The sequence below is a fragment of the Choloepus didactylus genome, chromosome 5 (genome assembly GCF_015220235.1).
Source record: "Choloepus didactylus isolate mChoDid1 chromosome 5, mChoDid1.pri, whole genome shotgun sequence".
Classification (NCBI taxonomy): domain Eukaryota; kingdom Metazoa; phylum Chordata; class Mammalia; order Pilosa; family Megalonychidae; genus Choloepus; species Choloepus didactylus.
The window spans coordinates 59,274,061-59,418,239 of NC_051311.1; the positions used below are offsets into that span (position 1 = coordinate 59,274,061).

At 45.7% G+C, this 144,179-nt stretch overlaps 1 protein-coding gene across 1 annotated transcript; it reads left to right on the top strand.

Moving 5' to 3' along the window:
• Positions 1–557: 557 nt before the first annotated feature.
• Positions 558–90,705, top strand: LOC119535308 (plexin-A4-like). Its single transcript, XM_037837741.1, has 3 exons — positions 558–781; positions 72,299–73,567; positions 90,412–90,705. The coding sequence occupies exons 2-3, from the start codon at positions 72,383–72,385 to the stop codon at positions 90,703–90,705; spliced, it is 1,479 nt and encodes a 492-aa protein (XP_037693669.1). The 5' UTR covers positions 558–781; positions 72,299–72,382.
• Positions 90,706–144,179: the final 53,474 nt, after the last annotated feature.

Below are 144,179 nucleotides of genomic sequence, written 5' to 3' on the forward strand. Positions count from 1 at the left end.
GGGGGGCTGGGGGGCAGCCCGGGAGGCCCAGCTGGCCCCGCAGCCGCGTTCTCCGCCGCCGCAGAGCTCGCTGCCGCCGACACCGCAGCCACCCGGTGCCTCCCCCGGGAGCAGTCGGCGGCTCCCGCGGCCCCCCAGTCCGGGCCCCTTGGCACTGCCCAGCGAGTCCCCGAGCAGCAGCGGGGACAGCAGCGGCGCGGCTGGCCCCGGGCTGCCGGGGGGCGGCCGCCGCTGCCCAGGGAGGCGCGCAGAGGCGCCGAGAGCGCTCCCCGGCGGGTACCCCGCGCACTCGCCGCGCCTGGGCAGCGGCCGGACCCCGCAAGCATGGGCGGCGCGGAGTGACGCCGCCGTGCCCGCTTGGCATCAAGGACATTCAGCCCGCGGGGGTGGGGACGAAGGGGGGCAGCCCCACCGCGCCCGCGCAGCCCCCGAGAGCCGCCGTTGGTGCTCCGGCTCCGGGGCTGGGTGGAGGTAAGGGGTGCTTGGAATTTATCCACATTTCCCGACCTTTTTGTTGGACATTACGCCCACCTTGGACGCTGGAAGAGAAGCTGTCAAGACCCGAAGGCTCTGATTTTTTTTTACCCCCTCGGTTTTCCTTTCCTTCTCCCGGGTTCCCGGTGCCTCGGTGGAGTATTTGCGGTTCGGGGCTGGGGCTGGAGGAGGCAGACACACGCGCGCACACGCACACGTTCAGAGGAGGGCGAGAGGCAGCGGCACAGGCACCATCTGCAGTGTCAATGCGGCGCTGCCGCTGAAGGAGGGAAAGCGGCGCTTCCAGGTAAGGAGCCCGGCGGGCGGGAGCCGCGACTGCAGCCGCGCGGGCCGGGGCAGGCCGGCGAGGGCAGCGTGGATGGAAATACCCGGGTCAGTCCGGGGAGTCCGCGGCTACCCTCGAGCCAGCCCGCTGCGCGCACACACACACACATAGACACACGCACGCACACGCAAGGATACACACCCGCACACACCGCGCACACGCACCTGCCCACGTCCCACCTGGAGACCTGCGTAGGTGCTGCGCGGCCGGAGCAGGTATTTCCCAGGGTTCTTTCTCCTCTGACGCTCCCCGACTCAGACTTCTTGTAACCAGGACTTTCAGGCTAGGGTTCTGTGTATTACGGGATCTCCCTCCCACCCGGGTAGGCTGAGGGAGCGATTTTTCAGTTCCCAGCCCCTTTCATCCGTAGCTGTTTTTAAAAACGAGAGAAGTAATGAGAGGTCTTGAGAGACCTGACCAGTGTAAGCTCTGCTCCGTGGCCTTTGGACACTTAAGGATTTTAGTGGCACACAGAATGACAGGCATTCAGATATATATTTGGAAAGAGTAGTGGCCCAGCGCGCGAGGAGGAGGCCACAGAGGCGGATGGGGCTGCAGTTCTGTAGGGCGGTGAATACGGAACAGACACTGCGTTTCCCCAGTAAGAGGCAGCACAAGCGCCTTTCTGAAGCGTGGCTCGCTTCCCCGGGAATGTGCCGGGATTTCAGGCAGGAAGGCGCTTAAGCCATCGCTGTGTGCCTTGCTTGCCTAAGAGAGGGTATGGGCTCTGATCCTTCTTCAAAGATGTGACCTATCTCCATCCCCAGTCTCTGGGAAAGAGCAAGCAGGCAGGATTTGGGCACACGGAGCTTGTGCCTCCCCCTCAGCTCCCTACTCGTCCTTCTGCATGGTACTGGAAGCAGGATCCTGCTTCTCTCCCTGGCCTCTGCTAACACCTGTCACATGCCTTTAGAGGTGTGTCTGAGAAAAAGGACTGGAAGGGGGAAGAGAGGAGGCTGTACTCCAGGAAGGGAGGAGGGTCCTCTCTCGCGTGACCACGACGGCAGTACCCACCCTATAAGGAGGCACAACATTCTTGGGACTGCCAGCGTCCCCCAGCTGCTCCTGACAGTGTAGAAGCACTCTCTGGAAGCCTGAGATTCAAGGTTCTATTTCCTTAAAGCTTTTCCTTTCCTTTTCTCCCTGCCTGGAGTTTCACAGGCTGCTCATTTTCAAAGTTTTTCTGGAGGAGGTAGGAGGTGGTTGGGGTTCCAAAAGGGCTTCTTCGCAGTTTCCGTCTCAGGGTCAAAAAGCAACTCATTCTGGGCTCAATTTTGTTGTAGGGAGAAGAATGTGAGATCCAAATAAAAAATAATTTTGGAGTTGAATATATGTATCTGTATACACATATTTATGGCACGTTTCTGTGTTTCTCTAGTTATCCTTGTTGGGTAGCTTGTTGGACAACATAATAAGAAATGGAATAAGCTTGTATCCTCTATACAAGATCATGTGTTCAGGGTCCTACAAACCCACCACTGGGAAAAATATGTTGGCTGTTTTCCAGAAGATGAGGGGAAATGAGCAAATACTCTTTCAAACAGGGGAGGCTCAGTGCTGGGCACAGGATGTGGGTTGTTCCTGGGAATCCTGAAGATGGGCATTGAAATAAGGGACTTTCTCAGCCCATTCTCATCTCTGCTATTTTCAAACTTTTTCAGCTCTTGCAAAGGTCTCTGTCTAGGCTGAGAAGGAGAGGAGTAGGCACCCCGGGAGGGAGATTGTATTCCCGCTGTGTGCTGTGTGAGCTGCCCTTTGATTGATTGAATAGGATGGATGAAATAAAGCGAAGCTCTCTCAATGGGGAGAACCCAGTATGGAGAAAAACATTATTTTCTCTTTAAGAATGGTGGGTGTGCATATGCACACACCCTACACACACATTATTATATACACACATGGTCTTGTGTGTGTAAGTCCAACTCTGTGTGACAACAAGACCCACCTATGTCTTCTGGGCTGTGGAAGAACTGGACCGTTTCCACACACATGCCCTTCAATTGCATGGACAGGGAGGTTCCACATCTGCATGCAGATGGCACGTGGCTTTTAACAGAAATAGTGAACTCCAGGACAGTGGGTGCCTCCCAGGTAAACATTCCCTTAGGGGAAACTGAATGGGCAGAAATTGGGGTACAGATCATCCTTAAATATCTCTGTATCTTCCCAATTAAACCTCAGCTCCATTCTCCGCTTTCCTCCCCACCTTCTTTCTTTCTCATATATTTGCAGCTCAGGATCTGTCATTTTAATGCAAAGCCAACAGTCATTTATAGTGGTTATAAGCTAAGCATCTGGGTTCAAAAAAATCCCTGCACTTTCCACACTTAGCTTAGGTACCAATTCGGTTTCTAGGACAAGGGAAGCATTAATTAACGTCTGTGTAAAGCTGGGTGTAAATCATCTCGTTTTTTTTCCGGGCTCTCTTGCCCAGCCCTGGAACATGTCATGCTGTCATTCTTTCTCTCTACCATGTCTCTGTGGCCTTCCTTTCCTTCCTTTTGAGTACTCAGGGGTCTTCATCACACGGAAGGGAGCTGCACCAGAAAAACCCCAGCCATGAAGGAATGATTCTGTCCAGCAGACTCCGCTGCTGCTAGATTGTGCTCTAGGTGGCTCACACGCTGTGGGCACCAGGTGTGAGTTGCCCACAAGCTGTTCCTTCTTGCTCAGTTCCATACTCCTGGCTCTCCTCTGCCCTCCCAGGACTTCATCCTGGATGCCCACTGATGCTCTGTAAACATTTCCAGAGGAATCTGAGCCAGCCAACTTGTTTCCTTTCTCCTTCTCTGCACCTCTCCATCGTCTGCTGCTGCTGCTCCACCCCACAGGCAGGGAAATCTGCCTGGCAGAGTTTGCCTACCCTTGGCCTCCTGATCCTTTTAATCACAATGAAGGATGCTGGGAATTAAGTGGGGGGCCTTCTAGGGAGGAAGCAGTCCTGAAGCGGGGAGACAGCCGAGGGGGCTGTGTCCGTAACTGCCCTCAGCTCGTAGTTACCACCAGGCTTTGATGCAAAGATATTTCAAAGAATCCCTCTCCTCCTGGCTAGCTAGGAGACATTTCTTAGCCGCTTCTCCCATCCTCACCCTGGGAAGACACTATACAAACAGTGCCACATTGGAGACCTGTTGGAGCATTTCTATGATGTGGCAGCAGCAATACAGAAACCCAGATCGTGAGGCTGGCATCCATTAGTCTGTGCAACAGATGTGCCGCCCTTTCTTAGACACCACTCCCCTCTTGTTATGTGTCCGGGTGCTAGCCAGTGCAAAATTGGTTCAGGCCCTGGGGCTGTTGAGCAGAGCTCATTTCCCTCCCTCCCACCCCCCACCTCCTCCTTTCCCAGTTCTCCCTCTCCCCGCCCCTCTCCTCCCCCCCCCCACACTTGCTAATCCACCTCTTGGCTTTGTGCACACATCCGCCAGCCCATTCACCCTCAAATTTGTGGCACTCCAAGAAATCAATATAACATGAACTTAACGACAGCTGGATGATTAAGCTTTATTTATATTTAAGAGCGGCATTTTAAAAAGACGGTTGTGCTAATAAATCAAAGGGCTATTTGGGAGATGCACATGATTAGGGTAATTGCCCTATAGGCTCTATTGAGCAATGCTTGGTCTACGAAGGCCCTCCGGACACTGTCTCCCCCTTCCCTTGACTCCCACCTGCTCCCCTTTCTTCATCCTGACGCGTTCACGCTTCCTTCTCCTCTCCTCACTGCCCAGGCTGTAGCATTCAAGTTGTGGCAGGAAGGTGGAGCCAGCAGGGAGACTGAAGGGGGCTCTGCTGCTAAGTAGGAAGAGATGGATCTTAAAAGAGAAGGAAGGCAGGGGGTCCTAATTCCCAGAGCTGGGAGGCTGCTTCCCTGCTTGGTATGAAATAGCTTGGAAGAAAAACTTCCTGCATCCCCGTGTGCCCTGTGCGAGCCGCCAGGCTTCTGCCCGCTTCATTATGTGGCATCCGGCTTCCCAGGGAAGAGGCTGTGAGGACATTAGAATTGATTTTAGTTCCTGGGAAAACAATGAAATGGAAAATAATGATGATTATGATGATGATGGCGGCTGACATTCACTGAGCATTTATTTGCATCACTCTCCGTTTAAGGAGTTCCGCACCAGTTGCCCCATTCACTCCTCACCACAACCCAGAGAGGCAGTTACTATTATTATCCACATTTCTTCCTGAGAGGCGGGAAGTTAAGGAATCTGTCTGAGATCTCACAGCCATATGTTGACCCCAGGCAGCCCGACCCCACTCCTTACAACTGTTCTGTGTTGCCTCCTTGGAATATATGTGCCAACCATGTGGCCACCCTCTTGGGAAGTTTGTAGGGAGAGTGTGCTGGGGGACGTTTAGAATATCTGGCTCTGGTTTCTGCCTTGGACTAACTCTGAGACCCCAGGCAAATCTAATTATTCTTTCCTCATCCATCAAATGGGGATAATCTTGGCCTTGGTGGGTGATCCAATGGATCATTCTAGCGAGTGTTGTACTGAGCAGACCTGTTCCTGATGGTGACTGTCACCTTATTTGGCAACTCCCATTTCCTTCTGGGAAAGGCTAAGGAGGAGTAAATGGGTGAAGGTCCTATCTCTGCTTTTGGGTTTATGAGGCTGGTAGGCGTCCAGTTCTCCCTCGTGACTGCTTTGAAATGTTGGTATTGTGGCAATGACACTCTCTTGCTTAATCCTTCAAATAACCCTGTAAGGTAGGTATGATTTATTCCCACGTAGATGGTGTAGGGACTAAGGCTGAGATGTCCCCCATTGGCAGATGATCTTTTCACCCTTGGTCAAAGATTCTTCCCGTTACACCACTCACAGTAGATCTTCATTCCCTCATTAGCTCTGGGTTCCAGAGGTTGGGATCTGGAGGCAGGGAAGAAGTCTTTTCCATACTGGGTGCCTGGATCACTGGACACTCATGCAAATGGGCTGTGTGTGTGTGTGTGTGTGTGTGTGTGTGTGTGAGTGTGGAGGTCAGTCACCCTGTAGCACATAGTGGAAATTTTATCAGTCTCTTTTCATATGGAGAAAATAATCAGGACCAGAGATGGCACAGGCTGAGGGGAGGTGATGCTGAGAGTTGTGGGGAACGAGGCCCCTCAGAGCCGGTGGAGCTGGTTAGATGCTGTCCCACTCCAAAGTGGGGGCTAAGCTGGTTGACTTGGTCCGTCTGACCTGATCATTTTAGGAAACTGCAGTGGTGATGCTTTTGTGATTGTTTTTATTCTGTCTCCAAAAGACACACTTTTAGGCTGTGCATTATTTGTTGGCTTCTCTTCTACATTGGGAGGTGAGTGAAGGTTCTGCCAAACTTGAGGTGGCTAGAATGGAATTTCCTGCCTCTGCTCTGGGGCAGCAGTTGGAGTGTCAAAAGGCACGTTAAGATTAAAACTGTTGGATGTGTACTGGCACAGACTTACACCAGCAGGTGTTTGTGAGGTCTCAGGCATCCTACGCTTGGATAAACTCCACCTCTCCCCCCACCTCCACGATGACTCCTCCATGAACCAGGATTCGCAACAGCAAATTGGATTTTGGGATGTTTTGTCACTGCAACACAAAACAGATCACTGGCTAAGAGGATATCGTCTCCGCAGTCAATGCGCTGAACACAGCCTGGCTGAATCAATTCCCAAGGTCTTACGGGAAAGGTATTTTCATTATGAAGTATGAGGAGAGAAGCAATCGAGGAAGAGGTCACTGGAAATTTAGGAAAGGAAAATGGTAGCAGATCAAAGGCTTTCTTGGTCTTCACTCAGGGTCAGACTTGTACTTGACATATTCATTTAACTTGCCTCATATGAGTCCAGCTGGATTTCCCTCCTGATAGTGTGGGGTCTAGAGCTAGAAGGTGAACAGATCTTTCCTTGGCTTTGGCCCAGAGGTCAAGAGGAGGGAAAGAAAGCAAAGCATAGTTGACGAATGGTTTCTTCTTTCATTTAGGGAGTTTAGAGTGAGAGGCGAGCATGTCAGGGTGGCACGTGTACAATTGACCCAGCCTGTGTGGGGTGCCAGCTAACACTACAGAGATAGAGTTCATTTTCTTCCTCTCCATCATAGACCTGCTTCCTGAAGGTACTACTTAAAATAGAGTAGAATTTCCCAAAGTTTATTCCGTGGGAGTAAATAGGTATTACATGCAAAAAAGTTTTTCATGGTCAATGTTTGAGGAACCCTGGGTATAAAACAAAGCCAAAGATTAGGAGGCAGCATGGTATAGGCTTTTTGCAGGACAGTGGGGTGGTTCCACACGAAGCTAAGTTATGTGGGTGCCATAAGGTTCTGCTACCTCATTAGGGGGCATGTATTTAGAGGATCTGAAAGCAGGGACATGAATAGGCATTTGCACACTGGTGTTTATGGAGAGAGTCTGCATGATTTGCAATGGGTGGAGGTGGCCTAAGGGTACATTGACTGAGGAACAGAATGATGAACTGTGGTGTATGAATACAGTGGAACATTGAGCAGCTGTGAGGAGTGAAGCTGTGAGACATGCAACGAGGTGACTGGAACCTGTAGACAGCATTTGAGTGAAATACGCCAGAAACAAAGGCAAACACTATAATGCCTCACCCATGTGGACTAAACTACAATGTGTAAACTCAGAATTGAACCTTAGAGCAAAGCTTATCAGGGGAATGCTTATTGTAATGGACCCTAGATTGTCAGCTCTTACAACAGTCACATCTATTCCTGAATTGTAATGGCTACCTCCAGATTCCAAGATGCTGATGCCTTTGTGTATAACCTGATCGATCCCTGGAACTTTGGGTATCTGTGTGACACCGGAAACTCAGATCTAGAACTCAGCAGATATGAATGTCAGTATTAGCACGTATAGCAACTGTTTAAAAAGCTGAAAAAGAGTCCAGATGTCAATTAGAGATGTGAATAAAGCAGATGTGGTTAGGACTAGGGCAAATCAGCCCAAAGAATAAAGGACAATACTGACTGCATTTTAAAACTTCAAATTCCATGTGAGACCAAGGGAAGAGATGTTTAGTTGGTGCAAGATCTATATTTCCTAAACAATTTAACTTGTACAGTTTTTCAAATACCATAATTACATGGAACTTTTAATAGGAAGAGAGACCTGGTAGGTTTGCATAGGTTAGTGTGAAATAGAGACATATCCCAAAGTAATTTGAACAGAGAATAAAAATATATATGCAGGGCCCCCCTGAGAAGCTGGGGGGAAATGCAGAGGTGTTGGGCTTCCTCACTTGGATTGTTGCTGATGTTCTCACAAACATTGAGGACTGGTGATTTGATGTGCTGAGCCCTTATGAAGCTTGTTACTACAAAGGAGAGGCTAAACCTGCTTATAATTGTGCCTAAGAGTCTCCCCCTGAGTACCTCTTTGTTGCTCAGATGTGGCCCTCTCTCTCTAGCTAAGTCACCTCAGCAGGTGATCTCGCTGCCCTCCCCCCTACGTGGGACCTGACTCCCAGGGGTGGAAATCTCCCTGGCAATGCAAGATATGACTCCTGAGGATGAATCTGGACCCAACATCGTCGGATTGAGATCATCTTCTTGACCAAAAGGGGGATGCAAAATGAAACGAAATGAAGTTTCAGTGGCTGAGAGATTCCAAATGGAGTTGAGAGGTCACTCTGGTGAGCATTCTTATGCACTATATAGATAACCCTTTTTAGGTTTTAATGGATTGGAATAGCTAGAAGTAAATACCTGAAACTATCGAACTGCAACCCAGTAGTCTTGACTTTTGAAGACGATTGTATAGCAGTATAGCTTGCAACAGGTCATAGTGTGATTGGGAAAGCCTGTGGATCACACTCCCTTTATCCAGTGTATGGATGGATGAGTAGAAAAATGGGGACAAAAAACTAAATAAAAAATGGGGTGGGGGGATGATTTGGGTGTTCTTTTTTACTTTTATTTTTTATTCTTATTTTCACTGTTTCTGGTACAAGGAAAATGTTCAAAAAACAGATTGGGGTGATGAATGTACAACTATATGATGGTACTGTGGACGATTGTATAGTTTGGATGATTGTATGGTATGTGAATATATCTCAATAAAATTGAATTAAAAATGTAAATCAGAAAAAAAAAGCTGAAGAGTTTCCTTGCTGCAGGACTTCTCAGAGCCTTTAATATGGATTGTGAAACTACAAAAGGCTGGAACTCACTGAGAAATGATGGACCAAGATAAGCACTATCGTTTCTCTGTTCTTATCTGTAAAAAAAGGGGATGGAGTCTACAATGAAAATTTTGACTGAACTTTAATGTTATAAACACAAAGTACCAGGTCCTGATGATTGTGTAAGTCCTGGATTCTCAGGCAGAATTTTGCCAAATGGACAGACAGCTCAACTCAAGGCTCAATGTTTGCTCAGAAACCTTCGCTGCCTGTCCATCCTTCCCAGGCATGTGGAGGGGCTCTCAAACAGGAGTGAGGTCCAGGCATCAATGCTTTTTAAAAATTCCTAGATGGTTCCAGATGTTTCCCTGGCATTGTGGGAAAAGCTGGGCTTCAGATACTGATAGATTTAGCTATTTCCAGCTTGGTTAAGTACCAGCTAAGGGGCGTTGGGAAAATCACCTTATGTCTCAGTATTATCATTAATAAAATGAGGGGGTTGGTCTAGATCAGCGATTTTAAAAACATTTTCATACATATGTGGTGGAACCCTTTCCTCAAAGGAGATCTTATATGGAAGGCTAATCGACAAACGAGCAGAGAGAACTGCTTTTGCTAAAGCGATAGAGCGACCTGATGCTGTGCGCTCCTGGCCTGTCTGCCCCTGGCTTCCAGTTCTTAGCCTGAGTTTCCTGGAGAACAGGGCCTGAGGCAAAAGCTTATGTGTTAACACTTTGTTGAGGGGTAGAATTCCAGGAAAGCAAGAGTGAAGGAAAAAGGGGAAGTGGGGTAGGGGAAGACGGGAACAAATAGTGCATTACAAAGCTAGCCACAGATTCCCAACAAAACACGACAGGTAGCTCAGTCACTCAGGTTGTGTCCAGAGAAGCACGGTGGGAGCACAGTGTCTCAGATCTGTCTCTAGAGGCAAGGAACAGCTAGACCAGTCCTCCTGTGGGGTATTTTCTGACTCCTGCAGCTCACTGGAATTTACCCTAGGAAGCTTTAACTCCCCCACACCTCGCAGTTGTGATGCTAGGCCAGGCTGGAGCCTTGCGTGGGGGCCAGGCCCAGTGGAGCTGCAGGGGCTCCTGCCTCAGTGGCCTGCTGGAGGGATGCCGCAGGAGCCTGGCCTTTGCCCCAAGGGAACTCCAATTTGCAGAATAGCATGAGTTGACACTGGAGCCTATCTGACAGGAGGTAGGGCAAGCAACTGATGCCCAGAACTGGTGTGGGGGGCATCAGGTGGGGCTGAGCAGATCTGGGCAGGTGCATAAATTGGGGGTGTGGGATAACCTCCTTATATGGGTTCCTTGTAAGTCAGAGTCAGATAGCCAGATAGGGCCAGATGCTCCAACGAAGACATCTTCCAGCTCCCCAAATTCAGGACTATATGGCAGCAATAGTCAACTGTGCTATGGCTTACCCAATTTAAAACCGAAGTAGAAACCACATTAAGAATATCTGTATATTTGAGTGTGTTTAAAAGTGGACATTTTGTATTGTATATATGTGACTAGAATAAAAAGTAAAAAAAGAACATAGGACTGTACAACACAAACGGTAAACCCTAATGTACTATAGTTGATGGTATAATTATAATAATATTGTTTCATCAATTGTAATGAAGCATCACACTAATGCAAAATGTTAATAGGGAAAATAGTGTGTTTCAGTAGGGGTATGGGGGAACTCTGAATTTTCTGCATGATTTTTCTGTAATCTGACAACTTCTCTAAAAAAAAAAAAAATGAAAAGAATGGGTTCCAGCCAGATTTCAGAGGACTTCCCAACTCTGAGGGCTCACTAACCAAATCTGTGTGTGACTACAGTGTGTGACTACCTCAGGCCCTTCTGTCATCAGTAATTAAGGAGCCTGACTGCTTGGAGCAGGGATGAATGCAAATGACCTCTGCCACTATCCAGTTTTAAGAAATATTACAGGCATTGAAATAGAAAGCAACAGGTGACATTCTGCATAAAACAATTTCTATAAGCTATTGATTGCCTTTAGCCAGGCATTCTTCCTTTGCTTGTTTTTTAAAACTTTTGTGCTTTGAAGCCCCTCTAGGATCAGGTTGGGCCAACAACTGATGGGACTGTTCTTGTGACACTTTCCCAGCTCTCTTCCCCATTAGGCACTGACCCTTGCCTTCCCCCCCTCAAATGCACTTGCCCTTCACCGCTGACTGATATGAGCAACTCACTGACTTAGAGATGTGTGTCTGTGTTTGCTTGTCTGTCTGACACTTCTGGCTTCCAGAGGGTCAGGACAAGCCCCTGATTGAAGCAGTCTCTTGTGCAATCAGTAATGTAATTACTGCTTTTTAATAATGATAAAGAAGCTTCTGGTGTCAGTGTGATGGCAGTGATGACACCAGCCTTGAAATTCTCTGCTTTCTTATGTCTTGGATTGAGAGAGCTCCTTGAGGGTAGGGACTGTTTCTTACTTCTCATTGTGCGCTCAGTGCCCAGCCCAGAGCCTATTATACTGAAAGTGATCAATAAGTAGTTGCTGAATAAGCAGGATAAATAAATGGAGCACGACAAGGAGGAGAAGAATGGCCTAATGAGGGCAAACATAAGGAAGTGGGAACCAGGCTGATTGGGGTGTGCCTCCTTTTCAGCTGGGCAGGGTTGGGACTACATCAAGGTGGGCTGACTGGCTATTCAGAAGTGTTAAGATGAACCAAGAACAGCCTGCTGAGCCCACCGGACATCTGTGAGTGGTTTGGGGACCACAGTGGTTTGGGGCAGGTCAGAGTGCAGCAGTCTTTTCATGTAGATGCACATGGGATTGAACTCTTGCTCTCCAAATAAAACTCCCTGTGGCTTTAGGTGCTGATAGATTGGTTGGAGCAACCAACACATTTCTCAGAGTGTTCCAAAGCTGAGTCCATAAGACACTCCTAGGAGAAAACATTCTGTGGCCAATAAGTTTTAGAAACATCTTATCCTGTATCCTCCTCTTAAAGACTCACGACGTACATTAGCATATTAAAGCAGAGACCTGCTGTAGAGAAACTTAATTATTCTCAACCAACCATTTTCCAGCTTTTTTGACTGTAGAATCCCTTTATGTAGGAGCAGTTATACCTACTCACATCCATTGGAATGAGTGTTCCACAGAAAGCACTTTGGGAAATGTTGGCCTTACATTGGATGCTTCCAAGTTTGAGTTTATTTTGGAAGCAAAAAACAGGAGAAGGAATCCACAGAACTGTTAAAGTGGAACTTGTGAAATCCACCTCTCCAAGGAGACCCCTTCTCTCCTCCTTGTCATTCACTTTCAAGAATCCCAGAAATGGCTGCAAATTTTTACAAGACTTTGGCAACCATGGTCACACAGCCTGCCTACAGATGTTTATTTTCCAACAGGACCATTTCAAGAAGTGCAATTGCAGGTCTGACAGGCTTGTGGAAACGTTTTCAACAAGTAGCATTTTTTTGGTTGCACACAATAGATCAAGGTGGATGTTTGCAAAATATGTGAGTAACGACATTCACCTTTTTGGTATTTTTGCGGCTGCAGTTATTGAATAAGAGGCTTCAATATAACTGGCAAAGATAAATGCTCTGAGTTAACAAAGAAGTCTTGAGTTATTTAGACACATCTCCCTAAATTTTGGATTATTGAAACAAATTTTCTCTTGGGAAAAAAGACTTTGCTCCCCTAGAGATAGTGAAGGTTTCTAATTAGACTGTAGATCCATGGTTTCCACCATTTGGTAGTGACCCGGAGAGCGAAGTGAGGAATTTCCCGCAGGAAGCATTTTCACCGCCTGGTCTTCATCATGTATAGGTAATGACACGTGTGTGTGAGAGTTGGGGTAGAGCAAGGCTATAACCCCAGTGGTATTTGGGTTTGGAATCATGCAGGGACCCCGACTATAACCCATGTGCCCCATTATAGGGCTGCCACCATGCTTTGCCTGAGCACGATACTCCTTTCCAACATGAGTAACAGTTGCTAACACACACTTACTAACAAAATTCCCTTGATGCCCATTCATAACGCATTGCACTGGATTCTATCAGCATTAAACTCTTTGGTGACGGAGTTTAGAATTATAGAAATCGGAGATATGAATTAGCAGTAAATCAAGTCCCAGCTGAGTTCAAACCCGACTGCAGTGAGTTTTAAATTAAAAATATCTGGCTATGATGAAGCAGTTGTAAGTCAAGCACTGGAGCTCTGTCACCTTTGACTCAGCAGTCACCCTCTGAAAGGAAAACCCTGACAACAGCTTGTATTGATTCCCGGCCATGCTGGGAAATTGCCACTTCATTTCTTCTTCATAAACTGTGGGCTTGCTTTATTTTTTATTTCATTTTATTTTTTAAGAAATACTATTTTCAGGGACACAGCAGCACTCTGGGAACAGGGCAGATGGAGAGTGCTGAGGCCCATGGGGTAACTAGTCGTTGTATTCTCTTTGGCTCTCCTCAGGAGTCATGCAGAAGGGGAATCTGGGTCTGTGGGTGTCATGTGGTTTGTTTTCCTGCTTGGACCATATTTGATTCTTCTTTCTGGGGGATCTGTACAGAGAAACAACAAAGAGAACACTTCAAGGAGGCTGCAAGACTGTCATGTTGCAGTGACAATTGCGGTATAATAGGGAATCATTTATGTAAGTTACGGTGCCCTCTGAAAGGAGCTTGTCAGAAATGTGGCTATGGCTTCTCAAGGCTTATTTTTCCCTCGTGCAAAATAATCCGGAGGTTTTCATTTTCAGAGCAATTGAAGAAGTATTATATGCTGGCCGGGGAATAGGGAGACCTAGCTTCTAATCCTAGGCCTGCCAAGTATCCTTCAGTGAGTGCTGTCTCTGGCCTCAATTTCTTTCTTGAAAGCCGGAAGTAAGCCTGCTGTTCCTCACCAGAAGCCCAAGAGGTGAGGATGGTGGCCATGCATAATCAAAAACCTGGAGGGCGTCACAAGAAAGGCTTTATTTACACCCAAGGTCAGAGAAAATCAAGAAAGAGAGAGTGAAAACTAGGCTTAGTCCTTTCACTATTCCACCTTTATTGGCTGATCTGTGTTTGCTGATCTGGTGAAGAGCTGTAAGTGATAAAAGCTACTTGCAGAGAGGGTCAGAGAAGAGAAGGCAATGGGAATGGCAGGGGAGGGTGGGAGGGATGGGTAGCACAGGTCCAGAGGCCTGGGTGAGCAGGGGGTCCCCATCCTGGAGGTGGATGGTTAAGCTGGGGGAAAAGAGAAGGAAAAGGGGTTGTGATTTCCCTCAATGCCTACTGTCCACTTTGCTCCATACATAAATATTTACATATTTTAGTTAGCAATGGAGATGTGATCTTATGGAATATTTAACCAATTGATCAATCAACTGATTGGTCAATTCAGTTCATATTTATTGAGTGCCTACTATGTGCTAGGCTCTATGCAAGGGTTTGGTTGTAAAAAAGATGAAAGATACAGCTCCTGCCACGAGGGAGCTCATAGTTGAGTGTGGCCTCAGACATGCACGTTAATAGGTAATTTAAACCCAACATGGTAAGATGTGAGATCGGTGCAGGCAGAGGGTGCTTTGGGAATACTTAGGAGGGGCCACCCATCCAAGTTTGAAAGGTAGGATACTATGAAGGTGTCCTGGAGGAGGGAGATGGGGCATCAAACCAAGGTTTGAAGGCTGAGTAGGATTGACCTTGTGAATGTGTGCTGGAAGGTGTTCCAGGTGGAGAAGCAACCTGTACCAGGCATGGAGACCTGAGTGAATGCAGCCCAAATGCTAGTAGTTCCAGGCAGAGGCTGGACCAGGGATGAGTTTAAACTTCAGGCTAAGGATTTTACTCGTCGTGTGGTGGTGAGCCTCAGGGAATTCCAAGGAAAGGATTCAAGAAGACCAGACCTATATTGTAGGAAGTTTACTATCAGTATCAGTGGAGAGAGAATTGGAAGTGAGGCTGTTGTATTCATCCAGGGGAGACCTGAGAGAGGCTGATCAAAGGTGGTGGCATAGGGGAGAAAGGAACTGATGTGAGAGGCATGTGGGAACTAGACTTGACAGATTGTGGATATGGTGGGGAAGAGGGTGGGAAGTCAGGGGAGGGGGAGTTAGGGACATCTTTCAGATGTCTGGCTTGGGCAGCTGGTGGAAGGTGAAGCCATTCACCGAGCAAGAGATTTCTAGGCTGAGACCCAATTGGGAGGGAGTGTTGAGTTCTGTTCTGGACGTGGTGAATTTCAGGTGACCTGGAGGCCAGCAGATATATGGCTCTTGTGCTCCCAGATGCTTCATCTCAGTGCTTACCTATGCTGTTTACTTCTGGTCCCAGTTGTAGACTGCAGAATTCACTTTGGGATCTAGTGGAAGCTCAGTAAAGAAGCAAGAAGACCCTTATTTGGATTTGTGTAGTTTGGAAGTAATTCATGTTTTGCATTAAACATACTATCATGGACCCTTTGCTTGAGATTGTTCTGAAAACATTCCATGCATTCACCTTGCTTTAGGACATTGCCAATATTTTCCCGTGGAAAAAGAATGGTCTCAAGAGGTGGAGAAGTACACAGCCTGTTAGGCAGAATTAGATGGAGAAAAACCAGGCATTGGTTCTGCATATTACCTAGTTCTCCTTCTTGGCTTGAGCACCCCCATTTTCAATGAGCAACACTCGAAATGGCATGGTCTAGTGAACGAAGCTTCACCATGAGTTAAGAGATGACGAGTCAAGCTTTGACCTCACCCTTTGGAAATATGGTCTTGTTTGTCTTGGGTGGCAAGAGTCAGTCTGCACAATTAAGGCCTGCAGGTAGGAACTGGCCGATAGGTGGGTTTTGCTTGGGTCAAAGAGCGTTAAAGGAATTTCTTATTGTTTGAATAACTTTATGTGGGACAGTTACTCTCTAGAGAACCAGAGGTTGCATTCCCTGTTGTCACAGCTTTGCTTCATATTTTTATGGTGAAAGTATTTGAATTAAAATACTAAAAGCAGCCTGGTACCTGGTAGGTATGCAGACAGATGTTCTTTCCCCCTCTTTCCAATAAGGAGAAGAAATAAAGGGGTTACCATATTAGTGTCAAGTGCTCTGCATTCTGCTTTGTAATTTAGTAACCTCTATTATAACTGCAGGAGGTGTAGAAGTAGCTGGTGGCAAAACTTTTAGGCATGCTAATTAGTGTGTTTAGACTCTAGAAACTGTAGAAAACAGCCGTTTGGATTGAGCAGAGTCCTGGAAAAGAAGAAACACAACTCTTATCAAGTCCACCCAGGCCCTGTCCCTCACTGCTACTGTGGAAGTTAATCCAACTTTTGCGTGGGTTGGAGGTCCTTAGACAGAGCTGGGCATCTCACCAGAACTGGCAGAGTTTAGACCAGTCCTCTAGAATGGGGGACTCTGGGAGTTCGGCACCAAAGACTATCTTTAGCTGCAAAATTGCAGTGCAATTTCCAGTGAAACAATGGGACTACCCTCTCCTCTGGATTGCTTCTGGGTATCTCAGAGCAGCTAATAAAAACAGCTTGCCCTGGATGCTCTTTTGTTGAAAGGGGGCAGGGGGCAGGGTAGGTATTTTTAAGCTCTAACCTTTCAAGAGTCCCTGAGAGGTGACAGGATTTCTGTTCGTACTTCTGTACATCTTTGTATCCAGCCCTTGTACATTTTATCAAATGCTCTCAGTACATAATATGTGCACGCAGCTACTCATTTACTTTCAGGGAGCTCAGCAGTTTTTCCCAGTTTATTGGATGGCAAATTGTTCCTGTTTGAGGGGGCATAGGGCAGGGCCTGGGACCCTAAGAGGGTAAGTCACCTAACCACAGGACCGGAATAGGGCAGATGACACTGACCTGGGCTGTCTGTGTTGCATCATCTCCAGGCAGGTGGCTCTGGGACAGGTGAGTCTCCAAAGCTGTCTCAGAGCCTGTGACAAAGGTAGGGGATCCCCACTGCATCTCCTTTTCTTGTGCCACCTTCTTATATTTTGTTTTGGCGACTACCCACTGACCTGCGGGTTATCACATGTCCCCAAAGGGGCTCCTGTTTCTATGCTCAAATGAGAAGATCCAAGAAAGGAGGCGAGTACTCGTGGTGGAGAGTGCTGACTCTGCACATGGTGCCGAACTGGACAGAGAATCTTGGCTGCTGGTGGGCCCTGGCTGGCGGAGGAGGGTAGGAGAAAGCAAGCTTTGCTAAACCCAGGTCTAATTTTGGAAGTTGCTGCAGCTCATTCTCCCTCCCTCCATTCCTCCTTCCAGGATTTGATACTATTAGGAACAAACGCTTCTTGGCAAATGCTTAAAACTAATTAAATAATTTAAAAAAATGGTATTTATATTTATGGCTGCCACTTTTGGGTGAAATAGCATTTTATGGGCATCTAGGATTTGAAACGTAATAAAGGAGCTCTGGGTTTACTTTGATTATTTCCATTTTTGGAGCGTCCAAGAGAGCTCGAGTTAAAAAGTTAGGACTATCATATGGCCAAATATAGAAAATTAACTTAGAAAAATGTCAAGCAACATTTCCCCAGCACATAATGTTTTGGAAGAATGGCATTTTCATCTAAAATTTATATTTGCCAACTTAAAAAAGAATCCTTAGGCATGGAGGAATTTCCACCAGCTAATAAATTTTGTAAGAAGTCTTGTCTACATTTCAGGCATTAGCCAGGTCCATACCTTTTTGCATGTAAACAGAAAGCAGCATACCTAGAGACTCTGCAAATTCAGGCTGCCAAGATTGATTTGTAATATATGATTTATTGACTTGCATTTTTAGTATTTTCATCTCATAGTCACATTTAACTGCAAGCTCTTTGAAAGCAGGTAACTTGCTTACACATATTTGCAGTTTCCTTTGGGCAGAATACAGTGGTGTTTGATTTTGTTGTCTCTCTCCCCGCCATAAACTTGGTTTTCTGAGCTTAAAATGATGTGGGTGCTGGAATGGCCTAACATAGCAGAGGGCATAACACATACTGAAATGACTGTGAGTCATTGGATGTGGGAAGTAACTTCCTGTTAAAGTGTGCGTGCAGTGAGGGCTGTGTTGTGGTGTTCAGTCTTCTATTTAATTTTCATTGCTTGCCAACAAATTGTGAATAGAGCGTCCAATGAGTCAGGGGTTTTGACCACATGTTGCCTAGTGGGCAAATGAGTGGCTGATACATCCTATCTAGAATGGCAATTTCATTAAACATGGCTGACTTCTTGTTATCTTAGGCCAGGAGTTTCTGAGGTTTTGCAAAGGTGAAAAAAAAAGTATCAAAATAAAATTCAAGGAAATAAAGAAATGGCAGAAACGGTTGCCTCTTGGTAGTTGTTTCCTTATTTTTCCTTCATCTCCTCCTCCCCTTCCTCCCTCATTCATTCCTTCCATCTTCCATTCAGGCTTTCACCAACTCCCCTCCCACTTCTTTTCTCTGTGCCAAGCATCTTGGCTGTGCTGGCATTTGGGGAGCCTTCGGACGGGTCAGGAACAGCTAGCATGTGGTGGAGGCTCTTCCTCTTGTAATTACTTTCCACACTGATTTAGAGCTCATTGCTGCTCATGGCACAATTAGTCCTGATTCCACATCTGACCTTGACTGTGACTGATGTGGAGGAGAAAGTCAAGGTGCAGGTGATGACAGCAAAGCTTAAAGTTAGAATCCATTAGTGTGTTAGGGATGATGGTCAGAGGCCCTGAGCTATTCCCTTAACTACAAACCCCATCACAGTCTTGGTTTGTAGCCAATGGGTCTCTAAAACACCCACCCTCCCCAACTTTTTGTGTATGTTTTACATGAACTTCTGCCATCTGGTATTTTATCCATTAATTTTTTTTTATATCTACATTTTGAACATATGCGTACTACATTAAATTTCATTTTTTGGTCCAGTTTGACCTGTTCCAGCCTGCTAAGACAGTTTTGTGTCATCATCCAAGATAGATATGCTATGTGACTATTTGCAGATTATCTCATTTGACCTTCAATTCCCAGAATTTATCATCTGCAAATTTAGAAGTGTGACTCTCAGTCTTTATTCAAATTATGGATGGAAACGTGAAACAGGGCAGTGCTGAGGATAGAACCCTTTGGCATGGCATTTCCTAGACAACTTCAGTCCCAGGTTTGCTAAATAGCCATTGATTGACCTTCTTTGGGCCTAAGAGACAGTCAGTCAGAAAGGAACAAACATTGACTTTGGAGGCCGACATCTGGCATTACAACCTGACTCAGGTCAATTTGGCCATTCCCAGCAGTCACATTATTTGGGGCCTTAATTTCCAGTGATTACAGTCAGTTGAGAGCTGTAGGCTTCCTCCTCCACAACCTTCTCTTAGGTGGATGTTACAGTGAAAGCAAGTTTCATGTTGAGTTCTGCCACACTTGTGATCCTGTGTTACTAAGCAGGCACCACTGAAACATTCCAGCAACCTGTTCTTGAGACTCAGCAAAGACGCTTTCTGTCTCTAGTGTGCCAAGGAATGGATGGCAGGTTTGCTGAGATAGCAAGCCCCCTAAACTCTGTGGGCAGACATGTGGGGCATGCAGCAGGCAGAGCCCCCCAAGCAGCCCTCTCTGCACCCAGGGAGTGGTACAAATATTACCATTTTCTGCATGTGGCAGGAAGTGAGGAAGGCTGGGAGGCATGGGCTTAGTCAGTCTGGAAGATTCACTTTGAAGGAAGGTTTACATGAAGCAGATGCAACAGTGTTTTGGTCATAGGTTTCAGCTCACCTGATGGGATTAGAGGACCAAATCATCTGAGAATGGGAGCCCTAGGTCAAGAATGGTGGTGCAAAGGACCCTGGGCTTGCCAGATGCTCATGCCCATCGTGCGGAGATGCATGGACAGTATTTCTAATCAATCCATCGATCTTTGACACCACTTAATTTCTCACTGAAAATTTTTTTCCAACATCTCTTATGTCCTTTAACAAACCTGTTAGTGCCAGTGGAGATAGGGTGTTTGAAGCACTCGGAGTACACTATGGAGAGTGGCCTCCTGAGGCGATAACCAACCCCGGAGTGTGCATTTGTGATTACATTACTTCAGATGTTAACTAAGCATTTTTGGGTGTGGATTAAAGCTAACTCACACACATTATGCCCCACTGTTTAAGCTGAAGTGTTTTAAAGTAAATTACAGACATCATCAGAGGCCGGCTCGTTAGCTGTGTGACCTTTGGCATGTTACTTACTGTCTTAGGTTGCTTGGGCTGCCATAACAAAGTACCACAGACCAGATGGCTTAAAACAGCAGAAATTTATTGTCTTACAGTTCTGGAGGCTAGAAGTTCAAAATCAAGGTGACAGCAGGGTGCTCCCACCTGAAGCTGTAGGGGAGAATCCCTTTCTTGCCTGTTCCAGCTTCTGATGTTTGCAGCAGTCCTTGGCAGTCCTTGGCTTGTAATTGCATCGGTTCAACACATGAACACGTCTGTCGCTCTGTGTCCAAGTTTTCCCTTATAAGGACACCAGTCATATTGGATTAGGGCCCTCTGTAATCACTTTGGCCTCATCTTAACTAATCACATCCACAAAGACCCTGTTTCTAAGTAAGGTCATATTCACAGGACTGGGACTTGAACATATCATTTTTGGGGGTGCACAATTCAATCTATAACACCTACTCTCTCTGATGTTCAATTTCCTTATCGGTAAAAGGATAAAGTAATACATGTCAGGACTGCTGTGACATAATACATGGGGAATGTTTTGCACACTGCTTAGCACATAGTAAATGCTCAGTAAATGGAGTCAAAGTATTGTTGAAGATCCCTGCCTGCTCTTCAGATAGTAAAACTTGTTAGTTCTGCTTCTAGCCATCCTGGACTGGATTAAAACACTTCAATTTTCTTGGTTTATAAACAGTTACATCTGTTTCTAACACTGGGCTTCAGTGGGCCTACTGCCTTGAGGTTCTGCATGCAAATGGGAAGAAAGGAAGTGTAGGTGGCGGGTCACATTTGGGTCAATCCTGACCCTTCCCCTTAAAAAAGAAGACTAAAAAAATGCTTTTAGAGTTTCCTTCAATTTTTGGAAGACCCGTCATTTGCCTGGTGTTTAGATTTAATAGCCATGTTTATGTATCCAACCTGTGCTCATTGGGCCATTCTGAGATAGACCAGCTTGTGGTTTTTTTTTGCCAGTGCACGCATGTAAACATACATTATTTTGTAGCATCTGCTGTGATATCTTAGTGAATGTGTTTTTCTTGCCAGACAGTGGTGAGGGTTGCAGTTTTTTTTTTTTTTTTCAGCTTACTTCCAAGGACCCTAGTTTGTTTGGAGGAGAATTGAGAGAAGATGACTCTAGCTTAAGATAGTGGCTAACTATTAATGACTAATTATGCCAAGCATTGAAGGATGGGGCATCTGTTATTTGCCTGCAACAAAGTCATGCAGCTGAAGTTGTCCAGTGGAGAGCAGAGCTGCAGGTCCAGTGTACATGACATTTATATACCTGGATATGCTCAACTGCATCCAATAGGAGATATTTACTTGAAAACAGCCCATCTCACCTGTCTTGCCCACTGCTCAGTTTTCTGGCAAGATAGCCTTAAACTAGATAGTAAGAGCCCCTGGGATTTTCGTCTGTGGGTTTCACTGCTCGCGGCCAACTATCCAATCAGAATCCTTTGCCCTAAGACGCCTAGTTTCTGAGCATGCTCAGTTCTTCCAGTCACCTTGGCCCTGCGACCAGTGAAATCCTTGCCTGATGACAAGCTAGTAAGCTTGAAACATTGTGTAATTCCCAGCAACACTGAGGAATGGGAAGGAACTCTGGTTGGCTGGGAGAAAGGTGATTAGCCACTCTGAAGATGGTACTGAAGCCTGGGGAGTTGGGAGTTTGAGTGAATTAGCATGGTTTGTAGATGGTAGGGCCTCTCTGAATGGAGAGTTCAGGCCAGCTCTGAATGAGACATCCATCTTTCCAGTGCAGGGTGCACCAGGGAGAGGCAGGTCACTTCTCTGTCCCTGAAGGAAAGGCGGCACCTCGTCGAGCTACCCTCCATGCTTCAGCACATCTATAGTGCCCACATGCCCTGGGTTTACTAGAATGGCCTTCACTGGAGATATTTTATGCCACTGTTGGAGCAGATGTCCTGATTTTTTTGGTTTGAAGATATAGTCTAAATCTATCTATCTATCTATCTATCTATCTATCTATCTATCTATCTATCTATCTATCTAAAGGGCATGGAACATTGGACAAAATTTGGAAGGGGTCAAATGTTGCCCACAGCACTCCACCTCCCTTCTTCTTTGTTTAGACAGGGCCTCCTGGCTGTTACATGGTTTGTGAGCAAGGACCCAGGGGTGAGTTAGGGCTGACATCTACTCACACTCCATGGCCACACCTCCCACCCCGTGCAGGGCTGCATCATCTTGCTTGGAGAAGGGTAGCCTTTTCCTTCCACTGAGATGCCTTCTGCTCACCAAGCTCTGGCTGGCCAGAGGGGACGCCTTTCTCTGGTTCCCACAAAGTAGCCGAGTGGACCAATGGGGCCCTGCTGTTTGCCTACTCTCCATGCTGCTCGTCTGCTTAGCACTTTCCTGAAAGTCCCCTTGATGACAGGGAAAATGAGGTGACAGAGGTGGGTTGCTGAGAGAGAAGAATGCTTGACCCAAAGAAACACAGTTCCAGTGATGGGATTTCGGACATTTAGGTGGAAGAGGTAAGATGTGGGTTGGATGCAGGCGGGCTTTGGTAGGACCCTGTCCATCAGCATTTTGTGCCTGTATTTCAGGTTGGAACAGGGGACAGTCGTCTCTGGCCCCTCCTTCTGCATTTCATTTCTGTGGACCCTGTCAGGAAACTCTGCCTGGGAGCTGATGACTGGCACCCTTTGGCCTTTCTGATGAGTCTGAGGAGGTCTGGGGAACCCAGGGGATTCTTTGGCAGTGTTATGAGTCTCCCGGTGCACAACACCATTAGCAGTAATGTGGAAAATAGCTGGAGGGCGGCTCAGAGCTGCCCCTCGTGCCCTCTGTGTCCCCACTCTGTCTTTAATGTGTCTCCTCACTGTCATTCCAGGAAACGCTGACCTCAGGGTGAGCCTGTCACAGGTCACACATGGGGCCTGGCAGAGACAGACCTCAGGATGCAGACTGCTGAGGCTTCCAGATCACCCTGGTGTGGATGTGGGTGCCGGGGATAGGCAGTCAGAACTGCAGGATTTCTTAAGAAGAACCTCGTTTTCATTGCATGCAGACCCTGCTCTGATCCTCGTAGCACCCTAGAAATCCTGGTCCAGGCACCCTAGAATCCTGTCCCAGCACTGCCCAGGACAAGCCCTGGGCCCAAGGCAAGATTTCTCTTTGGGGTCTCTTTTACCCTACGTAACTTCCGTTTCAGCTAGAATCACTTAACTGGTGTTGGAGATGGGGCTCAGGCACCTAACTGATTTCGTAGAAAAGGGTGTTTCTCCCGATATTAATCTCCAGGGAAATGAAAAGCCAGGTTTCTTCAGTCCAGGATTTGGGGGCCCAAAGGGGTCTGTCTCCCCATATGGAAGGAAATGCAAACTGGAGAGTCAGTGCAAACCTATGGGGTGGGGTGGGGGTGGGATTGCAGGTAATTGGATTGGCTGCTTCAGCTGGAAACCACACATTTGCAAAAGAATTTCCTCCTCACCTTCCAGAGCTTTCGTGCTCTGAGGTGTGCTACAGGAAATTGGGAGCTGATGACGGAGCAGGGTGCACCCCAGTCCCACCCCCAAGGCTGTCTCTGCAGGGTCCCAGCTCTTGGCCTCCCAGGGCCTGACTTCCTGGGGCAGAGGTTCTTCCAGCTGTCCCTTGTGCACCAGGCTTTTTGAAGGGGGTTACGACTAACAAAAGAGCCCCCCACAAGTAGTTCCCGCTGTGGCTTCTCTTTTAGAGCAAGTGTTTGCTGAGAAATACATCAACCCTCCTAGCTTGTTATTTTTCCATGTTCTAAATAAAGGTCTAGGAGTCAGCTCTGCAGCACCGAGGTTCTGGGTAACTTGGCCAGCTGTGATCTGGACACGCTCTCCAAATGGCTTTTCCAGTCCCAATTAGCACCCTCCCTGCTAGTTACATTAACTCTCACCATGAGCTTTCCTGTCAAAGGTAGGGACGTGTGGCAAGCACTTAGCTTTACATACACTGTCAGCCTTGGCTGCATCTCTGATGCATGTGGGGCATTGATTTTACATGTCCCTCCTTAGCAACCTGCTAATAAGATTTTTTCCCCTCTCTCTCCTTTTTCCACACCCGCTTCAACCTGGCCGAGACTCCTGGTCAGACCTTGATTACATGTCTCATTGATTCCATTCAGCTATTTATTAATACACTAATTAGTACGTTCATTTAAAGGAGAGTGACACCACTTTTTTTTTTTTTTTTAAAGAAATGTACAGAGGTTCGGGTTAATGGAAATCTCTGTTTATTTAACATTGATGTTTGGTGTGAAGAGGATTAGTTTTGGATGTTAAAAGGACATGAGGGTTTTTCCAGGGTTTAAATCACTTTAGCTGACAGTCGCTGATGCCCTCTGAAAGGTGGCACCTAGAATCATACTGCGTCTTCCTTGGGTGATCTCAGGCACTCCATGTCATTGGGAAACTAGAAGGTGGTTGAGAGGGTGCAGGGCTGGCTGTGCACAGACTTTCACGGACAGCCGTGATGGTGCATGGGGACTGGCTGGCTCTCGTGGCAGAAACCAGAGAGGCACACTCACTCCATTGGCTGTAGGGTTGTCTGTTGTTTTGTAACTAAAGGCCTATGAACGGATGAACGTTGCTTTTCTAGTACAGGCTTGTTCTGTTGGGTTGCTCACAAGGAGTGTATTAATCAGGGTACACTAATTCTGTAACCAACAACCCCCAAATATCAGTTAACACATCACAGTCCAATGTGAGTTACTGTGCGCAGTGAATCTTAGCCAAGGGCACCATTATTCTGGAATGGGCCCCTCCCTTCCACTTTTCTCCATTGACCCTGTTCTTTCCCTTGAGTTTTCTTCTCCAAAGCCAGTGGCAGCTCAGTGTGTATTTCTGGCATCCTTCATCTCACTTTCAGTTCATGCCACACACAGCCAGGCTGCCCAGCTGTAACCTCTGTTAGTTACAGGGAGTATCTACTGGACAACTCTCAAGTGTTAAGGTCAGAGAGGAAGGTGGCACTAACCATGTTGGGAATCAACCAGGCTTCCTTGAAGAAGGCTGGAAAATGCACACAGCAATCTGGCAGTATCTAATAAAGTAAAAAAAAAATTCTGCTCCTGGGAAATTATCTCATGGAAACAACATTAGTAATATACGAGGATGTAATGAACAAGAATATTTATAGTGGCATTGTTCTTTGTGACCAAAAAAATGGAAAACTAAAGAGACTGTCCATTGACAGGGGAACGGCTGACTATATCACAGTACGTTCACCCCATGGAATGTTCTATGACCATCCAAACAACCAACAAAATCACAGCTATACCAGGTGACTTGGAGGGTTTCCATGAGGTAGAGCTGAGAGAAAAGCATGTGTGATTGTGAGTGTATGTTTGATTATATGAGCATGGAGAAACACCTGGGAGAATACCTGGCTGTCAACATTCTCCTGGAGAAGGGAGATGGGAGAAACAGGAGGGTTGAGGGGAAGGCAAAATAAAAAGATATGTGTTTAGACTTCTTTTGTGCCATAGGATGTTAGTAGCTGTGGGAGTGGTGTAGGCAGAGAAGAAACCTTGTCAGATCTTTTTCGAAAGACCGCGCTTTTGGTGGCATGGTGGATGGCATGCAGGTGGATGGACCTGAAGTCGATGAATCACTTAGGAGGTAGGTATTGCAGTTCCAAGGGAGGAGGCGATGAGGGCTTGAACTGAGGAATCAACAGAGGGGAGGGAGGGTCCTGTAGTGGGTGGGAGATTCATGAACAGGCCGTAGGGATGATTAGAGGAGGCGGTTGAGGGTCACAGAGGACCACGGGGTGGTAGTGTTCTAACACGGGGTGGGGGGATCTCAGAAAAAGGAGCAGGTATACAAGAAATGCTGGGAACAGTGCCTGTGGGATTCTGAATGGAGATGTGCAGGGTGTGGTTGTGCAGAGAGGAGGGGTTTGCAGGGGAGTGGGCGACTTGAGCACAGGGCCAAGGCGGATCATTGGGGATAGAAGGTAGAGGTTGAGGAGATGGATAGTCCTCCACCTCCCAGCGAGTCTCTCAAACAGAAACCGGGGTAAGGCAAGAGGTATTTGTGTGTAGCAGACCTCAGTGGTTTGTGAGTTAAAACCCAAATTATGTTTTGGCTTTTTTTTTTTTTTTTAACCAGTTAAGCTGCACTCCAATCTCCTTCAAGTTTTCAATAATTGTGTTCAGCAGCTTAAGAAATGCTGACTGACACCCCCCCCCCCATTCCACCTCCATTGGTGTGCTCCCCATTTGGAAGAGGCCCTTCCCCAAATCCATCTCAGCACAAGAGGGGTCAGGCTACCAAGTTTAATAGATCTTTTCTGATACGTCAAAGATAATGAAGAAAACAGAAAAATAGTACAGAGAGTAACTTAAACTGCTTCCAAATGTGGTCATGTTGACGTCTATAGGCTTACATCTGTCCTCGAGGGCACCCGCACTTCTCAGGGGCCTTACTGGCTCACTCCTCTCCATACAGGAATGGTGGGCTCATCATCATGTTATGCAGTGGGGCTGATATTCCAGCCCTCATTTTCTCCCCAGGGAAGGTCCACGTCCTTCAGGGGGAGCCTTACCCTTGGGTACAGGGGTTGGGTATTGCCTTAAGGTACCAACAGGGTAAGAACAGCAGAATAAGATGGTCCCCAAACTGGTATCTTTCCCGAAGTCTGGGTCAGTGGCCCAAGCTGCACCTGGATCCTGGGCTCAGCTTCTCCCTCCTGGGAAGGTGAGGAACTTGCCTGCCTGTTGTCTGTCTTCTCCTGCTTCTCCTTTCTCTACCTAATGGCAAACTGTAACTTGCATGCCCCTCCTCAAAAATGAGCTGAGCATTCTAAAATCATGTTAAGAAAAAAAATACCAGCCTCCATGCTGCTCGCCTAACAAGAAAATAGTAAAGATGTAGCAGAAATTTAACCTCAGTAGCAGTGTACCTGACTGCCAAGGATGCCTCTCTGCAGTCAATCTATGTCACAGTTTTCCAGAACACAAAAGTGGGTAGTGGCTCAGCCAAATGGCCTTTGGAGAATAAAGAAAACCTGCTCCCAGGGGTATTTCAGTGTCCACTCACTTGGAAGGTGTTCTGGTTTGCTAATGATGCCATCATGCAAAATACCAGAAATGGATTAGTTTTTATAAATGGGATTTATTCAGTTACAAATTTAAAGTTATAAGGCCATAAAAGTGTCCAAACTAAGGCATCAACAAGAGGATACCTTCACTGAAGGAAGGCCAATGGCTTCCAGAACACCTCTGTCAGCTGGGAAAGGCATGTGGTGGCATCTGCTGGTCCCGGGTTGTGTTTCAAAATGGCTTTCTCTACAATGTGCCTCTCAGCTTCTCTCTCTCAGCTTCTGTGCATCGTTGCTTGGGCTTCTGTCTCTCTTAGCTTCTCTCTCTCAGCTCCTGTGCATCTTTGCTGCTCTCCCAGGGTGTTTCTCTCCAAGCATCTGGGGGTACTCTCTTAGCTTCTCCGGGGCAAACTCTGGGCTTCATTTCTTAGCTTAGTAGAGATGAAGTCCTTCTGTCTGCATCTCCCGGCATCTCCAAGCATGTGTTGCCTCTTAGCGTCTCCCAGGTTCAGACTCTGGATTACATATCTTAGCTTCTCTCCAAGATGTCTCTCTCAGCTTCTCTGAGCTCCTTCTCTCTGTGAGCACCCTTAAAGGACTCCAGTGATCTAATTAAGACCCACCCTGAATGGGCAGCATCCAAACCTCCATGGAAATAATTCAAATATCTCATCCAGGGATGTGTGAGGCACATCTCCATGGGAACAATAAATAAGTTCTACCCAACAAGATTGTACTAAAAGATCATGGCCCTTCTGGAGTCCATAGCAGTTTCAAACTGGCACAGATGGTTTTTCCAGTTTCTGAGGCTCCAGGTTTCAAAAATCTCTGGAGGGATCAAATGCTTCAGAGTCTCAGGGGTTGGGGCCCAGTCATCATATTTTTGAAGACCTTCCAGGTGATTCTTACATGCTACTGTCTGTGTTCAGAGCCACGTGGGCAGTTCAGCATTGCCCAAGACACCTAGAAAGGAGCGAATACTGAACAATATTTTGTGAATGATGGAGATTAGGTTCCCTGGGATTCTGGTTTTGTTAGATGAGGGTGCATTTTACTCATGCAAATTAGGAAAGAACAGATTGGCATTTTGTTCCCCAGTTCTAGCTTTGGAAAAAGTTAGGTTGGGTACTTAATGACGAGCTCAATAGAGTTCTTGGTCTTGGTCTTTGGAGAAAACATGTCCACCTTTGAGTCAGAACATATTTATCTGGGATGGGTGGTTGGAGCAGAACCAATTCCTGGCTTCTAGTCATTTGCAGTCTCTCCCACTGCTATCAGCATTGTCTATTTCCATGTCCACGTCCCCTCTCCTAAACTCTCCCCACCAAGCAAAACCTCCAAATATATACAAAATGATGGAAAGTTAAAAACAAATAACTAAGGACCCCACATGTGCTTGAAATTGCCTTAGGCTCATCTGATTATCATAAAAATCCTTTCCCAGCCATCTCGCATTTAGAATTAACTCTAATCTGAATTAATTTTGCATTAGGATTTAACTTGATTAAAGACGAGGTCTGGGCGAGTAAAGAACTCCCCTTCCTACCATGACAACCAAGTACTGTCCAACACCCAAACCTTCCAAAAACCCTCACAAACCCCACCAGATTTGGGATGTGGCATTCCTAGAAACCCTTTTGATAGTTTCCAAAGTGAGGCTTTGTCTGTCTCTGCTCTCTCCCCACTTGCTGCCCTGGAGTGAAGCCATCAATTCAAAGTGCTCTGTTTGGCTGGGTCTTTCCTCCGGTTTCAAGTTTTGTTTGACAGCACTAGATCTGCTCGCTCTCAGACTCCCTGGGGCCCGTGAGTATGTCAATGAAGGCTTTCTGTCCTAATTTGGTCAGGGTGATCTTGAGATCTGCAGTTGCAGCTACAAAGAAAGGTACTCTATTTCCTTGCCATCACCAGGGTTCATTTTCACAGCACTGCATAAGGCTGGAATACAGAAAAGCCAAAGGAATAGAACTCCAGGCTACCAACCTGCTCTCCACAGCCACTTAGTGGAGTCTCCTGGTAGGGTGTATGTGTGGAGTCCCAGTGGCTTTTTCCCCATCCCTCTTTTCACTGTGGTTTCTTCCCTGGGGTTTCTTTTCTGATTTGTCTGGCTGTTGGAATGTTGATTCTCCTGCAGGGTAGACAAATGAGTCCAGATTCCTTGGTTCACCTCTGCCCCTCATCAGAGGAAAGGCAATCCCAGAATGAGCCCTTCTTTCTTCTCAACTTCTGCAGCTTGATGGATCCTTAAACATGCCTTCATGCATTCAGAAGGGACCTGGCATAGCAACCGAAGAGACTTGGTTGGCATGGAGGAGAAGTTTGTTCAGTGATGTTCAAAGACCTAGAAACTTAAGCAGAGATGCAAACATGGGAAGCTTTAAGAATGCAATATATTGTAGGCTCAAGGATGAAGGCTCTGAAGTCAGACCTAGATTCAGCTGGAATTCACCACTTGCTAGCTTGGGCAAATGACTTAAACCTCTCTGAGGCCACTTCTGCATCTGTAAAATGGGAAAGTGCAATGAGGTCTGTAAAGTGCTCAAGCCTGATACCTTCAGAGCAAGCATTGTTGAAGAACATGGCTTAGGATTTCTTCTTTTCAGAAAGAACCCTTAGCTTTACATGATCTCTGTGAACTGGATTTAGGGAACATATCACCATGGAGCTAGCCTACTATAATTCAGTTTACTGTTTCAAGGGAGGAAGCATTAACAATAATAACTGTATTTTTCAGGCCACTTGTAATGAATTGTCATACTTTTGGGCTCCGTTTCTTTGAATAGTGATACAGTTGGGCTAGTTTGGCATGTGACTTGCATATTTTCATTTCATGAGTCTCATAGGTTGACCTATGGTTCTCAAGCCCTGCTTATCCAAGAATTCACCTGAAGAACTTTTGAAAAATTATATATAGATCCCCTGGCCCCATCCCATACTGATTGAATCAGAATCTCAACAGGGTGGGGTGTAGGATGGAAAGTCTTTTGAAAAGGTTTTCAAGGTAGATCTGATGATGAGTCAGTTTAGGAAGCCCAAGTCAAGATCACTGTTGTTGGAATTTCAGTTCTCTAGTGGGGGTTGTGTTTCAATCATTTAAATCCCTGTTTCCATTAGTGGTATTTCCCTTCCTCTTTGTTCTCCACCTTATCATTAAAAAGAAAATCCTGTGCACTCAAGAGATCACGAGCATTTGCACCCTTCTGTTCCTGAATCTAAATGAATGTTGGGTCTTGAATAAACTGTGACCCTCATTGGCCACAATGATCCCATTTTCTGGAGTAAGAAAATCCCAGCTTTTCTTTCAAATGGCTTCCACCAGAATTCTAATTCATTTGGACTTTTCTTGGCATATATTTTAGATTCCTTTCTCTTTCTGTTCCTGGATCTCAGTAGCATGGCATGTTGAATGCACTGGGACTGGTTCACGGGAGTGAAAGGTCAAGACACCTTAAGCAAATCCAGGCCATGCTGGTGGGTTTTCCTTTTCCCCTTCCCTTCTTCTTTCTTGTTGTCAAACCTCCTTACAAGGACTCTCCCTGCTGTGACCCTGGGGAGGAGTGAAAGGAAGAGTAAGGAAAGCATGAGGTTATGTGTGATTGTGGGTGTCCCTCCTTGACTCCTCCTTGTCAACTCTTCATTTTCCTGCATGAGTAGAAAATAGTGACACAGGGCAGGGTGCTTTTTGGTTCCTGCTAAAGCTGGAGCAAATGGTCTTCTTTGCTGATCCTACCAGGAAAACACCACCAGAATTTTACCTTGATGTCTGTAAGAGCCACTGAAGGGGAAACTGACTCTAGGAAATGCAGAATTATTTTTCCATTTTTTTTCCTTTCTGTTTCTCAAGGACACATTTTAAATGTTGTGAATGATACTATTCTGGAATCATGTTAGTTTCGTTCTTTCTATAGATTCTGGATGCTCGGGGAGGAAACTAGCAGTCTCAAATCTTGAGACTAGGAGACTAGGAGTCTCAATTCTTGAGAATCTTTAAGGACTTTGGAAATACCAGTTAGGACATTGCAAACGACATCCCTTTTTCTTAGCAGTGCTGCTCTGAATCAAGAGGGTGTATTCCCTTGTGATGAGACTTTTCCTTCTCATTCAACAGTGGGAAAATGAGACTGGATCACCTTGAAAGATCTTTTAAATGGGGGCTTCCTCCTCTTCCTTGGGAGGAACCAAATGGCTAAAGCTTAGTAATTTAGGAGGCCATTGGCTCATTTGCAGATCACCTTGTTCATCTCTGGGGATTAGCTGATGTTATCCTAGGAACAGAAGGAGAGAGTCTTTCTAGGCATGGCGGAGAAGTATCCCAAAATCTGATGATTCTCAAATTGGACCTAAAACAGTGATTCTCAAACGTGACTGTTAACTGGAAACCCATGAGCCAAATCATGTTTGTGTCTTATTTAGGCCAAAGGAGTGTTTGGTAATGACCAACATTTAATGATCAAGAGATTTCACTTAAAATGTAGATTTTGCACTTCTTTAGAATTATGGGCATATCAGACAATACTGAGCAATACTAAAATATTTGACATTTCAGCACCTGGAGCTAAGTGGAGGGTGCTTCCGAGAGGACGTGTGCTCTCCAGTTTGCAAAGAGGCCACCCACTCCAGCTTTCTTTACTCGTGTGTGTTACTTGCTTTACTTGCCTGGGTCCCCGTGTTGCCTCTTGAATTTGGGAGCCCTGCCAGTGCCATATAATCACCTAGAAAGCTTATTAAAGTTATAGACCCCTGGCCCCCTGCCCCTTTGGAAGGTCTGATTCCATAGATATGATTCTGCTGCAGAAAGCTAAACTTTGAGAAATATTAGCCTAGAGCTCAGGGCAGAATTTCCAATGAGACTGTGTGAGCACCACAGAGAAGCACAGGCAAATCCCACTGAGGAGAGCAGCCACCTAGTTAACCATCAATCCAGAGTGGGAAGCAGATACTGGCATTCAGTTCTTTTTCTCTTCTCTATAGACCATGGGTCTCAGGTAGGGATTTGACAAACAACTGAACTCTGCTTTTTGTTTTTCTCTTCTCTATAGACCATGGGTCTCAGGTAGGGATTTGACAAACAACTGAGCTCTGCTTTTGCATCCTTTGTTGTGGTCTTGAGGCTGCTGCCTTCCTGGTGGCTGTGGTTAGTGGACAATGCTTGCCTCACTGTGGCTCCTAGGAGAAACAGAATGCCCACCCATTCCCCACTCATTGTTCCCAATGGAAGCCCAGCTTCAGGACCAGTCTCTTGGACAGCTGGAGAGTGATTCTTGAATATCTAGGAGTATAGCCTAGTGTGGGCCAGAAGCAATCAATGGAGGATGAAAGAAAACATAGAGATTCACTACTTCCTTCATCAGCCAGGGATGTCCAGAGGAAATCCTAAACTCCATCTAGGGTAGAAGGATCAAAATAGAGATAAATCAGACTTCTTTAGGGCTCAGAGGTTAGAGGAGCAAGAGAATATTCCATATTAAGGGGAACTCTAATACTTGTCCCCTCCTGGCTGCTATGTTTCTGTGGTTCTGGAAGCATCCATTCCCATATATATACCTTCAAGCATTTTCTCTGCACTGTGCCATTGTTTCTCATTTTTAAGGTTAGCACTAGGAGTAGGGAAAGTGTAGGTAGAAGAGAGGATGCCAAGTCCTTGGATGGTGGCCAGACCATCACGTGGGAAACTGGACACAGGTCTGGTTCAGCCAGATGCACCCTTATGGAGCACCCTATCCATCCAGTTTTGTTGTTAAAGCCAGGGATGAGTGAGAGATGACTGGGATTATTGGTGATGATTGGCCACTTAACACTACCCAGCTTCCAGAATGGCAGGTTACTGGTGGCCCCTCCCCATGCCCCAACTTTAGCTCTGTAGAGGCAAAGTTACTCCACCAGTCAGCAGGAACAAACCCAGCTACCTGCTTCTGTGTCCAGAACCACAAGTATCCTGATAGCTCAGTGCAGAATGATATCAAATCCGTCAAATCTTTTCCTATTCCAGCAACACTCCAGACTTTTCTTAGCCTCCTAGTACACTTTTCAGTACTTTCATCCCCAACTTATTCTTTTCCTCACCTTTCACCCTTTCCTGCAAATAAACAAAAGAAAGCAATGTAGCTCTCCTTTTACAGTAGGATGGCAATCCAGCTGCTGTTTTGCATTTTTATGAAATGAAAGCTTTGAGAGGAAAAATATCAGAACATGAAACACATTCTAGGGAGAATCCTTCTTGGGATCCTGAAATGAATAAGTGAGGAAAACATTGAGTCAATTCATTGTCCTGCTCTCAGGTGGCAAAATGTTTAAGCATCATCTGAAGGCTACAGTGATGCCCGACTTGCTTTCATCATCCCAGCACTCTCGGTTCAACCATCCAACAAATACTGATTGAGTGTTTGCTATAAGCCAGGCACTGTGCTAGGTGCTGGGTGTTCAGAGCTTACAGTCTATCGTGGCACATTTTACCTCTGGCTGCACTCTGCCTCGACAGGCTTCCCAACCCTCTACCCATTCTGACTCGCACTGGGTTAAATTAAGGCTGTCCATAGGAGAACGTGAAGTGATGGCAGGAGATTGGGGTCCTTTGTGACAATTAGAAGAAACTTTTGGGGACACACAATATGAACCCAGAGGATCTTGGGAGAGAGGTCACCATCCCATGGAATTCCAGGTCTGAAGAGGGAGAGGAGTCCTGGATGTAGGATAGGAACAGGAAACTTGGTTTTTATAGCCCTTATTGATTTCATGCAGACAATTAGTAAAAAAAGGTAGAAACAAACAGGTTATATATGTGTGGTGAGCATTACCTGGTGTGGCTGCACTGCTCTCCTCTATCTGTAGCATAAGTTCAGCTCAGATCAATGTCAAGCTTAGTAATTTATTTATGAAATTATATAGCCCTTTCTCAAGTAATATTTTACTTTTATTTTATTTCATCTCCCAGATCCCCACAGTGAAAGCAGAAGTTATTTCCTCACAGGTAGCTACCTTTTGACACTCATTCATACAAATGAAAGGGAGGGCGGGGAACATATCTACAGTATGTGGCAGACATCCAGGCTGAGAAAGGTTTGATGATCGTTTAAAGGTTTGCAATTCCATTGGATTCTGTCTCTACCTAGAAACGTGGGAAATTAACCCTGGTGGGCACCTTTTCGTCACTCACTGAAACCAATAATGACGGTTCAAGGAGTCCCCTAGGATGACCTGGAGTGATGGGGGGTGCACCTCTCACCTTCTGAACACCTATTTCTGCATGCTCTCACCACCAAGCCTGCTTCTTTATGTTCTGTGGGACCTCCTAGCATTTGGTCATATGCCCCCAGATCTCTGGTTATCAACAAGGGGCCCTGGGAGCTTTCTTCTTGGCCCAGTCAAGTGAAGGCGTTGGCCACTCTGCTGTCACAAAATGTGGTGACCTCCCTCTGCTCCAAAGGTTGTCCATCTGCCTGATCATAGTGCTGCTGTGTCTCAGTTGATTCCAGTGGCAGGTTCTTGATTCTAACACGAAGCCACCTCTCCTCTGGGAGCTTCCTGGGTTGGAGAGTGGCCACTTAGTCACTAACTTCAAGCTGAGATCTTTGCTTGGAGCTGCCTCATGACTTAAAGGAGGATGGGTGGGTTGTGACTCAGTCCTCTTAATCTCTTTCCCCCAAACAGCTTTAATTCTCTTGTCTTTGAGTTACCCAGGTTCAAACTCAGGTGTCATCTTTGACTTTGTCTTCTCCTTCAATCCCACATTCAATTAGTTTAAAAATAATGTAATTCTATTTTTCTCCTAATTTCTTTCATCTGGGTTTTCTCCCATATTAAACTTCCTGTCTCAGGCTTCTGTTTAGTGTACCTCACTTGCATAGTACCTCTGGACTGCCCATCTGTCTCTGTTTTCTCAGTTTTACCACCACAAGTATGTTTACCTTGTCTCTAGAAATTTGATAAAGCCTGCTAGCCCTCCTTCCTGATTTTGGTCTCGTTTTCCTCCAATCTGTTTGGCACAGAGCTGTCCAATCCATCTGCCTCAAGTACAGCTCTCAGGTTATCACTCCTTTGCACAAGAATATTCAATGGCTCCCCATAGCTTATTGAAGAATATCTTTCCTCTTCTGCCTAGCATTCAAGTTTGTCCATGTTTTGGAATCAGTCTGTATTTTGGCTTTATCTTTCACTTCCTTCCCAATTTAAATCCAATGTTCCAGTCAAATCATGCACTGTTCGTGGAACTTTTGTTTCTGGTAATGGCAGATTACATAAATCAGACTAACCTTCCTACTGAGAGCAATTCAGAAAGTAGGAAAATATTTTTAAAAACTTGCTTAAAGACATATGAAAGCTAGCAAGGTGGTGATGATTTACAGAGCCAAATTTTGGAAGAAGGTGGAAATCAAGTGATAAGTCCCAGAGAATGAGACTTTTGCTGGTTCCTAAAGAGGCTGAGAGTCTAACATTGCTATTAACAGCCTAACGGGGTTAGGGGCTGAACGCTGGAGACCAGGGCCTGCCAAGCAGTTGGGAGCATATTGGGGCAGAACTGTAAGTAAACCAGCCCTTGCAGGTTCTGAAGTCCAGCTTTGAATCATTTGAGTAGCTCAGAAAAACCTCAGTTCCTGAAATGGGATGAATATCATCCCATACTGCAAGTCAGTCATCTAGCAGAAGCAAACAAAATACTCCCTGACAGAAGATAACATTATGCTAGTCATCAAATTATTTCTACAAACAAATTTTTGAATACAATGTCCAGCATGCAATCAAAGATAAGCTGGCACACAAGGAAACAAATCAATATGAACAAGAAACAGCAGAAATGAAAGACTCACAGGGTTTCTGGAAACTGCAATTTTTAAGGAGAAATAAGACAAGATTACAGATTTTGGTAGCAAACTAGAAACTATAAAAACAGGATAGTAGATTTGAAACGAGAACCAAAAAGAAATTCTAGAACTGAAAAATACAGCAACTGAAATTAAGAACTCAGTGGATGGGTATTAAAATAATTTAGACACAGCTGAGCTTGGGGGTAGGGTAGAAGAAACCATCCAAAATGAAGGATAGAAAATACAGAAAAGGGGATAAGAGACATAATGGATACAGTAAGAATGTTTAACTGTTTAATGGGATTTCTACAAAGAGAGATAGAATGGGGAAGAAGTATTATCTGAAGAAGCAATGGCTATGAACTTTTTAAAACTGAGGAAAAATGTCAATATACTGAATTAAGAATGCTTACAAACTCCAAGCAGGAAAAATAAAAAGAAATCTACATCCAGTCTTGGCATAATACAAATGCAAAAAATTGAAGACACCTTGTATTATTTGCTATTTCCTGAGTAATTCCTCAGTTTTTTTGCATCTCTACCTTTGCATACATTATTTCCCTACTCCTCATCTTCATTTGTCCAAATTTTACCCATTATCTATCAAGCTTTATCTGGAGATCCTCTTGTCTTTAGCTTCATCTAGATTCACATTAAAATTATGGGTAGTTGAATGTCAACAAAATCAGTCCTACTTCCTTGATTACTACTACCGTTATTGAGCACTTATTTGGTTCCAGGCATTGTTTTTGGTACTGGTCATATATCATCTCATTTAATCCTCATAAAACTCAGCAGGAGGTTTTACACAAGAAAAATCTTAGGCAACACAGCTCTGCTCTGAATTTGTATAACATTTTACCTGTCTTGTGCCATTTATAACATTTTTCCCCTGAACTATTGTAATTTGTATGCAAAGTCCATCTCATCTAGGGGAGGAACGTCATCATTTTTTTGTGTCTCTTGCTGTGCCAGCACCAAGTTTTGTGCATGCATAGTAGGGGTTTGTTTGTTGAGTGAATGTTGCACATGGCTTGTCCCCAAGATGCCTTAAGCTCATGCAGATCTGTTAAAAGTCTGAGCAGATGCACCAATAGAAGCTGTGAGCCCGTCCCCACACCTTATCATCTCTGCCTGCTTCAGCAGCTCCCATTCACACGTTAAATTGAAAGCAGCGACCGATGCTCTATTTAAAGTGTTCTCGAAAATGGTACTCAAGTGTGTAACACAGCTATCACTGACGTGGGCAAGGTATTTATGGAGAGGTTGTTTTTCCTTTGGATAGGGGGGTTTATAAGCACAAGCCATTCTGTGACACCTGTATGGCTGTCAAAAGGAAAACAATGAAAAAAACCTCCTCTGCTAGTTATCTTCATCTCTATCAAGACATAATCTTCCTAGTTATTTTTTACATCAAGCCGTGACTCTTCCATCAGCATCCAAAGATCATAAAACATGACCTGGGACCGGTAAAGTTGAAGCAGAAATTGTCCAGGGCAGAAAGAATCATTGCGGATTTCGCCATTAGCATTCCAGCATCAGCTCTCTCTGGGTTTGTTCACCACTTTAGCTTGACAGCGTAATGATTTGCAGCAGAAGGAACATTTTAGCATAGTCAGTTGCTACCTCTTATGGGGCAGAGGGAAAACTGGTGAAAGCAGGAGGTGGAAGCCTCTGGAAGAAGGGGGCTGTATACTGGAAAAGAGGTGTGAAGTTGGGGGAAATGGCTAACTTCATCAGAGCCACGGACTGTCAGCGCATCAGGGAAGCCAGTGATTTGTGTGAGCTTACCTGGGGTTGCTGCCATCTTCCCCCTTTCTGACTCTCTGTCTGGGCACCTTATCATTGGACATAGTTGGAAATAAGTCTTTGTCAATTCTACTGATTAAATCCACTCCTTGCATTTTTTGACAGCCAGGATTTTTTACTTTCCGAACAGTATCGACATTCTACTCCCTTTCTCTCCCTCTTCTTCTCTAAGTAACAAATCATAAACAGCACACAGTTTTTAAAGACAGTTCCATACTACATTGTCTCCTCTTGATCAGCATCTGCTTCCTTTATGAGTTTTTGGAAATTTGTGTATGTGTGTGTGGGGGGGGAGGGTGGCAATCTCTAATTCCACAGTTGGAAAATGGTTATCTGGGTCCATGGAAGTGAATATCTAGTCTTGGTTTGTGTGTTAAAGTGAGAAAACAAAATGTCTAGGATAAAAGCAATTCCAAAGTGGGACTTCAAGCCCCTTGCTGCAGTTATCATATCTTGTTTTATGGATTCTCCAGGCAGCTTCTGCAATAGTATCCTGCTCTGGACAGCTCTGAAACCCTGATGGGTCAGTGTTTCTCAGTTGAGGCGCCATTGGTATTTTGGGAAGGACAATTCTTCATTAGGCAGAACCATCTTGAACAACACAGGATGAGCATCTCTAACCCTCTGGGCCCTTAAAGCCAGGAGCACAAAGTCAGCCAAAAGAGCTTCTATACAATTCTAGATGCCCATGGTGCAGGGCAAATTGCCCCAGATTGAGAACTGCAAGTACGGGGGAAGACTGAGCAGGGTTTACACTTTGGCCCTGAGCCTTTTCCTGGGAAGATAAGCTATTAAGATATCTTTGACAGCTGAGTGACCTAGTACATTTACTTCTAAACCTCTCCCAGGCCTCAGGGTCTTCATCTATGATATGGTGATAGTAGTGGAACTCATCTTTTAAGTTTGTTAGGAAGCTTAACATTAGCTAACATTTATGAGTACTTACAATGTGCTAGGCAATTTGCTAAGCACTTTATATGTGGGATCTCATTCAATCTTTACAACCAGTCATCCAGTGAAGTAGATTTCATTACTATTCCCAGTTGATAGATGACAAAATGGTTTGTAGTCTCATCTAAGATGCGAAGACTTAAGTGTATTACTGAAGGATATGCAGCTGGCTGGACTGTGCCTTAGGTGCATGGTTCTCAAACTTCAGCACATGTCAGAATCTCCTGGGGGGCTTGTAAAATCACAGATTGCTGACACCCCCTTGCCACCATCACCCCCCCCGCCCCACCACACACACACACACACACACACACACACACACACACACACACACTGTCCCGAGTTTCTGAGTCAGTAGGTCTGGGGTAGGGGTAGAGGTTTGCATTTCTAACAAGTTCCCAGGTGCTGCTGCTGCTGCTGGTCTAAGAATATGCTGCTTAGGTCTCCCTATTTATAACTCCCAATAATTTGCAATGAAATGTAAGCCCAAAGAAGGCAGTAGGGGTCGGTCTAGTCAATAACAGAGAGCCAGTTGGCAGAAGAGTAAAAAGAAAAAAGGAAAAAAAAAAAAAGACAAGCCATGCAGAGAGGCAGGAGAATAGCATTAATTATCAAGAGAAGAAGCAGACAATGGAAACAGACTACCATGATCTAAATATTTGTGTTTGCAGACAAAGACTTTAAAATAACTATGGTTATTATGTTAAAGAAAACAGAGGAAAAGATAGACCAAAGGAATGAGAGTGGAGACTTTCACTAGACAGTTGAAATCTATAAAAAATAATTGAATTACATATATTCAACAAAAGACTTGCATTAAACAGTGCTTTCAATAAAACTTTCTGCCATGACAGAAATGTTCTATACACTACACTGTCACGTATGGTATGCACCAGCCAATGTAGCTACTGAGCACTTGAAATGTGGCCAGTGTGGCTGAGGAAATGAATTTTAAATTTTGTTTAATTTTTATTTAATTTAAGTATCCACATGGGCTAGAAGTTACCATTTTGACCAGGACATAACTTGACTATTCATAATATATAAAAAAAAAATGCAACTTCCCAAATGACCATCTATGCTAGAAAGAACAAATGAATTGTAGACTATTATCATGCGAAATACTATATAACTGAGAACATATGCCCTACAACTACTATATGGATGAACTTCACAAACATAATACTGATTGAAAGATGACAGATGTGAAAGAGTACAGCTATGATGCCATTTTTATAAAGCACAAAAACAAGCAGAACAGATAAGTCAGGATTGTTGTTACTCTTGGGGCATGGTGTGCTGAAGGGAACGTGAGATTCCGGAGTACTGGTTCTGTTGCACCTTCCTCTCCTCAAATATTTGGTTACCTTGAGATATGTTCACACAGGAGAGCAGAATAAATGCTTTTTTTTTTTTTTGGAAAAATAAAAAAGAAGAAGAAGGCTGGTAAAGAGTACCTCCTTCCCCATGTGCATACAAAATGCACATTGAGGAATTTTGTATGGTTAAGTTGTGGCCTTGGACAAGGCAGAGTCTCACCTGGTTATGTCCTCACTGTCAATCTGCTGGGACTCCACGGATTCTCAGCCCTGGGATGGAGAGGCAGGGTCTTAAGTAGACACTCTTGAGGTCCTTGGGCCTTGTAGTGGAGAAAGACGGACAATGGAAGTGGGGTGGTCCTTGCCACAGGAAGACAGGCAGGGGCTAGGAGATTGGGAAGTCATCTAAGATGTGAATGAAGGTGGTTATGGCAGCATCAGAGACCTGTACTCAGGAAATATAATTATTTCCATGATGTTTGAGTTTTCTGCAACCATCAGATTTTTATTCTCCTCTTTCAGCAATATCAGCCCGTGCGAGAAAAGGGATTTTTTTTCCCCTTCAAGCTTGGACTAGGGTGTTATCAGGAAGCAAGGTCTCCCTGTGGCTGGTCATGACAGTGGCGGCTGGAGTCAAAGTGAGGGAAGTCCAAGGACATGGGCAGGGCAACTGCTGACGGCATCCCGGCTTGCTTGGGCCAGCTGCCCTCTGCTCCTGGAGACCCTTCCGATAATAATGTTGCAGTGACCACCCATAGTTACTGATGCCTACTAAGAGCCAGGGCCTATCTTAAGCCCTTTATGATAGCTGTGGGGGGTAGGTCTTACTTTTAAGCTCCATTTCATAAATGAAGAAATTAAGATTCTAAGAGATTCAGAAATTTGCTCAGGTTTGCACAATGAGCAAGTGATAGCCGGACCTGCAGCCCAGAGCTGTCTTAGGGAGGATGCAGGTCCTTAATCCCTTCACACTGATGCTCAGTTAAAATCTTGGTGCTTGGTTTGTCAGATTCAAGGATGCCTCCTGCCTTACAGCAGGGACACTTTGGTTCCATTCACCTTTCCCAGAAGCAGGTACTCGCTAACTTTTTGAAGCTACTTTTGTCCCAGGCTTCAGACCAGGCTCTGCCTAAGAGCTTCCCTGTGAACCAGAGCTGGTTCTATGACCTCGTGGGCCTGAGTTTCTCTCCTTTGCAAGCACCAGGACCCCTTTTCTTTCTTGCTGTGCTACTGTCATGTCTCTGGGCTCCTGGGAGGAAAGGAGTGGTGGTGTGATCTACCTATCCAGAAAGCTGATGCAGGGGCTCCAACAGGGAGGCCAAGTCTCCAGCTGCCACTCCTGGTGTTTGCAAGCCTCGTGCATAGACCTCTTTCTCCGGGTGGGCGGCAGCTCTGGGAGAGCTGGAGCAGGGGAAAGCGAGAGAGGATAGGGATCGTCTGATGTCTTTTCTAGGCGGGGATTGAAATGCAAGGAGGTCCAGGGTCAGGGCGGGGTCAGGGATGCTCTGCATCCCTCAGAGGAGGTGCTCTGTGATGGGGGATTTTCCCCTCTGCTGGTTTGATAAATGATCCAGTTCTGGGTGTCCGGGCTGAGCATGTGGGTCATGGTGGCCCCCACTGCCCGAGCACTTCCCATGAAATTGACAACAGAAGCTTCTGGCTTGAATGGCTCGAAGGAGGACTTGATCTAGATAAAGATTTTTTTTTTTCAACTTCCATTCTTGTCAGAGGTTTCCCTGTCATTGTGGATTTGCTACCTCATTCTCAGAAAGCCTTTGGCCCCCATTTATTTCTCTCTTTCCCTCTGTGCCTTCCCCCTCCCTCTTTTCTGTCCAGCAAAAGCTATAGTGTGGTGTTGGAGTCAAAGTCTCCTGATTTCTGCTCGGTCTGTGCCCGCTGAGGCCCACCAGACTCCATCCTGAGAGATCCTGCAGTCAGGTTTCTTCACGTCTGTCCCAAACTAGGGAATCCCAGCTAAAGCCCTTTAAAGAAATATCTTCACGTTTTTGAAATGGTGCTTTGGGTACTGAAAATGACTCCATTCAAGGCAGTGAATAGACTTAAAGGATTAAGGTGTTTTCAAAAAAGGCTGGTTTTATCATTTCTGGCCAAAAAAAGAACCACTAAATCTTATCGTTGAATTAATAATTATTATAAATCTCTCCTGTGATGAGTGCTTCATATGTTTCAGACACTGCTAAGTGCTCATTTAGGCATTACCTGGTCCAACCTCCTTCCCTACAAGGGAATCTTGTCCGCAGCATCCTTGCCAAGTGGACATTTGGCTCCTGAGTATGTCAGGGACAGCCTGTTCCATTGATGGACTGGTCCAATTGACTGAGAGCTCTCAGAATTGAAATCTCTGCCTTGTAACCACCACTTACTGGCCTTTTTTTTGCACTTCGAAGTAATCCGGAAAGAACGCTTGCTTACACAGCCCCAAACTTCAGTTTAATCATACCCTTGTCTCCTTAGAACCTCCTGGACCTGCTTGTCTCCTTATCATTTTAATTAGCCTAATGACACCAAGAGAAAAGGCATCTTGGTTGTCCTCCTTTGCAAAAAGCAGAGAGGCAGAGGCACAGAGTGGGGACTGAGCAGTTCATTCTCAAAAAATGTGATTTTCTTCTGAAATGCTCCCCCCATGAATCCCTTTCTCCCATGACTTTTTGGAGCTGGGTCCTGTGAATTTGTGAAAGTCCACCATCTCTTCAGGCTGCCTCTCCTTACTTGGGGCAAGGCTTACCAGTTGTTGTTGCAACTGCTGGACTAAGTAACTCTTTGGAGCGGCTCTGGGATTTCAACCTTCCAGCCTCTCTCAGCACCTGCCTCCTGGCTGGGTCCTCTGGGCTGATTTGCCCAAGGACTGGCTGCCTAGTTAGTCTCGAGGTGTCTGCAGCCCTGATAGAGCAACCTATATCTGGCAAGTTTACTTGGAGGGGAATGCAAGCCTTGTTTAATGGGCCAGGGCCCTGCCAGGCAAGGCTGTGGTACGTGGGGGCCCTGCAGGGGTTGAAGGAAGCCTTGTCCAGAGGCCTCCTTACCCTTTCTTCTGTTGCAACCACCTCCTGATTTCATCTGTTGAGTTCTAGATATGCCAGTGGGGTGTGTGAGAGGTGGAGGTAGGAAGAGAAGGGTAGTTCAGTCTTTCCCCTCAGTAGTATGGAGCTTCTCCCTAGGGCTGCAGTGAGGGTCAAGAATGAGATGACAAGATAAGGAGTAGGCACTCATAGGAGCAACAAGAGGAAGCAATGTAACAAAATAATGATGATAATAATAATTGCTGACCCTAATATAGCAGTTACTCTCTGCCCAGCAGTGTTGGAAGCATTTACGCTTAACTTATTCAATTCTCACGCAAACCCCATGCACTATATGCTGTTATGGCTCCACTTTACACATGAGGAATACAAGGCTCAGAAGGTCACTTGGCCAAGGTCACAGAGACAGGTGTAGATTGTTTCCAGGTTCCATGCATCCAATTGCTGCGAGAAGTAGTAGAGAAGTGGGAGCACAGCCTCAGGAGCCTGGGTTTGAGTCTGGGCTCCACACTTAAAATTGTGAATCCAGTTTCCTCTTCTATAATATGATAATAATCACAATAATAATAAGAATAATAATAAACTACCCAAGGGGCTGTTGCAAGGATTAACTGAGATGATGGTCATCAAGTATGCAACCACATGCTAGTAATTAGCTCTTATTATAAAGGGGGAAGACACCCTGATTTTCAATCATAGAGAACATACCTTGGCTGTGGGGTCTACAGGGAGGCTCTCAACCAAGGAATAAGGTGTGCTTCTGGGAACAAAGAGATCTGGTTCTAATTCTGTCTGTGTCACACTTTCCTTTGTCTCTCAGGTGAACTGGTGGGGCAGTGGGGTGCGCAATACAGGGTGGTTGCCGTTAAGGTAAATGAGATGTATGCTTCATAGACTGTTTTTGGCTCCTTGGAGGTGAAGGTAACGTTGTCAAATAACAAGGACCCTCCTCCTTTTCCCTCTTGGGCCTAAACGTAGCAGCTGATGTGAGGAAGAAGGAAGGAGGGGAAATGAATCAGTTGGATGGTCTCAGCCACCAAAGCCCTTTCCTAAGAGATGGATCTTGGGATTCATGAGAGTGTGACCCTACTCCCTGTTTTCCCATTGAAGAACCCTTGGTGAAGTATGGAGATGGAGTGTGGTCTGTGGGTGTTTGGGGCATGCACCCCTATCCATTAGACCGTATCCCAAATAAGCATCCATGGAGATGTTCTTCGATAAGGATGGTGAATATGAATCCAGATATCAAAATCATCTTCCTAATGATATTGATTTTTTTTTTTTTTTTTTTGAGAGGGGGATGATTTCTAATCTGATTAGATGGTCTTGGGACTTGTAATGTGATGAAGAAGAGATGTTACTAGGAGTAGAAGTACCACCTCTTCCTTTTCTTATTGATTACTAGTACTTGCATTATTTATATCATTTTCCAGCCAAGGTTTCTTTGTAAGAATCTCTTAAAGATACTTTCCCATTAAAAAACAAAACAAAACCCTGGATTGTTGAAACAATGCACTATATCATATCTTCTTAAATTGGCCCAGATAAACTGCAATATTTTACCAAATGCTGATGAGCTGAGGGAGGGTTCCTTGTCAACCCCTCGGCATCCCCAGAGTCCCATTCGCCCTCAGGAGACTTGCTGTGCCTGTTGACACACCAACCCAGCAAGCGTGCCAGCTCTGAATATTGAACATTACGCAGAGCTCTTTTCTTTCAATATTTGAGATAAACATATGTTTAGTGGAAGTTCTGCTATTTTCTTGCACACCCCCCAGGTATGTGCACTTTATTTTGGAGAAAGCTAAAACCAAAGGCTTTGGTGCCAGCCCATCCTATGTCTGTCCAGTTGCTCCAGCTCCTGGCTGTTCCCACCCTGGAGCCTGGCTCCTTCCCCTGTGCTTTGCTTTCTGTCCCACCCTCCACTATATCCTCACACATGTACACACTCGTGTGTAAGTCTATGGATGTGCCCCTCCCTGTAGCCGGACTTCCCGCCTCTGCACTGGGTGTCACTATGTAAACACTAGGGGCTGGAGAACCCCAGGCTACTCCTCTCTCTCTAAGATACTCCTCCTTACTGGGACTCCTACAGAGAGGAGGGGGTCTAATGGCATATGTGTTGGGGGGCCCTGGATCAGGGTCCAGGAAGATCTGGGATTGCTGATCAGATCTCATTAGTTATCCCTATTCCAGTCAAGAAGCAGAGAGGAGAGGTCTTTCATCCTTTGTTTATGCTGACCAGTTTTCCATTTCAGTATGAGCTACTGCTCCCCCTCCTCCTCACTCCTCTATACACATCAGGCTGCGGCTTCCTCTTTACTTCCCCTTTCTTCTAAGTGGGGTCAGCCCTGGGAGTCATTATAGAGCAGGCATTTTATTTCCCAGCCTCCCTCTTCTCAGTCTTTCCCCACTCAAAGGAATGACTTTCAATCTCATTGTCTCTATTGCCTGATGAATTGCTACAAAGAAAACAAAGCAAAACAAAAAACACCCCAAGTCCTTAAGAACAACCCCAAAGGTTCTGGATCTGTGGACCGTGGGCCCAAACTGGAGATGTCAGAACTGCCCGAGGTGTGTGGTGCACCTGCAGCTTCATAGACTAGAAGAGAAAAAGGACAGCCCAGGCCCAGAAGCACCGAATGAGACAGAAAAGTTTTTCTTGTAGAGCCACAGTTTTTTGTTTTAAGTAAGCACAAGGGACTCCTGATGTGGAATGGCTTCTTTGAATTTTTTGGAAGATGCCTTGGGATGGAAAACTGGGCTAAGGCCAGCCTCTGTGGATTCAGGGGAATCCTTTGAAAAGGGGGCGTCTGGAGACTCTTCTCCAAAGCTCAGCGGCCGATTCACAGGACGTGTGAAGTCTTCATGTTGGCAGCCTTGCACCCATCTAATTCCTGAATTTACGTCCTGCCCGAGGACTTGGCTATGTTCATAGGGCTTCAGAGCACTGTAAGGGTTATGCTAGGGGGAATTTAAGGTCACACGATACTGATCATTTGTTCTTCCACCTCTGATAGGATACCATACTATGCTGAGAACTGTGCATTCAGCTAAAAATAAGAAGCACATCTTCATCTCAGTAGCAAAGGGAATACAGATATAAAAATTACGGCGAATGCAAAATAGAAACTGATAAGCACTGCTGTTTGTAGAAATTACTTTGACAATTAAGGGAAGGGGTGAAATTCCTTTAGCTTGGAGGTTAAGGGACTTTGAGGTAGGAGTGAACATTCATGGGTTGCCTCATTTATTCCTGGCCACAACCTATAAGGCAGATACTACTATCATATCTATTTTATGGTTGAGGAAACTGAGGCAGAGCAGGAACAAGTAATTTGGCCCAGGCCAAATTTGTAAATGTAGAGATAGAGAAGAGGGAGAAGAGAATGCCAGGCAAAGGGAACAACCTGATAAAGACATAAATGAGGGAAGCACAGGACTGTATGGGCAATGGAGAGTAGTTCTATTTGAGTGGAAATGATGAAAGGTAGATGATGGAGGTCTGTCCTTCATTCTTTAGGCAATAGGGAGCCACTGAGGATTTTTGAATAGGAGAGAGTCATGATCAGAACCGATAAAGTAGTTTGGAGAAAGGAGAATCTGGAGATGTAGAGCACGTTAAGAGGTGACTGTAACAGGACATGCGAGAGAGAATGCACTGTGCACAGAGGGCAGTAGGAAGTCATTATTTTCGACAGTGCAGCAGAGAACATTTTCTTTCACTTTGATAAGAGACAACTGATATCATAAAAATGAAGAGAAAGTGGTCCATATTCTAGTTCCTTCCAACTCCATCTACACTTTTGTACCTATTCTCCTGACCCCCAAACTAGACTCCAATCATTACTGCTTTATCGTTTTTCTGTCTCCTTACTGGATTTCTTTGGCTCTAATGTGAGTTATTTTTTTAGATCGCTCTACTCTCAGTTTATCAGAATGGGAAAAGACATCCTTTATGTCTTCAGACATTTATTGACATTGAAGGAGGTGGTAGGTGAGTGAAAGCTTGGCATGTGGAAACCTCTAGATCACCAGAGTGAAGGAACATAAACGTTCTGTTGTTCTAAGATGTGTGGCCTCTGATTTTGAGTAGTTGCATCTGTAAAATGGGGATAAAAATGTCTAGGAACGTGAGAAAAATGAGGTGGTGGTAAGGAAAACGAGAATCTGTGTATTAGTGCTTCTCATAGTGTGGTCCCCAGGCCGACAGCACCAGCCTTACCTGGGCACTTCTTAGAATGTGAATTACTGAGCCCCACCCCAGATCCAGAAACTAATGGTGGGCCCCCCAGGTGATTCTGGTGAACATATCACAGCAGTTAAGAGTTCAGGCTCTCACTAGCACCCTATGCTCCTTCTACCACAGTGGTTCTCAAACTAGAGCATGTTTCAGAATCATCAGGAGGCCTTGTTAACACACGGATTCCACAGGTCTGGGGTGGAACCTGAGAATTTGCATTTCCAGCAGGGTCTCAGGTGAGAGCCACTGCTCTATTACATTCTAGTTTTGTGGCCTTGAACAGATTTCTTGCTCTCTCTGTGACTAGTTTCCTCATCTGTAAAATGAGGATAATAATAGCATCTACGTTATAGGCTGTTATGAGAAATAATTCCTGCAGAGTACTTAGTACATAATAAACCATCAATGAACATGATCGTTCTTGTTATTAATGAATCTGTAACATGCTTTACAAATACAGAGGATTAATATGAGAGTCAGGTGGCAGAAGATGGTAGAGGACTGTAACAGATCTATTTTTTATCCAGCTTTATTGACGTATATTTGACTCTCATAAACTGCTTAAAGCATATAATTTACTGAGTTTTGACATATGTATCCTGCTGTGAATCCATCACCACAATTAATATATTCGTCACCCCCAAAACTTTTCTCATGCCTTTTTTTTAATCTTCATTTTATTGAGATATATTCACATACCACGCAGTCATACAAAACAAATCGTACATTCGATTGTTCACAGTACCATTACATAGTTGTGCATTCATCACCAAAATCAATCCCTGACACCTTCATTAGCACACACACAAAAATAACAAGAATAATAATTAAAGTGAAAAAGAGCAATTAAAGTAAAAAAGAACACTGGGCACCTTTGTCTGTTTGTTTGTTTGTTTCCTTCCCCTATTTTTCTACTCATCCATCCACAAACTAGACAAAGAGGAGTGTGGTCCTTATGGCTTTCCCAATCCCATTGTCACCCCTCATAAGCTACGTTTTTATACAATTGTCTTTGAGATTCATGGGTTCTGGGTTGTAGTTTGATAGTTTCAGGTATCCACCACCAGCTACCCCAATTCTTTAGAACCTAAAAAGGGTTGTCTAAAGTGTGCGTAAGAGTGCCCACCAGAGTGACCTCTCGGCTCCTTTTGGAATCTCTCAGCCACTGAAGCTTATCTCATTTCCTTTCACATCCCCCTTTTGGTCAAGAAGATGTTCTCCGTCCCACGATGCCGGGTCTACATTCCTCCCCGGGAGTCATATTCCACGTTGCCAGGGAGATTCACTACCCTGGGTGTCTGATCCCACGTAGTGGGGAGGGCAGTGATTTCACCTTTCAAGTTGGCTTAGCTAGAGAGAGAGGGCCACATCTGAGCAACAAAGAGGCATTCGGGAGGAGGCTCTTAGGCACAATTATAGGGAGGCCTAGCCTCTCCTTTGCAGCAACTGTCTTCCCAAGGGTAAAACCTATGGTAGAGGGCTCAACCCATCAAACCACCAGTCCCCTATGTCTGTGGTCATCTCATGCCCTTTTGTTATTCTCATGCCCCTCCTCTCTTGCTCTATTAATAATAGTGACCTAAATACACTGTCATTTTCGTGGAAGGGTCATGGAGGGGCACCTAATCTGGGAGCCAGGAGGCCGACTCATAGTACTCTAGCTCTGTTGCCAGTTAGATGCATGATTTTGAATGTCCTCTTCCCCTTCACTTGGCTGCTTTCTCATCCCTACAGAACAGGATTTGGCTTTCAGTGGTTCTTATCCATTATAGCTACATTTTGTGCTTTCGAAAAAGCTCTGTTGGTGATGCACAGTGAGTTGAGATGCTTTCCAACACAGCCTTCACATCCCCAAATTCCATGATTTATGTATCACTTTGTACTTTTCATATTGATTTCATTTCAGTTTCTCAGAAATACCGTGTGGAAGTAGGTATGATAGATATAGCCTGTTTACAGACAAAGAAATGCATATATGGAGTAGAGAAGTGACTTGAGTAGATTTAAGGTAGAATGGGACTGGAAGGAAGCATGTGCTTTCCATTATTCCCTCCAATTATGGTCAAACAAGGTGACACAGACATTCAACAGAAGGAGGCTGAAGTCTGCCAGGTTTGGGTTTCCCAGGTTGGGAGCTACTATGGGCCAGTGTCTGGTTTTGCCACGGTATCCAGAGAGGTATAGAGATTGTCAGGACTGACTCACTTTAATCCCCAAGGATATTGATATTTAAGGTAAAATGCCAACTAATTCATTGCTCTTATCTCATTAATGAAATAATGGTTGTTTCTCTTCTTGGCTCCCCTTGTGGTCCTCATGGTGTCAAGCTACCTGGAGAACACATCTGCCACCCCAAGGTTTACTGGGTGAATGAGTGAGGTGCTTTCAGCTGTTGGGACAGAACCCGATGGTAGTGTGAACAATAAGTGGTTGATCATCTTACCTAACAAGAAGCCCACGGGTTGGGTGGCTCCTGGACTGGGAAATTCAGTGGCTCAACGGCACCATCATGACCTGGGTGCTTTCCATCTCTCGGCTCAGCCACCATGTGCACATCAGCGAGGTCTCCTCCTGTGGACATGAGAAGTCTGCCACAGTTCCAGGCAATGTGTGTGGGTGGACAGGAAGGAAGAGGCATGCTCTCTCATGTGTGTCTCTTAAACACTGACAGGTGTAGCTCCTGGAAGCACCAGGAGGCTTCCTCTCAGGTGCAACTGCCCAGGTTTGTGGCAGAGGCTGTTCCTAAATGGATCACCAGCAGAAGGAAGCCCACTCCATCACCTTCTGAGGTGGGGCCCAGAATGAAGGGTGAACTCCTGAATGAAATCGGTGAATGCACCAGCCAGAAAGAAGTGGTAGTGTTGCCTGGAGGAGTATGGAAGCAGAACCAGGAGGTGGGTGTTTTAAAGAACAATTTCATGCAGGTTGCAGAGAAGCCTGATGACCAACTGCTGTGCCTCCGTAGAGTACGCGCCTCTCCAGTGTGTGGCGCACTAGTGTCTGCAGACATCACAGCTCTCCTTCTCTCTGTTTAGCACAAGATTAAAAACCAGCCTGTTGCCCCATCCCAATCAAGATGGCAGAGTAAGAAGCTCCTGGCTTCACCCCGCACAGAAGCTTTGAATGACCAGCAAGAACTGGCAGAAAGAGCTTTCTCAAAGCTCTAGAAAACAGTTGAAGGACTATAGAAACAGGGCAAGCACTGAATCAAGAAAGACAACTTAAAAGAAAAGCGGTAGGCTCTCCTAGCGCTTTGGCTGCCCCTCTCCCTTTCCCCTCACAGGCTCTGTGGGGAGCCACCCTGTGTTCCCCGGACAAGTCCCTGTTCCCAGTTCCAGAGGGAGCAGAGTCACCTCTCGTGCACATACTGGGAGTGCATGGCTCAGTCTCTCTGGTGGTGGCCCGAGGGCTTTGCCATCCCAGAACTTGCCCTGTGTGTAGAAGGCGACTCCAGAGCTCTCCTACAGAAAGCTATGGGAGAGCAGTCAGGTCATGCTGCCTGGGGCAAAGGATTGCTGGCTATTGGACACAACGCAGGGCTCCGGACCGGGAGGAAACTTGGAAGAAGGGCCATTTGTATCTGGGTAAATGGGGGAGTTCCTATAGCCAAAGGCAAGAGACGTGTGCCGAAAGGACCAGGGAGGCCCCTATGCTTTGGCCTGAAGCTACGGGTGTACCTCAGAGATATTGCAGGTTCAGTTCCAGACCACCACAATAAAGCGAATATCGCAATGAAGTGAATCTCGCAATAAAGCGAGTCACAAATATTTTGGTTTCCCAGTGCATATAAAAGTTATGTTTACATGTACTGTAGTCTATTAAGTGTTAAATAGAATTATTTCTAAAAAACCACAATGTATATACCTTGATTAAAAATACTTTATTGCTAAAAAACTCTAGCCATCATCTGGGCCCTCAATGAGTTGTAATTTTTTTGCTGGTAGAGGGTTTTGTCATTGTTGATGGCTGCTGACTGATCAGGGTGGTGGTTGCTGAAGCTTAGGGTGGCTGTGGTAATTTCTTAAAATAAGACAATAATGAAGTTTGCCACATCGATTTACTCTTCGTTTCACGAAAGATTTCTCTGCAGCATGCGACGCTGTTTGATAGCATTTTACCCACAGTAGAACTTCTTTCAAAATTGGACTCAATCCTCTCAAACCCTGACACTGCTTTATCAACTAAGTTTATGTAGTATTCTAAATCCTTTGTTGTCATTTCAACAGTGTTCACAGCATCTTCACCAGGAGTAGATTTCATCCGAGAAACTACTTTCTTTGCTCATCCATGAGAAGCAACTCTGTCCATTAAAGCTTTATCGTGAGATTGCAGCAATTCAGGCTCATCTTTAGGCTCCACTTCTAATTTTAGTTTTCTTGCTACTTCTGCAGTTACTTATGCCACTGAAGTCTTGGACCCCTCAAAGTCATCCGTGAGGATTGAAATTAACTTCTTCCAAATGCCTGTTAATGTTGATATTTTGATCTCCTCGCATGAAACACAAATGTTCTTAATGGCATCTGGAATGGTAAATCCTTTCCAGAAGGTTTACAATGGACTTTGCCCAGATCTCTCAGAGAAATCACTATCTATGGCAGCTATAGCCTTATGAAATGTGTTTTTTAAATAATAAGATTTGAAAGTTTGTGGAGCAGTGAGAACACACACATTTATTTAATTTGCTGTCTTATATTGGTACAGTTCAGGGTGCCCCAAAACAATTACAATAGTAACATTAAAGATCACTGATCACAGATATAATATATTATTATACATTATAACAGATATAATAATAGTGAAAAAAAAATGAAAAAGTTTGAAATATTGTGAGAATTACCAAAATGTGACATAGAGATACAAAGTGAGCACATGGTATTGTGAAAAAGGCATAGATAGACTTGCTTGATGCAGGGTTGCCACAAACCTTCAGTTTCTAAAAAACACAGTATTTGCAAGGTGCTATAAAGTGAAGAACAATAAAACTAGGTATGCCTGTATTCTCTAAACTCATTGTATGGATAAACTCTGAAGGAGAGCACTTGCACAGGTCAATCTGCAAAGACTGGAAAAGTGTTTTCTTTTTTTCCTTCTTTTACTTTTTTTTTTGTTCATCCTAGCATTCTAGGAAAGCTCTGTCGTAACACTAGCTGGAAACAAGCTTAAAGAAAAGATGCTTCAGAGTCTAAATTCTAGTGATAACACATTAAAATACCAAAATGTTCAGGTTTCTACAAAAGATTACACAATATACAAAGAAACAGGACACCATGGCTCAGGCAAAGGAGAAAATTAAAGCATTGAAAACCTCCAGTGAGGAGGATAAGACTGCACCACACTGCAATCCAACTGTTGATTGCCAGAGATAAAGAGAGAATTCTGAAAGTCCCAAGAGAGAAACAGCATGTCACATACAAGGGAGCCTCAATAAGATTAAGTGCTGATTTCTCATCGAAAACCATGGAGGCAAGAAGGCAGGAGTTATTTTCAGCTTAAAGAGCTGAAAGCGAAAAATTGCCAACCAAGAATTCTATGTCTGGCAAAACTGTCTTTCAGAATGAGGGAGGGATTAAGACATTCCCAGATAAACAAAAGCTGAGGGATTTCATCACCACTACAGACCAGCCCTACAAGAAATACTAAAGGGAGTTCTGCAAATTGAAAGGAAAGGACATTCGACAATTGACTGAAGCCACGTGAAGAAAACAACACCTCCAGTAAAGATAATGAAATGGGCAAATATAAATACCAATACTATTGGATTTTTGATTTGCAACTCCACTTTTTACTTCCTACATTATCTAAAAGGCAAATATGTAAAATTTAATGATAAATCAATGGTTTGGGACTCATAATATATAAATGTGTAATTTGTGACAAGAACTATAGAAACTTGGGGTAAGGAACATAGTTTATGTATGCTATTGAAGTTAAGTTGGTATCAAAGCAAACAAGATTGTTAGAGGTTTAAAAATGTTAAATTTAAGCTCCATGGTAACTACAAAGGAAATATCAAAGAATATGCAAATTCACAGAGATAGAAAGTAGAAGTAGAAAGTAGAGTACAGGTGATGAGGGGTGGGGGGGCAGGGGTAATGAGGAGTTAATGCAAAGTGAGTTTAGGGTTTCTGTTTGGGGTGAAATGAAAATTCTATTAATGGATGGTGGTGAGGGTACTGCAACATTGTGGATGTGATTAATTCCACTGAATGGCATGCTTTGGAGGGGTAGGAATGGGAAGATTTATGTTGTATATTTTTTTTTTTTAAAGAAAGAGTAACTAAAGAGAAAATGACAATTAAATGAGATAGATGATCCTTGATAGATTCTAAGAATGGAGGAGAAGAGGCTCAAAAGCACATTATTGAGACATGAAAAATTGGAATATAGAATGTAAGCTTTATATCAATGTTAAATTTCTTGAACTTGATAATTGCACTTAAGGTTATTACATAAGTGAATATCCTTACTCATAAGAAACATATCTGAAGTATTATTTATTTCAGGAGTATGATGTGTGCAACCTGCTCTCTAATGTTCAGAAGATAGATAGATTAGATAGATAGATGATAGATAGATAGATAGATAGATAGATAGATAGATAGATAGAGATAGATGATGGACTGAATATATGGCAAAGGTGGCAAAATGTTAAAATTGGTGGATCTGGATATCTGAGGTGGTGGGGGTTCTCTGTATGTGTTTCATATTAGTTTTGAAACTGTCTTATAAGTTTGAGATTATTTCAAAATAAAGAGTTTTTTTAAAAAAGACGCTGGCCGATTCACCCATTCCCCTTGTCCACATGCCAATTTATTTGCTCAAGGTGTGGCCTTAAGAAAACTCTTCTTGGTAGTTGTCTGCATGATTGACAAGTTGAAGTTGGGATCTTTTATGGTCTGTATTAAAGCATCTGATTCTTAGAAACCAAGTCAATTGCTAAGAAAACTACCCTCTTTATTTCTGTTTTTAGTAGAGAGGCCTTGGCATTTATCCAACAGTTAATGAGAAATCATGGTACAATTAAATTTATTATTTTCTCTCAATTCTTTCTGTGTTTGATGTAATGGTGAAAATTAAAGAAACTTTCATGGAAAATGCATCAATAAAATAAAAGCAAGTTGTAAAAACAAACAAACAGGAAACAACCTGTTCTGTGCTGTTTTGCTTTCTATCTCAGTACTCCAGGCAGACAACCTGGGGTTGGTTAACACCTTCATTATTCAGACTGTTTTGATGACAGTGTTCTTGGGTTACATTCCCATCTTGAGGAGGCACCTTTGTCACTCTGATTGGGTTTCGGTTCCCTGCTCTATCAGCTGCAGTTAGGGGAACACCTCACCCTGTAAGTTGGCTTCTGCAGGTATCTGGCATCTTCATGATGATGTCTCGATTGCTACTAACTTAACTCTCAGGAGGTGCCCTTATCTCCTTGTTCCAGGGGCTTCTTTTTGTAGCTTGAGTGCTGACTCCATCAGCTAACTCTCAGGGCTGTTTAAAGATGCTGTTCAGATCGGGGGAGGTTGGTGCTCGGGTGCAGGTTGAATCTGGGACCTGGTCAATATACTGGCAGGTAGGATGGGGAATTGGTTTGGACAAATATGAATATGGCTGTAACATGATCAGTTGTCAATGCAGGTGGGAATATAGGTCATTTGTTGGTTGCCTCATTGATTTTTACAGGCTGAGCGTTTTGCCTCATTGATTTTTCACTGCTGACTGACTCTTGTTCATCCGTTCACTGGAGATTGCTTCATTTCTTTTCAATTCAATCTTTGGTGCCCGTTGGACACTTTTCCACATTGCGTTGCCCTAACTCACTGTCGGTACCATTCTACTTCCTGGTGGAATGTCTGCGACCTTGGGAAAGGTTTTTAGTCTCTGTGAGCCTTCCCTTGCTCATCCACTAAATGGAGATGATAACTCCTTCCTAAAGCATGAAGCAGCTGAGAAGGCAGCTGGATAACCTGGAGAAAGGGCATTGAGAGGTGGGTGCCAGGATGCACTCAGTAAAGGAAGTATTGCCTTGCTCAGTAAAGGAAAACTCAACCCCACAGACTTGGAAATGGAGGAAGAACGTCCACTTGAGGGAGAGTGCTGAAATCCCACTGCCTCATGCTAGCCCACAGATTCCAGTGTCCCCTGCCAACAGCTGCAGCGTCTACATTATTGGCCCCAGAGGGTGAGATGCATCTTCCTTGAAACCCTAAGCTCATGTATGGATTTTCAACTGTCTATTAATATATAATAGCACAGCTGAGACAAGGCCGGACATTTTAACAGGACTTTAGCAAGGGCCTGGGGATTATAAAAGGGACAGAAACAGAGATAGTTACCATAATGAGTCAATGTGGTTTCCAGGTTTTGGTTCATTTCACTTTCACCTGTAGTGAGGCCCCAGTTTAACACCCATTGTGGCACCTTGGAACAATGTCCATCTTTGCCACTTAGCTAGTTCCCTTAAAGTTCAGGCATAAAACAGTGAGGTCCAGAGAGGGATGGGAATCCCCTCTCCTACCTGCGAAGGTTTGACATCAGTCCCAGCAAACTGTCTGCGGGCGGGGGGTGGTATCTCTTCCTGGATGGAACCAAGACCATTTGTCCCCTTTGTAGAGGCCACACGAACCTTCACAGTCATAATCTTGCCTCCTAGTCCAGGACAGCACAGTCATTGCCCCCAAATCAAATAGCAGTCCCAGCACAGGCACCAGAAGCCCCTGCATTATAGGCAGCAAAGAAGTGAGACATCCAGGCAAGGTGCCTTTGAAGTTGCATCAGCTCTTTGGGTGCGAGGAGTGGGCAGGGCCTTTGAGTCTGGGAATGGATTAGGAATGGATGAAGAAGAAACCTGTACCTTGTTCAGATAGACTCATTTTATGCTTCTTCCTTTCTCTACTTTTATTTTGTTTTCCTGTAGGGTTTCATATAATCGTAGAGAAAATTGTGGGCTTTCCAGTTGTGCTAAGAGGAACTGGGAAAAGGAGGTTGTGATAGCTTGCAGGCTCTGCCAGGAGGCTAAGGGGGGGTGCCATATATCTTTCGTGCTGTCCTGGTGGTGGATGCGACGTGCTGCCTGAGTGAGTCTTCAGCAGGAAGTCAGAATCCAGGAGGGCAGAGTCTATATCACTTGTTCTAGCTGCTTCTCTTCACTGAGGGATTTTCTTATCAGATCTAAACTTTAGAAGCCTGGGGATTTCTTCAATAAGTGAAGAAAATTACCTTACATTTCTCAATCTACCTGATAAGAATTTTATTTATTAGAGAAGTTGTGACTTTACAGAACAATCATGCATAAAATACAGAATTCCCATATGCTACCCTTTCATAACACCTTGTGTGTTACGTTTGTTACAATGGATGAAAGCACTTTTTTGTAACTGTTCTATTAACTATAGCCCATAGTTTAACTTAGGGTTCACTGTGTAGTGCAGCTCTATGGATTATTTTAAAAATTTTATCCTATAACCATATATACAAACTAACATTCCCCCTTTTAACCACATTCAACTTATATTTCAGTGCTGTTAATTGCATTCACAATGTTGTACAACCATCACCATCATTCATTCCTGATAAAAATTTTATAAAGAGTAAGTGGCAAAATGAACGTAAAAGGAACGTAATCCAACATACCAGCATTCCAAAAGTGTGTACCATAAAATGATATTTCTTGAGATATTAATGGGTGTTATGCAATAAAAGCGTCCCTTAGTCAAACAAGTTTGAGAAACCCTAATTAACAAACTTTCAACCGGTTTCTTTATCAAACAATCTTTTAATTAGCTCATGGGCATTATGGCTTTTGGGTAATTCATCGTTCAGTCCTTCAGAAACTTGCGTAATAGGGACCCTTCCTGGGGAGAGCATTGGTTGGGAATGATGGTCTCTTCAGTGCAGTGTTATTGTAATTGTGTGGGTTTGGGGATGTGGGTGGGGTAAAAGAAGCATGCTGTCACTCGGTATGCTTGGACTGGCATTTGTCCACAAAATTTTTTCTAGTTCTTCCCATTCTTATCCATGTCCATGAAATGGCAACTTGAATTACTTAAAATCTAGAACAGTTTTTGGAGAATCTACTTTTCTGTATCAAAAAGTGCCTTGTCCTTTGCCTGAGTTCTTTTGATTTTGGTCTAATTTCTTTCAGATGCTGGCCTTTAGACCCCTTCATTGGTTTTCATAGCAGGATGCTATGAAACTTGAGAGTGAAGGAAGGGCTCCTTGCTAAGAAGTCTGTAACTGGCTCCTTGCCCATTTTGCTTCTTCTTTAATTTTGGTTGGAAATTTATGAAGTTTACCAGTTAGCCTGTACTTCATTAGCATTTGTAATTTCCCTTTACTAGATGAAGGTTTTGTTGTGATGGTTCTTCCATAGGCATATCTGTAAAATTCAAGATTCCCAAGTAAAACATTTTAGTTGGCCATCACCTTCTTCTATCTGAGGTCCGTTGGCAAATTCTCCACATTGACTAGGGTTTGTCACAGTTAGAGGGGAGACATCTTGTGGAGATGTAGGCTGTTCTAGTTAGCTAATACTGAGGAATGCAAAACACCAGAAATAGATTGGCTTTTATAAAAGGGGGTTTATTTAGTTACACAGTTACAGTCTTAAGGCCATAAAGTGTCCAAGGTAACACATCAACAATCGGGTACCTCCACTGGAGGAAGGCCAATGGTGTCCGGAAAACCTCTGGTAGCTGGGAAGGCACGTGGCTGGCATCTTCTCCAAGTTCTGGTTTCAAAATGGCTCCCTCCCAGGATGTTCCTCTCTAGGTTTCAGCTCCTCAAAAATGTCACTCTTATTTGCTCTTGGGGCATTTGTCTGTCTTAGCTTCTCCAGAGCAAAAGTCTGCTTTCAAAGGTCATCTCCAAAATGTCTCTGTAAGCTGAAGCTCCTCTCTCAGTTCCAGTGCATTCTTCAAAGTGTCTCTTTTGGCTGTAGCTCCTCTTCAAAATGTCACTCTCAGCTGCACTGAGTTCCTTCTGTTTGTCAGCTCATTTATATGGCTCCAGTGATTTAATTTAGACGCACTCTGATTGGGTGGGGCAACAACTCCATGAAAATTATCCAATCAGAGTCATCACCCACAGTTGGGTGGGGCGCATTTCCATGCAAACAACCTAATCCAAACATTCCAAATTAATCCCCACTAATATGTCTGCCCCACAAGATTGCATCAAAGAATATGGCTTTTTCTGGGGGACATAAAACATTCAGACGGCACAGAGGCAAAGACCAGAGTGATGCAGCTACAAGCTACATGGAATGCGAAGGATTGCCGGCCACCACTGGAAGCTAGGGAGAGGCAGGGAAGGAGTCTTTCCTAGAGTCACCAGAGAGATCAGGCCCAGCTGATACCTTGACTTCAGACTGCCAACCTGACCTCCAGAACTGTGAGCCTATACATTTCTGCCGTTTTAAGTCACCAAGTTTGTGGAACTTGGTTTCGGCAGACCTAGTAAACTGATACAGAGCTGTGTAAGTGCTGTTGAACAAATGCTGTTGTACCCATCTCCCTTACTTGCTGCTCAGCCCTCTCATACCATCCCTTGGTCACCCAGAATTTGTCCAATGGTGCCAGCCTCCTTGGATGGAAGGAAAGGGACCTCTCCGTTGTGTGCTAGTTATCAAGGCCTATCAAGGTGATGCCAGTCCAGAACAGTTTAGTTTTTATAATCTGGTAGGCCAGAAGACCTTCCTCTCCTCCCAGCTGGCAAATGTGCATTTGTCATGGGGCTTTCTGTACTCATCTCTCCTCCCACTTTTGAAACACAATCTCCAGTCATCTGATGGATGGCTTTATGTTTTAGAGGGAAGTATTGGATTAGTCAGAAGACCTGAGTTTTAGATACATAAAGAACATGACTTTGAGCAAGGTAATTAAATTCTTGAAATCTCAGTATCCCCAGCTGGAAAATAATAATTTCGGGGTGTGTAGGGCTGGCTATATTGTTTTGGAATACTGAATGGTTTATTGCATATGAAGGAATTTGTAGAATGTAAAGTGTGACACAAATGAGAGGTGGCGGTGGTTGTGATGACAGAGGAATTTCGGGCTGTGTAAGAGGAGGAGGGGGCTAGGGCCGGAGGTGTGCTGGTTTCTGTTTCGGTCTGCTGAGCCCTGTGCACAGCAAACTCCTAAAGGTGATGTGTTTACTTAAACATCACCTGGGTTTTGCAGTGATCTGACCTCCTCTTGAACCTTGGGTCTGTCTCTTGGTGCTTCTGCCTCCACTGGCACAGCTTCTGAGAAGGTTCCGCCTCTGCCTGGCTGGCAACATGCCACCCCTCGGTGTTGCTCTTGTCATCTGGATAGGAGGAGAGCATGGCCAGTCCATAGAGGTGCTACGGGAGGGAGCCAGGGAGCAGTGGCGAGAGGCACTGGGGTTGATTTCTGGGCAGAGGTTGCCTTGAGAAGTTTCCTTGCTGAGGAGCAATGGCTGCATCTGCTGCACAGTGAGGGGACCTAGGAGAAGAGTGTCTTAGGACTTCACCCTTCTGTCCCTCACTGTGAAACAGGGGTGGGATGGGGTTAAGTGTGCCTGTTCCTTGCATCATATGTTGCTGGTATAAATATGCAAGTCGGGTGGGTAGGGGAAGAGAAGCTGGAAGATGGGAATGTGTTAGTTCATGTGGATTCATCGCCAGGAACTGCACCCTTCCCCTTGGCCATTTGCCTCACAGGTGTGTGCCCAGCAGGTGGGAGAGGCAGGAGGACCCCATGGCACAGGGCCCCACTGCTGGGGACCCAAACCCAAACAGCACTTGTCTGCAGTCGGGAGTAAGGAGTGAGTGGGCCAAGAACATTCTCCTTACGAGGATGACGTGTTATGCTAAGGGTACTTGAAAAATACTAAATGTTGTTTAGAATTCAGTGTTGTCATGGTGATGAACATTATTTCCAAACTTCAAGATTCAAAATCCCCTACTCTACTTCTTCCTCGCATATTTCCAGGTAGTAGTGCCTGCTACTGCAACTTCGCTCCAGTCATTGTGAACGTATTTTTTTTTTTTCAAAGGAGCAAATTTAGCTCCGTTCAGCTTCCGGCTGCAGTGGAGATTTCTGCCAAGATTTGCAGCACACAGCTGAAATATATTTTGTATTTTATGAGCTTTGGCTCATCGTGGAATTAAATAGCACTAATTACATGAATATAGACCAGCAAGGGAGACAACTGTTCACTTCCTGATTTTTTCTGGAATTGAAAAAGAAAGAGAGGGGGTAGAAGGACAAGGAGGGGGCTGGAGAGACAGCTCTCTCACTTGGCATTGCATGACAACAGAAGTACTGTCATTTGGCCTGAATGTGCCCCAAATAGCCTATTCCCTCACCATGCCACTGTTTGGTGGAATTACAGGTTTCCAAGAGTGAAGATTCCATTGGGGTTGGAAGGCTGTTGACCATGCTTTGGGAAGGGCAGCGGTGACAGGGGCTGGGGAAGGAGGCATTTCAGGAGCAGAGTGGTCACTGGGAGGCTTGTTGAGTCTCAAGGATTGGGGCTGGCAGCCAGCAAGGACTCTCGGGTTGATTTTCTCAGCATCCTGTCTTTAAACTTCATGTCCAAAGTTACTGATAATTTTTCTCAGTAGGAAAAATCTAGATAGAGACTTCACACCAGTGCAAAGGAGGGAATTTCCATTTTTTCCCTCCTTGCTGTTGGGGATTGAATCATGTCCCTGACAAAAGGCATGTTTGGGTCCCAACCCCTGGTCCTATGGGTGTGAACCCATTTGTAAAGAGGACCTTTGAAGATGCTATTAGTTAAGGTGCCCAAACTGAATGAGGCTGGGCCCTAATCCAATAGGCTGAGGTCCTTATAAGCAAAGGATATTGGACATAGAAAGAGAAACCATGGGGAGCAACCAGAAGCTGGAGGTCGATGGAACCCAGAAGAAAGAAGAGAAGACACTATCATGTGTATTGCCATGTGGTGGAAAAGCCAAGGAACCCCAAGGCTCACCAGCAGCCAGCCCCAGAATTCCACATTCTTCAGAGAGAAAGCACAACTTTGCTGACACCTCAATTTTTGACTGCTCCTTGCCTCAAAACCATGGGCCAATACACTCTTGTTGTTTAAGCCATCCCATTATATCATTATATGGTATTTGTTTTAGAAGCTAGGAAACGAATACACTTGCTAAGTATGGGAAGTAAACTAAAGGATCATACTGGTATAAATCAAGGCTGTGAAGGTGGTGCAGCCAAACTTCAGAGCTTGGAGGTCTCCTGCTGTTTTTTTAGACAACCGTGGGAAGAGGTGCTCCAGAGACCTGAAAAAAGAGAAGGCACCTCCCCAAAGGGTTAACTCATTAGTCAGGATCTGGCTTATTGAAATGGGCTAACACCTGAATTGATAAAGTGCATCCTACCCCAGCGGTCCTTTACATTGTGAGAGAGGAAATAGAGTTCAAGGAGTATGATTTAAGTCCACTTAACAGGTAGGCACCCTGAGTTCTCTAGAGGTGGGCTGTGCAATTCCACCACAACAGACTCTCCTGAGGCTCCCTACGGTTTAAATTTAGGCAACTTAAAAGCCAGTTTAAGCAAAGATGCAGAGTCTCGGGAGAAACACTTTGGCATCAAGTTTTTGTTTTCCAGAAAACATCATCTGCGGGTGATACCACAATCATTACCATCACGTGGCTTTGCCCAGCAACTTTGCAAACACCATTTGTTGAATCCTCCCAACACCAGTGAGAGTGTGTGTTCCGTAAAGATTCATAATGCCTCACTCTCATTTCTCCTGGATTTAGTCTAAGAAGAAACTTGGTGATATTTCTTTTTTCGTCACTCTATTTCCCAAAACACCATTTTACAGATGGGGAAACCAAGGCATCAAGAAAAAAGAGCAGTCACTTGGCACGATGGCAGCCAATTAGGCTGCCATCTTGGCCATGGGTTTCAGAGAGAGGAGGTTTTATGGCTGGCCTTTGCCCAGACTGGAGCAGCTGTGAGCTAATAACATCCCACCTCTTTCCCTGACTATGATGGGTAAGAAGAGTGTTCCAGTTTGCTAATGCTGCCATTATGCAAAACACCAGAAATGGATTGGCTTTTATAAAGGGAGTTTATTTGGTTACAAAGTTACAGTCTTAAGGCCATGCAAATGTCCAAACAAAGGCATCAACAGTAGGGAACCTTCACTGAAGAACACCGATGACGTCTGGAAAACCTCTGTTAGCTGGGAAGGCACATGGCTGGCATCTGCTTGCTCCTAGGTTGTGTTTCAAAATGGGGTTCTCCAAAATGTCTCTCTAAGCTGTAGCTGCTCTGTGGTCCTTCTGTTTGTGAGCTTTTATAGGGCTCCAGTAAACTAATCAAGACCCATGCTGAATGGGCGGGGCCACACCTCCATGGAAATAATCTAATCAAAGGTACTACCCGTAGTCGGGTGGGTCACATCTCCATGGAAACAGCGTAATCCAAAGATTCCAACCTAATCAACACTAAAATGTTGGTCCCCATGAGATTGCATTAAAGACCATGGTGTTTTGGGGGACATAATGCATCCAGACTGGCACAGAGGGTCTCAAGAGAGAAGAGCTGGTTTGAATGAGGATCATTTGATGGTACTTTGCTGGTACCAGGCTGGGCATTTGGTCAGAAAAGATGCAGAGGGTATGTGGAGTGTAGGGAGAGCTGTAGTAAGCCTCCTTTCCAGATGAAAATCAGTCAGCTAAGCAAGTCCCCAGTCCACTTTGCATGACACAGGGCTGCATGGAGAGGGGATCATCCCCAGCTTGTGGTGGACCACAGGCCCCTTTTCCACCCCTGAATGTGTTGGGGCAACAAAACTGAGAGCGAATTGTTCCTTTACTAAAACTTTGGGTATCTTGAGCACCTTCCCATGATGTCCTCTTTTTGCACATCCAGAGGCCAAATGGGGACCCACTGAAGACCGAGAGCCAGCACCCTACAGGCAGGCCATGGGCAGGCCATTCCACATAGGCTGGGCAGAGGGGCTGGGGGGTGGGTGGGAGAATGGCCACCTTGGTGCCAGGCTGCCCCACTTTACGGAACAAGACTTTATGGAACACCAAGTCCAGCTGATCATCTGACCCCAAATTCCTGGCTGGCCTGTTTCTTTACACGAGAAGCTGGAAAGAAGGTGATGCTTGTGTCCTCCCCAACCCAGCCTTCTATTGAGAGTGTAATATTTTTAAAGTCTCTCAGCCAGGCTTGGAGTAAAGCAAGTCATTGCTTAGCGACTCCCCTACCCAGAGGCGCAGCGTCTGGAATATAAAGGGCTGCACTGGTGTCATAATAAAGAGTTTCCTCTTGGGCGGCCTGGGCTTGGGCTGCAGCTCCTACTTGGCTCTGCTGGGAACAGCAGACTTGGCCAGGGAAAGGTAGTTCTCTGCCCTGGGGGAGCTCCCTCTAGGCCAAGGACGGGGAAGCCTGGGGGAGGGGGAGAGAGGAAGGGGCTGCCAACCACAGAGAGGGGCCTCAGAGGTCCGCTAGGACCTAATCTCTGAATGGGAGCAGCTCACAGACTCACCCTCCTGTGGAGGCTTCTCCCAGGCTGGCTCCAAAGGCTCTGTCCATGGTCATCACCTTTCCCAGCCCCCTTTAGTAAACTGGGAAGAAGGATTAAGACAGCCCCTCTTAGCTGAGCTTGGTGCTGAATTTCCCCGGGGATCGGGCTGGTTGCCTGGAAGCAGCGAGCCTCTAAGCCTGTGCCTGGCACTCCGCTGCTCCCTCTGCCCCATCCTTTATGCCCTTCTCCAGCCCTTCCCCCAGCCACCAATTTCACATTTCTCACTGCTCAAAAGAAAAGATGCCAAAGCAAAGGGAAAAGCAGACTGCAGGGATTGGCTTCTGAGCTCAGGACTTGGCCCAGCTGGGCCAGTGCATCTGGTCTCCATGCTGGGCTCTTGATGGCCTGACTCTTAGAAGGTCCCCACCTGTGCACGAGACTCTCCAAAGACAGTGCTGGGACCTCCTCTTGGAGAGGACAGTTGCTTTGACTTGATTTTTTTCCTCCAGTGGTAGCGATGGACTGTGCTGAGGCATCCGTGCTCTGTGACTCTTTTCCTTGTCTGAATATCATGCGCTCGTTTCTGAGACAGTGACAAGGGAAGGGGGAAGCAGGGAAGGCCAGGACTTGGCTGTAGTGAACTGGACAAGCACAGGGTGGGGTGGGGGTGGATGTCCATAATGGGCACCAGACACTAACCAGTTGCACTACTAGACAATACATGTTATGTATAAGTATAATGCTCCAGAAAAAGAAATAAAGTAATAATTCATGGCTCCCACTTCTAGAAACCAAAAGTTTTAAAGTGAGAAATGCAATCAGGATAAAAAAAAAAAAAAAACATTTACTGAGTATGCTATTCTGAATGTATAGACTATGAATGGGAGTAGGAATATAAAAGATATATTTATCCATTTTGCTCATTTGGATCAGTAAATGTTTTGTGTTTCATGGATAAAATGGAAAGGAGGCCGAATCCCCTCATTGTCTCCAGCTGCACACACACGCTGTTTACACATGCCCCAAATATGGGGAGAGCCACTGAGGAAAATGGAATATATTTCTACCCTGTAAATGTTAGCATGTTCGTCTCCTACCTCTCCGGGCTTGGTGACTTGCAGTCTTTAGGAACAAGGGATGGGGCTGCCAATATAGAGAGAGAACTTTTCTGAGGGTCAGCAGACTGATGTACTGGAAAGATCAGAGACTTTGAGGTGCCCAGCATCAGGTTTGAATTCTGGCTTGAGTATGCAGCAAGTTAGCTGTGTTTCTGCCTGTGTTGGTTGGGGTGATGCTAACTTACAGTCTTAGAACCTTATTAGAGCAGGGTTTATTATTTGTAATGGTCTGATGTAGATGTTCCTGCTTGGTGGGTGGATGCTCTGTCTTGGGGCTCCACTATGAGGTAGGACCTCAGAATCTTCTTTATCCAGCAGAATAAGGAAAGAACTGCAGGCAAGACACACCTATTTCTTAACTGCTTTGGCATGGAAGTTTCACCACGATACTCACTCTTCACACAGCCACACCTGGACACTGGGGATTTGCAGAAGCTGGGAAATGTAGCCCTGGCTGGGGCCGCCTGTCACTAGCAACTCTATACTGTGGTTGGGGGAGCAGGAAGTTTTTGTGTATAGCTAGCTTCCTGTCCCTTACCTCCCCTGAAACATAGGGGTGAAATTACCTATAGTACAACATGTAGCGGGGCTAAGGAGATGGTGATATTCCTGGTTTCTAGTAGGTGGAGTTCTGCAGAGCTTATCAGTCTTCACAGATGACTTGACAGGAGGACAGCTAGAGACCCCTCTAGGGAACCAGCAGCTGCTGGAGTGCAGGGCACGGTTTTCTGCGTAGTAGTATCTGCACCCCCTCCATGCAGCTCAGAACTCCTCACGTGGTGTGGGCTCTGTAAGCACACGACTGGCTAATTGAACGAATGCATGCTGACTACCAGCAACTTGTGCTTCCTGCAACCACCTCGATTCTCCTGATTATAATTTTGTTTTCAGTTTCAGCCCCTTCTCTTGAACAGGGTCTGCACCGATTTCCTTTACTGGTTGGTTCTCAAAGTCTAGTTTGTGGATACAAGGTAAATTCTTTTGATATTATAGCCCATGGACAGACCAGTCTCATTATAAATCATATGTGAAAGATGTCATTTCTCTGATGTATTTTAACTCATGTTGAAAGAGGACAAAATTGAGTATTTTAAGTATAAGTCCTGGATTAGGCAGGGTATTAATGAAACCAGCCTTTTGAGTTTGGTACCTATTTGAGTTGGTTGGCCCAGCACCAAGATTTACTTTGTGCTTCAACCATAGGTGGTCCCAGCTGCCATCTCATGCTCAGCTATGCAGTAGTCATTCATTCATTCATTCATCCAATCACTCATGTGTTTGCTAAATATTTATTACATAACTATTGTGTTTCAGGCTCAGGGCTTGGAACCGGGGAGAAAAATACTTCCTCTCTATCCTCAAGGAACTCACAGTTTTAGAGAGGGAGACAGCATCAACAAACAAATACAACTGAGTTTGCAAAATGTGGGGCTCTGGTGGGCACTGGCTCTTGTACTAACATGTAGGAGGGACACCTTAGACCAGTGTGAGGGTCAGAGAAGAATTCATTTGAAGAAAGAGTCAGTTAGGTGAAGGGAGTTAGGGTAACCAAACTAGCATAAGCCAGCTATATAGCTGCTGTGCAGAAGGCACAGAGGCAGGGACAGGTGGAGAACTTCTTGAGAAGCTCTCGAGACAAACGCCCAGAAGGTAAGGGGAGCATTATGTTTGATTATGAAAGTCAGTACATACATGAGTGCACACACACAAATGTCACCTGGGACAATTCCTCACTATTGGTAAAATTATAGTTTATGTTGGTGGGCAGTGGACCGTGGAGATAGATTTCTTTGCTATGCTCACGTCTTTCTGTGAAAAAATAGTCTGTGACAGGATGGGATGAGAGGCACTCTACTCTTTTGACTAGAAGGTTAGATTTTTCTGTGTATGGGTTAGGATTCTTTCATTAATAAGTGCCAGAAAACCGAATCCAAACTGGCTTAAGCAAAAGGCGAATTTTTTGGCTCAGAGCTATAGGCACAGAGCTGGCTTCAGAGCACATAGATCTCATTCTTTGGCTCAGCTCTCCTCTGCTCAGTACATTGACTCCATTTTGCCCCACCCTGCTGGTTAGTAGCTGGTTGTAAGCAGCTCGTCCATTTACATGGTCACATCCAGTGGAAAGGAGCTAGAAATTTTTCCTCAGCATCCCCATTCAAAGTCTTATTGCTTCTCAAAGACTCTGATCAGGTACCCATACCTGAGCTAATCACTGTAATGGGAGTCACAGAGGGCTCCCTGCTGATAGGTTTAGGCTCAGCTCTTGTGTATATTCTTGAGCCAGGGGTGGAGTCAGTTCCACCAGAAGCTTGTGGGCTGAGAAGGGAGAAAGGGGAGGATCCCCAGAGGATGAATGAATGGTAGCAAGAACCACAGATGTCTATTATCTCAGTGTCTTTCAAACTTTGTGACCATGACCAAAAGTAAGAAGTAAAGTTACATTGCACGCAATATCTATGTACATGAGACTGAAACAAAAGTTCCCGTGAAGCAGTGCTTGTCCTTCCTACGTGTGATGCACTGTAATATTTTCTCTTCTAGTTTCTTTCATTAAAAAGGAAGCTCATATAACCCACTCAATTGGTTTCTAGACTCAAGATAGGTTGGGACTTGTATTTTGAAACACCATCCTAGAATACATTTTCTAAAATGTTTCTATTGTCCTCTAGCAAAAGGCCCAAGGATTAGGACTCTGTCCCTAGGCTCAGATAATGTTATGAGCAACGGGTGGAGATCTGAAGAGCATTCCAGGCCCCAACATGATTCATTGTGCAAACTCAGCCAAGTTCTGTACCTGCACATGCCTCAGTTTACTTAAATGACAAGGAGATATATTTATAACTACCTCTCCTACCTGTCAGGGTTGTCGTGAACAATACAATCAGAATGAGATAATGCATATGAAAATGCTTTGTAAATTCTAAAGTAATTTGGTAAGATAATTGCTATTTTAAACTACTCTGTAATAACTTTCTTCTCTACCACTTAAGAATTTGAGAGGATGGTGCTATTTCGTGGAAATTAGTTTGAGCTCTTCAAAACTTGCCACATAAAACAAAGACAGCCCCAATTTCTTTAATCAAAATGATGATCAACTTTTCTAAAAATGAGCCCCATCTCCTCTGAGACTACTCAAAATTAAAATTTGATTTCAAAGAGGGGAAAACTGGTGTGTTTGGGTTTAATTCAGAGCCTTTAGTTCTCTTGCCCATTCAGTGAGTCCTTTGGCACAATCTTACCTGCTGTCATGTTACCTGCCTTTAAAAATCAAGGTGGTGCTACAGGTTAACTCCAGTACTTTATTTTAAAGCCAGCTAGATAATGAATGACCAGGGAGAGAAATGGTGGGCTGCATCTGGAATTGAGATGGGGGTTCCTAAGTTGGGGTTACTGCTCATGAGGACCAATGTCCTAGGATGAAAATGCCACCCCTTACCTCCAGAAGCTCCAGTTTTGCCAGAACCTAATGGGGCAGCCTCTGTGGTGGTGCCTGCTGGGGTCTCTGGAGAGGCAAGCTGGAACCCACATCCTTTTCTGTTTCCCGTTTTTTGTCTTCCATTTCTCTGTTATTTGTTTTCTAATCAGTCCCTTTCGTGTTGTGTAAAATGAGAAGCTGGTTATTCCTATCACATGTTATTGTTTCTGTGGGCCCCCCCTCCCCTCCAGGCACAGTAATTTCACCATCCCCAGATGACGGTGATAAGTGTTTGAGATGCATAACTGTGTCTCATTTCAGTGCCTAATAGAAGATGGAGAATGAGCCATGGCACCTTTCTGCTCAGTAAATTCATAATTACAGGCTTCCTCGTCTCGTTTCTTCCAAGCTGGAGAAATGTTGATTGGCCTGTGGCTCTGCGAGTGTGTACAGTAAGGCGGTGGTGTGGCCAGGCACACTGTCCTAGTGCTTGGCAGGTTTTGGTACAGAGACTGCTGAAGGATCCCCTCCAGAGGGTTGGTAGCAGAGCCCTGACCTGCACCTGCCTGTCTGGAATGACGATTACCAGCCCTGCTGGAATTTTGTTTTTGGCAGAGATGTTTGAAGAGCTGTGATAGCCAGCAGAGCATATGGTGCCCAGAGAGCGGTCTCCACCAGGCCAAGGCCAGGGAGCAGATGCTGATGTGGGTTCAATATAGTCAGAGACAAAGCCATGGGAGGTGGAAGAGCACTGGGCTGGGAGTCCAGAGACCTGATCTCATCCCCATCTTTATCTCACTATGTGACCCCCTGCAAGTCATCTGATCTCTCTGAGCCTCAACTTCCTTGTCTCTAAAATCAGGGATTGGGGATTATTGAAATGGATTACTTTTTTCAGATAAAAACCTACCAGATTCTTGTCTAATATTTGGATTTGCACAGGCAGTTCAAGATGAACCTTCCTGATACCTCATCATTCTAATTGAGATGGTATCACCAGGTACCATCTCCTTATCCTAATCCTAATCCTTTTAATCTCATTTCAGTCTTTGTCTTTAATAATAACAACAATTATCATTTAGTAACACTTATTTTGTGCCAGGCAGAGGTCCTGTGCCAGGGGCTTTACAGTCATTAACAGTCTTAGAGGTAAAAAAATAATACTTACTTGCTAGGTGGTATGTACCAGGTTGAACCCCGGAGGTCCCATGGGCTGTAGTTTCCTCCTGTAGAGCTGGTTGGGAGGCATTGCCGGGTGGTCTGCTGGATTTCTGTGTTTGGATCAGAAAGGACTTCCTGTGCTCTGTATTTGGAGATCTAAAATTGCAGGTTCCCAGAAAGAGTTCCCATCTTTTTTGCAATGATACCCACCTAGGTTCCAATCCCAACCCCGCCACGGATTAGCCACGTGTCTTCCTGAAGCTAAAGTTTCCTTACCTGGAAAATGGGAAAAGCAATTCTGACCCCAGAGAGCAGTTGAGAGGGTTATTATTCCACAAATGTGGACACATTTGCCCGGGACCTGGGGTGCAGGAAGTGCTCTGATATTGCTATTCCTCCCTGCTTCCAGCCCTTCTTTCTGCAAGTCAAGAAATCATTGTTGAGCCTCCACTATATGCCAAGCATTGCTCTGATGAGCAAGACAGGATCCCCTCTCTCCCCACCACATGAAACTCTCATTTGACAAAGGCTAAACTGACAGGTATGTGGAGGCTCCTCTCTGGGGGCCATGGCTCTTTATTCTTTGAATTTCTTTCTTCAACACCACATATTTTCATCTCAATCTCTCACTGACATTCTGACAAGACTTGGGGCTCTCTCTTTCAGCCTTACCTTCCACCTGACTCCTTGATGAACTGTGCTCTCCAGACAAACTCTTCCTAGTATACATGATATATCCATGCATTTGCTTGTGCTGACCCCTGCCCAAGGAGGGCCTTCCCTCCCAACTTTGTGTGTCCTCTCCAAGTTCGTGGCTTGGCCCCAGTTCACCCCCACCCTAAGGCCTCCCACAGCCTTCTCCTTGCTCCTTCTCCCCAGGTTAGAAGTCATCTTTCCTCATACGAAACCCAGTGCACTCTATCATATGTCATGTAAATTTTCACCTTATATAATAATTTAGGTTCTGGCTCTATCTACCTGACTAGACTACAAGTGCTTGGAGGGCCCAACCAACTTTAGTCATCCTTGTGTCCCAGTGTCTTGCACATTTTGAAGGTGCTCTGAGCAAACATTTGCCAAATGGGTGAATGAAAGATGCCTTGATTTGCATCTGCTGCAAAGCAGGGCTGCTGTGGACAGTGGCTGCTCCATCTGCCAGGGCCTTCCTCCTCTGATGTTTCCTTGAGAAGACCTGTTCTTTTCATTGGGATTTTGGCTGACAAATCAACGTCTTCATTTTGTTTCTTTCTTTCTTCTCTTGGTTTCTGTCTAGCCTAGTGCCCTCTTCCCTCTGGGATGTTTTTCTATTGCTTAGTGGTCTACCTCTTTCTATCACCCCCTTTTTATAAAAGTTTGGGGTGCAAGAGAGAAAGTCCATTGATCTCAGATGGCCCCAAATAAGAATTGGACAATACCTGCCCTGATTTCCCGTGAACTGGAAGAAATGCAAAGTTGTCCTCCTGGAAACACACGCAGAAAGCATCTTGAATAAAAATGAATGGATGGAAGGCTATTTTGTTCCACAGGGAGTTATTTATTTATTTATTTACTTGACCACTTCTGAAGGCATTTTTTTCTCTCCCTTTAATGAAAACCTCTCAGAGGAGGCCCCACTATGGGAGGCAGCCAAGATATCTGCCTTGTTAAAATGACATTAGGGCTCCAAGCTGGGCAGCAGACCACTGGTTTCTGCCACAGTGTGGAGGGATAGAGGATGTGGGATTTTAATTTGACCTTACTGCGCCATCCAGCAGAGGAGGCTGGAAGGAAGAGCTGCCCTGGCCCACAGTGGAAGAGGCAGCACCGGGGCAATGAGCCAGAAGAAGGGTCAACCCTTCAATAGTTTGAACTATTCTGCTGTGTGTAACAGTAGCTGGTTGACGTCCCCATCTGTGCATGGCTGGGATAAACAGATGGTTTCGTAGTGAAGATTGGGAACTGATTGTGGGTTCCAACTCCCTGGGTCTGAATCCTGACTCTAGCACATTTAGCTGTCCAAGCTTCATAACTTCCTGAAGTTGGATTTCCTTAGCTGTCAAATGGGGATAACAACAGTACTTACTTCAGAAGTCTATTAGGGCCTCAGCAGGAAATACATAAGTCACTCAAATTTGGTAATTTGAGCAGTTTAATAAAGGGTCTCTTAATGAAAGTGTGTTTCCTTGCAGTCAGCCCACAGGAGGCAGTGAGCTATTTGGGGTAGTCACAGCGAGGCATCGGTTACACCTCGAGGACCCAATGGGTAGGGACAGGAGATGGTTCAAAGCCCATGGAGACAGAGAGGCTGTGGGGAGAGGAGAGGGCTACCCACCAGGAGCTGTGACCTTTGGACAAGGTCACAGCCAGTGCATGCAGCTCCACCTCACCAGACTACCCCCTCCTCCTGCTTCAGGTCTCTTGCTGGCGCTTCTCACTGGGAAACCTAAGCAGGCCCAAGGCAAGGGAACCTGCTGGTGGACAGTCCATACAGGTGAGGCTTCCAGCACAGAGAAGGGGAGAGTGAATCTGGAGATGTACATGGAAGATGCCCAGCACTGAAGGGTTTGTTAAAGTGAAATGAGACAGTCTCTGAAAGGTGCTTGGCAGTCACTTGACACAAAGTCTGGCACTTGGTAGGCAATGGCCATTTACGATGATGATGATGATGATGATGATGATGATAATGATGATGATTCTTTATTGAAGTGCCCTCCCAGGGCTGCAGCCACCCCGCTGCTCTGCTGTCTCACATAGTTAAATTCTAGCTTCCACCAGTGCATTTATCTGTCTCAGTATGTGGAGAATCCTTGGAGAGTCCAGAAAGACTGGGGTGAACTTAAGACACTGTGGTTGTTTTCTAACCTCATGGTTTTTTCTTTCTGATCATAGGGGAGACACCACTCCTGAGTCCTGGCCCTCTGAGGAGATCCCTGTGCCTGACTGTGGCTGTGGCCGGGAGGACCCATCTCTGAAATGAAAGCCATGCCTTGGAACTGGACCTGCCTGCTCTCCCATCTCCTGATGGTCGGGATGGGTTCCTCCACTCTGCTCCCCCGGCCACCACCCCCGCCATCCCCAAAGCGGTCTTTTGTCACATTCCGTGCGGAGCCAAATGAGGTCTTCAACCACCTGGTGGTGGACGAGAGGACAGGGCACGTTTACTTAGGGGCCGTCAACCGTATCTACAAGCTCTCCAGTGACCTGAAGGTCTTGGTGACCCACCAGACAGGGCCAGATGAGGACAACCCCAAGTGCTACCCACCCCGCATTGTCCAGACCTGCAATGAGCCGCTGACCCCCACCAACAACGTCAACAAGATGCTCCTCATAGACTACAAGGAGAACAGGCTGATTGCCTGTGGGAGCCTGTACCAAGGCATCTGCAAGCTCCTGAGGCTAGAGGACCTTTTCAAGTTGGGGGAACCTTTCCACAAGAAGGAACACTACCTGTCGGGAGTCAACGAGAGCAGCTCCGTCTTTGGAGTGATAGTCTCCTACAGTAATCTAGACGACAAGCTCTTCATTGCCACGGCAGTGGACGGGAAGCCTGAGTATTTCCCTACGATCTCCAGCCGGAAACTGACTAAGAACTCAGAGGCAGATGGCATGTTCGCTTATGTCTTCCATGATGAGTTTGTGGCCTCGATGATTAAGATCCCTTCGGATACCTTCACTGTCATCCCTGACTTTGATATCTACTATGTCTATGGTTTCAGCAGTGGCAACTTTGTCTACTTTTTGACCCTTCAGCCTGAGATGGTGTCTCCCCCAGGCTCCACCACAAAGGAGCAGGTTTATACATCCAAGCTAGTGAGGCTTTGCAAGGAGGATTCAGCCTTCAATTCCTACGTGGAGGTGCCCATCGGCTGTGAGCGCAATGGGGTTGAGTACCGCTTGTTGCAGGCCGCCTACCTGTCCAAAGCTGGGGCTGTGCTTGCCCGGACCCTCGGGGTCCGTCCGGATGATGATCTCCTCTACACTGTCTTCTCCAAGGGCCAGAAGCGGAAAATGAAATCCCTGGATGAATCAGCCCTGTGCATCTTCATCTTGAAGCAGATCAACGACCGCATTAAGGAGCGGCTGCAGTCCTGCTACCGCGGTGAGGGAACGCTGGACCTGGCCTGGCTCAAGGTGAAGGACATTCCCTGCAGCAGCGCGGTGAGTCAGGGGAGGGCCTGCAGGCCGGGATTGTGCGGGGTAGAGGATGAGGGCCATGGCCTTGAAGCCTCCCTTCCCATTTTGCATATCCCTTCTCTGGACTTCACTGGACTCACATCATCACTGGCTCACACATGTGACCATGACACTCAGTTTGTAAGAGTCATAGCTGGAGCTAAAATGTAGATTTCCTGTCAGAGCACTTTTCTCTCATTTGTGTTGACTCACTGGTTCTGAGAGGGAGTGCTAGGAATAGGTGAGAACGTGGTAAGTGGATGTCATACGCACCAGGCATTGCTAAAGGCTAGATTATAGTGTGCTGGAGCACAAGATGTGTACCCACCCTTCTTACTGACCAAGCCTGTGACTCACTTTCCTGGGAGCTTAGAGTAAAACCATGGAGCAACAGAGGACAGTGTGAGGAACGCATTCTCCCTTTGGGAGAGGTATGGAATTTCAGGGGAGTTATGTTTTCAGCCACTTGTGTATCTTTAGGAAATAGCAAAATGAGGGCAAAAGAATTAGGGGAAGAGTCCAGTGAACAAAGAGTGGGGAGCAAAACTTGCTTAGAAAAAGGCTGAGAGGGGACAGACTATATTTGTCAAGCATCTTCTGTGTGCACAGTTTAATGGAAGAGATGTGTCATAGGACAAGAAGCAGCCAGAGAGCAGTACTAGGTGACAGAAGTGCTGTAGGAAACCAGAGGAAAGATGGACTGGAGGGCTGGTTAGGGGGGCCTGCCTGTGCCAGTGGAGACTGAGGGAAAGACCAGACCCAGGCCCCTGCCTTACTGGGAGGTCACAGGTGAAGGAGGTGATGGCTTCCTCATCCACCCAAGACTAACTCACTGGTGACCCAACATAGATAGCATCTTGCCTTTCTGTGGTTTGATTTCTGTTTTTTAAATTGGTACCATTTTTTTTTCTCATTCTTCAAGTGTCTTGGAAGGCTCAGCTGTTAGCAACTTCTTACGCCCTATGTCATATTCCTTTTCCATTTTTTTATCATCCATTTTAAAAATTATTAACCTATTTTGAGAAAATCTATCCTGCATTCTTAATTTAGAGAGGAAAGAGAAAAATTCACCCATCAGGTAGAAATACGCATTTGTGCTGATGTGTTTCTTGACTCCCAGTCAACCTTTGGCAGAATTCTGTATTAGGAAAATGTGTTTAGATTGATTTTAAAAGATGTAAATTTCCCTTCACAAAGCATAGCTACTTCACAAGCAGATCTCAGAGGGTGCTGGCATCCACCCTGCCTAACATGTGGCAAGGCTGTCCCTATGGGATTGGGACTTGGGGTGGGAGTGGGGGAGAGTGAGAAGAAAGAGGAAATTGGCAAATTCTGCCTTTGGGTCCTGTCCTTTAGGCTCAGGATGTTTTCCAGTGGCAAGTTTTCTAGGTACCTGGATTGAAACTAAAAGATGCTATCTCTTCTTAGAGGTCCTGAAAAGCTGGGAGTCCCCTATTTTTACAAAGGAAATGGGAAAAGAACTGTGGGCCAGGAAAGCAGCAAAAAGTTGACAAATGGGAGCTAGGAAAACTGAGGGGACTCCACTGTATCTGCTGGACCCTAGCAGGTGACTTACCCTTGTCAGTGCCACCTGGAGCCTGTTTGGGGCTGTGCTGATCCACTCATGAGTCTGTGGGACAGGTGTGTGTGGACTTGGGGGACCCGTGGACTGCTCCCAAGTGAAGACAGCAAAACATGGGCCAGATGCTATTCTATGTGTATAGATTATAAACACTCAAACATAGGTCCGTGGGGAGATGCATTAGAATGTTAGACTTGAGAAAGCCCTAGAGATGCTCTGGTCTAAACCTTCATTTTGCACCTGAGCACCTCAAGACCCGGCAAGGTGAATGAATTGCCCAAGGTCACATGTCCTGTGAGTGAGTGGCAGGAACAGGACTTGAGGAAAATCCCTCTTGCCTCTCATCACCTCCCACCCCATGCACACACATGCATATACACACACCAATATACCCATGAGCATGTACACATACCTATGTTCGAGAACAGCAAGTTTATGCTGTGTGCTTACTAAATGACAACTAGTTCTTTTGATATCAGAGGAGTTGGCAGTCTGTGACACTTTTCTAGAGAAAAGTTGCTCGAAATCTGTCTTTTTGGGCAATGCTTTTGGGAGCAAAATCTACTACAGGGATCAGTCTGGCTGCCCATGGGCAGGTGTTTGTCCTGTCTTGCTGCCTGCCACAATACAAAAAGCAAAGTTCACCGTGGAAGGCTGCAGAGCTGAAGGTCTTGACACCCATGTGGGAGCCTTGGAGAGAACAGAGGGAAAACAGCTTTGCAAGACAGGCTAATGCCAGGACTGGAAGTAATGGAGCCAGATAACAAGCGTTTGATTTTTCTTTTGGCTTTAATTAGCCCTTTCAAGTTAGAGGCAAGTTCAGGGCTGAGAGCAGAAAGGAGGCCAGAAACTCATCACAGGGCTGGGACCATCTCCCTAGCCCGTCTAAAAAGGCCACACCGGCTTTTAATGCACAGTATCAGTTTCCTTTGATTAGGCTGATATCCGAGTTACTTTGCTCCGGCCTTCTTGCTACAATTCATCTGGACTCAGCTCAGACCACACATGTGTCACCCAACATCAGCTAGGCCAGACCTCTGAACTGCCCCAATGGGGAGCTCTCAACACCATTTGCGAACCCAACTTCCCTCGACACCGCCACAAATCTGTTGGGATAGATTCCTTTTTCCCTATTTGCCTAGAAGCAGGGGATGGATAAGACGAGCTCTGCACTTCTCTTTTGCCACTGAGTTCAAGATACCCTTGAGGCCTGAGAAGTGGGAATTGAGTCTCAGGTGACATCTGTCCTGTGATGTTTCACCTGTAGGGAGATGGCGGTGGGAAGGATAAGACCCAGGAGATTGGCTTTTGGGACTTGCATTTGTTGGGTAGGGTTCCCCTGTGGGTTTTATCATAGTTACAACTCAAAGAGCTTAAAAAGGGGTGTGATCCGTGATGAATTATGTGCTTCTTCTCAAGGTCCTGTTTTCTAAGCTCGAACGCTCTCCCCATTGTAGCTTTCAAGCTTTTCTGGGCCCCCTCCATTTTCTGGACCCAATTCTTCCCCCTCAACTCATGCCTCTGGAGCTCAGATCCTGGAGTAATATAACCCCTGGGCCCTGGTGACTAGCAGAGGATGAGTCACCTCACTACCTCAGTAGATGCCAACAGCCCTTTCGGTTGTGTTCATTGGGAGGATGGGGCAGAGTGGGGCAGGGGACACCTGTGTGACTGGGTCTACCATGCCAGGGGGCATCCTTGGAACCACTTGGTGGGTCATTGCCTGGTGTCCAGGCAGAGGGAGGAGTGTTGGGTTGTGAAACCAGAGCCCACCGGTCCCCTAGAGAGCTCCAGGGTGTATTTATTCCAGGTGAATCAGGTAAGGCCTTGCTCATGTCAGAGATAAGGACTTGGCTGGCCCGGAGTGGCCTCCTCATGAGAGCTTTGTTGCTGTGAATGTAAATTCATGTTGCAAATACAAGGCCCTGAGCCAGTGTTGGGTGTAAAGAGGCTGGAAAAGAAGCGAGGGGCTTTCTAGTGCTTCTCCCTTTGCCATCTGAACCTTTCTTTTTCTGTGCCTTGGATTTTTCAAGCCTGAACAGAGAGAAGTATCCAAGACCAAATATGCTAGTGTCTGAAAATTGCTTGGGAGGGGATGGGCATAAGGCAAGTCACAGAATGATCTGTCGGGGACTCCAGTTTATCTTGGGCATCAGGGGACCCAAGACCAACCCAAGGCTGGTTTGCTACTAAGCATCCAGATGGCTTAATGATGATTCACTTTCTCTGCTTCTGTTGCTCAGTGCTGGAATTGTCTCCATCTCAAGTCCTGTTTGAAGACTGTTGCCCAGGTCTCTCTAGAGCCCTCTGTTTTGAGAGCATATAACACTCTAGCTGAAAAGCCCACAGCCTGAGGCTTCTGCCATGCTCCAGGGCCCTGAGGGGGACAGGGTGTCAGCCCTCAGTCCTTTTCTGGGGTAGCTGATGCACCTGGCCTGCTCTCCTGCCCTGGAGCGGGGCATACACATTGGACCGAGGCTGTTGTGCTCTGCATGGGCCAAGCTCCTGGCACCCCAGAGTCTGCACCTTGTACAGAGTTGCAGGGCCATTGATGCCTTGTCACTCTTCCCTCAGCCTTCTGGGGGTAACCTCACAGAACATGGGCCCTTCCATTTCCAAATAAACTGGTGAATGGATGGATGAATGAAACATCCCATTAGGCCTTAGGGAAGTGCTTGGCAATGTACTCACACCTGGCAGAGGCCAAGAACCCTGAAACAGCATTGGTCTCCAGGAGCCCAAAGAGTTGAGGAGAGAGAAGCTTGCAAGCAGATCTCCACCACCTGGTTGTGGGTGATCACTGCTCACACCACTCAAATCTCACCTGAGTTTGGGGAAGTAATTGAGCAGTGGATGTAAGAGTCAGGCAATTTCAGCTTAGTTCTGATAAGGCTGGATTGAGGAGGGTGGCATGAAAGTGAGGCAAAAATCTGCTTCTTAATCTTCCCCTCAAGCCTCCACCTTAGAGTGACCTTCCAGAAGAAAATGTAGTCCTTGGGGGCAGAAACCATTATCCAGGATCACCACCTCACACCTGTTAATCCCAGTGGTGGAAACAGAGAGCAGTGGTGCTAAGCTGCCAATAATAACACTTTTAGGTTTTCCTGCTGTACCTGACAGTTTACCAGGAGTTTCATCACCTCCTTTTACTCTCTCAAAAGCACTGTAGGATGATAGAAAGGGTGGACATCATCTTCTATTGAGGAAAACAAAGGCACAGAACATTGAAGTATTTCATTTGAGGCCATGTAATTAACAGTCTAGAACCTTCTATGTGCCCTGATTCTTAGCCCGGTGCTTCTGCCACTGGTATTTCTCAGTGGTATTCTAGTGGAATTTGTGGTAGGACAATTCACAGTGCAGGGACTTTAGGATTTAGGATCTTGTGACCTAGAGCACCAAGTGCCAGTATGACTCCCCAGTCGTTGCAAGAACTAGGAAAGCTGTTCCCATCTCCAGACGCCGCTGGCTGAGAACCACTGCTACACCAGGCTCCTATGGGATTTCAGGGCTGACGAGCTCTGCTTAGTCCCACCAGGTCCACAGAGGGGCAGGGGACTGAGCTTTTCCTCTGTAACCTGAAGCTTCACTTCATGCCCTACAAGCAGTGTCATTGGCTTTATGTCCATTGGTGTTCCCAGGCACGGAGGTCCTGGGAGGAGACAGGGTCACTCTCAGACCCAGGCTGGCCTCAGGTCCCAGCCTGGACGGTGGCTCAGGGTCGCCTGGCGCCGAGGATCCTGAAACTGCATGTGAGTGAGCATCCGGAATGACCAGGCAGTCATCCCAGGCTCCGGGGCTGGTTTCTGCCCGTCTGCTTGGGGTGTTTTCTTTTCCCCACCAGCAGGAAGTGCGGCTCGGACTAGATGGGGTTGTATCCTGTTGTTTATGGCAAGAGGCAAGGTTTTCTCTTTCTGCTCAGAGTCCTCTCTCAGGCCAGGAACTCCTCCTCTTCTCTGCCCCTCCCCTCCTTTTTCTTTCTTTTGTACAAGTAATTTATTGAGGTGGATTTCATGTAGCATACAATTAACCATTTAATAGTGGCCAATTCAGTGGCGTTTAGTACCTTCACAAGGTTGTGCCGCTGCAGCCCCTAACTGGTTCCAGTGTATTTTCATCACTCCAAAGTAAAAACCCTGTAACCATTAAGTAGTTTCTCTCCACCCCCCTCCCTCTGGCTCCCGGCAACCACCGATCTGCTTCCTGTCTCTATGGGTTTATCTATTCCAGATATTTTACATAAACGGAATCAAACAATATGTAACCTTTTATGTCTGGCTTTCTTTCACTTAGCATGATGTTTTGGAGGTTTCATGTATCAGTATTCCATTCCCTTTTACTCCAGAATAATATTCCATTATATGATATACCACTCCTTGTTTATCCGTTCATCAGCTGATGGACACTGGGGATGTTTCCGCCTTTGGGTTGTCGTGAACGGTGCTGGTATGAACATGCAGGTACATCTACTTGTTTGAGTCCCTGTTTCCAATTCTCTGGGGCACATACCTAGGCATGGAATTGTAAGGTCCAATGGTAATTCCATGTTTAGCTTTTTAAGAAACCACCGCCCATCTCTCCTTTTTCATCTCCACTACATTTTCCCCATGCACCATGGCCCACTAAACCTACCCACCATATGCCACACTCTGGTCCCAGTAAGTACACGTCACAAATCTTTCACATTGGCCCAAGCAGTCAACACTCACATCCCATTGACCCCATGCTCCAGACTTCTTGCTTAGCATTTTGGTGGCTGCCATATCACAGCCCCAGTCTTTATAGGAGCAAGCCTTTCCACTGTCCCCTTGAGAAATCTCCTGTTCCAGGTTATTTAGGTGGAAAGGCAACCTACCTCCTTCTTTTTAGCCTGCAGGATTTGGAATGAAAGTCACACCCTAGCCAATTGTGCATGGAGCTTTGGGGTATGGATGGTGGCTGAACGCTGGGAGGCATGCTGGGACTGGTGAAAGGAATGGATTAGAGGTTGGCCTCTCAGGCTGGACACATCCCTTCAGGATGCTCACCCTTGAGTGCATGAGGTCAGCAGGGAGAACAACTGGATCTAGGAATCACACATACAGAATTTCAATACAGACAATTGCCAAGAAACCTCAGGTGTACTGAGTGGAGACTTAGGACACGGGCCTTGCAAAGCCATGGCCTAATGCTGAGACATCTATTCCCTAAACCCCAGTAGTGAGGTGTGTAAACACACCCATGCACGCACATGCATTCTCTCAGTTCTCGAGATCTGACTCGTTTTCTCTTGATGTGTATTTCTCCTCCTCACCTATGTCTTTCTGTTGTCCTGTCTGCGTCTGGCCCTCTTGCTGTCTTCCACTCTACTTGCTCACTCACATTTTGTACCTTGTGATCTTTTAGTCTCTCTCAGTCTCCCTCTTTCTGTGACTTGTTCTCCTTCATACACACACTCTACACACAGCAGCTAGTACAGGGAAATTTGTTTCTCGTGCACTGAAATCCCTCCCATGCACACAGAAGCCCCATCCCGTATGCTACAGCGCAGCCGAAATGGGTTGAACCTCTTGTTCAATCTGCACACAGGCCAACCCTGTTTAACGATCTTTTGGATTTCTAGATCTCTCCTTCAATTCCCACCATCCTCACGGGGAGGCTTTTAGCTGGGATACTGGTCTGGGAGGCTGGACCTTTGGGTATCAGCCAGTCCCAGTTCCTGAAATATAACTGGGCTGGTGAGCAGTTTCCCTTTTGCTTTGAGTTACACATTTTATCTTCAGGAAGGAGGTGATAAAATCATATCTCTTTAATAAAGTACATTGAGATTCATAAGAATATACATAAACATTCTTTGTTAATAAATAATGACAGACATACAAGCATCTTGTATTTGTAGGATGCTTTAACTTTTCATAGCATCATCCTGTACATTCTCCTTTGGTTTAATAACCACCTAATGGGACAGAAAGGGTCTTAATATTATTTCTGTGGTTTCACACTTGTATCTTTCTCTGCCAATATCTGCTTTTGAACGATTTGAGCTGTGACTAATCCAGATGTTATGTTCAATATCCCAGGCCCTGGAATGCAGCCCATTTCACTTTCTTTCTATATGACACACGTTACGAATGCTAAGTTCAGGCATTTGAAGGAGAGGAGAGACTTCAAGCTAGAACTTCCCTGATGCTACCTTCAGGTGTCCCTTAGCTTTCGCAAGGCAGAAGGGAATGACTACGCACCCACAAATTGAGCCCCTTTCTTTTCCTTAACAATGTCGGTGGTGAGAAGAAAAAAGGAGAAAACTAAGGAAGCTCTTCTTCATTCAGCCTCTCATTTTACATTTTTTTCCCTAGTGGATTTGGCCCAACATGCTGTCCATGTACATGAAATGGGATCAGTGGGAGAGAAGAAAGCCCACATCTTTTCCTGGTCTCAGTGTCCTTATTGTGTCTCTGTCAGTGTTCCAAAATATAATGGGATTTGTTCGGCTGATTTATCCCACATGCCAGCAACATTATCCAGACACACACATAGGCCCGAGGAGTAAGAGAGGATGACCCACAGCAAAGAGAGTGGAGCTAATAAAATTTATTCTCACTAACAAGGGAATGACCTACCCCATAATTCAGCCTGGCGACGGGGCCACTGCTTCCCAGCACCCGCCTGAAAACACACAAACATAATCACCATGGCCCTCCCCACTTCCATTACAGTTCCAGTGGCAGCTGAGGTTATCTGGGAGGGAGAATTGGAAGTGTGGGATAGATGGGCTGTGTGGGATTTATCTTCTCCTGACAGGTAGCCACTGGGGGCCCCCAAAGCTAAGATACTTAAGGAGAAACACAGCTTCCAAGTGGGTTATGGATGGTGCCATTCATAAAGCTGAGAATAATTCTAATTTTGGCTGCATTCAAGGGGCTTTAGGACTAGTCTTCAGTGTGGTGTCATTTGCAGAGCTGGGTTGATGAAATCTGCACCCTACTTCACTTTCTAAGCTGGCCTCAGGTCTCTGGCCTGTCCAGACCCTCCCCAGGTCATTGTGTCATGGCCCGTCTGCTTATTAGAGGGATGAACCTGGGGCTCTCAGTAGCTAAGCTAATGAGGAGAAGGTCAGGGGTTCAACCCCCAGGATCCTGAGTTGGAGCTGCTTTCTCAGTGAAATGCTCTGTGACTCTTAGGAGTTTGCATTGCTAAAGTGTGCTACAGGTTACAGCGAGGCCTGCAGAAGATGCATGTGCCTTAATGTCCCTCTCCTGGGAAAACAGCTCAAATTAGTGACATTAATCTCGGAAGGATGGCTTGTTATCATGATGAGTGAAAGACCTTTTAGATGTCTGGTGGCTTTGGGTCACAGATGGTTCCAGAAAACACAGAGAAATATCAAAAGGCATATAAAAAGAAGTGTTGCCTTTTGCAAATTGCCTTCATCGTTCCATAGGTAGGTAGGTGCCTTAATTCAATGAATAGTTGCATCAGAAGCCACACACACAGAACTCCTAAAACATGATGACCTTCTATCCTGTTTTTTTGGCCCCCTATCCTTATTTTTTTTTTTTTTTTTTTGAGATGCCTAGAAACAGGGCTTTTGGTTCTTGGGAATCTTGGCTGTAATTTGTTGAGTTGTTTTTTCAACCCTGAGACACTTTTCACTAAGCCTCTTCAATAACGTGTTTGTCTAACTAGGTTATTGTGGCTGTGGTTTGCTGGCTCTCTGTCCTTCTTTGTACACATTCATTTTCCCTGCAATCTCATTGAAAAAGACACAATAAAGAATCATTCTGAGATAATGCATTAGTAACTAAGTGGATGAGGCCTTCATTCACACTTTCTACTTCCATTAGTCTGTGCTCACAGCCAGGGTATGGGAGCCAACCTTCTCCTGTCGCAGGTTGTTTTCTGGCTCTCTAGAGAGTTCAACCCCATTGGGTCAGAGTGGGCCACAGGAAGACTGCTCGGAAGGAGTTAGAAATCACAGACAAGAAAGCAAAGCTTATGCAGAAAAGTAGAGCTAGCAGAGGGATGCATAGTCAGATATTTTCTTCCTTTGTTATAGAAATGAGTGCTCAAGCTCGCGGGAATATTTTACAGAGTAACAGGCTTTCTCATGAGGCTGAACCTGAGCCCCCCAAGGATGTTTCTTCTTCCCTGAGGACCCACTCTGCTGACCTCGACCCCTACCACTGGAGGATGCGCTGAGTCATCTTAAGGGGTAGATACGTTTCCTGCATCAGGCCCTGCTGCCAGGTGTATTTATGAACTCCTTAGGGGTCGGCGGTCATATTTGAGATATGGTTCCCAATAAGTGGGTGATCATTATCTTCCTGTACCACAGAGCTTTACAACTGGAATCAGTATTAGACATGAGCTATTACAGCTTATCTGATCAATAGCTACCTTTAAAAAGAAATCCCACATGTGTAATTCACCGATTCCCCATTTCCAGAAGAGGTTTGCTAGGGTCAGTTCGTAGTGTATGTGTATGTGTGTGTGTGTGCGTGCGTAAGTGTAATTAATGGTGAGAAATTTAGGACTGCTGAGCATTGAGAATCTGAAAACCTTTCTTTTCCACATCAGCAGGCACCTTGTGGGCTTTCAACCTCTTCTTCTCCTAACTCGTATTGCTTTTCAACACTCCAGCTCTCACTTTCATTTGGGGCAAAAAGACCCCAGGAAGGAGGAACCCCCAACTTTGATGATGAGCTCGGGGCCTCCTTGGAAAGAGAGAGTTGGTTGCTTTCAGGCTACCGGAGGTCAGTGCTGGGCAGAGCATGAATCCTGGGTGGCAGGGAAAAAAGCGGAGGTGTGGGCTCTTGCCCGAGCAGTCTCCTGATTACCCCCTTGATCCTGGCGTAGTTTCTCTTTGGGTTCACCCTCCAGCAACTCTGGGGAAAGCCCCTGCTTAAGATCAGGGTTTTCCCCTCTACACTGGGAATTTGGGTTCTGATACTGACTTTCCCAGTAACTTGACATCTAACTAGGGGAGGCCATTTCACTCTTGAGGCCTCCATTTCTTCCATAAAATGGGACTGTGGATTTTAGGATCTTGAGTTATTCTCCTTCTCTGAAATAGCATGATGTTTGAAAGAGTGGCAGTGCGCTGTGCTGCCCAGACAACTAGAAATTGAGTGCCGATATTTCCTCTCCATGAAGCCCTGCCTGCTTCTCCAGGCTGGGGGTGGCCCTGCCCTTTGGATTCCCCCAGCTCTGGGGCCATAATTGAAGCCCTCCATGTATGGCATTGTGTTAGTCATAGGCCGTAGGTGTGTCTTCCCTGCTAGGAAAGCGACGGTTCTTTGGGACAAAAACCCAGACCTTTTCATCTTATATTCTTGGGGACTTGCCTAGTGCTTGTTGCTTAATGTGTTCTTCATAAATTTTCTGAAGTAAATTGATTTGTGAGGAACACTTACTGTTTAGTGCCTCAATTTCCTCTGCTGAATACATGATGTTCTTTAGCCCAAGGGATCAAAAATTTGATGGAAAAAAGGCCTTACTAAAAGCCCAGATGAACCCCTAGAATGGATGAGCATAAGTGAATCTCTGATGCCATCTTCCCAGTCTAATGAAATAGGCGTGGCCCCAAGCTTTGGGGGTGGAAGCAAGGGGCTTGGGACTCCTCTGGGTAAGGCTTGATAAGACTTCTCCCATTCAAGAAGGACAGAAGAGCTGGTCCTCTCTTTGCTGGACCACAGGAGTTTCCCATAAAGCTAAAGATCCTGGGAGGTCCAGATTTCACTTTTTAGGTTCTGTCCTTGAGCTCAAAGAAGGCTACTGCTGACCCAGGGCAGGAGGGCAGGTGCCTTCAGAGTTGAAGGAGTCGGCTGCACCAGTGCTCACTTGCTCACTTGGTCTGACTGTGTTTTTGGATCAGTTTGGGTTATTTGTAAACAGTGGATGCCTGGGGTGAGAGGGGCAGCCTGTGGCTATGGAAGAGACTGTGTCCCAGAGCTGAGCTAATTGGCCCCCAGGGGGATGGACTGGTGGCCTTTAGCTCATTAGTGCTGCATTGAGACCACTGAGCTCTGGTCTAGTTCTGACCTTTCCCTACTAAAGATTCAATATAAGGTTACTGCAAAGGTGGGGCCACGGAGGGCCTGGGCTCAAACAGCTCCACTGCACAGGGGAGGTTAGATCAGGAAGTAGGTCAGGGAGAGGGGTGATCTCTGGCTCCTACCCAACCTCATCACCTTTGGCCTTCAAGACAGATCGGGATGGTTGCCTGGGGTGATCGTTAGTTCCTTTAAGAGTGTGTCCTCAGAGTCTAGGGTAGAAGGGAGATGAGGAGGGGGCCAGGAGAGATCCCCTCATGTCTCCCAAGTCTGCTCTCTCCATCAGCCCTTCTCAGAGGGTCTCCATAGAGACCACCAGACACTTCTGGGGTCCTCGGGTGGCTGCTTTGCTGCTCCATCGCAGAGCCCAGGGAGGCTGCTAGAGGAAGGATGCTGGCAGCATTTAAAATCCCCTTTCCGTGGAGATGATAGAGCTTTTCAGAGTGCCAGTCTCTCTGCAGAGTGGGAGCAATTTCCCTGTAATTGGTAAAGTAACCGTAACTGCTCTGTCATTTGTATGTAGCGACACGTAATTGCACAGTAACCTTTTGCTGCTGCGTCGGGAGGGAAGCGTGGTAAGCTATTCGATTGTCATTCGGAGTGTCAGCCCCGGCTCCCCACACCACCTCCAGCACCTCCACAAGGTGGGCCCTGGGGAGGCTGCCATAGGGGCTTCCTGCACCCACATCAGGTGGGTCCTGCCCCAGAGGGGGAATGCTTGTCACGTGCTGCTCCCTCCACGGCCTGGTTCTATGGTGCCCTCTGTCAGGAAGGGACTTCTAGCCACTGATCCAGGCCATTGCATGCATCAGAATCACCTGGCCAGTTATTCACATACAGATCCTGAGAATTTCTGGCTCAGAAGGTCTCGGGTGGGGCCCTAGAATTTGCATTTCTCACGAGCTCCCGGTTGATGGTGATGCTGTTGGCTTGGGGACTACACTTGACTAGCACTCCATCTTCTCCATCTCAGACCATTCCTCTGCTTCACTCGGCCTCCTTGGCCAAACGTGCATGCAATTCTCAAAGATCTTTGCGAAGTACCACCTGGGCTCTTTAATCTTGATAACAGCCCCCTTAATCTGGTTAATACCTCTCTAAGGTAGACACCCTCAATTTCCTCAAAGATGCTGAGACTTGCAAAGGTTATCTGACTTGTCTAACAATGGCAAACAATAATAATAACTCACGCTGACATAGCACTAAGTGCCAGACATTGTTTTACATATATTAAACCATTCTAATCCTCACCACAGCTCTACAAAATATGTATACCATTACTATCATTCCCATTCTACAAATGACAAACTGAGGCATGGAGAGGTTATGTCACTTGCCCGAGGTCGTACGTGTTAACTGGCAGAGCCGGGATTTCAACCTGGGCACTGGTTCTAGCTCCACACTGTTAGCCACTGTGAAACCCAGAATTCTATTTAGTTATCCATCCGTCCATCCATCCATCCACCCATCCATTTAATAAACACGTCTTTACTTCTTATGAGCCAGACACTAAGCTGAGTATACACAGATGAGTAACACATGGCCCCTGCCCTTGAGCTCGTGGTTCCTGAAATCAAGTGGATCTCCAGTCTTAATTTACACCACACTCATTCCATGAAGACATTTGAGGCAGAGGAAAGAAGATTCATTGTCCTGATAGGGACAGAGAATCCCAGAGGGTATGGCCCTGCCCAAGGCTTTGAAGTCTATAGACAGGGTTGCCCAAGGTGGCCCCACATATATTCCCATGCAGTGGACCTTTATTTCCTTCCCTTGTAGGAAGGAAGTTCCTCTCTAATAAATAAGAGTGATAACCATGGTGGTAGCTTGTTTGTGGCTGTCAGTGAATTGACTGGAGGGGAGAGGCACTGAGCTTTGGGTGCAACTGAGCTCCTGATTATGGTCAAGCCCTGGTTGACTCCTCTGGCTGCAACTCTAAACTTGCTGTTAATGGGGTCCAAGAGAAGGCTTGACCAGGAGAAAGGTTTCATCAATTAACGTTTCCTTCCAGGGCCCATGCTGTCCTGGAATTTGCTCCCTTTGTCTCCTGCTCCCTGGGTCTGTGGGGCCTTTGGGACCTTCCCACCCGCCCCTGCCTCCAGGCACTGCAGTTACTCTGGCTGCAGCTCAGACTCGGCTGTGCACACTGTGCTTGGAGGGATGTGCTGCAGGCATGAGGCAAGCTAGGACCATTCACTGCAGCCGTTTTACCCCTGGTTCTGGGCAGGATCATCATTAAAAAAATTAACATGAAATCACATCTCACAGTGATGTAGTGCTTTCCAGTTTACCAGGTGCCTTCACACCTGTTATCACACCTAGTCCTCCTGACAGTCCTGATTTGCTGTTTTACAGTCGAAGAAAACGAGGTCCAGAGAACAGTGGAGACTTGTGCCGAGCTATAGAGTTGGGAACCCCATTCCTGTGTATTTTTCCACTACTTCAATGTTAAAATCCACCCTTCCACCACCTTCAACTTTGAAGAAACAGAGTAAGGCATCTCATGCCACTTCTGGATGCTGTGACATCCCATTCTATCACTCAGGCCCCATTCGGAGGGAGAAGCTGGGCCATGGGGAAGCCTAGGGAGAAAGTAGTGTTGTCCCTTGAATCTGAATGCCACTTTATGAGGCCCAGCTAAGTCCTTTGCCTCATTTGAGCCTGATGACAACACCATGCAGGTGAGAAAACTGAAACGCAGCCTCCTGATGGGGCCTCACTGGCATGAGGAGGCAAAACCCTGGGATCAGGCTGCCAGCTGGGCCTTTCTGGCTTCCTTCTGATGACAACATATCCCATCCAGGCCTTGCTGTCTGAGTGCCACAGAGAAAGGGACTTGCAGGTCCCTGACTTTCTACCCCTGAGGAACCATTGTTTTAAAGATGCAATTGGTTGAATGCACACTCTCTTTTTGCAGGTGGCTGTTTATTTATTTGCTTGTAATTTTGCCCAGCCAAGGCCAACTCTGACCTCTATGAAATGCAAATTTTAGGGGCCAAGAGATGTGTGCTTGTGGCAGGGATGGTGGGAAACTGGAAAAAAAAAATGGCCTGCTGCCCCCTGCCTCAGTTTCCCCAGGTGCAGTGTGTATAATCTCATTCAGCCTCATCTACTTGGAAAATGGGTCAGCATGGGATAGGGATGTTTACTGAGGACAGAGATCCCGGCAGCATAGTTTAGGACCACGAAAGTCAGGGATGCAGACTCCTTGTGAACCAGAGGCAAGAAGGTACAGGGGACATGAGGATTCCCAGCTCGCCCTGGGCTGCCCTCTACATGCCTGGCAGTTTCCTGTGCTTACCTCCAGCAGGAAAAGGGCAGCATCTTCCCTTTTACATCCTCTCTTCTGTCCATTCCATTCAACCTCTACCACCGGCTCCTCCCCCATTTCCTCAAATTAGGAAAGAAGGATGAAGATCAGATTAGACCTCGAAAGTGCCTTCTTGTACTTGACTCCTGTAGATTTTTAGGGGGGTTGTGTTTGGGGAGTTGTGTTTGGGTTGTTACAACAGGCAATGCAAGAGAGGCCAGAGGCCATCAAGGGTGTGGAGCAGATATTTGCTCTGCACGTGGTCCCCCAGGCCTGCCCACGCACACCCCTCTCCACCCTGACTGCCCCCACCGTGGTACAGAGAGGAGATGTCTGTGAGAGGCTTTAGATGCCTCGCATGTTGTCCCACTGAGGTGGGCAATGCCCCCTCCCTGCTTCCTAAGAGGGAGCGAAGGAGCCCCCTGGGCCCCTGCAAAGCTCGGAGTTGGCCTCTCACACAGCTCTGCTGGCAAGAGCTTGCCTGCTGTTCTCCAGATGCCTTTTCTTTGGCTGGAGTGAAGCCTTTAAAAAAGTGACACCTTGTATTTTATTTCATTCTTTTCCTTGAAAATTCCAAAGATGTTTACAGGCCTGAGCTCAATAGGCTTTATGGTAGCCCATCAAAAAGTGGGGATTGTTTCCTTCATCTTTATGGAGTGAAAAATAAAAGCATGGGAAGACCAAGTAACCATTCAGAGGCCACACAGTTCTTCCAAGAAAGAGTGGGAAACCCAGTATAAGTTTCTAAAGCCTCAGGGAGGTCTCTGCCGAACTGAAGCTGCCCGATGGGGAGTGCTGTGAGCTTCTCACCAGCCGCTGTTAAGGTCTTCATTCCTCCCTGTACAGCAGAACCCACCGTGACCCCCTCTGCTGGGATGGGGGATTTGGAGGCATAGTATACAGAAGGGAGCTCTTCAGCCAGAAATACTTTGGGGGAAAACTTGCCTGAAGGCCTTTGCTCTTAGTTTCCTCAACCCTGAAATTGTACTTCCTAGAGGCAGGAGCAAGACTCAGGACAGTGTTTCCACAGAGTATCCTGGGAATATTCTCTTTAAGGGGCTTTTAATAGGTATTTTGGTGGAAAAGGGTTTAGGGTATTCAATGGTTGGGAAAGGCTGAGATAACTTTACATATAAGTCTTCTTTAAAAGACTTTTCAGAACTTTCCTGTAACCGATCATTAAAAGATATCTTAGATGGTGTTAGAATATGCTGCTCCCCACAATTATTTGCCCAGGGATCCCTGTTTTGGTGAAGTGTCTCAAGGGGCTTAGGTTCTACAGAAGACACTTTGGGAGATGCTGGTGTCGGTATGGCAAGGGCCATGCTGGCTTCTCTTCATTGGGCTCTAGAAGAAATAGGGAATTCAGGATTGGGGATAGTGAGGCATCGCCTGTGGCCTGTTGAGTTCTGTTGTGGAACATGCCTCTGTCTTGATATTGGTCACATATTAATGTCCCTAGTTTGCTCCTCTACACTCTGGAGCCCTCATCAGTGAGCTGCCCTGCTGTAAGAGTAGATGTGGAGACCACATCCATTGAAGGCCTGAGCAGAGCTATCTGGCCCAGTACTTTTCAGTGGTGCTGTTGCTGCTGGGCAGTCAGAGCTTCCGAGATGGTGCTTTCCCAGAGTTGGAGGAGGGGCAGGAAGGCTATGGTGTGGCCTTCCATGTTGAAGAGACTCTAGGAATCTGGGCCTTTTTTTCACAGTCCTGCAGTGGCTTACCTAGGTGACTATGGGCAGGTCACCTAGTCTCTCTGGAGCAGAGCTTTCACATGGGAAAGGAGGGATTTGCACCAGGCATCTTCTAAGGATCCTGCTAGCTCTCCAGTTCTCTGACTCAATGCTTTTGCTAATTGCCCTGATGCTCTAATTTTTCTCTAATGTTTCTCTGTCTTTGTTTTCAGCTCTTAACCATCGATGATAACTTCTGTGGCCTGGATATGAACGCCCCCCTGGGCGTGTCTGAGATGGTGCGGGGCATCCCCATCTTCACGGAGGACAGGGATCGTATGACTTCGGTCATTGCGTATGTCTATAAGAATCATTCTCTGGCCTTCGTGGGCACCAAAGGTGGCAAGCTGAAGAAGGTAGGAATGAAGTACAGTCATGTGGGTCATTGTGGAGATGGTCTGATACCCTGGGATGGATATTATCTTACTTTGGCACTTTTAAATACCTTGAACATGGTGAGCGAGTGATACAGATTGGTGCTGAAGAAATGTTGCTGTCGAGGTCATGAATGATAACCTTGTCCCTTCTCTGCCTTTGTGCAGTGGGTTGTTGTGGGAAATCAGACTGAGCGTGAGTGTGTGGATCCGCCTCTTCCTAGAGTTGGAGTGCGCACGAGCAGGTGCTACCCCAACCTCACTAGTAGTTACAAATGGTATATCTGTCTAATTTTTGCTTATGCCCTAAGGCTTGGCCTTTATTAGACTTAAGTGGTTGGGAGAAGGCAGGCAGGGAAAAGGGACATGCCTGCTCCTCTAGCTCCAGCGCTTCTGGCTGATACAACCATCTGAAAGCCATTCAAGGAAACAGAAGGGAGGAAAGTTCAGGACCTGTTAGAGTTGTGAATGAAGCTAAGAGCCAAATCGTGGAATGAGAAAACCATGGATGCTGTGGGAGCATAGAAACTGCTTAAGGTAGGGAAGATGGTATGACCTGTGGATAGGACTTTCTGCCTTATCTTCTAGGAGCTTGATGTCTCAGGGGCACTCAGCAATCTTGGTTCATCAGCTGAGCTGAGAGCACGCCATCATCCAGGAATGTTTGCTTGTCTCCCTCTGCTTAGTCTTCTCATGTCAACGCTGAGAAGGTGGGCCCATACAGTGCCCACCTTGATTGTATTAAAAGGCTTCTAAGGCTCTGTTTTCTGTTGGCTGAAAGTTGCATTTCACTCTTTCCTTAGGGAAATATTGGTAACTACTTGCGTAGTTCATGACTGTCTTATTTAGGCTTCCTTGGAATTCTCTGGACTTCTTGGTGATTCAGGCTAAGTAACGAGGCACTTCCTGGTCTGACACTGAGCCTTGATCCCTATTTTTCTCTTTGCTGTATGTCTGGGCTTTAGCTCCAGATGTTTGAGGGCAAGTGTTCTCTGAAAATCTAGAGGACTGTACCTATTTTACCATTCTAGGATGAAATAGCCCACCAAGCCTTTCTTTTTTGAAATTTGTGTCTTTGTGGCACAGGCAGTGGGTCTGGATTGTGAGAGAGTGGAGAGTGAGAGGCAGTGAACACAGTGTGTGTGTCAGGGTATGTGTGTGGAAAGTAGTTACATGGGTAATATCAGGAAAAGAAAACATATGTTAGTGAATTCTCTGGCACTCTATAAGGATGATACACACAACAGACCACACATCCAGTTTGACTCAGAAAGAGGTTATCACTTAATTTTAGTGTACTGCCTTAAGTGTCAAAACTAAAAAAATTATTTAATGATGTCTACTTATCTTTCAGAAAAATATTCCATACTTATCTGCCTTTCTGCAAAGAATATATTAAACATAATTGAATCTTTTCTTGCTGCCTTGGTCTCCTTGTTATGATTATTACTCATATATTGAACTGAATTTCATGGATGCCCAGAGAAGAGGAAGCAAGGCATAGTTGTGTTGTCTCTGCCAATCCCTGTGTCTGATTGTTACAGCTCTCCTGGTTCTTCCTCCAGTGCATATTGTCACTCATCGTTTCTAGGTGCTGTCAGGAATCCTGGTGGACCTCAGCTCCCTTCTTCCTCTCTCAGTCTGCAACTTCCAGCTTTCAGCGGGCCTGGAAATCAGACACCCAAACTTGTTGAAAAGTGTGTCTAAAGTAAGAATAACTATGCCCTACCTATTGGGTAGGAGAGAAGTGCCCCAGCTTTAGCAGAGACCTTGTGGACATTTCTATTTGTTGTTTAGATTGCTCAGTTTTTCACTATGAGTTGACTGCCACAGTTTGCTAGAAAAGGAAATTCTAAATACTAAAGGCATGATCAAACAGAAGTCATAAAATGAAATGCGTGTTGAGATGCTTTGCCTGGTCCAATGGTTGAATGGGCATCATTGAGAGTAAATGAGCAAGCAAGGCAATTTGCAGGTATTTTAATTCTTTTTGTTAGACAGCCCCAATCTCAGTGCAGTAGAGATGTAACTGACTCCATTGTGCTAAAAGATCCCTACCTACTAAATTTCCTACTGGGTGCCAGAGAGCCATTTAATTACTGGCAAGATCAAGTAGACACTATTGGGATTTTTTTTTGTCATTGTCTGGACTCGTTGGGATATGGTGTCAGTGAAATAAATGTTGAGAGTTTAGTGCACATAACAGAACAGACAACTATTTTGTGTTGGAAAAAAAGCCATGTTTCCAGGCTGTCCTAAATCCAAGGCAGACAACTTGCAAATGCATGCTGTTGGTCACAGAGTGGATTGAGGTGACAGTGGCTGGCTCTTTGTCCTATGGAAGGCTGTCCCCTGATGGAGAGAGAAGAATGCAGCCCAGGTCCACGAATATGGGATGCGGGCATCTCCAGGAGCCTGGGCAAGCAAATTGCACAGATACAACCCTCAAGGGGCAGGCAGGGGCAGAGCCTTTGCCTTGAAGTGCCCCAGATGTCAGCCAACTGGTCGGTGACAGACAACACCTGAGCAGGGGGCTTGGAGCTTTATAAAGCACAGGTTGGCATTCCTCATCTTTTACTTTGGTGGGTTTATATAAGAACAGTTCTGTTTCAGCCTCCTGGGCTATTATATTTAATTTCCAGAATAATGATGAAATTGGTGAGGCATAAACATTTTAGAGGCAATAGCAGAAAGGTTATGTGGGAGGAATGAGCCACTGGCCCTCGTGGGGAAAGCCAGGCCATTGGGGCAACAAAACTTTCTGCTCTGTGGGCTGAGAGTGGCAGCCTTTTAATAGTTTTGCTTGAGCCCAGCTCCCATTTCTGCAGGCTCCGCACAGCTGGCCCAGGGGGACAGTATAAGTTGGGAAAGGAAGGCTGGGCCACCAAGTCTGTTGTTTGAAATAATAAAAAGCAAAAGTGGCCAGTTTATTTATTTTCTCAACAATAGAATTTCCCACCACCCCTTCTTGCCGGGCTCCACTCCCCTTTCCTTGTAATAACTCTGACTTGCTTTTCCCAGAGGTTATCAGGAGCAAATTCACCTTTTGGGCAGAGGCCCAGCCGTGAAAAGCTTTGGGGCTGTAGGAGGATTTTGCAGGAAGTTTTTTGAGCTACTGAAACCAGTGGGCGAGAATAATGGAAATCACACTGTAGCCATGATTACAGAGTTGGCGTCTCTGAGCCCTGTAATAATCTCCTGTGTGTATCAAGGGCCTCTCAGAGTTCTTTGCCATATGACAAGGGACTCAAAGTGGGGAGGGTGGGTGAGAGGAGACTTGGGGTTTGCTAAGAGTAAAGGAGTTTGTTGTGGGTTTCCAGGGTCCAGGAGCTATATTGCAGCTATCCATAGGCTGCCTTCAAAGTTACTGACTTCTCATTTTGTTTGAAAGGTGTGGGTCCTCGGCATCTGTGACCTTGCTTTTGATGACCATAATTTCACTCCTTTATTGCACACATCACATGAGGCAGGGGGAGAGGAGGTGAGGAAAGTGCTAATTTGGATGTCTTTTATGTTTCCTAATGCATGTGTCTTATGGATGGCATTGGCAGCCTTTTCGCACAGCGAGTGTTAAAGGCATGTGCTGTCAAGAAATATGGCATATAAATGCTGCAGTCATCAGGCAATGCCTGGGAACTTAGGAATAACTCACAGACTGTTACAATTTCAATGGCAGGTAAAATCTTAAGGCAAACATCTTCTTCATTTGCTTCAGAGTTTCTGGGTAAATCTGAAAACCTTTAACCTAAGTTGGGCTCACCAGATCCATGTTGTCTAAGGACGGATTTCTTTGCTTAAATATTTCTGCTGGAATCCTCTTTCTCTGTCTTTCCTTGCCTCTTGCTTTCCTTTCACCAAGTGATCATATTTTATAGCTGTTGTTCATCAGTGAATTATTGCCTGACATTAGCGGGAGAGGCTAATGTTCATTATAAGCCAGAACATCATAAACTTCCACTGGAGGTGCGATTGCCCCATTCATTTTGCGATTGTGTCTTTCCTGGATGCTTTGCTAGGTTAAACTGAGGACACCTGAGGAGTGGAATGCTTTGTTGGTGTTGGTTAAGCAGAACTCTGGCTGGCCCTGCTGTTAGGCTACGGTAGTCCATGTGCACATAGCAAGCCATGCCAGCCTCTCTCAATAGGAACTAGGTGTTGGGTCAGCATGGAGAGTCAACAGGAACATACAACACAAGAATAATTATTATTGGGAATTGCCATGCAGATTAACTTAATCTTCCTAATTATTATTTGTTTTTTTCTAGAGTCTTTTAAAATAGATTTGCCTGTGTTCCCTGGGCTCACACCATGGGTTCAGAAGGGGAACTAACCAGAAGTGGGGTGCAGGCTGAAGGACATGTACCTGGGACTATGTGCTGTTCTGAGCATTGGTTTTCAGGAATGGATGCATGTGTGTGTGTGTGTGTGTGTGTGTGTGTGTGTGTGCGTGCACTCATGCATGCGCACAATAATTGAGTCACGAAGCAATATGAATTCAGAGATTTGCAGCCCCAGCTTTGCAACTACCTAAATGGATCTAGAAATTCTTTTAAAATTCATCTGGAAATTTTAATCCACTTTAACTAAGAAAATAAATGCCTGCCATATGAAGCCCTCCAGATGGATGGAGGTCTCACGAAATCAGATGGAGATATGGTCATGGAACTCCAAATTGACTGGAAATCCTGGGATTAGGGCATGGGGGATGAGCGTATTTGATGCAGGGTTGTTCAATTAGTTCTGTTGTGTTATACAACTCCCAAACTAGAGCCCCAGCTGGTTTGCATGTGGTTATGTACAAGCAGAAAGGAAAGAATGTGAAAGAAACAGTGCTGAGCAATTTCCATGATGGAACCAAGCATTTTTATTGTTTGTTTTGCATTGTGGTTTTACATTTTTCCACCCCTGGTTTTGCAAGCATTAAGCCTATATAGATCTTAACGGTGGGTTCAGTGAAGTAGAGACTTGAGGTTAAAGGTTCTCCATGATGTACGTTTTCATACACAAGAGCACCAGGGGCAACATCCTCCTTCCTCTGACTTCAACCAATGGCAGAGAAACGGCCATTCTCTAATGAGTTCTTCTAGCCTGGAGATCCTAAGCTTGCCTTTCAGATCCAATTTGCTCCACTTCCCAGGGCCTTCCTCCCACCTCGTTTTGATCTCTTCTGCTGTGTTTTAGCTTTTTGCCCATGTTGTACTCAGTGGATATGGAGAGCAGCAAGCTGGTCAGTGTCCTCCTTGATAGAGTTCATAGACTTGTACGCTATTAAGTCCTCCTCATCCAGCCATCCTTTTAACTTAAATGTACCCCTACTGGCCCTATTTTCTTACCCTTTCCAAATGCTCACTGCTCTGCCCTTGGTCTCCGCATGTCCCTGCATGTCTTTGGTGGGATCGCAAGTGGTCACTCAGAGCTGGCCTGAGCTGGGGAGGGATCCTCACAATTGAACTTCTATTCCAGCTTCTTTCAAGGCAGCTTGATGCCAAAAGCTGGGGTGAAGACTCGTTCTCCTCCCGGCTTCCTCCTGTATCCCACTTTGAGATCCCCAGAACATAGTGCTTCAGGAACACTTGTCACCCTCTTTTCCAAATGATCATTGCTAGTGCACATGATTTAAGGAGATCATTTCAAATGAGCTTTGCCAATTCAGAATTTATTGATACATGTGCCACTTTTTTGAATCATATGTGTATGTATATATACATTTGCATAGAAAGATTCTGATCATAAATTAAAATGCATTACAAATGCAAGACATTAAAATGGAAAAAAAGTGCTGCAGAAACATCCCAAATCATAGCGTGTACCCAGTCAGCTGATACACAAATATCAGACATGCTGAAGGAATTTATCCAGTGACACATGCAATTGAAGTAAAATATTGTGCTTTACAAGAACGTATCATTAAAATGAAAACTAGCAGCATATCAGGAGTCTGGCCATGTAACCAAGACAACAAAGATGGGAAAGGATGAAAGGCATGATGTAGAGGAAGAGGGAGGAGGCAGCAGGCAAGAAGAGGACATGGGAATCAAGCTGTAAATGGTCCCCCTTACTGCTGGGCTGGTCCCCATTAGAACCTGGATTGAAGGAGAATGTAATCTTTATGTCAATACCATTGACAGCTCTCAGTGAGGACACAACCAGGGGAGGTCTTCATTACCTGGAACATCTACAGCTTCCTCCCTCATGTTGATGGGGAAGGCAGGAGCCACTTGAATGACTCACAGCCCATGAGTTGAAGCTCTGATTGGCGGTCTGGTTACAGTTCCTGCTTGTTCCCTAGTGACTTCCTGTGAAAGTGTCCAATGGCTTGCTTCTTGGTGGTGTCAGAGCATTTTGTCCAGCAGAGGCATTCATGGTGACTTTTTAAAATAGTTCTTTCAGGTCTCCCACATTCACTCCATAGCTTCTATTCTTGCCCCAGCAGATAGGGATGTTTCAATTATCTATTGCTGTGTAACAAATTTCCTATCTCAGTTTCTGTGGCTTGGGAATCAGCCATGGTCCCAGGGTCTCACGGTTGAGGCTGCAGCCAATTCAAGGCTAGACTGGGGAGGATCTACTTCCAAGTTCACTTGCGTGGCTGTTGCTGGAGACATCAGTTCCTTGCCACTTGGACCTCTCCAGGAGGGATATGTACAATGTGGCTGCCAGCTTCCCGCAAAGGGAGAGAGAGACAGAGAGAGAAGAGATAACAAGAGAGGGCGAGTGAAATGGAAGCCAGAGTCTTCTAGAAACCTAACTTCAGAGGTGACATCCCATCACTTTTGCTGTATTCTGCTTGTCAGAAGCGAGTAATCAGGTGCAGCCCTCACTCAAGGGGGGGAGGGTGATGCAAAGGCCTGAGGACCAGGAGGCAGGATCACCGGGGCTGTGTTAGAGGCTGCCTGCCACACTCGGATTTTGTTTCTAGGCCATCAAGGGAACCTGAACCAATACTTTGAAATGTCAAGTGAATTTTCTGTGGTGTGGGCAGGACACAGCCTTGCTCAAGAACAGAAGAGGTCCAAGGAAACCGAACTTCTGGCTTCCTTAGGTTTTGATTGTACTGATACATGAGAGAATCCAGGGGATGGATATGAACAGGGAAAGTGGCTGGCCGCACCCACAGGACCAGAGGGTAATGGGCCATGAGGAGGTGGTCACAGATGCTCAGGTATTCTTAGGAAGAGTCTGGTGGTTTTTGGTGGCCAAGGAGAGAGACTCGTTTCAAGACGGTAGCTGATGAGAACTCCAGCATGGCCAAGGAAGATCTGTGCCTCCTTTCCTCGGCCTCTGTTGGAAGTCAACTGCCTCCCTTCCTAGGGTCATTTCCTAGTGATTGGGGCTGGCAGAAAAGAGAGGATGGAAAGGGAGATAATGTGCTTTGAACACCTAGCAGGGGCCAGGCATTGCTCTAGGTGTTTTATATAATTTCTGTATATTAATTGTCATGTAATCCTCTTCAATTCCTTTTGGGGTAAATATTACAACCCCCATTTTATACAAGAGGAAAGGGATTGAGTAACTCACCGGGGGTCGCATGATTTCGTCTAAGGTCTCTTCTTTGACCCATTTCTCTGTATCAGGGAGTCTACCTGAGGCTTGGGTCTCAGGCAGTGGGAAGTCTCTCCTCCATCCCCGTGCGTGGAGGTTGTCACCTGGCCTCCTGCTCCCTGGCTAACAGCGTTTCGTTCCCTCTGTCCTGCTCTGGTTCAGGGCCTCAAAGCTCGTGCTCAGACTCGTGTAACTTGATTTCCCCGCTTCCTGGTTCGTCCCTCTTTAATCTGTCTTATTTACTGTGCCTGATTAGTTTCCTAAAACAACTCCAATCCTCTCACTCTCCTGGTTAATAAAAAATAAAAAAAATAAGAAAAAAAGCCCCCTCACCTGCTCTTCCCTGGTCCTCACTGCCTGTAGACCTGCCTGTGTGTAAACGGCCCGACACACTGACGAGGATGCAATCCTCCCCTCAGCTCTGCAGCCACAGCGCCCTGTCCCCTGGCCCACAGGCGTGCTGACCGCACCCTCAGTTTCAAGTCCTCCAGGGCCCTGGCTAAATTTAAATACCAGGGAAGAGGCTCCCACCTGAGAAACAATGGGACTCCCACCCACGCGGCTGCTCTCACTTCACCAGCCTCCCTCCACGGGCAATTTCCCTCTTGAGAAGCAATTATGCTCCTTGTATCCTGCATGGCAGAGGGGTGGTGGCCACGGGGAGGGGCCACGCGAGGTTTTCTGGGAAACAGACAAGCTGTGCTTTTCCACTTAGCCTTGACCTGCTGCCTGGGCCGACTCGGTCATTTCTTTGTCTTCTGGTTTCTCGCTAGAGTTGTTTCTTCCAACAGCCTCTGGGACGGTGGGGAGGGGTTCTTGATGATTTTTCCTGCTGCTCATCATCCAAGGTCCCTGTCTTGCTCATTTGGAAGATGGCTTATTCTACTTAGTTAGGTCCCCAAACTTCTTTTCAAGCCCCTTGGAGCAGGGGACCTAATTACACCATCTCCTTATGACTCCAGGTCATTTTTAGCACCTAGCCCCACCAGTCCACACAGACTTCTTTTTCTTTCTAAATGCCTTCCCCCACCGCAAACCCAAGCTTCTCAGCTATTCTGTCAGTCCCTGTGTTTTCCTCACTTCAACCCTCTTGGGTCTTGCTTTTTTCCTCCCTGTCATTTTATAGTATTGTGCTAACTTACTGACAGCGCACTCACAAATATTATCTTGACCAATTTGCATGGTAGACTGTGGGGTTAATAAGGCTGGAGGCAGCAGTAGCTCTACACTTTATAGATTTTATGACTTGAGGGGACAGTGGGATTAGACGGAAGATTTAGAGGCTTCACTTTCAAGATGTGTTTACATAGTTCTTCATATAAAATTTAGAAAAGGATCAATTCTCCTTTTAAAAAAATGCTAAGGATCTATAAAGAACGACCACGCTCCCAGTTCCCTCCCTCTCCAAAACCAACCCTGGGCACCACTTCCAGATGGTATTATCTCCACTGCTTATTGCAGAGTCTGAGACTCACAGAGATGAAAAGAGTAAGCCGATGCTTACCCAGTCCTGCTGTGGATAAGTGTTCATCTGGGTTCACCTGGGTTCCATTAGCAAATGCTAGCTGAGAAGTGGGGCTGTGAGAAGTGAGTGTTGGCTTGGGGGTCTCCCCCACCTTACCGGCTCCCCTCCTCTTGGGAGCTGCTTTCTGGCTGCCGAAACTTCTGCCATCCCCATGGCTTTGCCTGACCCCGGTTTTTCCGCTGGGACCTCCTTTGAGTCCCCTCCAAAAGGTTCTAAAACAAAGAATCCTTTTCTAGAATTGATAGCCCTGGAATGTATCCATTTTATCAACTTGATTTTTTATACAGTCACATTATGATTATCCAGAAATTACAGGAAATAGATGGTCTCAATATTTGTAGCTGAATTTTTTTCTGAAAGGAATGCGTTCATTTTCTTTCTGTGAAAATAGTTCATTACTATTGCTGGATCCTTTTCCCCCAGTATGACTAAACCTGCCCCCGATTAGTTGGAAATACTGTGACTGCAGGGTCCTTGTACTCCCACAGTGCTTAGGACAGAGCTGCCCTGAGGGTAACAAATGCTAAATAAAAACACCTATTTGAAGATGGGTTGTTAGGGTGCAGGGTCTTACAGTACCTGAGGGGTGGTATCAGCTAGCTTGGACTAAGTTGTGTTGCGTTAACAAATGACCCCCCTGAATTTCAGTGATTTACAACAACAAAGGCTATTTCTAGCTAGTGCTCACATGCAGCCTGGTTTGGCAGCAGCTGTGCTCCATGTCATTTATCTGGGACAGAAGTTGGAGAGCAGCCCCTATCTGGGACATGCCAATCTCCCAGCTTTAATGGCTGGTAAAGCTTCTGCTTGGAAGTGGCGCATGTTATTGTCACTCGTGTTTTATTGGCCAAACCAGAGTGAATGTGGTGGGAAGTTATCATGCTCCCACAGGAATGAGTCTAGTGTGAGGGGAAAGGAGGAAAGGGCAGAGAGTATTTGTCAATAATACAGTTTACTATAACGATTATTATTGTGAACATCAACATTTGTTCAATAGATATGTACTTGCTCATCCATACTGTGCTAGGGGTTTTTTGACTTAAAGAGGTTATAGTCTCTTGATATTGCTTAATATTGGAGAAAATGTATGCAAAAAGATAATGTATGGAAAAAAAGAAAAAACAAAGGAAAAACAAAACAACAACAAAACAAAAACAACAACAAAAGATAATAAATTTGGCTGATTCTGGTGTTGGAGATTTAAAAAAAAAAAAATAAAATTAAAACTAAATCCTTTATTAGCTTATTTTCCTTTGATTTGTTTTCGGCCCTTAAAACTGAAACTGGAATTATTCAGTGTCCTTCCATTAGTTGGGCTCTAATAGAAATGTTTGTGTTTCCCTGAATTCAGTTTTCTTTAAGGGTGTGGACACATTTCTACTTAAATGCAGTGATTAGATAGCACTTAGCAGATGCCTCTTTGGAAAATTAAATTATCCAATTTTTTTTGAATCATTTCTCTTACCTGCAATTAAATAGAACCTTCCATATCAATTTTCTTTGAGTAATTTAACCCCCCACTTTCCTTCTGAACTCTGCTTTTCTGACCATGAATTCCAAAAATTCATTCTGGGAGCAGACAGGACCACTGCCCCTTGAATTCCAATCCTCAGGGCAAGGAACCAAATGTGGAATTCTGGTTCCAAAGTGGGCTACTGACTTCGGACCAGCTCACATCCTGCCTTGTCAGGATTCCCAACTGACCCACTCCTCTCTGGGAAAGGCAGGAGAAATGCAGAGTTGCTACCCTGAATGGAGGAAGCCATCCTGCAGATTGTTTTGAAAATCACTGATTTTTAGTTCTCATACTCATTTTGTAGATTGCCAATTTTTTGGCAACATTTCTCAAACTTGCATCATATGGCTGATGTGTGAGGAAGCATTGGGCAAAATTATATGTATTTTCATGGCTGAGGTCGTGGCAGCAACTGAAGTCTTCCATAATCGTAGAAAGTTCTGGAAAGAGTTGCTCTATTACAATTACACTAAGCGGGACCCTCTGTCCCCTTCACAGCTCTTCACCTTCTGTTTTCAGGTAGTTAAGATATATACTCACACAGGCATGACTGAGGTTTCCGCTCCTGCCATGTTCACATCATAAACATGCACATGGACCTAATGCACACAGATACCCACATTCACACGTGCCCACCGCTGTGCACACTTGCAGGAACACTTCGGAGCCATACCTCTTCCTTTGTGCTCAAACCTGGAGCTGGTTATCCCATACTCTGCCCTCTTGGTCCAAGCCTCTGCCTCCCTCGTGTTCTCTCTGGGAAATTAGCAGCACACCATCTAATCAGTTTACCTCTGACTCACCCACTTTGGCTTCAAGATGATGACAGAGTGGAGCTATTTAGCTGTCAAATGCTCTGAGTGTTGCCCAGATGGACAACGCCTCAGACACATCAGAGTGGTTTCTTTCTCCTCCTTGTGTGGGGGTAATGAGTCTCCCAGTAGCTTTTTAAGGTGCTTCTTGCATCTGCCTTTAATTTTAATGCCTCTTGCCTGCTGACCTCACTTCCCGGCAGCCAGCCTAAGTGTGATTCCCATAATTAGCTTAGTGATAATTTAATCTCTCTGCTTTAAATTTGATTGTTTTTGAGGGACTTGGATCTGGGGGCAGAGGAAAAGGGACCTTTGCTCCTTCGCTGACCTTTGCTTTTTGTCAACTCGTTCACTGTCCGGGGGCAGGGCAGAGGAAAGCATTGGGGCTGGGGGTGATGGATGCAGGACACAGGGCTAAGAGGCCTGAGGCATGATGGGTAGAGTCTGGTCTGGTTGCTGGAAGGAAGTTCATTCCTCTCTATCACTCTCTATCTTATAGTAGGTCCTGGGGGTTGGGGTGGGTTGCTCCTTTCTTTGTCTCCATTTCCCCTCAAAACCATGAAGGCATGTGACAGTGGGTACACAGAGAGCTTTAGAGCTTTAAGGTGCTTAAGTGAGGAGCAGTTTAAAAATGGAAAAACATATGCTTCTTCTGGTGGTCATGGCAACCATTCTCCGTAGCCCAGGGAAAACGAGATGGAGCCAAGGTAGTCACTGAGTATCACCCTGCTGCCGTCACGTCTGCTCCTAGGCACCCTGCAGTCTTCATGCCAGGTGTCGGCCTGAGCCTCTGTCTGGGGTGTCTAAACTGTGAAGAGTTAGACCTGCATGCTGCATAAAGATTTAGAACTGACAGCCAGGAAATACGAACTTCTGATTTGGGATAAATTGTTCATCTACACATATTTCACCTTTTAAATAATGAGCATATTAATGTATGCACTTCACATCTATAGAGTGTTCTTTGATTCACCAGGAGGGGAAAAGCCAGTAGGAATTAAGAAGATGGTGGAGATCATTTCTGTGTTTAGTAAATTTCTACCTAGGCAGGGTAGAACAGTAGAGGGTGGAATGTCTCTAGAGGTGGGGGGTCTCCAGAGGAAACATCAGATGCTCTGAATAGACACACTAACCATTTCTTGTGGGATTTCGTTGTGTGTGTGTTTGTGTGTGTGTGTGTGATCAAGCTCTCTTTGGGACAACTTCGGGGAGCCCAATGAGGAGGATGAAAGGTGTAACTCCACTGAACCACCCTTGGCTACTCACTGAGCATCTTCTACCTGTGAGATCCTGTAATCGGGATGAGGAGCCTACTGAGGGAGTGGGAGTGGTGGGACAAGAAGGGCACGCTCAACTCTGAAGAGCTTAGGCTTCTTCCTATCACCTCCTGCAGGCTGGAAACAAGGTCTTTGATTTATGAGCTAACTTTTAATTAAAAGAACAGGAGAAAAAAATCTCATTTTGCCTCTATAGGATAAATGGTTTGCAATCTGAATTAATTTTGTTTCTTCCCCAAATGCCCCAGTGCTACTGTGTGTGTGTGTGTGTGTGTGTGTGTGTGTGTGTGTGTGTGTGTGTGTGTGTGTGTGATTTGGAGTTGGCCCAGTGCTCTGGGTCTGACCCCTGGAAGAGTTCTTCATTCCCACATCTGACCCTGCTTCTACCCTCTGGACACTGCTGTGTTGCCCTGATACCTGCTTCCAGGTGGTCATTCTTGCCCCGTATCTTGCAATTTCTCTTCGCAAGTTTTTATAAACTCTTTTCTTAAAGAGATGCTGTCAGTTGCTTGTAGAACTTTCCTTCCTTTAACCACAATAATGCTTGCACTGTCTTTGGTGGAAGAGATTTATTTTGGGGGTCACCCCAAATCCTCAGGACATTTTGATATCTCTGACAGCCCCTTATTACAGTCCACAGGCACTTCCCACACCATGGAATATACAAGACTTGCAGCCTTGTTCTCCGGGAGTTGATCCTCTGTATGACTGAAAGTAGCTGTGCTTGGGTATGAACATGGCCTTTCTTAGGTGAAAATAAAACAGTTACTCGCAGTTACGTTCGATCAGCTTTGACAGTGCAATATGGACCACTTTTTTCTTGGGCTGTATCTTTTTCAAATACCTATGTTTATTTGATGTTAGAAATATGTTTATTTCTACTTGAGAGGTGTCAGATCCGTTCCTTTTGGTTATTTTCACACTTCCCACCTCCAGGATGCTGCGTGGGGCTCTCCATTGGCTACAGAGGCAGGAGCTGGGTGCATCTCAGCCACAGGATCACCCATCACTGCTCTCCTATGACCAGTTTTGGGCATCATGGGAGGAGCTGTTCTGGCCTCTTTGCTCCAGGAGCATGAAGGAGGATCTGAGCAGGGAACTCACTGAAGAAACCTCAGGGGAACCACCAAATGCCCTCAGGCTAAAATAAAACTGAAAACTAGCTGCAGGGCCCAAGAGAGGCAGCCTAATCCCATGGTAGGGATGTGGGTTTAGACCTGGTGACAAACTCTCATCTTCATCTGCCACTGAGGAACTGCGAGGAACCAGGAACAATCACTCCCTTTTGCAGGGCTTTGGTCTCATTTGCAGTAAAGAACAGAAAGAATGAGCCCCAGCCCTCCCCACCTTCGGCCTGCCACTGTTTATATCTGTCATGCATGTCCTGGTATGGGCACATGGGGAGGCTCACGGGGACATACGCCTAACTCAGACCATAACTCCATAGTGAAAATATTTGTTGCTGCTTGTCCCTCATCTCAAATGGAAGCAAGTTGCTATCTGTGGAGTTGCCTTAAAGCCCCAGCTGCCTGGGGGCTCCAGAATCCCAGGTGGCAATGCCCCAGGCCTCACCCTGCCTGTCACTTTCTAGATACGCCCTGGCCACTGCCTGCACCCAATGCTTGTGGTCTTGGAGCTCCTTTCAGGTGAGGTGTGGAGGACTCCTGTACCCTCCACTTACATTATGGGACCAACAGTGACGTCCACTTTCCATCCTGTTGAAGTGATGCTTCCTGGAGCACTCTGAGGCCCTGGGGCCACCCTCCAGGATGAGGTCATTGGTGCTAAATTCATCTTTGCTGACAGCCCGGAACTGGGTTCCAGGGTCCCTGGTGGGCTCCGGAGGTAGTTGGCTGGGGGTGGGTGTCCTTCATGCTGCTGTCCCAGCTCCTGCCGTGGCCACCACTGCTGTCTGCTGAGAGAGGCTTCCTTCTCCCTCTGACAGTTCCTGCCTCGCTCCTTTCAGCCTCCCACGTTCCCTGTTTGAAAGATTTGCTCCTGTGCTCACCTCTCCTTCTCAACCCTTGTCCTGGCAGCTTAAAGGGTCGGCATGAAAAGAGGTGAGAGAGTGTCCCTGGCCTCAATGAGAAATGGCACTCCCACTTCCTTCCTTGTTTTTTTGCATCTCAAGCAATAATGCTTGGTACTTTGCACATCTGCATCTGGTAAAGTGGGTGAAGTTGGGAACCTGGGCTTCTCCTTCTCATATTCCAGCATGTCTGTGGTCTAGCATTTTGACCAGTGAGCTGGGAACTCAAAGGACCCCAGATGGTAAGAACAAGATTTGGGAGTCCCTCTAAGGGACCAGGGCCATTTGACAATGGAGGAGAGGAAATTCTGCTGCTTCCTGGCAAGGGGGCTGCTGAGGAGCCAGGGGTAAGGTGAGCCTAGAAGTAACGGATAAGGTGGTGAGCTTCTCTGGACTGAGCCAGTGGGCACTCTTAGAGATGTCAAGCTCTGGAGGGAGGGAAGGAGGACCAGGGGCAGGGACAGCAGTGTGTTAGTTTCCTGTGGCTGCTGTAACAAATTGCCAAAATTGACCTTATTGGCTTAAAATGACACGAATCTATTATCTTACAGTCTGTAGGCCAAAAGTCCAAAAATGGGTCTCACTAGGCTAAGATCAAGGTGTTGGCTCTACGTCCAGGATGTCAGAATGAGAAGGGGACTTCTGTGACTTATCAATTTCAGTGACTTTATATTTGGGGTTTCATTATATGTGGGTTTGCTTCCCCTTGGTTTTGGAAAAGCTTTTGGAAAGGAAAAAAGAAAAAAACCTTTTGGATAGCTCATCTATGCCTTAAATCTACAAGGCAGAAGAAGATTTTTGGTCACTGTAGCATTTGGGGCAGCTACTAAAGCCCAGTGAGAGGAGCCGGGGTGAAACCTGTCGGCTTTCAGGGCAAGCTGTGACAGCTGCAAATGGTGTCCCCTCTCCAAAGAGGAATCACTTTGACTTTGATTGTTTACTTGTCAAGGGAAACCTTGATTAGCAAGGGTCATGTTTGTGTGTTTTATTTTTGTTTCCTCCCTGTTATTTTCTGGCACCACTGCCATCTTCTATTATCACTTATTGTTAAGCAAGATATGATTTTAGGCATTCTGAGATGGCTAAACTAAAGGAAAGCATTGTCTGTATATTCTTGGAGATTTTAGGTAGACAAAGTGAGTTAGAATGGACTGACACATTAAGAAACCACAGGCAAGTATCGGCATGAGGATTGTTGCCACCTGGTTATCAGGAGAACGTCTTCTCTGTTTGGCTTTGCAAAGCTATAGCACGAGCCCTGTTCCAGGAAGGCTGAGAGCTCCATGATCAGTTATAAGAAGTCAGTGCATCAATCCAGGTATAAGGACTAGGGATAGCAAAGAAATAGAACTAACTTTCAGCATCTGGGCACGTGATTAGCAAAGACTGGTTCAGCTACAGTGGTTGGAAGCACTGTTTAATCAGTTGGTACTGGGGAAAGGAAGAGAGGGGAAGGAAATGAGAAAAAGTGAGTACCTACTATGTGCTGGGCCCTGTGCTACAAATGCCTCACACAGCTACAGTCTTAGGTCCTCACAGCAACCTTGCAAGGCTCCCATTTTTTTACCCCCCTTTTACCTATTAAGAAACTTGGATCCAGAAATTGTCACCTGTTCATGCACAGACACCAAAACCCATGCCCTGTAGTATGTCGTGCTGCCTCTGCCTTCAGGTGCCTTAAAGACCTTTGCCTATGCACCCCCCAGAGTTCATTTTATTTTCCCACCAAATAGCCAGCTCTTTGCAAGGGAGAGTTGTGGGTGCATGTGGAATTTGAGGCTCCAGAGGGGAAGTCCTTGGTAGTAACATCTCAGGTGGCTCTCCAGGCTGGAAGTTGCTAAGTGTTCCAGGGACTGTGTCCTGAGCCTGGAGAGTGTTGGCCTTTTCTCTCACTGACTGTTGAAATCCCTGGACTTTCACCATGGACTTCTCTACTTACAGGATGGCTCTCAATTTCAATTGGGATTGTGAAAATGAACAGCTGATGTGTTACATAATTTCCCTTCAAATGTGTTCGTGTAACAGTATGTGAATAAATATAGCTGGGGGCGGGTGAGTGGTGGCAGAGTTGGTGTTCCTGGAAAGGCTAAGGGAGACCTGCTTTCCACTTTGGAGGACATGCTAAAGCACTCCTCAACCTTTCTTCTCATCCCTTCTACTTCTCCCTCCTTGGGAAGAGGGGAGAAGTCATGGTGCAGCAAGCAGGCACAGAAAGGGACATGAGCAGCACTGCTTGGATTTTTGACTGACTCTTCTGCTTTTTCACTGTATGGTCAAGACTCCCCTGCCTGACTGCAGCATTTTGGATTACTGATGTAAGAATTTTGCTCTTCAGAGTTCCCTGGGTTGAGTGTGTAAGCCAGTAACACTATTGGGACAGATTCTTTGTGGAATAGTTGTGTGGTATATGCAAACATCAGTTTGCAGAATAAGTGGGGACAATTTCTAAATAGTGTTTACTAAATATGAATTACATTTTAAATTTTCATCAGTGCCCTGTGTGTGTGTATGCACGTGCACGTGCGTGGTTGAGTGCATGTGTGTGAGCATCAGTCATTCAAAGGCTGGGCAATTTGAGTGTAAAGATTTTGCTACCTCTGTCATAATTACTTCTGACTTAATATTGGGCCCAGTTCACAATTGACTGCAGAAATATGTGCCACTTTTTTTCCAGAGGGGACTTGAAAAACACAAATCTATTATCTTACAGTCTGTAGATCTAAAGTCCAACATGGGTCCCACTTGGCTACGGCCCAGGTGTTGGCAGGGTTTTGCTCCTTTCTGGAGGCTCTAGGGAGGAATCAGATCTATACCCAGGATTAATGGGGAAGCAAACCCAGCTAGCTCCAGGGAAGAAGCCAATGAACCAGTTGAAGTCTGTGTGTGTGTGTAAGTATGTGTATGAGTGTGTAAGAGTGATGTATAATTACCTCAGACGGTGCTAGAGGGGACAGGTGTTGCATAAAGTTTGAGAGATTTGGAGCATTTTAACTGAGCCATGGTAGTGGATGTTGGCATTCCAAAGTGAGCTAGCAAGGATTCTCCTGCCAAGAAGCTGTATTGCTCAGCAGTGCTGTCATCCAGGAACAGCATATTTCACCACTTGGACACCACTGTCCCAAGTGACAAGGCATTTAAAGTAGTAGACAGACTCTGAAACAACTTACCCCAGAGGACCCGGATGTTAGGCCATTACGGGAATGGGCTGAGCACCTGCATCCCTGGGTTCCCTGCTTTAAATTTTTTTTTTTTTTTTATTAAATTCAGTTTTATTGAAATACATTCACACACCATACAATCATCCACGGTATACAATCCACTGTCCACAGTATGATAACATAGTTATGCATTCATCACCACAATCTGTCTCTGAACATTTTCCTTACATCAGAAAGAACCAGAACAAGAATAAAAAATAAAAGTGAAAAAAGAACACCCAAATCATCCCCCCATCCCACCCCATTTGTCCTTTAGTTTTTATCCCCATTTTTCTACTCATCCATACACTAGATAAAGGGGGTGTGATACACAAGGTCTTCACAATCACACTGTCACCCCTTGTAATCTACATTATTATATAATTGTCTTCAGGAGTCCAGACTGCTGGGTTGGAGTTTGGTAGCTTCAGGTATTTACTTCTAGCTATTCCAATACATTAAAACCTAGGAGGTGTTATCTATATAGTACATAACAATGTCCACCAGAGTGACCTCTCGACTCCATTTGGAATCTCTCAGCCACTGAAACTATTTCGTCTCATTTTGCATCCTCCTTTTGGTCAAGAAGATACTCTCAGTCCCACGATGCCGGGTCCATATTCATCCCCGGGAGTCATATTCTGCATTGCCAGGGAGATTTACACCCCTGGGAGTCGGGTCCCACGTAGTGGGGAGGGCACCTGCTTTAAAATTTTGTGACCCTGAACAGTTACCTTGCCCTTCCTGCATGCTAATTTCCATATTGCCTTTTGAATGCAGTGAGTGCAACCGTGAGCAGACCAGTTTTCTGATCCTAGGATGGGTGAGCCAAGTTGGCTGAGGCAGGATCATTCACCTGCTACTGCAGGGAGATAGGGGGGTCAGTGAATAACTCTGGCCAGTGGCCTCAGGCAGAACCCTGAGCCTAAAGGGTCATCTTGACTACAAGTGATGTGACTGATTCGGCTCTGGAAAAAATAATACAAATGCCATGCCCTCCCCATTATAGGTCAGTTATTACACTCACACCTCTTTTAGCCTCAAGACCAGCTGCTCTACATAGCTGTACCTCTCTGCAAGGAGGTGGGCCGAAACAGCTTCTTTTGTTTTGTTATTTGATGCAGCAGGATGATAGCACAGACAAGAAAAGTGCAGCAAGACATCAGGGCCTATGGGCACCCCCCTTCCCACCAATAACTTCTGCATTTTCGCAGCTCTTCCATGTTTAAAACAAGCAGTGAGATGGTTTTACGTGACAGGGATGTTTAAGGAGTTGCTAATGATTATAATGACAAGCTAAGAGAAGGTGACAGTGCAAGTTTTTCTAAGCGGTTAAAAGGCATTTCAGGCAAGTGACTTCCCCCATCAAGGGGTCTCCTCCTAACAGCTCAGAAAACCCAAAAACCTGTGAACAAGCAACTGCATCTTATAGTCATGCATTATTTAGGCTTCTTGATAAATGGCTTGGCAATTTGGCTTTAATATGCTAAAAGAGCACAGAGGGAGAACTTAGAAAAGTTAAAAAAAAAAAATAGAAGGGAGGAAAATGGAGGGATAAGGAAAAGGAAAAGATGGAAGAGATGGAAGCAAGGAGAATGCCCCTAAGCGGGGTGGGGGTGGGTGGGGGGTGGTGTTGCAGGTACAGAAAATTGGTGTTGGTGCTGGTGTGGGTTCAAATCAGATCCTGGTGCCACCTTGTGAACATCACTTATGTACCCGCTGCCCATGCCCCCCGTGACTGGGGCTGAACCCTAACGGGGATCATTGCAAATGGGACTTATCCATGACTCATTTGACCAGCATGTATTGTGTACTTACTAAGTATAGGCACTGCTCTTGGTGATTTACATCTACTAATTCATTCAAACTTCAGAAGAGCCCTATGAAGCAGGCATTTTTTTATTATTGCCAAGTACATATGAGGAACCTGAGACCCAGAGAGATTAAATGGCTAATCCAAGACTACTTGATGAAAGTTGTGGAGGCAGGATTTGGATACAGGATCTGGCTCTGGAACCCACATGTGTTCTCAGGGCTAAGTAGAGTGTGGTTGACTGGAACATCGGCCCAAGACTTGCAGCCTCCTAGAAATGTCAAATACTCCCCTCCCCTTCATACTTCTCCCTTTGCCTGAAGCTGGTGCCCCCTCTTGTAATCTCCCTGCTCTAAAATCTTTTGTAGCCAAGCAATGATTGTTCCCTCCCTGCCTGGCTGTGCCTTTCAGAGCTCCGTTTGATTTTCCCATCAAATCTCCAGCTCTTTGAAGGGGAGACTCTGGGGCATATGTGGAATTTTTGCCCCAAAGGGGGCTTCAAGCTTTGTTTGCTTCAAGCTGCTCAGTCTCTGAGTAGGAAAAGCTGGGCTCGGTGGTTCCAACTTGATGACCTCCTGTTTCCAAAATTGAGACAAGGCCACCTGCCCATGTGGGCACTGGGAATGGGGGTCCATTGTTACCCATGAGCATCCCAATTCCTTTAAAGGGATTGCTCTCTGGCTGTAAGCCGGCATCTGTGTTTCCCTGGCCTTCTAGTCTTTTTCCAAAAAATGTGCGCTTCAAAAGAACAGATGGCTTTATGTGTGCTCTTCCAGCTCCTCTTTCCTCCAGCTCCGCGGGAAGAAGTGTTCTCCTCTTGGTCTTTCTGCTTTCTTTCCTTCCCACCAAACCTTCTGCCATGTCCCCGTCCAAGTTTGCAATAATGCTTTGTTCATTTGGGCCTTATTTAGCCGGAGCTGACGATTCTAGTTGTGATGAGCCTGGTACCATAGAGCATGGGAAAGGAAGCAGGGCTTTGTCTGTGCACCAGAAAATTCCTCGTACTCAGGTGTGATATCTGCATACCCAGAGAAATTCTGGATGGTGTTTCTGTTAGATTGAATTTTCCTTTAAGAAAACATTGTCCTTATTTGGGTGGGTGAGGAGGACCTTAGGTGACTTCGTTCCAGTCTGGTAACCAAGATCTTCTTTCCCTGGTCTTCAGTCATGATTAAGCTTGGAGAAGAAAGGTTTTGAAGCTTTTTAAGACACGGAAATGTTTCTTCAAATAAACCCTAATGGAGGTCTAACATATAAAAATGATAGAAATCAGAGCAGTTTTGGTTGAAGTTGGTGGTGTTGCGGGGAGGAGCAGATTCAGAGCACTGTCCTCTTTGTCTTCTCAAGGCCCCCACCCCCAGACTCCTAGGACATGTTATGGAACTCGGGGGGCCCATGAAACACAATGGAAGCTCCCACCCTACACAACTGTCCTGCGGTGGATCTAGACTGAAGCATGAAACCATCCTCATATGTGTGCTGTTGGAGTGAGGTTTGGTGAATGGGGAGGAAAAATGCATGTAAGGGAATTAAAGTAGGGGGGTGGGGGAAATCTTACAGTACTTCACCATTAGGTCCATACAGTAGATAGTGCCTGGGTTTCCAGGAGCTGATTTGAGACTTGAGTGATGGTCCTTAAAGGAATCCAGCCCTAAGTCAATTTCTTGAGCTAGTGTGATTGGGCATCCTCTCTCTCTCAGCCAAATATCTCAGAGCTATAAAGAAATCTTTGTCCTTAGGCCTATATGTTTCCATCTGAGAAACATCCCTGCAGATAGGTACTGGCCCACATGCCAGCGTCAGAAATGGTGTCTTCTGGGCTTGTATGGTAGAATGCCTGTGTTATTGGTATCCTGATTAATCCAGATGAGGGTGGGGACTAACTGGTAGCAATTCTCATTTTAGTAATCATGAAAGTTGTGTTGACAAATGCCTCCTGTGTCGCTACGACCTCCGGCTACTTAGGGACCTACTCTAACACATTATACATTACTGTTTGCAAAGTCCTGTCGTGCTACCACATTTAAATGGCATGCCCACCCTGTGAAGTGGGTGCTGCGGTTCTCATGTCACAGGTAACAAATCAAGCTTAGAGAGTTCACCTGACTGAAACAAGGTCACAGGAGTAGTTAGCGGCAGGCCCGGAACTAAAAAATCAAGTCCAGTGCCATTTGCACCATTCTACAGGTGCCCTAGTTGCTCCAGTCGGAAAAGCAGCCAGATGAAAAAAAGCCCTTAATTCTAGCAAGTTCTCTGCAGTCCCCTCCTCCATCTCATCTGATATTCCAGCTTATCTCACCATCCTTCCTAGATGAGATAGAATGAGGCTCTTCCAAAGCACATTCCCATTGTTATTTTTCCAATGTCAGCACCACGTGTATCGCTATTTTTAAACTGTACTAGAAACGATTAAATGGGGAGAAATGTTAATTGGTATTATTACAGCAAACTGTGTCCTAGTAACATTGCAATTCAGAGGTAAGCTCCCCACCCCCACCCACTGCCTTTTAGGCAAAGATAGGGATTTTATTCATTTCGCTGCCAGCCGGCACAGTTTCTTTTGCTGGCACTCGGTCTGTGGGGAGAAGCATTCAGGACTCTGACAGCTATTGGACAGGCTGCTGGGCTTCCACTTTGTGCTGAGTTTATGAGGAAAGGAAGCGGGGGAGGATGGGATTGTGACGAATGTAGTTCTGTTTTATCCACTGAAGCTAGACTGGAAGGGATAGTACGTCTGCTTGGGAGGCTATCGTGGGGTGCGGCTCGCCAGGTCTTTGTGAAAAAATCTGGGGCATTTAGATTCCTGGTCCAGCTGGAGGTAAGAGATAGTGGTCCTCATAGTTGTGTCCCCTAAGCCAGTGTGAAGAATGAACAGATTAAAAATTAATAGCAATGAAGTGCGGACAAGTTTTGCCTGACTTCCAGAAGGACGAAAAGAAAGAGGCCAGATTATGTAGGGATTCCATAAGCAGGCTGTCCTCAGGCTGCCTGGGTTCAAGTCCTGCAGCTTTCCTTCCAAGCTGTGTGACCTCAAGCAAGCCTCGAGCAGCCCTGGCCTGTTTCCTTACCTGTAAAATGGGCCTGCATCTCTGGGTGGTTGTGAGGATTAAAGCACATTGCCTGGCACATAGAATGGACTCTGGCAATTAAGGCTGTCATGGTAAATTTTTTTCTTCTCGTGTGTTCTGAGAAATGTGAGAGCCAAGAATGTAAGGGGAGCAGCAGGAGACAGTAAAGCCAGGTTCTAGCTTGGAGTGTCCACTGCTTGCCTGAACCCATGACAGATAGTATCTTCCAAATTCTCTTGGTTCCTCTTTCTCCACTATGGGAAGAATAATCAGTTTGATTTCATGATATCCTAAAACTGTTCTTATTTTTTTATGATGCTTATTGCTTTTAAAATTATTTTTATAGCAACATGTACTGTTTGTGGAAAATATAGAAAAAGAATTTAAAAAAAAAAAGAGACCACCTGAAACCCTACCACCTTCAGAAAATTATTATTAATACTTGGATGAATTCCTATGTATCTTTTTATTTTAAATAAATATGTGCTTTAAATATATGCAAAGTTGAGATAATATAGCATATATTTATATTTTGTATCATACTTTTTTCCACTTTCCATTGTGAACATTTCCGCATGCGATTAAATACCCTTCAAACACATAATTTTTAATGGTAGTCTAGTATTTTATAATGCAATCCTAGCTCATCTGTTCTTTGTCTTTAAAGCTTTCTGGTTTTCTTTTTAATGCACTCCTTTCCTGTTTCCTTTTTATCTCCATTAATTTTCACTATATGGATTGGATTTTCTCTGCTTTCCCTCCCTCTGGTAATTTGGAAAGTATTCATATTATTTTAACTTAATAGTGGGTGCCCTTAAGTTTTTGAAAGCACATTTAAATCATATTCTCTAAGCATTAAAGTTAAGAATTAAACCGTATGATTTTATTTCCTTCCTCTTCTTCCACTTTCCAATTTTTGTTAATACAACCTTAGTTTTAAGACCCATATAAGTATTTCTACATTATAGTTATTTCAATATTCATCCATCCCTCTCAAACATTGTTTTTGACATTTCTTCTCTTTTGTAATTGAAAATATAATAAATATTTAGACAACTCCAACAGCTTATCATTGCTCATAGGTCCATACATTGCAAATTCCCCACCTGTGGGTTCTTAATTTTGATTTGTCCCCTGGTAGATCAGCCCTCGTCTTTAAGACTTTTTTTTTAAATGGCTGGAATATTGATAATACTGGCAAAGATACTTGGTTGAGAATCTTCCTTTCCTCAGAGTTGTCAAGATTGCACCATTGTCTATGGACAATGAGTATAGGAGAGAAATCTGAGACCAGATTTTTATTTCTTGGTAGGTTATCTTTTCCTTTTCTCTATCTGAATGTGTACAGAATTTTCTCTAGATGTAAAAAATGTTTGTATATATAAATGTATATGATTGATATATGTGTGTGTGTGTGTGTGTGTGTGTGTATCCTGATGAACATTTTTGATTGCATTTAAATATGCTCTTTCAATCTGCAGCCTCAAGTTTTCAGCTCAGGAAAGTACCCTCCCCCATTTTTTACCATTATTTCTGCTCTGTGCTGTAGTCTTCTTGCCGGATGCCTGTGTACATACATTGGGTCCCCTGGTTTTGTCATCCAGGTCTCATATTTGTTTCTCACTCTCATGTCAGTTGTGAGAAAGTTTTCCAAGTGTGTCTTTACTTCTTTAACTTTACTTTTTGCTGTGTTCTTGTTGAGGCTTACTGCTTCCAGTGAAGTTTCAACTTGAGCCCTTCTTAGAATCTTCCCTCTAGATCAGACTTCAAGGACCAAGTACAGTTCAAAGGCCAGATGTGGCCCCACCCACTCATCTACATCTTGCCTGTGGCTGCTTTTGCTTGGAGTTGAGAGAACACATGGCCCTCTAAGCAATTAATATTTACTATCTGGGCTTTTACAGGAAAAGTTTGCTGACCCCTGGTCTAGATACTATTTACTTTGATTTTTCAGACACACGTCCTCTTGAATCTTACTGAAAAAAAAACAAGAAAAATCTCCAAACATTCTTTCTCTCTCATTTATTCTTATAGAAAATCTATCTTATAGGAAGATATTTCTCGAGATATCCCCCCCTCCCCTTATTTTTGAACCTGTAATAACTTTCTGCTTATTTGGTGGCTTTTTTCTGTTTGTTTATCCTTAAAAAAAGAGGTTGCACGGGGAGGTTATGATGGCTCTACCAGAGAAAGGTGTGGGCTCCTTTCTGAAATGCTTAGATTCCAATATATTTCCTCCACCATCCCCCGCCGTGTGTGTGTTACTGAACAACCATAGTCACCCTCATAGTGAGTTATGCAAGATTAGATTAGCAGAGAGTAGGATTCAGACTCACCACTTTATGGAATGAAGGAAGGAAAGTGGGAAACTGAGGCACAGAGATGCAATTTTTGGTTCAAACTCTGCCTTCTTGCTTTGAAGTCCTTAGTCTCACTTCTCCACTGGCGGTTTCACCTCTGGTTGTCTCGACCTGAATTGCTTTTTACTTTGTTGAAACCTCACCCAGGTTTCTCTGGCACCTGAACCTCTGGGGAGGTACTCAAGAGGTATCTTCTGTAGAGCCTCAGGAGGGAGGGGTGTGTTCTATTTTTTCCCCCGTGCAGTTATTTTTGGAAATATTTGAAGAATTTATGATTTGAATTCTTTTTTATGTTGCACCCGAGTTGAACATGGTCATAAGTGTCTTACCATTGGTTGCTATCTTGTAATTCCCACATCTGGACGTTCAGAGGCGGAAGGAAAGACTGCATGCACAATGTCATGTGTATTTGCTGCACTCCCTAACTGAACATAAAAAATCACAGAAGAAAAAATGCAACCCTTTCACTAATGTATGTTAATACAGGCTAAAAGGGTGACTATATTGTGTGCATATGTGTAAGTTTGATTGTAAGAAGGTCGAAGGGGGAGGAGTAGAAGAGGATGCGGGTGCATGTCTTTGTACAAATGTGAATTTGAAAATCAGGCATTTCTGCAAATTGGTCAGCTCCAATTATCCACACTTACAGAAGGAAGGGGTAATGCAGATCATTGAAACCAACGGATAACTTAAAAATTACTCCACTTTACTTTGGAATACTTTATATTAAGTGCGGAAGAGGCTTTCCCACTTCAAATCAGCTCCTCCTGCCCTCTCCCCAGCAGAATAAACCACACACAAAAGTTCAGGACCAGACCCCATCCATCTTCTTCCCAGGATATCCCTAACACTAGAATGTGCTTTACCCTGAAAGAATTTTACAACATCATGTTGCCTCTAGCCCACTGACTGCTCTTTGGTGTTTCCCTGGCATTTTTCTCTGCACTGTCAAAGAAAGATGTTTGTTCCATTTCACATTTGCTGCCATTCAGTTTGCTTCCAGTTTCTCTTGAAGGATAGATTGTGACCAAGGAGGTTTAATTTCAAATGAAGAAAGAAGGGGAAAAAAATCATTTCCCAAATATATTTCCTTTTTGGTGTTAAAGACAACTTATTTGAGTTCTTGCCCTGCGCTTCTTCATACAGGTTTTAGATTAGGGGCTGTGGCCCAGAACACTGTCTTCTCACTGGAATTTGTCCCCACAGTTGCTGCCTGCGTCCAGAAGGGTAACCCAGGGGGCCAGAGGGTTACCTGGGCAGCAGAGGGTGGAGTGGAGGCTGGGCCACACTCTCTGCTTTGGTCCCGCCGTGTAAATGCACATGCTTCGCCTAGTCCTACATAGATGTATGTATTTATATTTACTAAGCTGCATGTTTCAGGGCTGTAATTGCTATCCCGTGTCCCTGCAACATTATAGACATGAAGGGAAAATGAGGGCTTTTCATGTTCTCAGAGACGTAATTATGGTAATAGGCAGACCTTGTTTATTATGCTTGTCCTGCTAGGCATTTAGCCCAGCTCTCCACTGCAGGCAGTGGAGGCTTAGTAGAGAAACCATTTAACAAACTCCAGTTTTGGGGGGTAACTTTTCACTGAAGTATCATATATATAATGAGTGTTCGCCTTGGTCAGTTTTCACATAGTGAACAGCTCCATGTATGTAACCTGTACCACAATCAAGAAGTAGAACATTCCCCATTCCCCCCAAACCCCGCCATGCCTCCTTCCAGTCACTACCCTCACCCTCCCAAGAGCAGCCCCAGCCTGACTTCTCACAGCATAGATTAGGTTCAAATGTTTTGTACTTTATATAAATGGAATCCTGCACTACACGCCTCTGGTGTATAGTTTCTTTTGCTCTACTTTACCTCTGTGAGATTGACCCCTCTCATTGTATGAAATTGTTTCATTCATTGTTTTTTTTTTCTCTGTAAAGCATTCCATTGTGTGAATATACTAACATTTATTTTTCCATTTTATTGTTGATGGACATTTGAATGGTTTCCAGTTTTTCCTCTTACAAATACTGCTGCTCTTAATTTTGATACGTGTCTTCTGGTGACCGTGTATTCACATTTCTACTGGGAATATACCCAGGAGTGAAATTGCTGGGTCAGAGGACATTCATGTATATAACTTCAGTAGATACTAAAATGCCAGATATGAAGGGCTTTTTAGATCTAGGAGGCTGGTTTACACTCTCACCAGAAAATAACAGAAAGAGGTATCTTTTCTTCTTACACATCATAGTGTGGTAGGTTTTGGAAGGAGATAGACTTGGGTATATTAGTTCAGCAAGTATTTACTGAGTGCCCACTGTACAAGATAACCAGGAGATATCACTGTCTCTTGATTTTCACCACCTCACCCACAGAACCTTCCTTCATGAAACATTACTGCCTGTATTGCAAAATTGCCCAATTGGACTTGTGCTTCTCTCTGGTTTTCCTTAGATTATGGGGAAAGGTTGATGCATGGAACAAGGGAAGTGTACCTAAAGTGTAGATCTCTCAAGGTTTGTTTCATCAAACTGTAGTTTACTTTCAGCAGTAACAATGACTCAATACTGGACATGGGTAGGAAGAAAACATCAAAAGTCAAGACACTCTAAATGCATTGGGGGTGGGGAGGAGGGGATCCTGGATTGGATCCTGGAACAGATAATGGGCATTAGTGAAAAAACTGGTGAAATCCAAATACAGTCTGTAGTTTAGCTGTGAGTACTGTACCAATGTTAATTTCTTCATTTGGGTAATTATACCATGGTTATGTAAGTTGTTAACATCAGGGAAGCTAGGTAAATGATATAGGAACTCCATTATCTCAGCAACTCTTCCCTAAATTGAAAATTATTTCAAAATAGAAAGTTAAAAAAAAAATACAGTGCATCAATTTGGGAATCGTAGGAAAAGCTCCAAATTCCATCTGTGTATGTGACACGGGAGGCAGGGTCCATTGTTGGCAGAATGTATTGAGAAGATCTGAAAGGTGATAAGAGGTTTAAAATATATGTCCATTGAGATACTGAAATATCAGTGGAGACTGGGGATTGTGAGCCCAGTAAGATGGTGTTGGTTATCTCAGCAAGGACTGTACATCGCTACCAGTGCCTCCCGGGGGAGCTGGGGGTGAGGGTGGTCCTTGGGCGATGAACCGAGAGGCAGTGTGTGTTCACTGGCTACCCTCAGCCCCTCTGATTGATTCATCAACTCCTCCCAGCCCTGAGCCTCCCGCCTGCCCCCCACTCTTTCTCTCCCTGCTCCCATCACTCGGCTCATTCTGTTAAGGGCTCCCGAGTGACCAGCCGGCTCACAGCTGAGTTGTTATCATTCCTTCACACAGTTATCTGGGCCTGCTGAGAGCTCCGTAATAAAATTTGTCACTGACTTTAATCCCATCACTGTCCAGACCCCGTTGATTCGCCCCTCTGGTTGTTTGGGCTTTGCTCTGTACCTCCAGTTTCTTCTGAGGAAATTGGTAGAGATGGGATTTCAGAGAGAGTTATTGGCCTTTTAAAAGGAGAACAGAGAAGAAACAAACCAGCAAGCCTTTCTACAATAAATAAAAATAAATGGCTTAATCTCCCTCCTGCCCTCCTGTTAGTTTTGTGTCCACGGGGAACAGAAGCAGAAGAGGGAAGCATCTTTTCTTGTCCCCACCAGAGCTGTGGGCAGAGGCAGACAACTGGCTGATGAAGGCTGGCCTCAGCTCCATTCTCCTGATAACTGCACCCCCCCCCACACCACCCCCCACTCCTCCAGGTCTCCTGAGGTGGGGAGAGGACATGAGGGGAGGATGGACAGGGCCGGGCAGGGGAGCCGAGGAGCTGAGGCCTTAGGCCTGCTCACTGGGAGCCATCCACCCACACCCCCAATCTGGCTGTGGGAAATCTGGGCCACATCCCAGTGTTCCCCTCCACAAGGCCACATGGAAGATCTGGCAGCTTCTCTGAATGTTTAACTCTCTTAACAGCTGCATGCTCGATGCACAATTTTGAAGCTCAGAAAGAGAGCATGTGTGAAAATGCAGAGGGGCATTCTCCAAGGAATACTTTCTCTCAGCAAACATGTTGTGGGTGCTCCCCACAGACATCAAGACCGTGTTTGTGTGTTCAGCCCCGGGGTGTGGGCATGCCTGTGTGCGAACGCTTGGGGATTTGGTGTGGATATGTGTGTAAATGCAGGCAGCCCCTCGCTGTGTGTATGTGTGGGTGTGTGGTGCAGGTTTCTGTGCCTGGCTCTTCCTTCCGCCTGCCCTTCGCGTTCCGCTTTGCCACGCAGCTGATACCTGTCTCCTTCTCATCCCCTCGGCACATCCTGAGAGCCAGGGCCCCCCTCCCATTCCCCAAAGGTAAACTTCTTCCCAGCAAACACACATGCTGTCTCGCCATCATAGTTCTCCATCCTTGAGCCGTCAAGGCTGCATGTCCTCCTGGTCTGTGCTGTGAAGGAGGCAAGCAGTGGAACGGCCCGCGGGAGCGGTCGGAGGCCAGGTTGGAGGCGTCTGGGCAGCCCAAGTGTGGACAGCTGGGGCTGCCCCTCAGAACCACCTGTCTCTCTGCAGTCTGGCCTTTCAGTAGTCGCAGCGGGTCCTCTGTAGCCTCCAGCCCCAGTCCAGGGCAAGGATGCACAGAACCTGACGAGAACCTGCACTGTGGGTCCCATCAAAGCCCTAACACAGGCGCTGCAGGGGCTGTGGGAAGCTTGCTTGCCCGCTGCAGGGATGGGAAGAGGTCATTTCTATACGGCCCTCTCTGCCTCTTTTCTGGAAGGCTGTTTCCCAGCCTGCTCTGGTTAGAGCAGGGAGTGGCCCTTTCAGAACCTGTACCTTGGGGCTGTCAGGATTAAGTGAGAATGTGTACTAAACACCTAGGATAGCATCTAACGTGTACTTAGTAGGTGCTCAAAACTTGCTTCCCTTACTTCAGTTACAGTATTGACGAGGCTTCCATTCCCACACACAGGAATGGTTGGTGACGGGCACACTAAACACTGGTTACTTGGCAGGCAAACGTCTGCTCTCAACTCGAGGGGCTGTACTGAGGACTGGGCCAAACCTAATTCTGCTTTTAAAGACAACATACAACACGTTTGAATGCCATTTCTGCAGATAGTGGGCAAAGACAAAATCTCTGTACACAAACGATTGTACATTATTTGGAAGTGACCCAGAGTTTCAAAAGGAATTTTGAAAACAAAACTTGATGTGAGCAAAGAATGTAGCTGGAAAATAGAGTCATTTTTTCCCTACGGAGACGGTTCTCATACTCGAGGGAATGTACATTAAAATCACCGGGAAGGCTCACTGCGATGGCTCCACCCCACCCCCAGAGTTCCTGATTCAATAGATCCAGGGTGGGGTCTGGAAATCGGCGTTTCTAGCAAGCTCCCGGGTAAGGCTAATGCTGCCGAGCCAAGGACCACTGTTTGGGAACAGTGTCAGTCCCTGTTCAGGGCTTATATCACCTCTTCCCCCAGGCTGTCCTGTCTTTGCTGTTGTCCTATCTGTGCTGATTTCTCAACTCCAGTCCCAGGGGAAGGGCAGATTGTTGAAACGTCTCCATCTTCTCCCTGATTCACAAATAATTTCCATCTGTAATTGGGCAACTGTGTCTTTGGCCCCTTATCCTTTTCTCCCATGTTCCCTCATTTTCTCTTTTCACATTTGGGCCTCCAGATATTCCAACATGATCAGCAAGTAGAGCACAGTGCACAGCAACCTAACTGATGCCACCGTGCCCCCAATTAGGAGAAGACAGAAGCAAAAGGAGCATCTTTCCCATTGCCATCCTCATCTTCCGTACCCCTGTGTGCCTCTACCCCAATACATATCAATTCCCTGCTCCCAATTCCCTAATCACTTTGCCAGAGTAAATAATTGCTGGTGTTTGGTGACCCAAGGTCATGGCCAATGGAGGAATGTAATTAGGATCTTCATTTCTGACCATCTTGGGAGCTGTCTTCCAGCTGATACTCGCTTCCCTGACCTCTTGCACTGATGGTCGTATCCTTCTTCCCTTTCCCTGGAGACCAGAGAGCTTTGGCTAGAATAGAGTTGCTCGTGAGCAGATGCTGATGTTGTTGCCTTTCTTTGCGCCTTTCCCCACAGAAGCCAGAGGGGAGAGCATCATCCCCCTGGCAGCTAGGAGCATGGACCTCGCACCTTTCCTACTATACCTAGTAGTGTGTGTGTGCTCTCTAAAAACCATGCAGGGAGGGGCTTGAGAATAGAAAATTGCTTGGCATGTCTTTTTGCATTCTCAAACACCACATGGCCACCATGACATCTCCTGTGTTGGACCATCTTACTTTCCTTTTTTTCTTATCTTTCAAGCCCTGCTAATAAGTACTCAGTAGAGAAGAGCATGCTAAAAGCTCCCTGGGTTGAGAAGGCACGCAATGACTTGGAATGTGTCATGGTGGGTGGGACCTTAATGTGGGAGGCAGAAGACTTGCCTTTTATTCTTGTCTCTTCCATCTCTCGACACTGGATGCATTTCCCTTTCTCTTAAATGTGTGGTGCCAGAATGCCTTGCTGGGGAAGATGATGACAGATACATGCTTTTGAGTTTTTTGGAAACATTCCCTTTGGTCAAAGCAGGGGAGGAAAGCATCTTGCCTTCACTCTGACTCCCATAGCTAAGCCAGACTCGAGACAAAAAATAAACCTGTGACTACTCCAAGAGAAAAGGCCAACAATCTCTCGCGTGTCGTTCTAGTGTGCCTTTCTGGAATGGGGAAAAGAGCTGTTGGGAAAGGGAGAGGGTAGCAAGTGTGACGTGATGTTTTGGTGTTTGATGCCTTGAGCTTCATTTCAGGAGACCTGAAGGAAGCAGAAGTTTTTTGATTAAAGAAAAGGAGAACTCATGGCTGTCATCTCTAGGAATGTCATTCCTGCTAATAAACTTGTGTACCACACACATCTCCACACCTTTGCCCAGCCTGGCTCGCCCGATCAGTTCTGGGCCCACTGAGGTGGGTGAGGGGTCTGGGCTTGCTCCCTCACAAAGGGCCTGGCATTGCCTTCCCTACAGGAGCCCCAATGGGACCCTGAACCAAACTCTTCCTTCTTCTCCTAGAAGCTCTCTCCAAGGGATGCTTCCTTGACTGCTCATCCCACTGCCCTTTCCCCTAGCACATCCTCAGGCACAGACAGCAACAGAATACAAGGGACCCCAAAAAAGAAAATTCCTTTTCTTATTGGAGATCAGTGCAAGAAAGCCCTCTCAAAACCTCTGATTTGGGACTAGGCTCTTATTAGTTGTTTGTCTCTTCCCATGTGTATGATGGTTTTTCCAACTATCTGAGGACTGTGACTCTGCTTTCAGGCTCTCGTCCCCAAATGCCTCCTAAATGGCTCGACCTATAGGTGCCTGTTGGTGAAAGTGATGCTGATTGGGAAGTCAGTGCCTGCTGCCTCTGACCCCCTTCCTGTAGTAAACCTGAGAAATCTCAGGGCAGGGATGCTGTGAAATGGAGCTCAAAGCAAAGATATGTCAGAAGGACTTGGGAGTAGAATTAATCTGCCTACCCATATGCTTAGCAGCTAAGGAGTTTTTTTTATTTAATTTAATTTAATTTTTTTTCTTTATTAGAGAAGTTGTGGGTTTACAGAACAATCATGCACAAAATATAGCATTCCCAGACACCACCCTACCATAGCTAAGTATTTTAAGGCCAGTGTGGATGAGGTCTTGGGCTGTGTTCCCTTGTGGTCTGGGCTTACTCCACCTGGGCTCTCTGCTTTCCTTCCTTGCCCATGGTCTCCTGTGAGGTAGTAGGAGTCAACATCACTAAAAAGTGGTTGGTTAGTAGAGGTCCACACTGGATTAGCCATAGGACCTTTGGGTGTGTGCAACTAACATTCTGAGAGGGGTGGGCACAGAAGAGAGTGTAAGCTGGGGATTTTTCCCAGGCTGGAATCTTCTTTCTGAGGCCTCTAAGTCTTGGGTGGTTGAGCATTCAATGATTCAGACCCTTCCTGGGATCCTGAGCCATGGAGCCAAACCCCAGGAATTGACTTACCCACTTGGATAAGTGAGCAGCTCCAGGCCAGAATGGAACAGAGTCCTTACGCATGGATGGGCAGAGATTGTTCTGGAATTCAGGGAGAGAGCCAAATAGGACTTCCATGGGGTTACAAGTCCACGAGTTGCTGTGGCTGCCTCCTTGGCCTTTGTCTCTACAGCAGGCAGAGCAGGTTGCTCCAGCCCCGAGAATTCTGGAATGATGGAATCCATGACTGGGGAGGACAGGGGAGGACAGGGTCCTGGTGTTTCTGGCCTCCACTGCCAACTCTCATCCCTGCAGCGGTCCTGGGTGGAAAAACACTCTTGAGCAGCTGAGCGCCTCAAGGAGATGAGTAGGGGGAGAGAAGTGAACATGATCAGTTGCTGCTGATAGGACAGTAGTGAAATCAGTGGGCTCTCAAAGTTCCCCCATTAACAGTGGAGTTGGTGTGTCAGAGGCATTTACAGTACCGGTTCTCCAGATGTCAGTCCGGGACAGGCAGAAGGGCTCCCTTGTCCCACCTACCTGCGTGGGAACACACACCTGCTTCCCAGGAGACGCACTCCCTTGCCTTTTAAAACCTTTTGGTGCGAACTCCTGCGTGAAGGGAAGTAGAGGGCCAGAGTTATGATGTGGTTGGTTTTAAGATCCATGGAAACTGCATTATGTATCGGCATCATGAAGCTGTGTTAAGTTCCAGAAAGAGCCACGGCTTCAGGGACCTAGATCCCAATGTTATCTCTGTTAATAACTTACTTGTGGCCTGAGCAATTTAGCCTCTCTGAATGTCACTTTGCTTATCTGTAAAGTGGAGAGATCCCGTGGATCTGTCATCTTCCTTCCTGGAGAGGAGAGGGGATTTGAGAGATGAACACCAACCAGAGTTGGTGTCCAGAAAGGAAATTATTAGGGATCAAATCATGTACCCCACAAAACACATGTTCACATCTTAATCCGTGTCCCCATGGGTGTGAACTCATTTGTAAATAGTATCTTTGTGTATGTTAAGGTCAGTCAGGGTGTGCATTCATTTGTGAATAAAATCTTTGAAGATCTTATTTAGATAAGGCTAAATTGAATCAGGGTGGGCCTCAATCTATATTACTAGAGGCCTTATAAAGAGAAGAAGTTTGGGTGCAGTCAGTCTATAAAGCCACAGTCAGTCTATAAAGCCATGGGAGGAGAACATGTGACAAAGGCAGAGATGCAAGCTAAGAGACCCCAGGGCTTGCCAGAAGCCAACACCAGATGCTGCTGACTTCAGAGAGAAATCAAGCCCTGTTGAGACCTCATGTTGAACTTCTAGCCTTCAAAACCTTGGGACAATAAATGCTGGTTGTTTAAGCTAACCCATGGTGTGGTATTTGTCATAATAGTTCTGGCAAGATAAGACAGAAATGGACAATGTGGCTGAGAGAGGCATTTTAGCAGGTGCCTCCTTAACCTGGAGCCCACTGGCTGGGGCCCCCAGTTGGGCATTTGGAGGCTTGTGGACTCTGTGAAGTTGTCTAGATAATAATAAATGAGCATTTTCTAGGAGAGAAGATTTGCAAAGAGATCTTTGCCCTCAAAAGGTGAATACCCGCTGGCAATGAGCTTGTGGAAAGGCCACTTTGCTTGGAAGTGGCCTGGACTTTGGTCACTTGATTGGGAAAGAGGCAGCATCCCAGGCAGCAAACTTGGCTTCTTGTCCAGGAGAACTGAGGGAAACTTGCTTCTGATCCTGGGCAATCTTCCTAAGGAAGACAGAGGAGCATGACAAATGGAGAAGGTTGCATGTGACAGGGGAGTACAGAGAAGAACAGATTTCCAAACAAGGGGCAGAGGCACAGCTGCCTCCTCGACCCTCTGTGAGAAGAAGAGCTGGTGCTATGAGACCAGCACATGTCCCTTTATCTCCTGGGCAATGGATTCTGAAATGGATTCTCAGTGGTAAGAAGGAACTAATCAGGTTTTGGGGAGATGGTTCCTTCTAGCTTCTGCTCCTGAGATGTTCAGGGCCTACTTTTCAGGAATTGAGATCATGAGTCCTGGATGCTCTGGAGCTCCTCTGAATGTAAGCATGGTGGCCTGTGCTTTGTTGTTTTTACCTGAATGGACTTTGGACCGTCTTTATTTGGGGTATTCAAGGTACACAGTTGTCAGGGACCAAGCTGCCAGCTTACTAAGAACCCAAATCTCATACATATGGATCTAAATAAGAGTCCAGGAGCCTGGGAACAACTGAGAAGGAAGCCAGTCAACTGGGTGAATGAGAATGAGGTAGAGCCATGGGCAGGAGTTCAAGATAAGTTATAAGGTCCAGCTCATGCCTGAGTGTCTGTCTATCTAGCCAGCCAGCTAATTTTCACCTCATTAGAAAAAAGGAGTTTGAAAATGGTTTTGTTCTAGTTTGCTAATGCTGCTGGAATGCAAAACACCAGAGGTGGATTGGCTTTTATAAAAGGGGGTTTATTTGGTTACACAGTTACAGTCTTAAGGCCATAAAGCATCCAAGGTAAGCCATCAACAATCAGGTAACTTCGCTGGAAGATGGCCAATGGTGTCCGGAAAACCTGTTAGCTGGGAAGGCACATGGCTGGCATCTGCTCCAAAGTTCTGGGTTCAAAATGGCTTTCTCCCAGGACATTCCTCTCTAGGCAGCAGCTCCTTTAAAATGTCACTCTTAGTTGCACTTGGTGTATTTGTCCTCTCTTAGCTTCCCCGGAGCAAGAGTCTTCTTTCAACGGCCGTCTTCAAACTGTCTCTCATCTGCAGCTCCTGTTCATTCTTCAAAGTGTCCCTCTTGGCTGTAGCTCCTCTTCAAAATGTCACTCACAGCTGCACTGAGTTCCTTCTGTTTGTCAGCACATTTATATGGCTCCACTATTCAAGGCCCACCCTGAATGGGTGGGGCCATGCCTCCATGGAAATTATCTCATCAGAGTCATCACCCACAGTTAGGTGGGGCACATCCCATGGAAACACTCAAAGAATTACAATCTAATCAACACCAATAGGTCCGCCCACACAAGATTACATCAAAGATAATGGCGTTTGGGGGACATAATACATTCAAACCAGCACAGGTTTGATCTGTGATAATAAGCCGATAGTTTGCCACCAATTCAATTTGATTAATAAACCAAATATTTATTATCTTTCATTTCTTCACCACCTTATGAGGCAATGTCAAGTATATATAAGCAATACAAGGCACAGTCTCTGCTTTTGATGATCTCATGAAAAAGCAAACTGTGATGCAGCTGACATTGTTTTTGCTACCAGACTTGTATAGCCATCTTGAGAGCTCTCTCCTCCTGTGCACAACCAGAAGCTGAAGGATGTTGAAGTTGCTCAACCCAAGAAGAGTGCAGATACCCTCTGAGACATCTAGAAGGACCTAAAAGACCTGTAACATCTGAGTTCTTTGCTGTAGAAATTTTAAAACTACAATGTGATGAATCTTGAGCCATTAGTTATCATCCATGTACATGGATCACAGTTTGCTTTTATCCTCCCTAAAAATGTGAATTTGGGCCCACAGAATCAAAGCAAATTCTTGGTTTAATGCTTGAAATATGAGCCCTTGAATAAATGAAATTAGCTATCACAGTGTAAAAAAAAAAGTGAGCAGGGGATAATAAACATATATTTATACTGGGAAGAGCTGGAGAGAATCAGGTCTGGGCAATGTATAAATTTTGCATCTAGAATTCAATCTATGGTTAAGTGCTCTTTGCTGGTCCTGATATCTCCAACTCTTGCCTTCTGAGAAAAGATAAGCTCCAAAGTTCTGTCTGTCTCTTCAGTTTCCCCCCTTTTAGGTCTGAGAACATAACCAATATGTGATTTCCTTGTGGAAGAGCTAAAATATAGATGAAGGGGGAATGAGGCGCTACCTGGTTGGGAAACAAGAAGGAGCTGTGATTGTTAGATTAGAGGTTACTTTTTCCTGGAGATTGAAGAGAGTGTATTCCTTGATTTTCCCCACCTCTCCCACCTTACCCCACCCTTTCTCTCCCTTCTGCCTCCACCTAAGCTGATCACAGGGCGGGACACCCTCTTCATCAAGCCCTCTGTCTCTCCAGGATAAAAGCCCTGATTTATAGCATTTGCCAGTTTATGAGATGTAAATCCTCCCACCACAGCGATCTCAACTACCGGTGGTCTAGCAACCAGTTCACAAAATTCCTGAAAATTTAGCAATCAGTGCTCTGAACTGATACCAGCCGGGTCGAGCACGCCACTGCGAGTCCCTTCCCTGTTGTGCTGGTCATGGCTGACCGCTTCTCAGGGTGTGGGACCCGGCCCCTGTTGCCTGAGTGGTGACCTCCATAGAATACCATTTTGGGCACCCACTGGTCAGCATCCATTGCGAATGGGAATTTCAGGGAGGAAAATATAGCTCTCTTTGGTACCTATCCCCCAACATAATTATCAGAGGCAGAAACGGAAAGTTCAGAGACTATGTATGTATGTGGCTTTGGATTCTTAAACTTAGGAGAGGACCCCCTCTTCCTGAGATGTTCTGTGTGGCCTGGGCAGTAGACTGGCTTAGAAGACCTCTAGGGATTATGTCCACTTACAGAGGATGTGAAACTCCACAAAGCCTTCCAATTGGTTAGAAGATTAGGGCCCCTCTGTTTGCAACACGGTACTCCAGTCACTTTTCCTCCTGTTTCCTTCCCTTTCTAGAACCTATTCTTCTTCCTTAGGCTTTCAAATCCATTTTGCTCTATGGCAATCCACTTCCTCATCCCCAAGAAGTCACACTACCTCAGGCATGACTGAACGTCATGTCAATACTTAAGAGGCTGAAACTCGCCTGATCCCACCTCACGGAAAGTTCTACCTCCTACAGCTCTCCTTTGCATTTTGAAACACTTGAAGGATTAAGGAGTATGTACCCAGAAACTGGGTACTGGCTATTAAAATAAATACCACACAATGGGTTGACTTAACAACAGAATTTATGGGCTCATGGTTTTGGAGGTCAAAAGACTTGTTTCCTCCTGGGGCCTGTATCTTCTGCTGGTCAGCAATTTTGGGGGTTCTTTGGCTTTTCTGTCACATGGCAATGCACATGGCGATGGCTTCTCCTTTCTCCTCTGCTGGCTTTTGGCTGCTGCCAGTGGCTTCTCTTTCCGTGTACAATTTCCTTTTCTTGTAGGCACTTCAGCCATATTGGTTTGAGGCCCAGCCTCATTTAGTTTGGTTTCACCTTAATTAATAGCATCTTCAAAAGTCCTGTTTACAAATGGGTTCACGCCTACAGGAGCAATGGTTGGGACCTGCACTTGCCTTTTGTGGGGAACATGATTCAATACCCAACAGCACCTGAGAACAGGGAGGTTGGTGGGGAGGGGGGGGCGGGGCTGAGGTTCCATTCACCTCGTCCAGGTAATGTGCTGTTCCATTCTGGGCTCTAGCAGGTGCCTGATGAACCTGCCGAAGGTCTCCAAGGAGGAAATCAACCAGAAATGTCAGCCAGGCAGTCGAGCGGGGCTAGTAAAATCAATGCTGAATTCCAGATGCCAGCAGGGCAGGAGAGGCAGGCTAGAAGGATGAAATGAGAGCATTTGTTTGCAATTCTAATATAACAAATCAACAGATCGCTGGGCAAAGACACCTAATGAAAATGCACATTATGGATGTGGGCAGCTGGGAAGTGAAAGGGAGGGATGGAACCTCCAGGCCCTGCACCATAGGCTCTGCTGAAGAGTTTAAAGGTGTTTGTGTCCACTGAAGAGCTGCAGCCAAGGCCAGTGGGACCAAGCCCAGCTAGACTTGGGTTGCAACCCTAAACCTGCACCTGACTAGTTGTGTGGTCTTTGAAAGATTACTTCCCCTTCTCATCCTCCATTTCCTCCTCTGTGAAATGGGACCATTAGGATTACTGAGCGTATAGGGTTTGGGGGAAGATAAAATGAGATAACAGAAGTTTCTGGATAGTTGGTGCTCAATATATGGGAACAGCTATTATTTTATTTTCTTTAAGACACTTATGATAATATCTTTTGCATGGAAGTTAATTTCCTTTCCTTCCTTTTCTGATTGGAGCTGTTATTTTTAACCACCCAGGGCCTGGATTTTCTTGTGTTTGAAGCAAGAGTAATAGTACCTAATTTTCTGGGCTGTTGTGAGGTGAAACAAGGGGCATGAAGTCAGCGTTTAGTGAGAACCCATCAAGTGCAGTCTTTGACCAGAACATTCTACCTGTGGTATCTCATTTAACTATCAAATGAAGGGGAGGGGTTAGTACTGGTTTTCATTTATGGCTCAGGGAGGTTGGGGGTCAGTCTGACCACTTTCCCCCGCAACCACACCTTGCTCTCTCTGCCTCTGGCCTCCTCTTCCTCTGTCTGAGTTGGTGTTCACATAGTGCAAAGCTGAGTGAGGCCTGTCAGGGAGACGACAGCGTGGCTTTCAGAGCAGAGTGTCTTGATCAAGAAGACCTTGTGAGGTTTTGCTCTTTAACGGAAGCCTTGATTTTTCCACCTTATCACATGAGCCTGAAAGTCTGTGTCAAGCAAATCATTAGCAGGAATTTCTAAAGCAGGGAGAGCAGTGTGAGAAGAAGGACATCCCAACATCCTTCAGCACTGCCCATTGCTTTGCAGGGGTCAACAGAATCTCTGAGTAAATTCCCAGGACTCCTTTTTCATTCTGTTTTTGTCTCTCTTTTGTGTCTTCTGGACAATGAAGTAAAGCATTGGAACTGGTCTGGTCTTGGCATTAGGAAAGATTTGCCAAAACAAATGTTCGTCCTTTCTATACAACTTGGTAAAATTTCAAAGCTTTTTGGGTGTGAAGAATGACATTATCTATCCAGAAGTGATTGTGACAGTTATGGAGGGCTGACCATTATTTTCTCAGTTGCAATAATTTCTGGTTAACACCAAGAAGATAAGAAGCTTTTCTGCATCCCCTGTAACAGTAGGCAACTAAATGTGTCAGTGAGATGCATTCTGCAGCCGTGATCCACAGGGGGTGCGGCGAGGGCTGCATCAGTGGACATAAAGGCAGATATGCCCAATCAGCTGCCCTTAGGAAAGGGCTGTGAATACTTGAGAGAGGAGATCAAGGTGGTATGGAACATGAGTTACCCCAGACAAAACTCTCTTCTGCTTCAGAAGAAACATAGAAGGAGCGGGTGGCAAATTTGGGTTGTTAAACTACAAGTGTTAGCATGGAAGTGGCCAGGAGGTTTGGTTGGCTAGATCAGGACGGTAATGAGAACCAAACATAAGGAGATGCCTGTCCCTTAATGGATCCAGTGGCTCTGATTTTCACTATGTGGATGTGGCTATTGTCAGGTTCTTCCACACATCTGGAAAAATGATTTAGCATGCATGCTCTACTAGTGGTGGTCAAGTGTGGGAAATACAGACAGTGTGCGTGGTTGCACATCCACTGTATGTGTATCTTCCCACAAACCTCACATTCCCTTCCCCTTTTCCTCCAACACACACCTTCACACAGGTATGCACCAGGACTGCCTGGGTTTCTGGAACTTAGGCCCTTCCCTTTACAGGTTAACTAGATGGCATCCGTCATCCAGGATGCTCAAGGTACAGAAAGTGGTCCTCTCTGTCAAGAAGGGAGTTAGTTCCTGATAATGACATCCAAGAAAAAAAAAAAAAAAGGCATTCTTAAGAAGGTGAGAAGGTCAGTATTAATTTAATTTCCAAAATTGAAGGAGGAGAGAAGTAAGTGTGGGACAGCATTTCAAAACGAAGGACTGAAATTTGCAGGACAATGCTGCTAAGTTCATCTAAAGGTTTTAGATTGGCTCAATTTGTAAGCAGGGGATTTGTGGAGAAAGGATAAAGTGAGGGGGATTCTGTGAGTTCACCTAGGGGGTATGTGGCCTGGTTGATGCCTGTTTTAGTAATTGAATGAAATCTCAGGAGCTGAAGGAGTCCATGGTCCTCTTTGCTTATTGATAGGCTCAGTCTATTATTGTGTTTCCTGGAACAGAAGCACACATTTTTAAAAAGAAGCTATTCCAGAAACATTATACTGTGAGACAAATGCCAATTTAGAAAATGAAGGGGAACCCTGGAGATGCAGCATCTTGGTCTTCAGAAATTTTCTTTGCTAAGTCCTTCAATGGCAATATTTCCCCTTCCATGTAATGAAGAAAGTATGCAGACATGAGGTTAATTAAGAGGGACAGATCTAAAGGAAGACTGAGCACAGAGCAATCCAGGGAGAAGCCAGCCATGACTGGCAGCATTATCATCCCCAGTCTTGATTCCTATTGACTGAGCCCATGCAGGGAACCAGAAAACCGGCCCACTGGCAACTGGAAATCGACTCTAGAAATATCTAGGATGAGAGGGCACAGAGGCCGCAGACATGAAACCATCAGTTTCATAGAGTATCGGCAGAATGAGGTTCTGGGAAGAAAATTGCCCAGTTGATTTAAACTTCAGGCTGCACGGCTGCTCTTTCTGAAGGCTTGGGATTTTAGAACCTGATCGAGAGCAGTCCAAAGGCAGTAAGGCTCCCCCAAAAGAGAATGGGGTATAACAAAGATGATACCCCTGATTGGATTTGATTTTGCTGCAGGAAAATAGCTACCAAGAAAAGAAAGTCTCTCTGAGCATTGGCAAAGAAACATCTTTCAATTGGGTTAAACTTCTCATTCCTCCATGGGATGTCAGGGGGCTGGGCCCTGAAGGACAGCACAAACGTGAAAAGTCCTGGATCAGTGAACCACTCTCCTTGCCCTGTGACCTCAAGCCTCAGTCTGCCAAGTGAAAAAGCCAGGGGTGCTATGCAAATACACAGCTGGCACAGCATAGACCCAGCCAATCAGAACCGATGCTGGTTGTAAACATCCAGTAGGGCCCCACGGGTGCCACCCTGCTGAATGTCAGTCAGCCTCAAGCATCACATGGGAGTTTGACCTCTGGGAGCCTGTTTTAGTTTCTCGGCTGGTAAAACAAACACCATATGATAGGTTGGCTTAAACAATGGGAATTCATTGGCTAATGATTTTGAGGCTGGGAGAAATCCAAAATCGAGGCAACAGCAAGGTGATGAAAACCATGGCATACTGGGGCTGGCTCTTGGCTTTTCTGGCACATGGCAATGCACATGGCAGCATCTTCTCCTTTCTTTCCGGCTTCTGTTGACTTGCAGCTTCTTCTTGCTTGTCATGGCTTTCTTTGCTTATAAGGACTTCAGCCATACTGGATAAAGGCCCACCCTCATTCAGTTTGGGCACACCTTAGCTAATAACATCTTCACAGGTCCTATTTACAAATGGGTTCACAGCCACAGGACTAGGGGTTGGGGCCTTCACGTGCCTTTTGTGGGGTCGGTTCAATCCCCGACAGCACCCTACCAGTTCCAACAACCTATGGCTTTAAGTCCGTCAGATCAGGGCAAGATAAATCAAAGGGACTCCAAGAAGAAGCCTCGTAATAAAATCGGGATAGAAGGCATTGATTATGTGGGCAACTCAGTTGCTTGTTTAATGCCCTTCTCTCATACTACATTGTAAGCTCCATGATGCCCGGATTGTTTTTGCCTTGGCCACTGTCTCAGGCCTGGTGCTCAGCCCTTGGTCTGGGGCATGGTGTCTGCCTAATAAGTATTGATTAAATGCATGAACAATTGAGTTTGGGGCTTCTCTGAGTGACAACATTCAAGAGGACAAAGGTTAGCATCTAAAAGAAAAGAAGAAGAGGATGGAAAAAAAGAACAGAAACAGGAAGAATCCTGTGGAGTAGAAGCAGATTGGAATTCAGAAAGAAAACGTAGGTGGTGGGAAAGTTGCCCATTCGTGAAAAGTAAAAATCTTGAGGCATTCCCAAGGAGAAAGGGGGTGGAAAGGACATCTGTTAAAACTTCTGAAAATGGGTTGAGTCCTGGGGGATGCTTCAGTTAGATAGTTTCAGGTTTTTTTCTCCTCGTTTCCTCTTTCTCTGTTGACTTACATTCAGTCTTCCTCACAAACTGCAAGCTTGCCCATGGTGCCATCGTCTGGGAGTTGTGTGGCCCTGGGCCCTGAAAGCCAAGCTGGTGATGCTAAGTGGGCTCCTTTTGTCCCCAGGTCTTTGTTCCTGATCATAACTTCCCATCTGTCCCTCTAGGCCTGGAGTTGTCCTCTTATTGCCTTTGGAACTCCCAGGCCAGCTCGGAAGGCCAAGTGTGATCACTAAGGGAGCAGAGCTCTGGGACTCCTTCCCAGGTGGGAATAGCAGTGGATCCTGCAGCCTCAGAAAATCTGGGGCTATATTTCACCTCTGCCTCTGACCAACTGGTGACTCGAGGCCAGGAACATGACTCTTGGAAACGATTTCCACTGACAGCATGACTGAAATGCTACTCCAAGAAGCATTTGGCACTCCTAACCCTGGAGGGAATCTCCAAGACAAAGGCCAGTCAGACCTCTCTGGTCTCATTAAACTGGTTCTACCTTTGGGATCATCCTTCTTTGATATTTAGCCTTTGCTTGCCTTGGGCAAATCATTCTTTGAGAGACCTTAGTTTCTCTGACTGGCAACCAAGCAATATGATTACTATTTTACTGACTGGGTATTGAAAATGTGGTAGAGTCAGGAATTTTGAAATATGCATAATATGAAATGTAAAAAGGCATGAAATAAACTGCAAAAGTAGAGCTTGAGAAATAATTCCATTCATTGCTACCTAAGAATGCTGAGCTAAGTGGGATAATCATATGGACACGTGCCTGTTCTGTAGCCTTGGAATCTCTGGGCAGTGTCATGTGCTTCATGGCATGACGTGCTCAGGGGAGGGCCCATCAGTGGGAGCTAAGAGAATTTTGTTGTCTTTCTCCATTCAATTTAACGAGCGTTTATGGAGCACCCATTATAGTTCAGGCTCTGTGCTGGACACTGCAAACCCCAAAATAAGTCAACCATGGCCAAAAGAGCCCCCAACCCCACTTACAGGTAAGTCTTCCAAAAAAGGAAGGTTCTCATCCAAGATCTCACAGCAAATTCAGTGACAAAGGCAAATTTAGACATTGCTTTTTGAATTTGTGTATTGATGCCTTATGGGTAAGATGTGGTCTCATGGGGCAGAAGTCAGCTGGGGAGAAAATGTCTGGGACCAAGAGTCAGGGGACTTAGGTTCTAGCTCCATCCCTGATAGGAACTCACCGTGTGAAAAGTTGTGATTTATTTTGCCAGAAGGAACTCAGGTTCCAATACTCCTATGTTATATTTGAGGAAGCTGTCTTTAATACTCCAGGACTTAACTTTTTCCATACATCCATAGAGATAATAATATATTGCTTACCTTAATTACCTCAGTTAGTTTTTAGGAAATAAAATGTGAAAACAGCTGGCAGATTATTTTGGAAAAATAGTGGTCTTGATTCTACCTTTAGGAGCAAGTGTCTTCCCGCTTATCTGCCTTCTTTGCACTCCGCTCCCTTCTCTACCAGGGCCCAGGTGAAACCCCAGGGAACACAGCAAGGTTGCTACAAAGAGAGTCAGATACAATGTTTAAAAACTTTCTACTTGTGGGCAAAAATCCCATGTAAACAGCTAGTCCCTGACCCCTGTCGATTTGGCTCTTTCCTCAAATAAGTGCCTGATAATCACCCTTCTCTGTGAACTATTTTTATTTATTCTATGCTGGTTCATTGGAGGAGCTGCCCCTTTTAAAAAGGAAACCGGGTAAAAACATTTGCTCACTGCTTTAGGGAAAGGGAAGAGAGGGCAGAAAGAAAGACTGCCGCGTGCCCTTGGAGTGGTTATCATATTAAACCTATGTTCCGTGAGCGTACAGGTTTTCTGAGGCAGTTGGGTATCTTGTCTCTGGACAACGAAATTGCTATCCTCTGCCACAGAATAAATTACCTGTCAGGCTCTTTTAAGAGGTTTCAGGATGGTTGGTTTGAAGACAGCAGCACACGCTAGAAAAGGCAGGCGAGGTTTGGAAGCGGGGAATAGAGCCAGCTCTCAAAAGTTGCTGGTTGCATGTCATCGTGCGATTTGCTGCGTCACGTTGATCTGGTGTGATTTGACAGCTGCATGGGAGAGGAAGCAAGGCTGTGGGGAAGGTACACCGAGGCTCCCTCTTTAAACAAACACAGGGATCCTGGCATTTTTTTCTGTCCGTTGAAGCTCAGAACATTTTTGGTTGCCTCACTGGTGCGGAAATGGGAGGATGAAATTGACTTATTATGAAGATAAAGTTGTGTATTCTATGGTACAAACCCACACATACCCATCCTCACACTTAGTTCCAATCAATTAGCTGGAGGCACTTATCCTAACCCCATAAAGCTTCAGAAAGCTCCACACTATTTAGCTTTAGGACAATTCCTGGGGTCAGGAACCAGAAGCTTCGGATCCTGATCATCCCCCAGTCAGCAGGGCCCGGAGGACAGGGGCAAACTTTGGTTGATCACCTGTTGCATGCTCCTCTAGTTCAGGGCTTGTTCCTCTGACCAGTGGTTTGCAGATGTTCCGGGTCCAGAAGCTGTTTGAACAGCAGGAAACACCCTGACTTCTCCCATGAACATCACTAGCAAACCTGTCATGTAGGGTGAAGGTGGAAGGTGTCAGGCATCAATGACGTGTCCCAGATAACCTGCTGGTGTGTGTTTCTCAAGTGTGGATGGGCACATATTTGGGGAGCCCTTGTCGGCAGCCAACCTGGAGGATCTTCCTGGGCCCCTGGGGATGATTCTCCTGTAAGACCTGGCCTCCATGTTTGTGGAGCCCGAAATGTGGGGGCTGCTCTGTATGTGGCCACGTGTCTGAAGCTCGGGCACCAGCCAGCTGGGCAGTGAGTGTCAGGATCTGGCTGAGACTACTTTCTGCTTCTTAATTCCCTCTAGGCTAGCAGTAAAATGGGAACTGCAGTTTGTGAATGATGCCAAGGCTGCCGAATGAATCAGGGACCCTTATCATTCTTGCTGAGGGAAAGCATTTTATACACGGTAATAATTATAGGTTAATACTTGCTGCCTGGGATAAAGAGTTTAAAAGGGACATGACAGTTCATCTCAAGACTTGAAAAATTAACATTTGCAAATGTCTCGTAGAGTCATGGCAGTTTAAACCTTAGACATCATCCTGTAAAAGTGTATCAACTAGTTACTATTTAGCAGTGGCCCGTGGATTTGGAACAATTATTGTTTTGATATGCTGACAAACATACAGAAAGAAGATTGAAAAAGAATAAAGTTGTCAAAATTAAGCATATCCAAACTATACAGAACTGTTATTGGGTACTAGTGAGTTGCTTTGTTTGTTTGCTTGCTTTTTGCTTAATTTCTGTTGTGATGTAACTATTTGATAGGCATTGGGTTAAGCCAATCCAATTGCTAGCAAGTGGCAAATAGGGATACCGCCATACTGTAATATCAGAGTTCTTGCTTTAGCATTATATACTTTTAAACACTTGTTAAACTAATATTGAGCTCATCTAGCTAGCATTATCATCCTATGCTAATATTCAGTGTGTGGTTGAGAAGTTAGCAGTTCCAGGTTTAGCTGGGTGATGTCAACAGTAGCTGTGTAGCAAATAATAGCATGTGTGTAACCTCCCTATTTTTTTCTGTCTTTTTTTAAATTCAATTTTATTGAGATATATTCACATACCATGCAGTCATACAAAGCGTACAATCAGTTGTTCACAGTACCATTATATAGTTGTGCATCATCACCAAAATTAATTTTTGAACATTTTCATTACCACACACACAAAAGTAGTAAGAACAAAAATTAAAGTGAAAAAGAACAATTAAAGTAAAAAAGAACACTGGGTGCCGTTTTTTTGTCCGTTTTTCTACTCATCCATCCATACACTGGACAAAAGGGAGTGTGATCCACAAGGCTTTCCCAATCACATTGTCACCCCTCATAAGCTACATTTTTATACAATCATCTTCAAGATTCAAGGGTTCTGGGTTGTAGTTTGATAGCTTCAGGTATTTACTGCTAGCTATTCCAGTTCATTAGAACCTAAAAAGGGTTATCTATGTTGTGTGTAAGAGTGCCCACCAGAGTGACCTCTCGGCTCCTTTTGGAACCTCTCAGCCACTGAAACTTATTTCATTTCATTTCACATCCCCATTTTGGTCAAGAAGATGTTCTCCATCCCACGATGCCGGGTCTAGATTCCTCCCCAGGAGTCATATTCCACATTGCCAGGGAGATTTGTACCCCTGGATGTCAGATCTCAGGTAGGGGTATCCCCCCTATTTTTGCTCTATAATTTTAGATCTTAGCTAAATGGCACCTGAAAAATAATAGTAAAACAAATTAATATTTATTGAACACTTACTATATACCAGGCATTCTGCTGGATAATGTAATAGTAACCCCAATGAAAAATTCACCCAGTGTTGTCTACTTTTTTAAAGATGAGGAAATTGAGGCACCAAGAGATCATGTAGTCTATAGCTGGTATTTTAACCAGAGTCTGTGTTTTCAAATACCCTTTAACATCAATTTACAAGAGCATGCAAATTTAGCATGTTGTGTGCAAACCCACACACATGCTTGTATACTCATAAGTAGTGCTGGGACTTGGCCACACAGGGTATTCCAAAGACAACCTTCTTAGAAGCTGTAGCTGGGTTTGCTCATGGAGGACTCACAGATCAAGATCATTTCCTTTGCAGGACATGAGCTGCATCCTCCTGTCACCACAACCACACACAACCCCTTCCCTTTGGCTTTCCTCCCATCCTGCCCTCTGCTCCACTCTTGGGCTTCTTTGTGGCTCTTACTAACTTTATCTTTCACTCCTTCTACTTCTTCTTTAACTCCTTTTCTCAGTGGGGACGATGGGTTCCACTTAATGTGACATTGAACAACGTTGTCTTGCCAGACTGCCCACCGTAATCGCAAAGGGGCTGTCCTGCCAGCTGACATACTGCACAGAGCCCTGCTGTGTGTGCACACATCACGTATCACGTTCAGGGTGTGTGCATTTAGCTACATGAGGTCAACCTGGGGAGGGAGAATTGAAGGAGATCTCTGTTTACTTTGCATATGATAAGATGAAAACGGGAGGCAGTTGGGGAGATCAGTTTGGGCACAATAAGTTAAGGATCTCTTGAAGCACAGGTACTGATTTGGCTGTTTTTATGCCTCAAATACAGCTCTCCTTCCATTTGTGATCCAGAGTTGTGTACAGTCACAGGCTCAGCTCCCCCAGCTCTCAGGTGCACCCACACACTGCCAGTTGGCGTGGTTTCAATTGTGAGGACACGTGTCTATGTGCGCATGTGCTCCCCCCACCCCCATCATACACACACACTTTGTGGTCACATCCCTCCCTTCCTGGCTTCTTCCCCTCAGGAATTAATTTCCTCCAGGGCCTTGAAGTGCACCTTCTGTTTTGAACTCAGGATCAGGAAGAGGAGAGGCAGTGGGCTGCTTTCTGGCAGCTTGAAAAGATCTGTACTCGTCAGGATCTGACTTTCTAACACTCCACGTCCTGCCTCTTGTGCTTCCAGAGAACCTCTGGAATGAAACAGACACCCTAAATTTGTTGGTGGATCATAAGAACCGGATTGTCTTCTCCACAGGTTCAGCTAGTGGCCATTTTCACGTGTAGACCTGGGGAACAAAGGAAAGGAGACTGGGAAGGAAACTCCCTGGGTTTGATCTTTTGCATCCATGTTGCTGGGCCCAGAGGCAAGATGGGCATTGTCCCTGAACAAGTCACACTTGTGTGGCACAAGGAGCATCCGTGGTGACTTGCAGGCAGGAAGCCCCAGTAATGTCCAGGTCAGGAAACTCCATGTAACTCATGCAATTGTGGTGTCCAGGCTGGCCAATAGTTCAGTGTCCTAAAGCCCCGAAATGCCTGTTTCCATCCTGTGCAGTGTGGTGGCTGTGAAACCGCGGCTTAGAACCGCATCCCAGCATGATGGAGAGGGGTGGGAATTCCTAGCTAGGTCATTCCTAGCTTATGGCAAATATCCTTTACCCTCTCCCTGTCCCCCTTCCCGTGTGCAGACTTTTTCCCTGTTTCTGTCCTATGCCGATTTTAAGTCTCACGTGTCTTTGGGTTGTCAGCCATCAATTAAAATTCAGGATCTTCATTCCCCATGGAGCAACTTGGAGGAGAGTTTGCATGGAACCATTTCTCTGAGTCTGTCCAAGGTTTGGAAACTGGGGGAAAGGACACTTTTCTTTGACTGGAAACTTCCACATTTGTAACTCTTTCTGAAGCAACACTTGCAGCTTAGGTGAAGTGGAGAGCTAGAAATCCTGAAGTAGACTGGCTCCGCCCCCCTTGCGTATAATCTTGGGGGCAAACCTTCCCCCTACCCCACTCCTCTGGCTCCAGGATGGTGAAGCAAGGTGATTTATCCTGGACAGCTGCAGCGTTCATTGCTATGGCCTTACCTCACTCACCAGGCCCCCGTTTTTCACTGTAGCTGCTTAAAATATAAACCAGACCCCTTATCCCCTTAGACGGACTCCCTTCAGAGTAGGACAGAGTATGGTGTGTCATATGTCGTCTGATTTGCTGCTCGTTTGGGTGGCTGCCAGATGGGTACAGGAGGAAGGGGAGGGCAGCTCTCACCCTGCAGGGGAAAGGGAGCTCAGCTTGTGGGGACAACGTCTCCTGGCTGCCACCAGGCACAGCGGGTGACGTTGACGAGCTGCTTGCCTCTGAGGCCCCATCTGTGGATTGGAGGAAAACGTAGAAGTCACCAATCATTTTCTGGGAATGTGAGGAGTCTGGAGTCTGTTCAGGGAGTCCCTAAGCCATAAACCCTTCACTTTAGCAGCAACTCTAGAGAATGTTAGTGCAACTGTTCTCTTCATCCCAGATACTCCCTGAAAGGTGGTTAGAAGTCACTCATATCTATTTCTTGCTAGGCACTGACCCTGGCCTTTGCTGCATGGGGGTTTTCCTTGGGCTTCAGCTTAGAGGTCTGTGAGAGAAGAGAAAGGAAAGAGGTGAGAGAGCTTGCATTCCCAGGTGTAGGAAAGGGTGAAGAGGGACAGGCTCAGTAGATATGCCAACAGGTAGCCACACACACAGGCTCTCACCTAAGGACTGTCACCTCTTGACGTGAGTCTTGAGGGGCTCACCAGTGCAAAGCATCCCCAGATACAGGCAGTCCCAGCATGCAGACTGGTGCTCCATCTCTGTGTCCTTCTTCCTTCCATTTTCCTCTCTCTTTAGTGCTCCTTGTCTTCCTTCCACTCCCCCGCAAAGTCTCTTCCTTTAAACTCAGGCTCTCCTCTCTTTGTAGGAGGTTGGAGTAATTGGGGGTGCTGATGGTATTCCAGGATGCTCAGGACCCCTGTTTCTCTGGGATGGGGTGGAGGCCATCACTGCTGTCTGAGGGAGGCCTCCAGTGACAGGGCACTGCCTGATCGGAACAGGCTGCAGTTTGAGCAAGTGTAATCAGAAGTGGTTGTCATGGAAACAGTCTCTTGATGTTGTCCAGACTTCAGAATCTCTCCCCTCTGCCAACCTTGGTTATTTTCCTTCCTGCCTGCCCCCCATCCCTCCGCCCCAGGGCTATTGATAAACCTTCAGCAGGAGGTTGTGGACCCACCACCAAGTGCGGTCCCTGCGGCCATCTTCATGATGAAACTGTCTCTTCTAAAGGAGGACTTGGTCCTGAGTGGCCAGGGAGCCTGAATCAAGGCACACAGACTTCTTGTTTGACCCAGAGACACCAGCTGAAATGTCCAGATGCCAGAAGTGTGGCTCAGAGACCTAAGAAGTGCCCACTGTGTGTGGGGAAGGGCTGACAGAGAGTGGAGCAGGCTGGGAATTGGGATCCCTGTTCTACCTCCTCCCCAGACATGGCCATGGGGCAGAGCAGCTGTGAGGGGGGTGTTGGGCCTTTGGACTTGGATTCCTCAAACTGTGTGAAAAATCAGAGTGGGAACTTGACTTAGTTTTCCAGGGCTGCTATAACAAACACCATAGGCTGGTTGGTTTAAACAACAGGCATGTATCGCCTCACAGTTGGGAGGGCCATGCTTTCTCTGAAGTCCATGGCATTCTGGTTGTGGCTTGCCAGCAATCCATTAAGTCAATATCTGCCTCTGTTATTTAGCTGTCTTCTCTCTCCTATTGTGTCAAAATTTCCTCTGCTTATAAGGAAACTGAGGAAGTAGAGGAATAGAAGGAAGGGTGTCCAGATTTCCTCTGTGTATTGGATTAAGGTTGATTCACGTTGGCCTCACCTTAACTAGTAGGACTTCAAAGACCCTATTTACAAATGAGTTTCTTCATAGGACCATGGCTTGGGACATGAATATGTCTTTGTGGAGGGCATGATTTAACCCGTAATAGGACTAAAATACAGGCATGGCTCAAATTCTCCATCTATACAGAAGCTTAATCCTGTAATATCCCTGCACCCATACCTAGTCAAGGTCATGCCAGGTCGAGTCACTGAAGGTGATCAAAGCGAGGCAGGCAGGCTTGCCATTCTGTGCTCAGGAAAGCATCATTCATAGACTGTCTGCCTCAGTGTCCCCCAACACAGCAAAATACATGATATGTTCCTTGATCTGAAAATGATGTTGTGAAACTAAAAAGAGACAACGAATGGCAAGCTCTTTGCGAGGCACAAATATTAGACAAAGGTAATGGGGATCCATTGGGAGTCCAGAGTTGGAACAGCGTGGCTTGACAGCAGCCCTAAACTGATCTGTGTCTTGGAGCATCTGAACATCTAAATTTGTGTTTGCTCAATTTGTGGCACATGCATGGCAGAGTTGCCAACCGAGCCTGCTGATGCCCCAGGGGCAAGCAATGTGGGTACCTTACGTGGCCAGAAAACCACAGAACTGGGGTTTGGGTGCAAACTGTGGCCAAAAAGAGCAACGAGAGTGGAGGCTGGAGTGTCAAATCTGATGCCCAGTCTGATGCCAGTGAAGGAGCTGGTGTAGGGAATGGGAGATGAAAGCAAAATGTCAGGAACTGAGGAAGTGTAGGAACAGAAGGGAGGGTGTCCCAAGGTGGAAACAAGGAGAGTCTCCCTGCTGCCAGGCAAGGCTGTGTGGTGGTTGGCAGACCACTCTGATGAAAAGGCCCATGTTGAAGTGGTTATGCAGCAATTGCACCTTGGAGGTGCTGAACAAGCCTGTGTTGGTTAGTTGACAGTGTTCATCAATCCCTAGGGATCTGGGTCCTCAACTTTTCCTTCTGTTTTCCTTCTCTGCTGCTCAAATAAGTATAATGAGGATAGATGAGATTTCCCAATATGGTAGTTCTTTCTAGAATTCAGGGAGATGCTAGATGGAGTACTGGGAAGGTAAAGGCTACCCCGAGTTATTTCATCTCATTGTTAAGGAGGTCTGGGGTATCACAGGCTGGGTCTTCTGTTTGGTGGCCTCTCCTTACAAGGAAAAGTGTGAGATGGCATCCGTCGGATTCTCCATTCTGACAGAGAGAAAGCTTCAGATATAATGCACTTATTCTCTTCTTTCAGGGATGTTTGTGCTTTCTCCAAAGGGAAATGAATGCTGAGCATAAAATTCAGAAAAATAACATCTTATTTAGGAACAGTTCTGCCTGTAGTCACATGCTTTCTCTTTCGGGTATGTTTTATTTGTTGTCCTTTTACCTCCAGCTGCCTGATGTTAGCACTAACTAGCAATATAGGCACCAAAGCCTCTGGTACATTTTTAGGATAAAGGCTACATGTGCCTCGTCCACTCCAGGGACCCCAAAGGGTTTCTAGGATCTCTTTTGTTGCTATGATAAGAGAGTGACATCAAACCAGTTGCTGTAGTAACAGATAACATTACATGGTTGTCAAAAGTGATGAATACCATCACAATGACTGATTTGTAAACATTTTTGCTTTGTTGGGGAATGCTCACAGATCTTTGGAAATTAAATACAGGTCCTCAGTTTTCCAATCCAGTCAAGTGCTTTTAATCTAGTCCTTTTAGTCCTTGTTATCCACTTGGTATAAGTATCAACCAGCACTATAGGGATGAAGCCGCTAGTATAATGATATCCACGTTCAGCTGTAATGTATAAAAAAGACATGATAACTGTAAGTGTATTGTGATTCCTATGGGACAGAAACAAACAAAACAAAACAAAACACAGATAGAGATGCAAAAGACCAGGTTCAAGTTACAGCACTGTCATTTTGAGCTGTGTGACTTTGGGCAAATTGCTTGATTAAATTGATCAAATTGCTTTTGGGCAAATTGCTTGATTTTGTGCCTCATCTGAAAGATGTGCAAAGTGAACCTATTTCACAGGGATGTCCTGAGTATCAAAGGAGAGAATATATAAGAAAGCACTTTGTACACTGTCATGGGCCATCCAAATGCTAAATACTCTTAAGGATACTCTACTCATGAGAAGGTCTTCACAGCCAGCCCTTCTTACCCGTTCCCTCAGTTTTTCCATCTGTTAAATAGAGGCAGCGTTTCTCCCCACCCCCAACTGACATACAAGCTTCCTCTCCTTACCTCCCCCATATGA

Coding starts and splice junctions, on each gene's coding strand:
- LOC119535308 (XM_037837741.1), top strand. CDS start 72,383: ATGAAAGCCATGCCTTGGAACTGGACCTGCCTGCTCTCCCATCTCCTG. Junction 73,568..90,411: donor ACATTCCCTGCAGCAGCGCG/GTGAGTCAGGGG, acceptor CTTTGTTTTCAG/CTCTTAACCATCGATGATAA.